Here is a 144179-nt window from a genome sequence, read left to right on the forward strand (position 1 = left end):
TATATACTGTGTGTGTGTATGTATATATATATATATATATATATATATATATATATATATATATATATATATATATATATATATACATTTGTATAATAATAATAATAATAATTTAACCTATTTTGTACATTTATGTATCAAAATGTAACAAAATTCCATCAAATTAAATATTTTTTAACAAATTTTAATTAATACAACGTTTTTTTTTAAAGATTAATAAATTCAGTTTGATTGCATTTTGTTATGAAATTGAAATGTGTAAAAAATAAAAACATATTTTTTTGAGTCTGCAGAAAAAAAGTGTCAAATGTGTGATGACATTTTGTTCAGAAATTCAGAACAAGAGCAATAAAGTCTATCTCAGAGATATACAGTAATTCTGTAAACTATAAGCTACAGTTGTGTTTCATTGAATTTAATTCCTATTAACAACATCAAACAAAATTCTTAAATATTTTTCAATGTTGCAATAACATGAACCTTGCAAACCTGTTCACCTTGACTCCTGTAAGCCAAACAGATTGTAACTGGGTATTTATTCATTTTTTTTTGCAGTTTCAAATATTTACCATGTGTGCCGTCTGAGGCAAAGACTGGATTAGGTTAGGAGTTCACAGTAATACCTTAGTAACACTGTCCAAGCTGTGAGATGTAAAGGGCAAGTAGTATTATCTCCCATTTTACTTGATATCCAGTATGCAATGCACATACTAATTTCATGATTCGTTTAATGTGCCTATTTGAGCCTTGTTAAGCATTAAACAGTCTAAACAGGTGCCTGATGTTTCCAAACTATGAAGTGGTGCCTACGCACTGTAGATGACTATAAAAGTAGACTCGTGGTCATGAAAAATGTGAATGTCCTCATAAAGAATGTAATTTAAATGAATCTGGTCACCCTGTGCTTGAGGACGGCCAGGCATTAGAAATATCCTTTTCACTGATTTAATAGAGCATTAATCTATGAACTTCGCTATTTACATTTATTATGATTTTGTGTTTTTCACATTACATTGTCAAAGTATATTTTTTTATATATAAAGTCAAATTTATGATATCATTATTATGTAATGTGAAATATGTCTTATTACAAATTACATATAATTTAAAATATTACACTTTACAGTAACATGAAAGTTTTGAGTATAAATGACACAAATTTAGGTGTTGTTTCTACTCAAAAACTTTAAATGGTAAATGGTCTGCACTTATATAGCACCTTTTTAACCTTAGTGGTATTCAAAGAGCTTTACACTGCGTCTCATTCACCCATTCACACACACAACGGCAGAGTTGCCATGCAAGCCGCTAGCCTGCCATTGGGAGCAACTTGGGGTTCATTGTCTTGCCCAAGAACACTTTGGCATGTGGAGTCATGTGGGCCGGGAATCAAACCTGCTTTTAGTGGCCAGCCCAATCTACCACCTGAGCCACAGCCGCCCCGCAATATAACAATATCAATTTAAGTAACGTGAACTAAATATTCATTTTATTGAGTAACAAAATTGCTACATAAAAACAATACATGTTAATTAGGCTATATGTGCTTTATAAATCTTAGTACAGTTAACTCAAAAATGAAAATATGTTGACTTAACATTAAAAAATATGTCAAACTAACATGATATGTGTTTTTGTGTCAAGTGAACATAACATTTTATGTTGTTTTTCTGACCATTTGTGTAGACTCTACACAAAAATGTTGTGTCATGGATGAATTGGGATTTACAGTGGTAAACTCTGATGCGGTTTACATGAAGTCATATATACCAGAATGTGAGACATATTTTGTCTGGTGAGTTTTATCTGCCAATGATTTTGAGAGCAATGAGACCATCCAAGCTAACAGTGTCCCACTTTATATCAACACCTCTCCAACAAGGCTATTTGAGAACAGCTTTCATTTTTTAATTTGTGTAGGTAGCAACTGTTCTTATCAAAACAAATACACAGCAACTAAAACTGTGGTCAAATGAACAAAAGCTTTAAATTGACCTACATTTGCAGTGTCCATCGATAAATTCATCATTCTCTTTTAGGGAAATGAAAGTGACAAAGTTCCAGGTATACTTTAAATCAAGAAATTACCATGTCCTACATTTGTGTAGTTTGTTTATCATGCAAAGAAAAAGTTACAACTGGCTCTCTGTTCAGCATTAAGTTAGTGATACTTGAATCCATTGAGTTCATGTAGTCAATGGTGGATTTCCAGTGACTTACATGTTGAACTGTAGCACCTTTATAGTGCTTGTATGATCTATATGTATCAACTGTTTAACATCAATTAAAAATTTGTTTTGGATTTCCATTTACTTTTCGTTAAACATTAAAATAATGTAAATGTAAATTGTATGTATCAAGATTGAGGTTTTCATAAAAAAAATAAAATACTGCTTGAAAAAAAGAAATGGCCTCCTTTCATTGAAAGGGTAATATTGCCTCCCACTGGTGTACTGAAGGTAGTAAAAAATATAACAGCTTCTGTCCTTTTTTATGATCACATATAAAGACAAACATGTTATTTTGTGATGCAACCAACAGGCATATTACTTAAATAGATCCTCAAATGTGTTATGTAAAAAAGTATAATAAAGATGAGTTGAAAATATCATGAAAATTTAAAATTTACAAAGCATGAAATCTAGGATTCTATTAACACAGTATTTCAAAAGAACATGTTAAACTGGTCAATATATTAATGTGATCCCATGAAAGAAAAATGAATACTGATCTTCTAGTTACTAAATATTGAACATGTTAAAACTTCTTTTCCCCCAGACATGATTCCTTTTCATTTTTTCCTTCTGTTTCATGTATTGTGATCGTAAATTAGCAGGCAAACAGAGCATCTGGAATCTTTTTTTTTTTTTTTTTTTTTTTTTACATTTGGCCACTTAAACAATCACAAGTAGATGGGGTTGCAGTGTATTTATTTTAAGTGTTTTAATTTGGCAAAACAACAACATGAACAAAGTAAACAGGTAAATTTCAGCATATTTATATTTCCCAAAATATATATACTACTGGTCAAAATTTTTGAAACACAAATTGATTATATATTTTTTTTCTCACTTTTAGATGTTTAGATATGGAATAACATAAAATGGAACTATGGGAATTATGTTGTGACTAAACAATCCAAAATAAATCAAAACTGTGTTATATTTTAGCATCTTCAAAGTAGTCACCCTTTGCCTAGAATTTGCAGAAATGTACTCTTGACATTTTCTCAAACATATTCTTGAGTTATCACCCTCAAGGTTGAAGGCTGCTTTTATTTATTACTTGGTCCATGTCATCAATTTGAAAAACTTTTTATTTTTTATTTTTAAATAATAATATTTAGTTTTATAATGAAATAAATTAATATGGTGGCACAATTATATTTTTGCTTACTAAACTAATTTCAAACATTTAAGCATACAACTTCAGATCAAAAGATTTTTAAGATCATGAGAAACATTTCAGTCAAGTGTTTCAAAACTTTTGACCGGTAGTGTATATATGAACCTGGTAGATTCTCTTCATGGTGCTCAGCTGAACAGATTGATCAAAATCCTTCCAGTGGTCCCAAAGTCATTTATCTGATGTGTCATTTACAAGTCCAATGGGGTAGTCTCACTTCATAGTCTGCAAAGCAGCACAATTCTGACCTATTAAAACAAGTTTCCAAAAATGTAACTTGAGGGGTGGGGGTTACCCAATAATCAAAACAAGCAAGCACAAATTACATGACACAGTATATGTGCTTTCAAAACCCACTATATGTGAAATTAAACAGCATTTATTTCACTACTGATATGACTGGAGTAGTCCTCTCATGCGAGCATACATCATTTTCAACATATTTCTCAAAAATGTTATTCATGTCTTTAAGTGTAAACCTTTTTTAATACAATATTCAGAGTCACTGCATTTATATAGGCTGGCTATTGTAACAAGATCCATATCCATGCTTATTAAAAGGTATTAGTGTATGGAAAAGCAGAGTCCGCACTGATTTGTGGAAGATTAACAGGATGATGGAAACTGATAATGAAACAAAAAAACTAAACTGACAAGTAAATCCTGTCTGATCATAAGACAGAAAACAAAGACTTGTTTTCAATGTATGAGTATGAAGTAACTCACATGTCATACAGTTTGAGACTGGGATTACAAATATTTAATTGGTGGATAATTCTTTACCAGCTAGACTAGTCAAACCCAACAGGTAAGTACTCTTTATGATAAAGAGGTACCTCAGCCCGTATTTTAATTTACTGTAACTTAAAGATTTATTAAATAGGAGTTAACAGGACACAAACCACTCTACACTTTGTCTGTGGGATCAAAAATACTTCATGATTAATAAACAGGATTAATTTATACTACTTTGCTCACCTACATGTATAATTTTTCATTTTGGACCAACGTAGGTAACCGTTTTCCCAGTCTTTTTCAGTGTTTCCAGAAGTACGTCGGTGTCTTTGTCTGACTCAATGAAGACCTTCTTGTTGGGGAGATCAATGTCAAATTTGACATCTGTTGAGGGACAAATTGTAAAGAAACACAGGTTAAAGGGATAGTTCACCCAAAAAATGCAATTCTGTCATAATTTAACTCACCCTCATGACTTTCTTTGTTCTGCAGAACACAAAGATTTTTAGAAGAATATCTCAGCTCTGTAGTTCCCTACAATGCGAGTAAATGGTGACCAAAACTTTGAAGCTTCAAAAAGCACATAAAGGCAGCATAAACGTAATCAATAAAACTCCTAGTAACATTCTTAACTGTTTTTTTTTTTTTTTTTTTTTGCAGATTCACATTCTTCGTGCATATTGTCACCTACTGGTTGGAGCTGTTAAAAGGTGGAGATGTATTTAAAAAAAAAAAAGGACTTAAATATTGATTTTGGCTTTCTGGCCACCATACACTTGCATTGTAGGGAATTACAGAGGTGAGCTATTCTTCTAAAAATCTTAATTTGTGTACTGCAGAAGACAGAATGTCAAACACATCTGAGGGTGTGTAAATTATGAGATAAGTTTCATTTTGGGAGAACTGTCCCTTTAAATCTGAACAGACGTCCTTCTCTTAGAACGTATGTACAAATGTACATCTAAAATGTTTTTGGCGTTGTTATTAAATTAAAGAGTTGAACTTAAAAAAAAGAATACATTTATGTCGTCTGAAAGGTTTAACATACAAAAGGTAAGTTCAAACGTCTTGCAGGGGCGAACTGTTTGAAAATCCAAACTTTTGAAAAACCTACCCAGTTTATTAAGAACTCGAGTGACTGCACCAGAACATCCTTCACATGTCATATCAACAAAAAACTCGTGAGTCTGTCAAGAAAAATAAAACATCTCTGATTCAATTTCAAGACATCATACAAGCTAGCTGCAAAGCTAAGCAACCGAATAATTACAGTCCTACATAAAACGTAACAAAAACTGGGCAGAAATATGGCAGTCAAAAATCTTTGAGTGTTCAATTTCATGATTAAATATGAAATTACCGTCATGATCGGTCAGATAGTCTCTGCAATAGCAATTCTTCAGACTCGCTTTTGATGAGAAGAAGCTGCACTCCTACAGTCAGATGACACGCTGTCACCAGTTAAGGGCTCATTACTAAATTACCAACATTTCCTGACACAGAGTTCAATGTAATCAAGTTAAAAGTTCATAAAAGCTGTATTTATAACAAAATATTGAGTATATTCCATGCTATTTGTCATTTCGGGTGTATTATGTCACGTGTCAATAGGCTACTACTCGAGAAATTCACTATCGTTACAACCTCACATTACTCTTTTTCATGATCCCTTCTAATGGCTTAGACGCCTTTGATTCGTTTATTTGAGGCTCTCCGTCCGCGTTTAAGAAATGAGATATAATTAGACATTATAATTTGTGTGGAACTTTGAAGGGTTACATCACTATAAAATCGCTCTGGCAACAGGTAGGGGGTCACAGAAAAGGGTGTGGACAGAATTTACAAGTAAAAAGCCTTGGTTTTTGAAAAAGAACCACTACAGAAACATGAGTTAGGTCTTTTATTTTTTGCTGTAGTGAAATCAGCTGACCTACACGGTGTTCGTGGTCACGTGACAGCAAGCAGGAGGACACAAGAAAGCGATTAACACACAGGATGATTGTAGTTTGAGGTCTGAGGAGGACTGTCGGGTTACCAGCTATATTTCGTGCTGTCACAGCATGTCCGTTTGCGATATGGACTTTATGAGGTTTATATAGCTGGTGTTTGCATTTCAGGGGCTGTTGTTGTGCTATCGGTGAGTCCAACAGTCAATTATGGATCACTGTTGTACATTGGCTTCTTAACGGGTACAGGATCTCACAGAAGGAAGTGTATAAAAATTGTGACATACTTAAAAGCATATTGTCTTGATCTATCCAAAGCAGAGAGGAAATACACTTTAAGATTTAGGTGCTAAGATTGAAAGCTTTTAATGTATAATACAGTCTGTATGGGAGTTCTGTACTACATTTACCTTGGTGATCTTACAATTATTTAGAACTTTCATTGAGCTTTGCATGTTAATGCCAATGACAGCTCAGAAATCCTGAACTGGTCAAGTTGTTGCAAATAAAGACATTCAGTAGGTGCTTTAGAGATACCATATATGATTCTAAATGCATTAGAGTGCAAATGTATTGAGGTTTTACTGGTTGTATTGTTCTATAGATCTACACATAATGGCTGTAGGTTATTCTCTCTTTTTTTAAATGTATAATTGTTGTTTATCATGCCATATTTTAGGTCTAAAACCTGTCTATTAAATGTATACAGACTCAAGAACAAATGAAGTGCATGCTCATGCCAGGCATTTGTTTCTTTTTTGCCTTTTGTATTTTTAGGTCCATTGATCTGTTATTATATTGATCTGACTTTTACATACAAAGACATTTGGGAATCAATTGTATATTTGGTCAAGGCAAATCAGTCGCCACTCCAAAGTCAAACATTGATTTGAGGTGTGACTGCATGGAATAGAGTTGCATCCTGCAGTATCATATCACAGCATTGTTGTTCATGCTCACAAAACTGTTGAATAAAAAAAAAAGCCATAATTGTTTTAACTTCAAGCTCTTTAAATGTATCAACAATTGTGAGATGCTGCAGCTACATTATTATGCATAATCTCAGCTAAGTCTATTTGCTGATGTTTAAACAAGGTCTGATACATCTTGTTTGGAATCACTTGTGACAGAAACGACTGGTTTATTATACACTCTTCAATATAAATGCCCTGCATGCATAATAATACAAATGACTGCTGTCAATGATGCACTAGTTCATTTGAGTTTTTTTTCACTGCTGAATTAAAGTGTCAGATATAACTAATGTTGATTGCATAGTCTCATGTCACCTTAACATTTGGCATGGGCTAATAACTCTTAATTTGTCTGTGATCACAGTGCCTGCAGCATCACCATAAGCTTTTGATCAGGGAAGCTTTTGATCAGTGAAACTATCAGTGGCAAATTACACCCCACCAAAGCAGCCATGAGCTCTGATATCAACTATCAGGATGGTAAACCAATTTCCTTTGCATTATGGGGAAAAAAATACAATTGTGACTCCTTTTTTTATTGGTTAAGCTTAAAATATTTTATAATAAATATATATACTGTGTGTGTGTGTGTGTGTGTGTGTGTGTGTGTGTGTGTGTGTGTGTGTGTGTGTGTGTGTGTGTGTGTGTGTGAATATTTAAAATATAATTTATAATTATGAAAATAAATTAAGGTGTTAATAATAAAACAAAAGTTAAGAAGATTTAGCACTTAGTATTGTAAAGTGTTTGTAATTTGTATGTCTCTAAGCAAGTATAAGTAAAACAAATGTCAATGTTTGAGACTGTGTTCGTGCTGTATTTGTGTGTTGGTCACAGGCCCAAAGTTTTCTAGAAGAGATGAGAGTCCTGCTGAGGATGAGCCTAACCATTCACCTAGTTCCCCACGGCAGACCGAATATGAGCGAATTGGAGGAAGAACAGGATCCTCGTAAGTGCTGTATCTCAATTGGTGGGTTGCAACACAAAAATGTGTCACAGGTCTGAGTCGCAGACAGCAGGAAACAAACATACTAAATACAGCTTAAAAAACAAAATGTGTCATGTAATCGTGCATATTTAGGTTCCCAAAATAAATTGGCTTTTATTTTCTTTTTACTTTTCCCAATCAAACTGGTATTTTGGCTCAAATTCATCTGTCACTTTGGAAAATCTAGCTTGAAAACCTACTTGTCACCATGGAAAGATAGTGTGGCATACCCTCATCCTCAATAACCATAAAAAACACACTACATTAAATATTATTCTTTTACAGTAAGTACAACAATGTTTGTGTTTTGCATAGTGTAATGTAATGTAATAATATGAATGTCAGTATTTAATTTTATGGACATTTTTGATTTCTTTTGAACAATAAAGAGTTTTGATACTGTTTTGGGTCAGTACTCGATGACCTGTTTGAAATCTGGGTCAAGAAGCGCTGCTTTAAATGATCTATTAAGACAATTATGTTAATGAACATCTGTGGTTTTGTGGTAAAGAATATATTGTGTGTTAATATACATTTTTGCTTCGACAGTTTTTTTCAGACCTTAATTCATTTACTGAAAGGAAATATTGGTACTGGACTGCTCGGCTTGCCTCTTGCTGTCAGGAATGCAGGACTACTGGTAGGACATGTTTATGTTATGGTTTATTTAGTTTAATTGTATATGGAGATAAATGGCCATGATGATGACTGTTACTCTTGTTTTATTTTTGAATGTCTTGTGTTCTTGTTGCCTTTCATAAGAACAAAACTTTAAATTCAAAATTTGTAAAGTTGCACAAAGGCATATATTTGTCATTGCATTATTGTGGCAGTTTTTGGTATGCTCTTGTCTGTACTTGATCTACTCATTTTCGCTTCTCTCATGTTTCTCATAAGAGTTGTGATATTTAAGAACTCCTCAGATCTACCACACCTTGTGTGTTTTTTAAAGACACAAAAAAATGCTTACAGCCAGTGTCAGATATTAACTTTCCATAAAGTGTCAATAATTACCACCTGGGTTTGATTTTCACTGGCATTTTTTCACAACTGTGAGAATTATTTTTCATAAACTGTATCAATCATTTAATAAAATACTTATTCATCAATTTCAATTTAACTTAAGTTCTCAATCTAGATAGTTAGATTGACAATAAATTACCCATAAAATGAAATAAACATCAAATCATATTTTATGTGATCATATGTTTAACAACTACAGTATATCAGAAGTTATCAATAAAAAAAAATCATTGCAGGGGCATATTTTGCCCCCAAATTTTACATTTAGTAGCATTTATTTTTTTTACTTTGTGGCATTTTTGCCCAGAGCCCTTCTTAATGTTTTACCCTGCGTGCAGCTACTGTAAACTGTTAGAGAACCGCTTGAGTCTTCAAAGGTTGTGATTCCTTTCTCTTCCGCTACACCATTAAGCTGTGCTTGTGTCATGGCACTGCTAAGTCCAAAGAGGATGCTTACAGAAGCGGGGATACAATCTTGTATAATCAGGACAAAAACACACTGGCTAAGGAAATTAAAGTGGCTAAAAGATGCTATTCTGAGAAGCTGAAAAACAAGTTTTCAGCTAATGACACCGTATCAGTGTGGATGCATGAAAGACATTGCTAACTTCAAGTCACCATCCCCCAACACTGTAGGGAACCAACATCGTGCTGACAACTTAAATGTGTTTTACTGTAGATTTTAAAAGCCCAGTCTCCACACCCGCTCTAACCTTCACTTCACACAAACACCAACACCTCCTGCAACCACCCTCCTCTGCCCCCAAGTTCACAGCATCAAAATGAGTTTGTTATGAGATGTTATAAACGGCTCTGTTCACTTACACTAATGTCAGTAGATGCGTAATTGCTATTAAATGGAGTTTTTCTCTTTTCAAGTGACTGTAATATCGTTCATCTTGATTCTGATTCACAGTCGGCACAGTTTTTAATCAAATTACAGTGTAATTTAACCATTTCTTTTACAAAAATATAATACTTGAAAAAAAAAACATAAATATGCATTGCAATGTCACTCTTCATACCAGCCCACATTAAAATATTATCCATTCTTTATGAGAATATTTAGCCAAAAACATCTCTGTTAAGTGCGTAACCTCGGTTCCCTGAGAAGAAGGGATGGGACGCATATGGGAGTGCCTTCATACACGGCCTATTAACGGAACAGCAGTGTTCATGGCAGTCTGCCATTTCAAGTCAATGAGGAGTTCTGCAGAGCTTGTCAGTAACTAAGGGGGGTGGAGTTTGTGAAGGGTCAATTTGACAAGTGTTTCCAACTGATGAAAGATCCCACAGGCTTGTGGACGCATCCCATGAAGCAGTGGTTCTCAAAGTGTGGAGGGGGACCCCACTTTTTGCGATCAGATTATGGGGTGGAGGGGTGCGAAACATTTATTGTTTCAAAGGGGGCATGACCAAAAACCTTTTAGAACTATACTGTCCTGAAGGATGCCCTGCTGGTATATTTGATCTGAACATTGCCAGTTGTACAGTATAGGTATGTTTTTTTCCAGTTTTTGGGTTAATTGTGCCACATCATCAGCCACTTCCATTGATAGGATGCGTCCCTTTGTGCTCAACTGCATATAAACTACACCAAGGACTTTACAAAACTTAATTCTGTATTATTCAAATGGCACTTTGAGTATCGGAGAAGTTGTATTTGGCCAAGGGCCTTCATGAGTGGTGATATTGGTAATAGAGTGATAGTGGTGATAGATGTGTGGATTGCTAGCTGGGCTAGTAACACAACATATTGGGTTCAAATTTGCTTAGAGCTTTTTGAGCCATGAACTGATGAGTTGTCCCCCTCATGTCTGGTTACTAGTGTGTCTTTTTGAATGGCACTTTACGTTTGTCAATTCTAGGTGGAATTCATGTTTTGTAAGATGCTTTAATCGAGTAAGTAGCGATTCAAAAATGTTTAATGAATGTTTTAATGCTCTCTGTCTCTACCTATTGTGCAGGTGGGGCCTTTAAGTCTTCTGGCCATGGGTATTGTGGCTGTACACTGTATGAACATCCTTGTGAAATGTGCACATCATCTAAGTGCAAAGTAAGAATTAACTGCTTTAATCTTTATATGAGACTGCAAAAACGTATTTTTCTATGCTGACGTTAGGAATATCCAGCTTTATTATTTTGGATAACGGTTTATTCCCAGAGTCTATAGTGTATGGATCTTTTACAAACATAGTTTTTAATCAGAGCATCTCAGTTGCTTCATTTAATCAGTCCTATGCACAGATATGACAGTGAATGCACATGAATTCCAATAATGTTTGATCGCTTTGGTCGACATTAAATTAATTTTGTTGTCATTTACCCTTTCCTTCTTGAAACGCAAAATAGCTGTTAGGCCAGATGTTCACACAGCTAATTTCCATACAAAGAATGTGTATGGTGATTTACTGTGGATGGTTGAAGTCAATAGTTTACATACACTTCATATAAAGAAACTATAGATTTGGCATCTACTTTGTGCATGACATGAGTAATTTTTCCAACAATTGTTTACAGACAGATTGTTTCACTTTTAATGAACTATATTACAATTCCAGTTGGTCAGAAGTTTACATACACTAACTTAACTGTGCCTTTAACCTGTTGACACGCACCCCTTTTTGAGCACAAACCATGAAAATGACATACCTGAACTTAAATGGTTGTATTTACTGGACCCTTTGGAGTATGAACACAGTTTACGTTTACATTTATGCATTTGGCAGATGCTTTTATCCAAAGCGACTTACAGTTGTAAAAAGTGCACTTATTACAGGGATAATCCCCCTGAACCAACCTGGAGTTAAGTGCCTTGCTCAAGGACACAATGGTGGTGGCTGTGGGGATCGAACCAACGACCTTCTGATTAACAGTTGTGTGCATTAGCCCACTACGCCACCACCACTCCCACACAGTGTTTCAGAATTATATATATATAAGTTAGCTGAAGTTTTTTGGAAATATTTTGTGAGGTTTTTATAATCTAAAAAAATAATAATAAAAGTACCAAGACAACCCAGAAATACAATGTTATCAAAGCCATAAGTATAAAGAAGTTATGTTACAAATTTGAAGATGATCTAACAAAAAATGAGGTTCCTCCCAGCTTTTTTTCTCTGAAAAATAGCTGGGCAGTGTACAGAGTAAAATTAAGGCTCCGCCTTTCAAGACGACACAAAATCGGACTGCACTGCTTGCCTATTATGAATAAAACTACACCCGTTTTTAAAAACAGACTTTGGAGACAGGCTCATTTTGTTTATGAGACCGTAATATTTAAGATCATATACAGTATACCTACAAATTTAAATCGTGTTTGTGTTAAATAAATAAAAAAAGTACCTTCAAATAGGTTGTGCCAGGTTTGTCTTCATTGATACCATTGGTTCTCACGTGTTTTGTGACCATTTGCAACCGGGCAAGCTTGAAAATACAACCACAAATGAGATTTTGGAGACACTGCAGAGGGGAAGATGAACAACTAAATGTTTTATTTTAAGATTAGCTGGCTGACTGTTCTGGAACCATGTTATTTCTTCGAGAAACTAGTAAATAACCAAATTAAATGAATTTAGTTGTGTGTCTACATGCACCTAACTATTAAATCACACACATTTCCATATAAGAGAAACTTTCTTAACTTCTGAATTGGATCTTTTCTGTCTCTAGGTTGGGCAAGCCTTTTCTATCCTATGGTGATGCAGTGGAGTATGGAATGGAGAATGTACAGTGTCTAAGTAGACACTCTTTGTGGGGAAGGTAACCAAACTGACAATGTTTTATTGCTTGCAGGGCATTTTCTAAATTCAGCAGTCAATATTATAATATGTATTTGGAAATATTGAATCTGGTTTTGATTCATGATTTGGTTTTCAGGCGTGTGGTGAATCTGTTCCTCAATATAACTCAGCTGGGGTTCTGCTGTGTGTACTTTGTGTTTCTCAGTGACAATGTCAAACAGGTGAGAGACTTTTAAATACAATGTTCAGCCTGAAGAGTTCATACATCAGGAGATGCATTAAGGTTTTTGGCCAGATAAAAAAATCTCTATGTGGAAACACATGGTAATATTCCCTGTTAAACATACTGTAGTGCGATGAAGAATAATGACTTTTTCTCACCACAAGAGAGCAGTATTGCCTTTCAGAATACATGGTTTCAGGTTTAGATTTGTAGGTTGCGATCATGAATTTATGAATTCTTCCAATACTGTCTGCTGAATTGTTGAAGAATCAGCATTATCTCAATAATACTGTCTTTCCATTCACACATTGCAGGTTGTTGAGACCGCCAATGGTACGAGCGTGAACTGTCAGAACAACGAGACAGCCGTGATTGTTCCCAGCTATGACTCTCGCCTTTATATGCTATTCTTCCTGCCTTTTGTCATCTTGTTGGTGTTTATCCGCAACCTCAAGTACTTAGCTCCTCTGTCCTTTATAGCAAACGTGTCCATGTCTGTCAGCCTGGTCCTCATATACTACTATTGTTTGACGGTAAGAGAGCATTGACATATTAAACACACAACACAATCTTAGACACACACAGTATGTCAAATGTGCTTCTTTGAGTAATATACCATATACACTTTAGCCTATTTAACCTAATTGTAGTACAACATCCTGAGTACATCATATTGTCATTCAGTGGCCCTAAAATGTATACAGATGCTTAAACCACACTCAAAAATTTATAAATGTTGTTGCATTAAATAATAACATAAAATCAAGGGGCATTTACTTTAAAGAGCAAAAGTACAAACACACTTCAAGCAAAACATTTCACAAATCAAAAAAAAGATTTTCTGATACAAATACTAAAATATAATATAAAAAAAAAAAAAGAAGAAAAAAGTAAAAGAGGTAAAAAAAAAAAAAGTATTGAAACAGTTTCTAGCTGTCTAACTTAGTTAATTAATCATTCTCATCCATGTTCAAAAAACCAATCCTCTGGACACACCCTGCTCCTTGGCCTCCTGATTGAGTCGCAGATGTTATGGATGAAGTGTTAAGTGTAAATGACAGGTTTCAGGGCTTCTGTTTTTAACAGCCTATTTCTTATTGAACAGCTTTAAATGCTTTAAATCAGACTCTCTGCCTGTAATCAGCAGGCAACTGCAGTGAGAAATGGGCAAGTGGGTAACGCAATTGTTCAGTGAGGGAAGGAAATTCGTCATGGTGGAACGGCAAGAGAAAGCTGGCTACAGATTGCAGATTGGTTTGTTGTTCAGACAAACTGTTTTCTTTTTTTCAAGGGTTTCAATAGTGTTTACATAGCTGCTTAAATAACATTCGTCTCAATGCCTCTCAAACCAGAGTACTCACAACAAATGGGTGTTTCTTCATCAGTGGGCACTTTTGGCACTGTGGACTTATTAAACTTATTTAATTATCGTTTATTTAATTTAACAACTAACAATGTCCAAGTGTGGATATGCATGCATCACAGGAGAATTCTGTCATTTTTGTTTGTTCCACCCACCTACTAACCAATGCCATTTACACCACATCTCATATCACCATTTATTTTAAGATGGAAATTACATTTTAATATTTTTTGGGGGAAAAAAATATCAGACTCATTTGTCTCACCAAGGCTAATGTTATAACTATATTGTATTCTAAATGCAAACAATTTAGTAATAATGTAACATATTTGTATAATTACTGCTTGATTGGAAATGACGCACAAAATAAACTGTTCGGTTTTCATGTGAAATTTACCTTAATTTTTCTATATTTTCACAACACATCACATGTCTCGTATGTCATCTCAAGTATGCTCTTCCCTGACTCTGTTGTCTCCTTAGTAAACAAGTACACTAGCTTTGAAGTATACTTGTTGATCACAGTGGAAATTATGCCATAACAGAGGGACAGTTATAATAACAATGAATATGATAAAAATGAATATATTTTTTTTTACACAAAAATGTCGGCCATTTTTGGAACACTCCCGGGAGACTATTTCCAGTCATGCTAGTGCAGCTCCTTTCTACTTGAATGGGGAAAGAACAAAATCTGAAAAACAGTTGGTCAGTATTATGATCATGAACACATTTTAAATCAGCAGTAAAATCTGACAACAATGGTATCATAAATTGCATTTATTAACCTCAGATTACGTTGAAAATTGCAATTTAACCGGTTTGTTTAGCTAATGTGCATGTGCATTCTTGAGTTGATTGACAGGTGATATCTGTATCTAAAGGTGCTCTTTAACCTGTAAGTTTGGACTTCCTATCAACTGACTGCTGGCTTGAGCTCCTTGGCTGGGTGTTCCAGTTTCTCCCATTCATTTTAATAGAAGTGGCCCATCTCTCATAAATAGTCTCTTGGTCAACATTTTTAAATGTATATTGTATTTTTTAAATTTGTAGAAGCATTTTAAAATAAGTAAAAAAAAAAAAAAAATGAATCTAATGATTTTAAATGATTAAAATCTGTTAGCCTCAGAAAGTGCCCTTATTTGAAGAAACACCCACATGTAGACAGACTGCCGTGGCAGCTATACATTGAAGACATTTATCAAATGGTTTTTTTGTCCAAGGTTTATAATGTTGATGACATTTGCCTGAAATTTTGTTTTCAAAATTTGTGTTTACTTAAAATATGTCCTGATTGTTTATTGATTTGAACTTTGTTTATTCATTCACATCAGTGTCACAGACTGTTAGACATTTCATCCTGTCATGTTTTGCATTTTCAGAATATCCCATACCCCATTGACCTTCCATTGGCGGGACGAGGAGTTGACTATCCTCTATTCTTTGGAACAGCAATATTTGCCTTTGAGGGAATTGGAGTTGTACGTTTTTCTTTTACTTGACAATATTTTTGTAGACACCATAGAAATGTTATTTACATTATGAAAAGTTCAATTCTACTATAGGTGTCTGACTCTCTTTTTCATTTACAGGTATTGCCACTTGAGAATAAGATGCAGAATCCCAGAAAGTTCCCCATGGTTCTGTGTCTGGGCATGGGTATCGTCACCACCCTCTACATCTCTTTGGGCACCATTGGCTATATTGGCTTTGGAGAGAATATCCGGGGCAGCATAACTTTAAATTTACCTTTGTGTTGGTAAGTATCTGTAATGTTCTCCAACAGAATTAAAAGGATATTCCATCTTTAATCCAGTTTGCATGTACAGAAATGCACTCACAATGGAAGTTTATCATTGGCAGTGTTTATAATATGGTTTTGCTTCAGGACCCAGATCCTATTTTGGATGTCAAGTGGTGGCCCAAGAAAGAACTAAAATATTGTATTGCCCCATAGACTTTGATTATAAGTGCATAGCTATCAACACATTTTTGGTACAAAATTAATATTTGGGTGGAATCTTAATTCTTAGACTTACAGATTTCACATTTCTTAGTTTTTCTTCTGTGAAACAGCAAAGGAGAAATTTAGTAGAATGTCCAAGTTGCCCTCTTCTTTACAATGAAAGTCGATGGAAGCCAGGTGCTTTTAAGCTAAAAACAAAAAGCACCATATAAGCACTATACCAGTCGTGCACTATATTCCAAGTGTTCTGAAGCTATATGACAGCTTTGTGCAAGGAACAGACCGAAATTCAAAATGTCATTCACTGAATATCTCTTTTGAGAGCAATATGACATTTCACTTTTATTGTATGGAAAAGACCATAAGAGCAGTTTAGGCATTCTTCTATGAATATCTCCTTTGTGTTCCACAGAAGAAGAAAAAATTCATACAGGTTCCATAAGGGTGAGTAAATTATTTATTTTAGGTAAACTATCCCTTTAAGATCTGATGTAACAAAACAACACAAAGTATTAAAATACTTGCAAACAAGTTTTTGCACAATGCTGATTTTCTTTGTCATACTTTTAAACATGTTTTTTTTATTTGTTTACCTAAATTAATTGTGCAGCACCCAAACAATTAAAAAAATCAAGCCAACTATTTAAATAATTAATGGATTATCATAGATTTTCCCTGCACGACATTTCTGATTCAGTATGACATAGAGACAGATTATTTTGTTTTAAAATCTTGTAGTGTGTTTTTTTTTTTTTTTTTTTTTGCCATAAATTTGGATTTTGTGAAAATAGGCCTTTAAAGCTGCTGTGTCAAAAGGTGTTCTTGGGCTGGGAAGCTAGGGAAAGGGTGTTTTCAGGCATTTTGAGGCTTGTTAATGGTGAATTAAGATGACGCATTTTTAACAAAGTCACTGGGCACAAGTGAACAAAAAAAAGCTGACCGGCAAACTCCTTAGTAACTGGGCACATGAGTCTGTCAGCAGGGCGATATCTATAGGGAATGGTGATGTCAAAGGAGATGGTGTGGGTTTCATGCAAATTGCAGAAGCAGTTGAAGAGGAGTTAGTCTTCTGTCCACTTGTTGCTATTTGTAACAGTGCAGTGATTGATGTCCCTTGCACTAAGAGCATATTCATGTTTATTGAAGATATCAGTGATACTTGATATTTTTCATCTCTCTCCATTAGACTGCTGATATTTTTCTTTTAACAACAATTAAAGGCTATAAGACAAGCTAATGCTTTCTGTGATAACAGATGTGATTTGACATCTATGGCTGCTGAAATCAGAAATGCACACATTCATCACAAAAGAACAATGATGTAATGGGTATTTGATGCTAACATGTCCATTGACTTTATTTTTGTCAGCATCAATATTTTAGGTACAAATTTGGAAAAATTAAGGGAAAGTTTTTTTTAAAGTGCAAAAAATCCATATAGTTTCTCAAGTAATGCGAGTCATCATATCAGTATGCATAATACTTTAAGTATCGAATACTTAGCAATATGCTGTTAAAATATTTTGAGGTGGTATATATGATCACAGTGCAGGACATTTCAACTTCCCTAAAGAATTTCATGCCAACTAACTGTACACATCTTAAAATTTCACCTCTGTCTCTTCTGTAGGTTATATCAGATCGTGAAGCTGCTTTACTCTTTTGGAATCTACATCACATATGCTCTACAGTTCTATGTGTCAGCAGAAATTCTCATCCCGCCAGCAGTGGCGCGGTGCAATCCCAGGTGGGCGTTGGTGGTGGACATCAGCATCCGCGTGGCTCTCGTAGGCCTCACATGTGAGTCGTACTGTGTCAGATCACCTTTAAATGTACCACACCAGAGTACAAAATGTACTTTTACAGGAAGAGGCATACATTTGAAATACCTTGGATTTGATTTTCAGGGGCTTTTTTAACTTAATGAGTCACAATTTTTTTCTAACCATATCTAAAATATACAGCCATGGCCAAAAGTATTGGCAGTGACATAAATTTTGTGTTTTTGCAAATTTTTCTGCTTCTGTTCACATTGTTTCTAGATTATTGTGCAGAGTGATCATATGTATGGAGTGGTGGTGGTGTAGTGGGCTAAAGCACTAAACTGTTACACAGAAAGTTGTCGGTTCGGTCCCCACTGCCACAACCATTGTGTCCTTGAGCAAGGCAATTAACTCCAGGTTGCTCTGGGGGGATTGTCCCTGTAACAAGGGCTCTGAAGTCACTTTGGATAAAAGCATCTGCCAAATGCTTAAATGTAAATGATCAGATGCATTTTAAATAATTGCAAAAATCTTAATTGGCCAAAAAAAACTTTATCACAAAATCTATCCTAAATTTCAATTTTTTTTGGTCATGGCACAAAATGACCAGCATCATTTCACTAATCATATCAGCAGCACCTGGGAAAGTGTGAATGAGTGCTAGTCAGGTGAAATCACTGTATCATTCTTATTGGATTATAAGAGCAGACAGATTGCTATAAAAGGAGGAAAGAAGTGCTTCCAATCATTGTGTTCTTGTTAGCATTGGTTACCTCTAAAGAAAGATGTGCAGCCATCATCGCTTTGCATCAAAATGGCCTCACATGCAAGGAAATTGCTGCAAAGAATATTGCACCTGAAAGAATAATTTACCGGATCATCAGAAATTGGAGAGAAGTTCAACTGCAGTGAAGAAGGCTTCAGGACATCCCAGAGTGTCCAGCAAGCACCCAGGACTGTCTCCTCCTGAGGAGTCAGCTATGGAATCGTGTCACCATCAGTGCAGAGCTTGCTGAATATTGGCAGCAGGTTAGTGTGAGTGCATCTGCATGCACAGTGAGGCGAAGACTTTTGGACAATGGCCTGGTGTCAAAAAGGGCAGCAAAGAGGCCACTTCTCTCCAAGAAAAACATCAAGGACAGACTGAAATTCTGCAGGAAGTACAAGGATTGGACAGAAGAAGACTGGTTCAAAGATATTTTCTCTGATGAAGCCCCCTTCCGACTGTTTGGGACATCTGGAAAATGGATAGTCCGGAGAAGAAAAGGTGAACGCTACCATGAGTCCTGTGTCATGCCAACAGTGAAGCATCCTGAGACCATCCATGTGTGGGGTTGCTTTTCATCCAAGGGAGTGGGCTCTCTCACAATTCTGCCCAAAAATACTGCCATGAATAAAGAATGGTATCAAAATGTCCTGCAAGAGCAACTTCTCCCAAAGATCCAGGAGCAATTTGGTGATGATCCGTGCATTTTCCAGCATGATGGAGCACCATGTCACAAGGCAAGAGTAATGATGAAGTGGCTCGGATATCATTACATTGAAATTTTGGATCCGTGGCCAGGCAACTCCACGGATCTTAATCCCATAGAGAACCTGTGGTCAATCCTCAAAAGGCGAGTGGATAAACAGAAGCCCACAAATTGTGATCAACTCCGAGCACTTCTAAGGCAAGAATGGATCACCATCAGTCAGGATTTGGCCCAGAAGCTGATATTCAGCATGCCAGAGTGAATTGCAGAGGTTATGAAGAACAAGGATCAACACTTTAAATATTGACTCTTTGCATATATTGGGCAGAATGTTTTTGCCAATAAAAGCCTTTAAAACTTATGAAACGCGTATAATTGTTTTCCAGTATACCATAGAAAACATGTGAAAAAATAATCTACAAATACTGAAGCAATAAACTTTGCAAAACACAATTTATGTCACTGCCGATACCTTTCAGCCAATACTCAAATCACCAACATAAAATCTCAACCAGAATAATTTATATTGAAACTTTTTTATTTATTTTTACCTCTAATAGCTTCGTAATTTAAGTCATTATAAGTGATTTCCACCATTTGACTAATTTCCACCTGAATGAATTAGACCGCCCCCATCCCCTAATACACAAGCCCTTTCTCTGATATCCTGCCCTCCAAAAACATGTCAGCAACCATGTAAAATTATTGATGTGATGATTGGTTAAGTTTCCTGACTCTTTGTTGCTGTCTACTTGGTTTTAGGGCTGTCATAGAGACAAGTGTATTATCTTAAGTCACCTATTTCTGTACAGTTTGTCAGGATATAGGGACATCTTATGTGTGGGATTCCTGGAACAAAAAGACATTGCTTACATCACCTTTAAATCAGCATTGATATTCTATGCAGTTATGTGTATAGCATTGCCTGTAATAGGAATTGAGATCAGAATATTAAAATAGATGGAATATTAATCAGATGCAAATCAAAATCATTTTTGTAACATTCAGTGGCATTTTTTTATCCAAGCTCTGGTTAATTCTGACCTTGAGCCACAACTATTTCCACACGCCAGCAGTCTTTCAGCAAAATTTATCAGCTATGAAGCAGTTCGTCATAAGGGGTGCGCTTGCGTCAAATGTTAGAAGCGTTTTCAATGGCTCATTTGCTTCGGTACGTGTTTGTGCGAGTTGGCAAAGTGTTTCCCTTTCACCATGGCTCAAGGTTGTGTTCTCTCACTTTGCAAAGCATTTTTCATTGTTAGATGAAGTCTGTTTTTATCTTTTGTCACCTTTTTTCGAAAATAAGCAGGACCTTGAGCAAAGATGTTTTACGCTCGTGATTCAGTGGGGTACTGAAATTCAATGTGCTCTGTGTTATGATTCAACAAGGTGTATGTGTCAGGTAGTGAAGTAATGGCAATCATGTGCCTCTTTTGCTGTATTTGGTGGTAATCCTGTTTGAGTCCTCTGAATGCAATATCTTTAATAGCATTGAATGAACGTCACATGCTCACTGACCTACCTCACTGATTTCTGCACAATGGCCACATCACAGGCATTTAGAGCCCTTGTATTTTTAGAAACTTCTGAGGCTTTTTTTTAGCAGTTTTATTGATTTCCCTTCAAACACAAGAGTGTTCATTCCTGTTTGACACGTGAGGTGTGATCTCACATGCTGTTCTGCTCTGATTGTGTTTTCTTCAGAAGGAGGCAGTATTAAACACTCATTCACCCTGAGCGGACACCCTGTTACCATGTTAACACACCTTCCACATCCAGGAGCAGCCTATTAATCTTAATATACTTTACGAAGTCTCCAGGGCCAATGGAGGATATAGCATACAGCCTACATACAATACAGTTTTCTCTGTTCAATTTTCCTTTAATATTTACAGTATATAAAAAGCAGCACTGTGTTTATATTCCACAAACATTCTGGTTAGTTCTTTGTTCTAAAACCCCTTAATCTATGTATTAAACTTCTGCAATTAATTCATCTTGAATGACTCCATTTAAAGGAATAGTTCACCCAGAAATGAAAATTCTCTCCTTCAGTCCATCCCAGATGTGTATGACTTTCTTTCTTCAGCAGAACACAAACAAACATTTTTAGAAGAATATTTCAGCTCTGTACAATGCAAGTGAATGTAGCTAGAACTTTGAATCTCCAAAAAGTGCATAAAGGCAACATAAAAGTAATCCATGAAACTCCAGTGGTTAAATTCATGTCTTCAGATGTGATATAATAGGTGTGGCTGAGAACAGAGACTATTTATGAAGATGGGCCACATCTATTAAAATGAATGGGAGAAATTGGAACGCCCAACCAATGAGTTCTAGAGCCCAACGGTCAACGGATGTATAAAGGATGTCCCGGCTTACAGGTAAAAGAGCCAATCACCTTTCAGGTACAGACATTGCCTGGCAATCAACTGGAGAACGTGCATGCACATTAGCTATACAAGCCGGGAAACTTTGGCTTTTTAACATTATATGAGGTGAAGAAGCACAATTTATGATACCATTGATTTTACTGCTGATTTGAAATATGTTGTTTAAACGTAAGCTTTGCCGTTTTTAAGATTTAGGTGTTCCCTCATTCAAGTAGATAGGAGCTGCACTGTCATGACTGGAAATAGCCTCCTGGCAGCATTCCAAAATGGCCGACAGTGGACTGTTGTTGAGCAACAGATCAATATTTAAGTCCTTTTTTTCCTATAAATCATCACTTTTACTTCCTTCTACATCTCCTATTTTTTTTTTTTTTTGGTGATTTGGATTTTTCATGCATATTGCCTCCTACTGGACGGGGCTGCTTAAAGTTGGAGATTTATAGTAAAAAAGGAATTACCCTCACCTTTCATATCACTTCTGAAAACATGGATTTAACCACTGGAGTCGTATGGATGACATTTATGCTGCCATTGTATGCATTTTGGAGCTTCAAAATTCTGGCCACCTAATGCTGCGCACCTAATGCTGCGATTGGGCAACCTGGTAAGTTGTAAATACAAATTAATCTTTAATATTTGTCCACTTCTTTACGATAGAAATGCTACAGTCACTGTAATTTCTTGAACAAGAACATGTGGACATCAAAACATGCAAACTCAGAGCGAGGGTTTACAGTTTAAGCGTCACGCGCGTAAATTTCGCTTCAAACTTTTGTTTTTTATGCGCGTCAATTTCGCTCTTGACGCGCGAATGGATTCAAAGTGGTCAAGCGTATAACTAGACGCGGTAGGCGCGAATTTGACGCGCTATTCGCGTCCGGTGTGAACACAGCATTACACTTGCATTGTATGGCCCTACAGAGCTGAGATATTTTTCAAAAATATTCATTTTTGATCAGCAGAGGAAATAATGTCTGGGATGGTATGAGGGTGAGTAAATGATTTGTAAAATATCATATCAAATATGTATTTCATCATCTATTCATTTATTATTATTTTAATAATAAAAAATAAAATGTAAACTTTTTATTTAAAATATTTTGTTAATATTACATTAATTTCATATTAAAATGTCATTTAAATTCCATTTATAATTTAAATATTTATTTGTATTAAATATTATTAATTATTAATACATTTTAATAAATATTTTTTTATTTTATATTTTTTATATTTTTTTTATATTTAATTTAAATATTAAATTAATATAGAGTTTTAAAATGTCACATTGACTAGGCATTCAAAGTGTAACTGATGATGTTGCCAACATAATATTTGCATACTGAATTGTGATAGATATTCCTTTTACTTACATCTATTTAAACATCTGTGGCAGCCATTACACAGCAGAGATGGTGCTGCAATAAGTTTTGATGAGTAATAGACTGATTTATTGGTTAAGCTGATAAATAAGAATATATGCCATTCAAATAAGTAGACCATAAAAATGACGATTTAAACAACTTAACGCTCAAATAATTCCTGAGTTCTAACAGAAGAATTAATGTAAGTACTTTTATAAAATTATAAGCTTCACATTTCTGCCTTTTTAAACCCTCCAAAAATTGGCCCCATTCATTTCCATTTTAAGTGCCTCACTGGAACCTTGATTTTTGCTTTTTTTAAAGAAAAGGAGGACGAGTCAAAATAGTTTTTTTGTGGTAACCAACATTATGCCACAAATGCTGTTGATTGAGCTTACTAGTGTTGAAACCAAAATATTCCTTTAACTCGCCCTTGTGTCAGTTCCAAAATCTACCAACGGCCTTTATTTATTTTCAAATTTTTTTTAGATAATAAAATATGAATTAGTTTTGTATGATGGTGGAATGGTGCCATGGGTAAAAAAAATACTTTGAGAATAAAGTCAAAATTACAATAATAAAGTCATAGCACTACGAGATTAAAGTCTGAATATTTCAAGAATAAAGTCAAAATTAGGAGAATAAAGTCATAGCTTTCACAATTCACATCACAATGACCAGAAACATTGTATGATTTAACCAAATCATCCACATCCATTTCTTGCATTGATGAAGCTGCTGGCTGTCATTGTGATAATGATGCATTGTCTTACAAATGACTTTTTTTTACATAAATGTTCATGCAAATGTATGTGTTATCACACCAATACTTCATAACACTGAACAAAGGTTTATCCAGGATTGGAGAAATCAATATCTGCCCTGTGTTTTTGTCTTTTTTGCCTTTTTTTTTTTTGGCTTGTGTAGACCTGTTTGCTTTGAACTGGTTTAAAGCAGAGACACTAAAGCAGTATTGCACAGGGCCGTTTCAGTGGTCGTGTTAATGGCTCTCATGCATGGAGAAAAAATTGTCAGCATTTAGGTGTTGGCATGGAATCGGATGTGAAGATCTGGGATTATATTTGGTTGTTAGTTAAAACAAGTTTGTTTGTATTTTGCAAACACTGCTTGATGATGTCACTGGCAACATGGGGCTGGCCCCGTGAGGAGCCATTAGTGTTTAAATCGCCTGGGGCATTGTACATTATAATATTTAAAAACAACTACAACAACATAATTTAGCTCTTGTAAATAGAAGTGAATAGAATTCACATGTGACACATTAGTCGTGATTTGAAATGTAGTGCATGTTGTTTATCTACTGTCCTTCATGTCTTTTCATACATGACCCAATATCAAGACGTGACGTTACACATTAAAAGTGTGAATGGCTTACTCTCTGACCTTGAGGTACATTGGTTCTATGTCATTCAGCAACAGTCAACACAACATCGCACTATTGTACTCCTCTCTAAAATGAAAAAAAAAAACATAATAATCAGAACTATACTTTGCTCTATACGTTTAATTAGAGAGCTAATAAATAAAAGGGACACATCCTATTCACAATGAGTCAAGATCCTCACATTTAGATGAAATGAACAGGACAAAAGAACTTCGTTATCATTTTTAGCACATAATTGAGAGAACATAAAACCCCAAAGCAAGCCGCCTTTAGAATGACACATTGCCTTGAAAATATATTTGTAGTTAGTGCAGTCTTTCTCTTCAATGCATTGCGTTGAAAACTAGTTATAAAGCAAGAAGTTTCAGGAAAAGGAGCTGTAAAATTCAACGGGACTCATTGTTTTAGGTGAAAATGATGTTAATCAAGACACTAAGTAAATAATGTACAGTCATACTGACAAGGTGATCAGGACCCCAATGCAAAGTGGAGGGAATTTGTTTTATTGCTGTACATTATCCAGCTTATTTCATTACCAAATAAGAAAATGAATGGACATGAAAGATTGGTTTTCAGTGGCACCAGTGAAATTTAGCGGTGAGTATACAGTACAAAATAAGTTGACCGTGTCGTGGAACCTTTGCCTCTAATGTAATGACTCACTCTCAAGTCTTGGGTTTTTATGCCATAAGATAAGACTTTATTAAAAACATAAAGCCAAGGTGGTCCATGGAGCATCTGAAATTACAGATCAGAATCATGCATTTTTATACAGTTTCTGCTCCCCTTAACACTTTGAGGGATGGCCTCTTCATCCAGTGAAATCTTCTAATGCCTCCCTAGTTTCATCTTTGCCGTCTCCCTTCCAGCTGGTCACCTTTGGCCCCAACTTGCTGTTTCATCTCAATTCTAGCACTTGATAGCGCACATATATCATTTGCCTGTTTTGGTAATCTTGGCATTATCTTCACCTGTCCTGCTCATTAAATTATCCTATCAATATCCACATGCCCACCTCCCTTTGGACCCTACAAAGTTTGATAGAAAGAAGCTGTAATTCTTTCCAGAGAAGCCAAGCTGCTACAGGTGGTGTTCCTTATCTAAAACTCCTTACTCATTCACTTGACACAGGCATCCTGTCTCTAAGGTCTCCTACATTCTGTATTATATCAATTCATTTTCCCTTGACCTTACAATGAGAGAGACCGCAAGCTAAGCTGTTTTCTGACTTTCAAAGTCAAAGTACTCTGATCTAAATCATAACATATTAAATTAATAAAGGAATGATTATATATGTAACATACTGAATAATATTGATAATGCAGCTTATCATAATACATTGATTGCACATTGTCATTTTTAGATCATTGCATATTGCATACATATTAATTCTATTATCAAAAACAGATTAACTGAACGCTTAAATAAAAATATTCCATTACCGCAGAATGCTGGGATTGACCAATCAGAAACAAGTATTCCATAGAGTCATGTAAGAAAAACAGAAAAGACCAAATTTCTTGGAAAATTATATTACTCATCATTTTGTTAAAGCCTTGAGTACATTTGTATTTTTTTATATATCAAATCTAACAAGCCAAAGGCAGAATAAAAACTAGCAGGGAAAGGGTTGATTTAGCAGATCAATTACAGGGTGTAAGGCCTGTGATTATGGGTCGTCAGCTTTCTGAATTTTAATCACATGGGATGTGAGTCTCTGAGGTGAAGATATATGCCATCAAACCACCTTCACAGTTCATCACGCTTTGTGCTGGGCAGTTACAAATGGGCATGTTCAGGAGAACCTCATCAAAGCTTGTGCCGACCGCAATCTGTTATCATTTCCTCAGAATACTTTGACAAAGTGCTAGATGCTCGACTAACCATTTAGTTGAGACGGTCTACAGCTACCAGACATTTTCAGCCATTCATCACGTCCTCCATTTGAATGTCACTGACTTCAGGTCAGGATTGTGGTACCAACAAATACATTTCTACTTAACGCGGCTAAGTACGCGGCCCTTCAAAACAGCTGTCAAAGCTCACTGTCGTTCTTTCTTCCTCAGTCTGGTTTATGTTTTCTTTTATTATGTAATTGATTTGACTTTCGGTGCCTTGTGCCAAAAATCAGCCTCATTTATTAGATTTAAAGTTTTTATTTACTTTAAGTTTTCACTCTTGACTTTTAGTTTAGTTTTCAGTGTTTCTAATTTCAGTTTAGTTTTAGATATAGGACCCAGTTTTTTATGTGTTTTGTCCCCTACATTAATACCTGCCCCATCACCCCAAATACAAAGTCTGTGACAGAGTAAAATCTGACTGCTCAAGACTTCACATGCATAACTCTGAACCCCCCAATTTTAGTACAAAACCAAAAATGTGGGCTATGTCCCCATCACTAGCAAGTAGGTGTGTCGTTAAGGCCACGCCTATACAATCTAGAGGGAATCCAGTAAAACGATGCAGAATCTTAAATTGAATGAGGCACACCCTTGCATCCCTATAGATTTGACTTTTTTTTTAATCCTAACCCATTCCTCATCCTCCAGGACTAAATTCAAGTCTCTCTCCCATAACCTTTTAAGAGATGTTAAAACCCCATCCCCTAGACTCTGAATTAGCCAGGAATAGTATGCTGAATCCTCGTGACACTTTCCAAAAGCAGCAAGCACCATCTCAAGAGTGTCTGCCGCTTTAGAGGGCTGTGCACTACACCCAAAGGTGGTACAAAGTAAATGGTGCAATTGTAAGTTCATGAAGAATTGAGATCTGGGAATCACAAAAAGGATCTCAACGCTCCATTATCATACAGGTCACCCATCGTAGCAACTCCTTTCTCAATCCATTTTGTCCAGCAGAAAGGGGACTTGTTAATGCACAATTTAGGGTTTAAACAAATACTTTCGGCAATGTTCAGGTAAATGTCCAAATTGAACACGCGGGAAACTTTTGTTCTCACTAAATGCATGTGCAAGATAACGGGATGTCTTTACTTCTCTGGGCAACTTGGTAGAAATATTTTGCAATGGCTAGATAGGGGCAAGGACCTCCTGTTCAATAAAGAGCGAAGGAGGAGCTCTCTCAGGTGGAAGTGATCAATGTGCCAAATGCCTGAAGAATAATGGAAAAACTAAATCTTGGGGAGACCTAATCCACTTTTGTCAATTGGTCTGTGTAACTTATTAAATTGCATCCGGGGACGTTTACTTTTCCAGATAAAGGATTTAGCTATACCATCAAATTGTTTACAATAATAGAGTTTAATTTAATAAGAGATACATTTAGTTTTTGCTTTAGTTTTCAAAAATGAATAAAACACTGTGTGAGACTAATTTAATTGATTTAGGCAGATTATCTTAAACTTGTTTCGATGACTCCTCAATACCCCAATATTTGTGCTTTTGCCAACTTTTGTCCTGCGTTGCATCTTTACTGAAAGTTTTTGGTCCAATGGGATGGACTTGGTTTAATAAAGCAAAGCACAGAATAATGCATAACGTTCCTCTTTCTGCTCAGCAGTTTGCTTCAATATTCACTGTGTAACATTAGCATCTTAAGTTCTATCTTAATTTTTTTTCATTCTGAAGTCAAAATCAAACACTGACGAGAGTCTGCATTGGCTTGTTGAGGAAAGAAAGGACATCATTAAGAGTGCCTTTTTGTCTTGGAGATGAAGAGAGACTAAGTGTCTGCAGCATATGACGTCTGATTCTTAGATCTCCAGAGAGTGGTTAAGAGTTTCAGAGTACAGAGAGAAAAGATCATTTTTTCACCTTATATGACCACAAGTGTATGCAGATTCAAAAGCCAGCAGTGGCTGAGCTGTGCTAATAGCGTGAATGTAAGCATGTGTCGCAGAGAAAACATGAACACAAGAGTTCGGCAAGGGGTTTCACCTCTAGCTGACAAATAGATGACATGGAATGATTTAGTAGAGCTACGTCTGCAAAAAGATGACATTACTTCAAATCAATGTGATCAGCTAGATCGAGTGTTTCACAGAGAGCATGGGAGCAACATGTCAACTTGTAAAATCACCAAAATAAAACATAATTGTTTATTATTATTTATTTATTCATTTTTTTTTTCTTTAGAAAACTCACTGCCATGATGCGATGGTGTTGCTGAGCCACTGCATGTTTTTAGGGCATTGCTAGGTGGTAGCTAGTGTATTCTGGGTGGTTACTAGGTGGTTCCTTTCTGGTCTTGTTTTTTTTTTTTTCAAGAATAAGGAATTTAGCAATTTTAGGGTCTATAAAGAATTCTAGCAGCTTGCTTTAAATTACAGATTGATTGTTAAATGGTTTAACTGGTATTTTTAAACGATATATACACTTCAGTGCAATCATGTTTGATACATAAAATATATCTGATAAAAAAAAAAAAAAATATATATATATATATATTATATTTTTTTTTTTTTCGAAAAAAAATAAACCCCCTAATAAACGAGATGCTTCATCTCAAGGGGTTAATCCTCGTAATAAAGATATGTTTATAAATAAATAAATAAACTTGTAATGCAGAAATTACATGCTGCAAATTTAACATAGAAAAAGTTACACAAATCACCTTTAAATTATACATTTTTATTTACCTCTCTGCTTGAATTTGTAGGAATTCGATTGGTCTCTCTTAAAATAAACAGTTCCATCCTAGTACAAATAGAAAGCTTTCATGTTCCGACTAGTCAAGCAGCTTAAACATTCTCCCTTAAATGGATATATAGACTGCAAAAGTTACTGCAATAGTCATCTCACAATATTGAACTGTTTCTTATTAATTCATAAGCTGTAATAACATAATTCACACAAAATATCCAGTTCAAAAGTTTACCACTTTGCCACTCAGAACATTTGAGGGAGTTCTGCTCATCTATCACTATTGGGAACTTTTAAACAGGAGAATTTGTGCAATTGTAGTTATTGAACAAAATATTTTTTATGATCGCTAATTAAAAATAAAATGCTACATAATGTAAACTTATAAAAAAAAAGGATCATGTACTGTAAATGTATGTGCACATCTGTATTTTATTAAGCACCCTTTCCATAGAAGGAACACATGGAAAGAAAATGTGAGAAACTGTTTTGTGATTACGCTGATTATTATTCAAAGATGTGACACTGAATGAACTTTCACATCAGTTTGTTGGTTAAAATGATAACCAACTCATTTGTCTAGCAAACGGTTCACAGAAACGTCTACCTCTCTCTCCTCACATGGCTTTTGTTGGAAGCGTGAGGCTGCCGATCAGATCATTTAGTCCAGAAACTAATGAGCGCTTCTCAACGTTTTTTGATGTTAGAGCTGTGTAGGGATCCTCCAGCCTGGTGTCATGAAATTTAAGTGAACATGACAACATTTTTGCAATTAAAAATGGATGTGCTGTATATATCACATTTGGCTGCAGGTTTCCAGTGAAATCTCCAGCTGGGGCACCAAAAGCAAGTAAAATTGTGTCTTATTCAGATGCAGTTTTAAGGTAAATTTTAGATAATTGTTTTTAAAACATACCTTCCTAACCTAAAACTGTTGCCTGAACCTAACCAATAGTGTTTAAAATATAAATGAGACATTTAAAAAGACATCCTTACCCTATCAATGCCTAAATCTAACCATTCGATTTTTTTAAACGCTGAAGCTAAATTAAAAAGCACATATTCTGAAGCAACCACCACATTACGTGCTGCTTCTATGACTGTGTAATCTCACATGTCAGCTTGAATTCATGGCTGGACTTGAACCACTGTCCACCAACTCTAAGTCCAATAATGTATATGTTTATATATGTAGGTGAGTCCGCAATAAAAGCATTCAAATGTCATAATCAGCCATTCAAGTCTTGATTTGAGTGAAAGTGATTTAAACACACAGTTGTTATAGAGCCTCTAGTGTTCATTTGTCCTGGAAACTGCAGGCAATTGTACCTGGAGACACGTATAACAAGTTTTGCAAAAAAAATTCTATAGTCATGTTTACACTATGAGACCAGGTTGTGATCCTCTAAACCGTAATTGGGGTGTCAGCCATGACCACAATGTTGTATCTCTCCAGGTGAATGAGCAAATATATCTCTGTATATCCCCACACTTCTCCATCACTCTGGCTGTATCAAGTACTTGGATAAACCCCAAAGACTTATAGGAAGTGCACTGCAGGAGATGGACAAATAAGCAGAATGCGCTGTTCATCTTGTCTCATCGCTGCTTAGAAGTCAATCCAGTTTAAAGCTTGCAGATTATGCAGAGGCCACGGCTATGATGTTTTCCGTTTTGAGTTTGTCAATGCCTCGACTAAAGAATACTTGATCCGACTGCTTCTAAAAAAAACATGGAGCAGTTAAATGGTTAAATGGAAATCAACTGCCTCAGCCACTTCATCTCTCTATCTCTCTGTTTGATTCCCATGTACTCTGGTTAAATAAAAGATAAGGCAGGGCATTCAAATGCATCTCATCTTCGACTTGTTTTGTAACTCTTCAGACATGTTTTGTAAGTCCTGTTCTCTAGTTTGTGATCAACTGTGTTGTTTTATGTTGTTACTATCGTTATGCGGGACCTGTTTTAGAATAACAAAACTTCAACTTCAAGTTTTTGCTTGAACGCCCCATCTTGTGAGCGGGGGCTGTGTGTTCAGTTGCTCTCATGCACTCTCGTGAACATGCACAGGAGAGAAATTTGGTGACTATTTTCACTAAATAATACATTCGATTTCAATTTGTTTCTCACCAAACCGTATCGTATGCCTTCAGAACAATGCATGAGTCGCATACAATAATTTATTTATAATTTATAATTTACTTCTGAATTATGCTTTGATGTCCTTTTTGAAGCTATAAGAGGTTGTCACCATAAGCTGCCATTGTATGACATCTCTGAGCTCCTCACTGAGCTTCCTTTGTGTTAAAGATACACTATGTAAGATTTTTTGTATTTTTTATGAACAATTTTATAAATTTTCAAGTACACAACAATCCTTCTTTCAAACCATGTATTTGCCATACCCCAATTCATTATGGTAAGCCTATAATAATTATTAATATTTTAGAGCTTTGAAATTTGGTGGGAAATTGCATACTTCCGTCAGTCATCCTTGCTTGTTTACTTCATATTCATAAATAAATAAATAAAAAAGGTCCAGCTATACAGCGTGTGTATATGTGCAGTGAAAGGTGTGGTGGTAGTTTGAAGCTGAAAGCTTGTTGCCACAACAAATGAGTGATATGGATCATTCGAAAAGACAAGCCTCTGGACAAACACCCATTTTAAAAATAAAGAAACCTCTATCCGAGAACAGTCTTTAAGCAAAAAGGGAAAGCGACAGAGCCCGTAATGATAAAACACGAAACAACATCGGCTTGGCTTTTTCAGAGGCGGTGACAACTCTGATATCTGAAAGGATTTAAAACCGACCCAGAGATGGCTTTTTCTTGCTCGACAGGTAAGATATTTTATTGGACTGATGGTTAGCCAGGTAGCTCTCTTAGCATGGTAGTTCATTAGATAGCATTAGCACTCTAATGGGGCTAATGCTATCTAATGTAATCCATCATTTTATTATGAATTTTTGGTACTGCAGTGCTTGATTTCATTTTCAAGGAAGGACAATGGAAAAAAATAAACTTTATGCTGGTAACAACACAATCTCTAAACCAGTTACTACCTTGGTCTATTTGCCTGCTAGCTAAGTTATAATAGTTTCCACCGTTTTACTTTTTCTGATATGACAAGCAATCGTTATTCTATTGTCATCGTTGCCTACGTTTTGGAACGTTATTTATTTTGAAACAATTGTTTTCAATGAGACAAAAAAAAACTGCGGAGAATAGGAGTTTACCTGCTAATAAGACATGTTTTTCAGATATCCATCTTTTTCTTCCTTTTTGTTATTTATTTTATTTTTTGAGGGGAGGAGGCGAGTTTTGTTGGTTTTTAGTGACATTCACTCTGATAAGATGATAATATGTAACCATTGTTGCACCAGTACACCTCAAACCATCAGATTCATCCACGCAGGAGAGCAGACAGACTGATGTAATTACCATAACAATGTTCCTCCACAAGTAACTTGCTTTAGCTCTATGCTTCAACTGATAGAGGGCCAAAAGTTACATAGTATAGCTTTAAGAAAAAGAAAATGGGGAATTGACTGAATTAGCATTTTTGGGTGATCTAGGTCTATTTAGGTCTATTTAGGCTCATTAGATTTTGGAACGGAGTTTCAAAAGATCACTGGGATCTAAAATCTTCACTCAGATGAGGTTTGTGATTGTCAAAATATGCTTTATGCAGATTGTTTCACGTTACATAAGATATAGGCCAACACCTGTAAAAATTGCTTTTATATTCCATTGTTAAAGTCGTGTTTTGAGAAGTCTCTTTGGGTGAAGATTTACACCACAAAGATTCTTTCTTTGAAAACAGTAAAGATATCCAAAGGCGAAACATACAGCTAATATTTGATGCTTAAAATCTCCAAGAAATGTAAGAGGTGGTGTTCTGCAGCAGCCAAATGTGCCAGTGCTGAAAAAGAAAAAATACAGAGACAAAAACTAAAAAGCATGGTTATGCAATGCTGAGAATCTATGACTGAAGACAAGACAATGCTCCTTTATTTTTCTGTCTGTCTCATAAAGTGTTTTTTGTTGTAAAACCACTGTTGTGATGTTGTCAGCTTCATTGCTGTGACATACTCCATAAAACCTAATAAACAACTCATTTCCTCATTCCAAAAATGAAGATATAGTTACTGTCCTCATTTGGAAAAAAATTAAATAAATGAAATCAATCTTGACAAAAATATCTAAGAAAAAATTAAACAATATAAAAACAAGCCTATGTTATATCCCATTGGTATGTTTACTTGCCTAAATGTCCCCAAAAATATAATAAAACCTGGAATCACTTACATTGTGGGGACCAGCCAAAGGTTCACTTGAGGAACCATCTTAATGAAAATGTGAAAATGCAGAAAGGTTTCTGGGAGGTTAAGGGAATAGAACGTTTCTGTAGCTCAGTATAAAAACAATAGAAGTCAAGGTAAAGTCCCGAGCATGATAGAAAACAAACGTGTGTGCATGTCTCCATGCATGAACATGCAAGCTTGTAATATCTGAAGCTATCATTCCCATCTGGTCTTTAACAGCCATTTGGTATGCCTGGGACAGGCATGCACAAGCAATGTTGGCTAAAATACGTACTTTGTGGTTACTTGGCTGTTATTTCAAGAAAGACACCATTTCCTGCTACTAACCAGAGATTAGAACACATCATGCATATGACAGCCGTAATTAGCTGAACAAAAGCATCCTGTAGGATACAATGGGGCTAAAGGCCTCTGGTGTTAAAGGCACATTTGAATTTATCTTCTCCCAATACTTAAAGGAATATAACAGGTTCATTACAAGTTAAGCTCAATTGACATAATTTATTGAATATTGTTTACCACAAAAAAAATTTTGATTTGCCCCTCCTTTTCTTTAAAAAAGCAAATCACTTAAAATGGAAGTCAAACCGTAAACATTAAAATTCTCACTGTTTCAAATGTATAGCCATGAGACAAAACAATATGCATGTTAACGTGATTTTAGTGTGGAAAAAAATTGCATACTAATCCTTTATGTCTAAATGAATAACCAATTTTACTTTGTTGCCATGATGATGAAATGTCAACAAATACTGAAACCCTAAAATTACTGTAAAATATTACGATTTGAAACAGCTGAAATAATACAAGAATTTTAACCAAAGAATTAATTAAAATGCTTTTATGAAATTATAAGTTTTGCATTTCTGCCTTTTAAACCCTCCAAAAATGTACCCCATTCACTTCCATTGTTAGTGCCTCACTGTAATCCAGTATTGTGCTTTTTTTTTTTTTTTTTAAAAGAAAAGGAGGGATGAGTGGAAGTACATTTTTGTGGTAATCAACATTATACTGTTGATAGAGCTTTGCTTGCATTGAACCAAGAATATTCCTTTTAAATAGCATTCAAAACTACCACAGGACTTTCCTAAACACCTGTCTATAAATTAGAAAAATGTCCTGATCCACAAGGTCATTGCGTACAATCTCTAAATCTTGATTTTAAGGTAATTTGATCTAATATTTGATCATTTTTAAAATGAGACATTATCAAATATATTTTGAGACAAAATACTTATTTGCCTTTTACAGTTTTGTTCAAGGTTATAATATAAAACATTTTCAATAACTGTCCAATAAGTGAAATGATAGTATTTGGTGTAAAAATCCCCCCTGTTGCACTTTTTAAAGGGTGCTAGTGCTAAACATATCTTTATGCGTTAGAGCCCACTGACTCTGTTAAGTGCCTGAGTTAGTGGGCATGAAGTTTTTGTATTTTCGTGCAAGTATGCGCTAATTAAAGGCGCAAGTGGGTTTGGAAATATTACATGTGCCACGAGCTAATGGGCAGGGTCAAGTTCAATTTAATTCTGAGGTTCTTCACCAGTTATTGCACATGCATCCAGTCTGCATCCTGTTATTTAGTCCATTACCTCAAGCACCAGCGATATAAACAAAGAGAGCAGATTTTTAAGATGTAGTGTAAATGAACTGTATGCAATGAATTAGAGGAATAGAAATATGGACACACTCTTTTTATATGCTTTGAAAATTTTGGATTTGGATGTACGCTCTGTTAAATTATATGGAATGTAAGTATTATTAATAATTTTCATCTATTAACACTATGGCTAGTATTAATAGTGATCTTATTGGCACGCAATTCACTACTACCGGATGATTTTGTACAATTAAATTAATTTATTGAAACATGAAAAAATATTTATATATACCAAAAATATTTCTAAATTCAAATTACACTTCAAACAAAATAAAAATATAATCAAAATAACAATGTTAAAAATAATATCATACCAAATCCAAACATTTTACCCTCTCCAACTTCATCCACTGGCTGCTTTTGCAGTGACTTCAACATCACACAGGTGGAAAAATACCAATACAAATTAGATCATACATAAAACTGTAAATATAAACATAATAATTGAAAAATAAACCATAACCTATAGATAGTTTAACACAATTCTCAAATTTTTGTTTCATAATACAAATCCAACTCTGATCGTCAGGGACATAATTTGATGTTCCATTATATTTGCAGAGAAAGCATGAACTTTATTTAAATTTTAGAACTGAATTTAGACTTGAAAACAGACATGCTTTTGAAACGTCTTAGCACAGACCTACTTCTCAGGAAAATAGCAAATTACGCATTGCAGTGCTCTTTATTAACATACAATACACCCACAGTTTGCACTCATACACCCACAGATAGCGCAAACACTCCCACACATGCCAGTGCACTAAGAATTATTGCTCTCACCAAAATTGGATAAGTCATAGTGTACGGCCTTTGCATGTTGCGCTGCACTTTGCGCACTCACTAAAATAGAGCCCAAGTTAGATGAATACATTTGTTTTGAAAATTTTCAAAATGGGGTCACATTGACTGATCCAATCACAATGGAGATTCGTTTGTTTATAGAATACTTGAGATAATTTGAAATTAACAGAAAATGGTGATTTTTGGTGAAAGTGATTATTTTGAATAAGCAGCTGCATTATCTTAATTTTATGACTCAAAATGCATCTTACTTTCTCAAAAATATTTGCATAAGTTGACAAACTGTGCCCTATAACTATTGCCGCGATATCTACACAATATAACTATATAAACACCCTGGGGGCCTTTTACTTTAATCAAAACAACCTTCTGTTGTTATTTATTTTCACACAAATTATGTTGCTCCATCAATATTAATACAAATACATTTATTTCTTGAATCTTGATAAACTTTGTGAGCAGAAAAAAAAAGCTAATTTTCCTTAAGGTGTCCTTTTAGCCCCTTTGTACCCTACTTGTAATGCTGTAAAAATCATACTACACTGGATGACAGCCTTTCAATGACCACTCAGTTATGACAAAGCAGTTCTTCAGAGTAAAAAGAAAAAACTGTCTTTGTTTCAACAAGTTTCCTAACACCATTTAAAAGCATTCAAATACAACTGGCAGTATGATTGGATTATGATTAATGATTTTTAACCAATCGTTTAATTCAGTAAGTGTCATAGTATTGTGTTTTTGATTTGATTTATTGAGGCGAGAAAGCTGTCTGTCTTAAATTTGTTATTGACTTTGCAAAGAATCATCTGTGTCTGGTTTATGTTTGAATGAACGTCAAAAAATACAAAAGGCCCCTCCTTTTACTTCCTTTTAAATGGGTCATTTAGGGATCAGAAAGGAATTGCCCTAAAGAAACGCCCTAGAAGCCTTTCACACTGAACACGTTTTTCATTCAGCTGCACTGTTTTTCCAATTTTTTTCTGTATAAACATGTGCTAGATGTCTAATGCTGGAACGTTGCAGATTACTTTTTAGATGAAAAATGTAAACATAACCATGTTCTGTTATATACCTTGCACAGCATCTAACTTTTTTGCCTAACAATGTGTTTGGTCTGAGTGGCCCATTAGGAATTAGCTTAGGAACTCTAGAAGGTTTATTGTGTAATTTTTTCTATGTTAAAATACTTTCTCATATCTCAGCTCAATATGTAGCTGTGGCTCATTAGTGTTATCGAAACATTGCTTTGTTTGTTTGAGCATTCTGACAAGTCCAACATAGTAATATCAGCTCAACCAATGATGTTAGTTTTGACCTTTGTTTGTCCAACCAAAGCAGAAAGAGGAGGGAGCTTTCTGGAAATCTGCTTTAAAACAGTCATTATTTTTGCATTTCCATTTGTTGATGCTAGTGATGCAGAAAAACACTCTCAACCTTTAATTCATCAATTTTAGCTCCGGCGATGAATGGAATTGTAAAATCTTTAATTCGTGTTTGGATGAACCTTACAAAAATACAAAAGGTCCCTAAATTGGCTTTCTTCCCATAAGGTACATTTATGGATCAGATTGGAATTTGCTCTGAAGAAAGGCCTTTGAAATTGTGTGTGTGAGACATTTAGAAACTAGAAATTCACACTCAAACTGTTTGTACTTTGTACAAAGGCTACATTCTCACAGTGGAGTACCTACTTGAAATTAACTGCACTGAAGAGTACATCAAAGCTTGGATGAGAGGAAAGCTTGTATTACTGAGTTTCCAATGGTGTGAGTGCATGCTTGTGCACTCTTAATGGAAAGTGGAATGGACAATGCGTGAGACCCATCTGGTCCTTGAAGTGCACTGCTTCCACTGACAGCATGCTTGACACATGAGCACCGAGACATTCAGACTGCATTGTACATCACTACTTTACATCTGGTGCTGCTGAAATTGACCTCCAGTAGCCTGGGGGAGGCTACAAACCTGTTTCTTTCTGTTCTGCAAAGGAAATGCTTGAACCATGTGGCTTCAAAGGTCTCTGAAAATGCCATCCATTAAAGAGTGAAGGTCTTTAAAACTACTTTTATGGCTCATGTGATTTCATGCTCATGGTTCTCATGATGATTTGACCTTTAATTGTTTTCAGAGACCTCCTTATCGTTCCTTATATTTGACCTTTTACTTTATACATGTATATTTAACTATTTCACCTCTGGTGATATTTCAGTCAGAACAAGGTGTAATATTTGTTTTTTAATTAAAGTAGGCAAAACTGGCATTTGTTGGCACGGTTTTTATTCTTTGTTGAGTCACCTTTCCGGCAATTCCAGCACTACGGACATGGTATTTGCAGTAAAAACGTAAAATTTAACATCACATGTCATTTCCCCATGACTAGTATATCAAATATTTCAATGAATATTCATAGACACTTGCAGATAGTGTCTAGACATCAAAAAATGTGAAGTCTAAAGTTTTTTTTTCACATTAGATCAGGAAATGAACTTGTGTTACAGACGTGACTAAAATGGACACGTCTGTAACACTGAACCACACACATTGTAAAAACTCTGTAAATTGAAATGCACAATCCAGAAATAATACCAGCTACATAATGTAGAAGGGTTGGCACTCCCAAAAACACATAGTAATGGTTAATAATTGTTGTTTTCACATAAATGAGGAAAACACGTCGTTACAGATGTGATATCTCTTTGTTATGGACGTGACCGTTGTGAGCACTTACTTGATGAGGGGAAAATCATCCAAAATGTTAAAACTTGTAGACTATGATCTCAGAGACATCTTTATGATATAACTATCAAGACTGAAGGATGGATTTAAATAAGATGGAAATCACAATATGGCCTTGCACAAATACTAAGTCATTAAAGGCTGCGTTTTTAAATTTGCGTTGACCGTTTCAGTCAGCACTTTGCAGTGAGTGGCATCCTGACAGGGGTAAGCAGAGTAGCAATTATATTTATCATGTTAGAGTTCAAATCGCAAAGTTTGTCAAAATGGTCCCTTCTTAAATGCTGGCTATAAATGCTATAGCTCGAAACAAGTCACAGATCAAAGCAGTAGTCAGTGAACTTTCAGAGTAATCATAGTAAAAGAGGATGTTTGTAATTCTCTTATTGACAAACATATGATTTGATATGAAGCATCCGCAACGGTCACGTCTGTAACAGGTCTCGTCCATAACACATTTTTATGAGTGTTTAAAGTATAGAAGGGAGACCATTTGTTCATCATAATTAACATCAGCATAAGTTAGCTTTGTACAGAAAGCATCAACTTATTTTAATTAATATATTTTAGTGATATAATCTTAACCTCAGAAATGTTACGGACGTGACAGCACTGAAACACACCAACATCATAAATGTGGCTCTTATAATGTACCAAAAAATGCACTGTGCTGATAAAGTGTACATATTTTTCAGATAATTCCTTGACTCTCTGGAAAGTGATTATTGTTAACATAAAGTGAAAATAAATAGTGTTTCAACCCCTCTTTTGCAATTATAAATTAAAACTGTTAGACAATTTTGTTTTAGAAATGGTGCACCCCTCATAAGAAGTGAATAAACAATGCCATTTCCTTAATAAACTTCCATTATAACAGTAATAATACTGTAAAATATATTTTTGAACAATTCCAAATGGGTTTTGTGCCTTTGCTTAACTTTATTTTTACATGGCATGGTTGACATTTTCTTGGGATTGCTCATTCACTTTCACTGCCTTTTTATCATGTTAGACAGTCACTTTTATGTTATCAAAAAAAGTAAATCTGTTAACTACATCGATGTTGTTTAAACATCTCATTATACATTATTTTATAGTATTTTGAATATGTAACCGAGATTGGATTGTGTGAGAGAGCTTAATCTACTTTACATTCTGAATGGAACAGCTTAATTGGCAGAGTAGGGTAAAACTACTAGATATCTACATTTTCTGAAGAAAAGAAATGTGTAAATGGTGCTTGCCCCTGCAAAACATATTAATGGAGTTTAATGTGTGGTTGCCATGACATCACTATGCGGTTGTTAAGGTGTACCCATGTCTTTGATATTCTGGCCCAAGATATGGCTCAGGTCTCTTCTTCAGTGTAAGTCTATTTGATTTTTTAAGCTATTTTAGTCCAACCAAGTCTGATGGCTTAGAAACGGAATAGCACACTTCTCCTCAATAGGCCTCACAATTTTAATTGTTCTTTTCTGTGGAACAAATGGTGCTGGAATAGTTACAGACCAAAGTTTAATACTTAGGCTTGGGGTTTGTTTGAATCCCTAACTGTAAGTTTGAGCAATAATAATAGTCATGTTTGCCTTGGCAAGCACCACCAATTAAATTTTTCAATCAAATGTCAGAGCTGTGGCCTAGTGGTTATTGTACATGTTCTGGCAATGTTCAGCAACGTTCAGACATTCTGTAGCTCAAGACTGGTTGCCTGGTCAGTACCTGGATGGGAGACCTCCAGGTGTAAACTAATGTTGCTGCTGCAAGAGGTATTAGGGAGGCCAGCAGGGGGTGCTCACCCTGTGGTCTGTATGGGTCCCAGTGCCCCAGTATAGTGACGTGGACACTATACTGTAAAAAGGCACAGTCCTTTGGATGAAATGTTGAACTGAGGTTCTGACTCTGGTCAATAAATAATTCCCCCCATTGGAAAGCACTGTAGGAAATTAGTAATTATTTTGACTGTATATCTACAACTGCCAGCATTCATCACCAATAATATTTAAGAATTGTATAATGGAATTACTTTAGGAATCTTGGCCACGTTCGACCACAATTTTATGAATGATAAATGACAAATGATCAGATTAGAAATCTGAATAAATATTCTCCACCATTAAATATGTAATGCAATAGGCTTGCTGTATCTGCTTACAATTTATATGTAAGGGATTTTTGAAAGAATTAAGAGAATATTGAAAGAATGAAGGTATAAGTCTAATCACTCTGCCACATTTAGTTGATATGACACATCTTTTAACTCTTTAGTGTAATACTATTCTCATGGCCAGTGAAAATATCACAAATATGTTGAAATATTGTTCGAGCACAGAGCGCAGATCTTATGACGAGATAATCAATTGACGAGATTATTTATCAAAATATACCATAGTCAAATCCTCTTTGAATACAAACAAGACTTTATTTCTAATCTACTACAACAAACTAACAAACACACACAGACAAACAGTTGGTGAGTGAGCTGTAACAGAAGATGAATGAAAAGGTCTGTAACAGAGACATTTTTTTACTTTATGTAGTCTATATACATGCCCGGAACCATTGATACTTCATTTAGTAATCCTTAATTTGCAATTGGGTTACCCAAAGTATTTAAATAAAATCCCAGTACTTTTTAGCAAAAGTCTGGAGGTGTACTCATGTTTCATTACGTTTCCTTGCATTGATTTGTTTCTATGGCTGGGTCAGTAGAAAAAGTTCTGACAGTTCCATTGATGTTTTGGACCTCTGTTAAGATCGTGGATGCCAGGTAGTTCGGTGCTGGAATGATCAGGAAGCTCTTTGAAGCGAGGCTTCCCGCAAGGGAGACTCATGACTCTCTGTCATGTGTGTGAGTAATAGCACAGATAAGAGAACTCTCTTTGGAACTTTACGTTCTGAGCTCTACATTGTGTGGAACCTGGCAGAGGGGTACATAATCGAAGCCAGACAAAAATGTGCTAGAGTCCAGAGGGAAGAGTGCAGGAGAGGGGAGAGAGGAAGAGCCAAGAGTCTTTAATTTATGATGTTGAGGAATTTCGGGGTATACTCTGTATAATTTATCTTACTCTTCTTCTCTTTCCGAGGTCCTCAGATCTTACAGCGTGCTGCAGTGTAACCGGTTTATTTGCAAAACTGAGCAATTTAAATATTACACAAAGAGAGAGAAACAAGTTGATTGGTTTCCTGATTACATGTCAAAGAACCAATCAGCTTAAATCATGGGAGCCGATTGTCTTATCATGTCACATGTAAGCAAGCTAATTTGCTAACTGATAACAAGTTCAAATAATCAGTTTGTGCCACATGGAGTTTCATGGTGTAACTTTGGTCGTTTAAGCAATTCATATAAACATGCACATTCCTAATTATAAGACGTCTTAGTCCAGCTTTTTAACATATACAGTGATGAGGATGCTGCATCTAGGCTTTGCAGTATATACCTGGTGTATTTTAGCTGTGAGTTGAAGGTTTAATTTGTGCTATTTGATTTAGTTCAACATAAAAACCACTTACTTAATAATGTGTAGGTCCCTCATTCCACCAAAACAGCTCTAGCCCATTGAGGCATGGACTGCACAAGATCTTTGAAGGTGTCCTGTTGTATCGGGCACCAAGACATTAGCTGCAGATCCTTTAAGTCCTGTAAGTTGTGAGGTGGGGCCTCCATGGATCTGACTTGTTGGCCCAGCACATCCCAAATGCTCAATCATTTGTATGGAATTTGTAGGCCAAGTCAACACTTTGAAATCTTTGTCATGTCCCTCAAACATTCTTGAACAATGTTTGCAGTGTAGCAGGGTGCATTATCCTGCTGAAAGAGTTCACTGCCAACAGTGGCCATATTGTTGCCATGAAGGGGTGTATGTTGTCTGCAACAATCTTTAGGTAGGTGGTATGTGTCAACGTAATACCCACATGAGTGCCAGGACCCAACGTTTCCCAGGAGAACATTGCCCAGAGCATCACACTGCCTCCACTGACATGCCTTCCTCCCATAGTGCATCCTGCTGCCATCTTTCGCTCCATGGTCCAGTTCTAACACTCACGTGCCCATTGTAGGTGCTTTCGGCAGTGGACAGGGGTCAGCAAGGGACTGATCTGCAGCTACGCAGTCCCATATGCAGCAAGCTGCGATGCACTCTGTGATCTGACACCTTTCTATCATGGCCAGCATTACGTTTTTCAGCAATTTGTGCTACAGTAGCTCTTCTGTGGGATCAGACCAGATGGGCTAGCCTTCACTCCCCATGTGCATCAATGAGCCTTGGGTGGCCATGACCCTGTCGCCGGTTCACCGGTTGTTCTTCCTTGGACTACTTTTTGTAGGTACTAACAACTGCATACCGGGAACACCCCACAAGACCTGCTGTTTTGGTGAAGCTCTGACCCAGTCATCTAGCCATCACAATTTGTTTGTCTTTTTCGTGTGGCTGTAGCGTCATAACTATTTGATTTATTTAAGACAGAATCTGACTCCATTGATAATTTAATCTGCCTCCAATTATATTAGACCTCGAATTTAGTTTGAGATTCCAATTATTATTGATCATCAGTTGACATCTTCTGTAGATTTGGATACTTAATTAGTTACTAGATAGTTATTTCTATACTTCTATATTGCACTCATTCATTTGGATTCCTGTTAGTATTGTCTATGCACCGGCCGGGTGGTACGTGGTCATTCCACAAACTAATCAGTTTTGGATCGTTATTCAGAGGTAATTGACTATATTATTCAGACAAGTTGCTCCCTGCATACTTTTATCTGAATAATAGCTTTGTTTAGTCTCCCTAGATCTGCATACACTTAAAATAACACTACTCAACCAGAGTAGTGACTTATACTATCTGGATATGCCGACCAATGCTACTGTATCCAGATAGTACTTTGAATTAGTCTCCATAGTTTCGTATGAACTTTTGGCCGGAATAATGTTAATGGTAATCAGAGGTGATAATTACCATTATTTAGGCGAGTCGACCAACATTTTGTTGTTCTAAATAATTATTATATTTAGTTCCTACAGTCTAGGTACACTTTGTTAATACCAAATAGTTGGCCAGAAAACTAAGGTCTCAGAAGGCATGCCAGATGCTCTATAAACGCTGAGGCGTTAGTTTGTGCTAACACCAATCTCAGATTTGTGTCAACAAGGATTTAACATAATCTACTAAAGGCAAGAATTACAGATTGAGTCAGAATAGAATCAAGTTTAACAATGTATTAGTCAGGTAAATATGTATCAAGCCAATAACATAATTGATCAATTCAGAAATTATCAATACAAAATATCTAATGCTCATAGATGAATCTTTTGAGTAACAGATGCATACCTGAATTCATCAAAGTACGTAGTTTAAGCACCAAAGGGAAACCGAAAATACAGAAAATTCCAATTAACAATATGCTAAATTTCATGAAATACCCATACCACAACCAAATGGAATGACAATAAGAATTTGGGGATGAATAGGTTTGGAAGTCCTGAGGTCGCACCATATCTGCACAATGGAGGTAGGCACGCCCCCAGAAATGGTCAGAATTACTCTAAATTCTCAAAACTATGTTATCGTGTAATTTACAGTTAAGGTAATGAGACCTTTGTACCAGTCACACTGAGACCTTTTCAATGATATGAAACATGATTAGCCAGACATATAATTAGACCTTTGTTACCTACAAGATTAATTTGTGTTTTAAAGTTATTTTGAGCTGAGAGGGACCGGAGAGGGGGAGTAGGAGTGAGAACAGATGTAGAAAGACAACAATGAGGCAATTCTTTCACATTTGGGTGGGAGATGGTATCTTTGCGAGAGTTTCTATGCTGATTTTCTCAGATATCATACATTTGCTCTTTGCCTCCCTGGGGAGTTTTTTCTTTGAATGTAAACACCTTGGCACACCGCTTTACAAAGTGCTGGGTAGTGCTGTAATGCCCATATGCCTGCTGTGTTTATGCCTGCGAAATGTGTCCCAGAGATCCCTCTAGATTGGTAATTAAGAGGCTGAGGACATGTAACATCTATATTGCATTGAATACATTTGCTTTGAGACTGCTTTTAGCACATTCTAGCATTCAACTGGAGTTGAATTCCTGCAAAAAGCCAAGGATTTCTTAATGTTACCCCAAAACTTAATTTTTTCCATACATATTTTGCAGAATTTACAGACCCATTATATTACCTACTCTAAATGTGGTAATCGCTATGAATGATACATTTGAATTAGAAAACATTTAATTTATAATGTAGTTTTGCTTATTAATTTATTGGTTATTGTTTTTTTACTATTGCTGATATTTAAACACAACCATAACCCTCAGGCCATGTCCACACTTATACGTCTTCATTTAAAAACACGTTGCATTTGCTGCATTTATGTATTACATTCACACTGGAACAGCGTTTTCCACCACGGAAAATGTAACATTTCAAAAGCACTTTCCATTATCGCATACTTTTGAAACCCACAAAATATCCTTTGAAGTAACTTGAAGTATCTTGAAAATGTTGTGGTATATGATGACGATTGATATTTTATACCACAGTATTTTTCAAAGTGCTATGGTATTACCATCTGATACCATGGTACGGATCAAGAACAAGAGTGGGACCAGTGCTCTAGGGCTTCGAACTACCAGGGGCATCCAAAGCCTCAGGACTGCCAAAGGAATCTGAACACCAGGGCCCTTGGCTAATATAGTGTAAGTTGACCACTACAACCCCGGACACCTGGCAAAGTACAGTGTGAGCTCATCACTAGGGACTAAAGACCTTTGGCTAATACATCGCAAGCTGACCACTTGAGTCCCCAGGTCTTTTGATGACAGAACAAGCTGATTGCTAGGGCCTGTGATGAAACACCATAAGGTGATCATTTGGTGCATTTAGAATAGCTAGGAAAGATCAAAATGTAGCAAGAGGGAGATTCCAACTTCCTAGCCATCTAATATTCTCATTTTCCATCAACATACAATAAAGTATACACATATAAACATACATAAAGATAAAATAAATAATATACAGTACATTTCCATGTCATTAAATGTATTCATAACAGTTGAAGAAATACAATATATAAATGGCGTTAATACATATCTTACAAAATCCCATACACATTCAACATACATAATCTCAAAATACTATTTAAGAAATGGTCTAATATTAAAATCTTCATTCAAACCCCTAGGACTCAATGTATTGAGTGTGTAAATCCAATACAATTCTCCTGTGCTCCAGTTGTGCTCCAGGGTTAATATTGATTAATGTTGGTAGGCGTGGGTGAGATGACCAAAATCTTATATCACAATATGAATAATTGTATATCACGATAACAATATATCTCACGATATACATTATCATAACAAAATGGGATCATATATTAAATAAATATATTGACATTTTGTAATTTAATATATTTTATTAATCAAATTAGTGAATTACATACTTTATAAATGAAAGCTTCTTTCTCTTATATACTGTACATTTTATCTTCATGTGGAACTTGACAAACATAAAGTAAAATAATAATAATAATAATAATTTTGTTTTAAATCAACCATACCATAATGCTAAATTTCACATTATGCCACATTTCAGTCTGATGTTGTTGAATATTTGTATTATTATTATTATCTTAATAAACTCGACATCTTTTCAAAGCAATGCTACAAGGAAATAATACGTAAGTTAAAAAAAATGTGCAACGAAAATAAACACTTAATGTTTTAAGTCATCTCTGTAGAGATTATTTGAATATCTGGTATAACATGGACGGTTTGCTGGTCATCGGAGTCCCGCTCTTCTTCTGAGGAAAATGTTAACTCTTCCTTACTATCCAGGAGATTCCTCGCCTGTGTGTCGTTACAAACGCACAGAAAAATGAATGAATTGTGTTTAAATCAAACCTCACTGTCGGGGGCGTTCACCATTTGCATTGATCGCCTCAGCACATTAGCATATGAATGGCACGCTCTGCTGGTGGGTGTGATCACATTAGCTATAATTAGATGAACCGGTTAAAAATGCACATCGCTTTGTTTCATACAGATTACATTGCAGGAGAATATTTGTTTTAAATTTGAATTATTTTATTTAAAAGTAGACATTTTAAGCTTTCTTTAGACATATGTTTTATGTTTGTGTGATAAGTATTCGCAGAGTTTCAGAAATATGCTCGCTTATCTGTACGCCCCAAAATGACAAAGTATTTTAAGTTGTTTCGGCTGTAATGACGAAAATATCCAGCAGGACGCGCCAGCGCTGACCCCAGAGGGTTAAGTCAAGTCAAGTCAATTTTATTTGTATAGCACCTTTCACAACACACATAGTTTCAACGCAGCTTTAAAGAAGATCAGACATCAGTAGAAGATAAAACTGTCTATAAGGTCGATGAGTCATCATTGTGTAATTAGATAAAATACGATTGTGAATCGAGGTTAAAAATAAGTAATTAAATAATAATTGTATTTATAACCCCAGTGAGCAAGCCGAAGGCGACTGTGGCAAGGAACTGAAATGGAATTCAAATTCAAATGGGTCACCTAAGTTTTGTGATGTTTGAACCGGATTGAGTAGCGTGACTGATACCGTGTTGCACTGTCCTGTCCCTGGAGAACAAACAGACTGTTTGATTTGTGCGCCCTTGCATGCTCTAGTGCTAGCGTGCACAACAATCACATGAAGCACAGCTGCTCATGTCAGAAGCCTATAAAGTATGAGGGATGAATGCCATTAAATTTACTTCGGTGGCCTGAATTTTTGCTTGGGCAGCTGCCAAAAAATTGTCAGTGCCTGAAAAAACTCTGTCCATGTTTCTTCAATTGTCTTTTTCAAATCTCACGTGAAGCCGCTCCGACTTCCTTTTATTTCTCCAGTAGAATGTGCACAGTGAATAGAATAAGTTTGAAACATCTTGCCACATGATGCAGATTTTGCTTAACCGTGATAGAGACAACTATTGTCAAATTGTCAAATTTCTACCGGTTTATCGGGGTATATCGCCCACACCTAAGTGTTGGCAATAGCTTTTATATCTTCTGTTGGTCGACACCTTGTTCTCTTGACACTTCTCGTGTTCCTCTACAGGTCAAAGGTTGGGCTTCTCTGATACCCTTCAATACATAAATCAATTTACCTTATAGTGCTTTTGTTAAACTTGCCGTGTGTGCAAATCCAAGATGGAGAAATGTGCTGACTCCAGTCTTTGTGCAGGTGCCGTGAAAAGGTTAGCAGAGGTGAGTTGTTAAATGGATGAGAGAAACTTGGTCCGACCTGTGAACGTTCTTTATTTCCAATTAATGATAGGGAGGGATGGACTTGTCTGAACAAATATCGTCATTCTCTGCACTGGTTTCATTGGATTTCATAGTGCAGCAAAGGATCTAGTGCCAGTGGCACAGCACTGGGGATGTGGCCTGCAAAGTTTGACAGGCTGAGTACATGGAACCCAGATTGTAGTCGTCACTGACACAATGCTGGCCTTGATCTTTGAAATTTGGAAAAGGACATGGTACTATAATACTATAAAGGAATGTGAGGATGTGGCAGTAGAGCTCCAGCCGTTGTCTAACACTGTGAATCCAAGGTGTTTTTGTTAGTACACCTAATTCAGGTCATGGAGCCACTATTGAGCTGACATTAAGGAGACACTGTAGTCCACTACAAAATGTGTAGTGTTGGGGGTACTCCAGGACCAGGATTTGGGCACATTGCTGTAGAGGATTTCAAACCTACTTGGGTAATGAATGCATTGTCTTCATAATAATAATTCAGATTGGTATAACATTATTCTTCAATAATATCTAATTTCACTGCAGTTTCTTGTCCTCTATCGTCATGTTTTGTAGTTTTATCGTATTGGTTTGCATGTGAACGCACTCACGGTCGGGTACAAATGAGTCCTGGTCTGTGGACACAAACAATTTTGTTTGAGCTTAGTGGTTCCATCAATTGATCCAGTGCATGTCCTTAATGTGAAGTTACTTTGTGATACCTTTTAAACCCTTGTTTTGCTCTCAGTCCCCAAGGGGAATCTGTCACCTGTGCCTTCTTTGTAATCTCCTTGGTGTGTGCAGCTCAAATCTTCAAAGTGACCTACATCTCGGCCCCTTTAGACTATTTGTCTTCTTTGGGCTTAAAATTTGGCCACCAGACCTCTCAAAACAACATTACAAAGCAGAATATTCCATTCACCCCCAAGGTCTCCGAGAGCATGGGGCGATTCTCTGGCGACAGATTACGGTTCAAAGAGTCTTATGTGTGAAATAAGAAATAAATGAAGAGCCGACAAGTCTTTCACAGCCCCTACAAAGCAGTAAGTGACAGGAAGTGAGTGTGTGCATGGATGGATGTGTGTGTTCATGTGTGACGGACAGGAATTTGCAATGTGAGCTTTTGATGATTTAAAAGCTCCAGTGTGTTCCTGTCATGCACATTGTGGAAAAACAGAAGAAAATTTGGTAGGGAGCGACAGACATCAGAGGCGACTTGTTTGGTGGAGAACAGTGCCTTTCCTTGCCCACTTCAATCCCCTTAGCAACAGATCAAGATTACCCATTCTCAAAGCCCTGCGCGGCATGGCCACTGTCCTTTCCCCAACATGAAACATAGTCATCAGCATTAAGGTTGTCTCTGTTTCTGGCTTTTTGCCATCTGCCTACTACTTTTTTTAACCTTTATATCTCTGCTTTTAAACTTCGTGGTTAAAAGTGATGTACTTTTGCTGTTTTCTCCTCAGGTGCTCTCGCCGTATTGATTCCAGAGCTGGACCTTGTGATATCTCTGGTGGGTTCAGTGAGCAGCAGTGCTCTCGCCCTCATCATCCCACCCCTGCTTCATATTATGACCTTCCATAATGAAGACTTGAAGGTTTGGGTGAAGGTCAAGGATATTGCCATCAGTCTCATTGGCTTGGTGGGCTTTGTGGCGGGCACCTACATTTCCATCCAGGAGATTCTCACTCGCAGCAGTGCCAGACACAACACTACACACCTTCATTTACTGTAAATGTTGACAGAGTGACAGATTAAATATAGAGTGTATAGACTCACTGAATCATTTACTCACTGCATGGTCCTTTGATTTCTGCTGAATTCCACTTGAGATTTATTTTAAGGAGCATTCTTAGATTCTCATGGATTGTAATATTATTTTGTCTTTGACATTTTTCAGTTTCTCAACTTTTTTGTTTAGTTTTTAAGTGTAAAAAAAGCAGCTCATTTATACACAAACCTTTGGATCAAACATGGCCTTTTAACTAAATGTTACGATTAATGTAAATGGAACGATCTCAATTGTCTTAATTTCTTGTTTACATGGTCTCAATATCATGAATGTGTTCTCACCGGGCACGTGTTTGTTTACACTTTTTTTTGGATTTACCAGTTTGGCAAAGAAGTTCTATTTACTCATTCGAATTGTTTACTCAAGTTTATAAGAAAAAGAATGGACATAGACAGTATTTTTGCTTGTTATTGTTTTTTAGTTTTCTTAAGGCTTGTTTCCAAGGCTTTACTGTTTTACTGTTTGTCTGTGTGCTACGAACAAGTCTAGGGTAGCTCACCCTAGACTTGTTTTTAGATGAAGCAGAAAATTGGAACATAATACCCTCAAGATGTGCCATTATTATCAGAATCATTAAATCAAGAGCGGTCCAAAATGAATATACCAATGGTCCTGAAATAGGGTAATCTAAACACATTTTCTTCTTATTACACCATTTTCTGTTTTACTTCTGTTTATTCATTGACACATTTAAACTAAAGTATATCAATATTTTAATTATGTAATTTCTTATAACACATTAGACTTATCTTAGTTTAATATGGATTTTACGGAAGCTCAAAGAGGCCTTGCGTTATTATTATTTTTCTGTCTCGTTTTCTCGTGATCTCGACATAACAAAAGTTGTTTTCTCGTGATCATAACTTAATTTTCTCGTGATCTCGGCATAACAAAACGTTGTTTTCAATAAGTCTATCTGGAGGCAACAGCTAAACGCACTGTTGCATAACGGATGACCGAATACGTCATTACTTTGATAAAGGACACACTCAAGCTGAAATAGCAGTATGTCTCTCAGTCATTGACAACATCCAGATTAGTGTCAGACAACTTAGAAGAAGACTACCACGTCTACAACTTTGTCGTAGACAATACAGTGACCCTGAACGTTTGGTCAATTTCATTGCCATCTAACTTGAGGGACCGGGACGTCTGCATGACTGCGGTCAAGCCAGCCGCGATTTAGATCCGAGTGCGCGCATATTGCAGTAATGATGGTACTTTGCGGAAAGCACAGAAAGACTTTCTTCTTGACTCCTGTTGAGTGCGGAAGAAAGCGAGTCTTACTATATTGATAAAAAGAGTTTATTAAGTGTTTGTGACGTGCTGCCTGGTGTTTATTAATATGTTTGATTTAGCCTATGTGAAAGGTGACTGGTTTAGAAGACTCTTGGATAGGGCAGGTGAATATTTTATAACCGAAGTGTAATGAATTAACATAACTTTACATTTACATATTACATATAATACATTTTACTTTTCTGCCAAGGATCTCCAATTGTCCTTCATACCTTGTAATAAACTTTGAATTGTAAGTCATGTAGGTCAATTAAAACTGTATTGTTTTTTGAGAAAATTAAAGGCAAAAACAACTTTTTATTATGTCATGATCACGAGAAAACAACCTTTGTTATGTCGAGATCACGAGAAAACGAGACAGAAAAATAATAACGCAAGGCCTCTTTGAGCTTCCGTACAATTGTGCTGTACTGTATATAAAGTCATTGTCACCTCTAGTTTGAAAGTTCACTCCAGATGTCATGAAGTTTGGCACATGAAACACATTCATTTTAGGCAAATCAACAGGAGGTTACCAACGTTAAAAAAGTTTATATATATATATATATATATATATATATATATATATAGAGGCAACTCAATGCTGGTACTGTTGTTAAACACTTTACTTGAGGTACTTTTTTTTCTTCATTTATTTGCTTTGCAAATTTGCTGTATATATTGATGGCTGTGCCACATTTGTAGATTGGAGATAATTTTTTTTATTATTTTTTAATCATTTACTGTATCAACTTGGAATATAACTTAACTACAGTTGTTGAAATTGCAGTGTTAGGCTATGGATTTCGTCTTTGTAGTTTCATGGATTTTGGCCTTATTGTACATACTGCACATTGTAAGTCTTTTGTCCATGCTCAACCTGTCCTAAATGAAACTTTTCCTCCATTTTTGATGTTGTACACAATAAAGAGGATATTTCAGGGTTGGATCCATCTAGGAAGATGAAAAAAATGTCTCATAATTGTAATGTACTTATTGTAGTACTGGTGCTTTGTTTGCTGAATGTCAACAATGAAAACCAGTTTACTTTTCCATATTGTGTCTTTCCTGTAAAGCAGACTGCACACCCTAAGAGTTGTTTGTGCTTTTTGGAAGTTCCTGAGATTGCCTTAATGTTTGTAAGAGTACTGCCACTGAGTCCCAGTTCTTCAGGTTGTTTATCCTTGGTTTTTACTCACTACATATAAGAAGTAGAGCAAAACACATGCAATAGGAAAAATACATTTTAGACTCCCAAACATTTCTTTTGCAAATAGAAAAGATTAGAATAGAAGAACAGGGTGCTCTGCAAGAGATGACAGAGCCCCCCATTGAACATTGGGTCAGTCTGAGATAACATGAAGATACAGAAGCAATTGAGACAACCGAAATAGATAGAAGAACTGTGGCAAATTCTCCAAGAAGCTTGGAACATCATATCTGTCAACAACCAAGAAAAACTCTGTCCAGGTGAACCTAGGAAATATTGATTTAGATTTTGTATGTTTACTGGACTTTGTATGATGTTAATTGATCAATAAAAACTATTTATGACATTATTTTTGAAGACATCCTCACTAGGCAACATTTTTCCCAAGTGCCAAAAACTTTTGCACAGTATTGTGTGTGTGTATGTATATATACAGTGGGTACGGAAAGTATTCAGACCCTCTTAAATTTTTCACTCTTTGTTATATTGCAGCCATTTGCTAAAATCATTTAAGTTCATTTTTTTTCCTCATTATTGTACACACAGCACCCCATATTGACAGAAAAACACAGAATTGTTGACATTTTTGCACATTTATTAAAAAAGAAAAACTGAAATATCACATGGTCCTAAGTATTCAGACCCTTTGTTCAGTATTTAGTAGAAGCACCCTTTTGATCTAATACAGCCATGAGTCTTTTTAGGAAAGATGCAACAAGTTTTTCACATCTGGATTTGGGTATCCTCTGCCATTCCTCGTTGCAGATCCTCTCCAGTTCTGTCAGGTTGGATGGTAAACGTTGATGGACAGCCATTTTCAGGTTTCTCCAGAGATGCTCAATTTGGTTTAAGTCAGGGCTCTGGCTGGGCCATTCAAGAACAGTCACAGAGTTGTTGTGAAGCCACTCCTTCGTTATTTTAGCGGTGTGCTTAGGGTCACTGTCTTGTTGGAAGGTGAACCTTCGGCCCAGTCTGAGGTCCAGAGCACTCTGGAGAAGGTTTTCGTCCAGGATATCCCTGTACTTGGCCGCATTCATCTTTCCCTCGATTGCATCCAGTCGTCCTGTCCCTGAAGCTGAAAAACACCCCCACAGCATGATGCTGCCACCACCATGCTTCACTGTTGAGACTGTATTGGACAGGTGATGAGCAGTGCCTGGTTTTCTCCACACATACCGCTTAGAATTAAGGCCAAAAAGTTCTATCTTGGTCTCAACAGACCAGAGAATCTTATTTATCACCAACTTGGAGTCCTTCAGGTGTTTTTTAGCAAACTCCATGCAGGCTTTCATGTGTCTTGCACTGAGGAGAGGCTTCCGTCGGGCCAGTCTGCCATAAAGCCCCGACTGGTGGATGGCTGCAGTGATGGTTGACTTACTACAACTTTCTCCCATCTCCCGACTGCATCTCTGGAGCTCAGCCACAGTGATCTTTGGGTTCTTCTTTACCTCTCTCACCAAGGCTCTTCTCCCCCGATAGCTCAGTTTGGCCGGACGGCCAGCTCTTGGAAGGGTTCTGGTCGTCCCAAACGTCTTCCATTTAAGGATTATGGAGCCCACTGTGCTCTTATGAACCTTAAGGGCAGCAGAAATGTTTTTGTAACCTTGGCCAGATCTGTGCCTTGCCACAATTCTGTCTCTGAGCTCTTCAGGCAGTTCCTTTGACCTCATGATTCTCATTTGCTCTGACATGCACTGTGAGCTGTAAGGTCTTATAGAGACAGGTGTGTGGCTTTCCTAATCAAGTCCAATCAGTATAATCAAACACAGCTGGACTCAATTGAAGGTGTAGAACCATCTCAAGGATGATCAGAAGAAATGGACAGCACCTGAGTTAAATATATGAGTGTCACAGCAAAGGGTCGGAATACTTAGGACCATGTGATATTTCAGTTTTTCTTTTTTAATAAATGTGCAAAAATGTCAACAATTCTGTGTTTTTCTGTCAATATGGGGTGCTGTGTGTACAATAATGAGGAAAAAAAATGAACTTAAATGATTTTAGCAAATGGCTGCAATATAACGAAGAGTGAAAAATGTAAGGGGTATGAATACTTTCCGTACCCTCTGTATATATACGTTTGGAATAATGTACAGGTTTTGATCTTATGGAAAGAAATTGGTATTCACCAAATTGGCATTCGACTGATCACAAAGTATAGTCAGGATATTAATAACATGAAAAATTACTATTACAATTTGAAAACGATGTACGGTTGCAGTCATCTGCTTTGAAATGAGTAAAAATAAATAAAATTCAAGGTATAACATCAATATAATGTGTTGCAATGCTTTCAATATAGCCCAGAGTGAATATAATTTACAAATCCCGTTTTTGTTAGCAGTTTCCATACTGTCCTAACTTCCTTGAAATTGGGGTTGTAAAAAGAATATTATCGCAAAGTCATTCTTAGTACTGTGACTTGGGAAAGTGTCATAGTAAGGACAATACAAATATTAAAGACTTAAAAATAGACTTAATTTTCTTTAATAAAAATGTCTTCATAAATTAAAAGGCAAAATTGAATATTAGCTACTTATGTTGTAGGGTGACATATGACCCAAAGATTACTTGACAGCTTTGAGAGTTGAGAGATTATTATTAGTATTATCTTGAAAATTATGAGATTCAGCCACCGACCAGTTTATACCAGCAATAACTGATCTTCTGCATCAGAGAAGAGATAACACTTACTGACAGTCATTTTTAGCAGAAAATCTTCAACAGTGTTATTCTTTTGCTGTGTTTTAGGCTTACGGTGAGCCTCAGCATCTGTGCGGTATATTCTTATTTTGCTCTCAAACCCTAAGGCATAAATCTACCATCTACAAGCTATTTGTCCTCGCTGACTCACAAAGCTCCCTGTTAGAGGTCTACTTTTTTCTGCTAAACCGGCTCTGGATGCATAATGATGACAGCATCACATCATCAAGAAAACTGCCCCAAGCAAGTGTTGGTTTCTTAGAATTGTGTTGACTGGTAAGCATTTATTGTTGTTGTTTTTTAAACATATGAGGTGCTGAAAACAACATGGGTCTTGTTGAGCATGTCATTCTGGTGTTCATCTTTGAAAACAACCACACATCATACATTTTTTATACTTACAATTAAAACCACTTCTTCAGTGGAGTGAATATTTCACACATTTCTTTCCATGTTGCACAGTTAAAAGTTAAGCGCAGTGATAACATTTTAGTATGAATTTAAATATTTCTAAAACATGTTACTGAGAATGAACATAATACTCAATTTCCCAGTGCAGTCATAGGAATATTGACATATAAAAATAAGATTGTTTAATAAATATTTGATAATTTGAGAACATGTGAAGAGTGGAGACTTGAAATAACAGCAATACACTTCTTGATTCCCAACTACTTTTACACACAAAAACACACAAAGAATTGTATGATGCATGTAAGCAGAGCTTTCCATTGTAGCACACTAACAATATACAGGAACATTGCAACATTCATGTTGATCAATCAAGTGGGCTGATAAACTGATTTAACTCTCATACAATCCATAGAAAGTATGTTGTGGCCAGAAGACAGGTTTTGACGTGAATTTAATTTTCATCAGTCTTAAAAAATATTTAGTGTAACTGTTTTTTCTCAAAATAATTTAGACAAAATCATTTTTTTTTTAAAGAATTGAGGTAATACACTAAATGCATTTCTTCAACAAAATAAGATGAAACATCTTTATAAATCTCAATATATTCTCAATAATATATTATTATATACAACAGTTAGTTCCGGTCCTCAAATCTGATTGGACGAGAGACGTTCCATGAGCACTGATGGTCTGACAGGATCAGCACTCGGAGGCTTCACTGTGTGTGTATCACTCCACTTGTGTTCGTGCCATCCTTAACTAAGGTGTAAGAGCAGTATTTATCTGTTAGGAGTTAGTCTTTATTTTTGAAATTACATATGTTAGCCAACAGGTGGTGGCAAAGGATAATTTTTGTGTGTAATATGAGCCAGTTGGTGACATAAAGTGAATCGTTAGTCATTGTTTACATAGAACAGCGCTCCATGATCGCTTGTATTACCATTACATTACTTAAGCTAGGACATTGTTTTAAACGGCTTTAAATTAACAATTTCAGGATTAAGGCTCATTGCAGCTGAGAGACACAACGGACTGTTTGATTACAGAACTCCAGGTGCTTACCGAGTTTCTTTCTCTCTCTCTCTCTCTCTCTCTCTCTCTCTCTCTCTCTCTCTCTCTCTCTCTAACACACACACCCATCAACCTTGTTTATCCAATAACTTGTTAGAAACAGCACAAGCTGTGATACTATTTCTGAAGTGAACTTTTTGAATTACTAACAGAGGTTTGGACACATCATTTGTTTTGAACCAGCAAAGGCAGATTCTGATCCATAGCATAATAAAGTAGTTCCCTGCACAAATGCGTTTTTATGACCTTACTTATGAGCTCGTTATAGATTAAATGAGATTAAATATCCTCTCAAGTGTCTCTTAAGGACAGATTTGATATGCTCCTTTAAGAATGTTTACTGTAAAATATTCAATAATTGTTTTGAAAAACCTTTTCTTTAATAAAATATTTCACAAGTGAATGAAAATGACATTATTTTTAGTAATTTCAGCACAAAATCAAGCACATTTTAAAGGCATGTTTCAGGTTCAATAAATGTTAGGCTAAATTGACAGTATTTGTGGCATAGTATTGTTTACATAAAAATTCATTTTGAGTTGTCCCTCCTTTTCTTAAAAAAACAAATTGAGGGTACAGTGAGGTACTTACAATGAAAGTGAAGAGGGCCAATCTGTCAATGTTAAAATACAAGTTTCAAAAGTATAGCCAAAAGACAAAAACGATATTAATGTTAACATGAATTTAGTGTGGTTTACTTACCTTTTCTCATTAAAGTTACATCCACTGATCTATATATAGATCAGTGGTTACATCCCATTTTATAACTCGGTTGCTAAGACAACGTAACGTCGGTGACAAATAACTATAAGTTTATCCACCTAGAACAGTAGTCAGCTGCAAAAATGGCGATTTAAATAGCTTTGCATCTCAAATACACAAGTTTTAACAGAATTAAAGGGGTAGTCCACCAAAAATGTTTAATTATCTTATCATTTTCTCACCCGCATTCCATCCCAGATGTGTATGACTTTCTTGTCCAGAACGCAAAGATTTTTAGAAGAATACTGTAGGTCCTTACAATGCAAGTGAAGGGTGACCAGAACTTTGAAGCTCCAAAAATCACATAAAAGCCACATAAAAGAAATCCATAAGACTCCACTGGTTAAATCCATATCTTCAGAAGCTATATTATATATGTGGGTGAGAAACAGATCAATATTTAAGTAATTGTTTACTCTCTTTCCATTTTAAACTTTTACTTTTATCACTTTCACATTCTTTTACATTTTAAAGTGAGAGTGGATAGGACTTAAAAATATATCTGTTTCTCAACACCACCTATCATCTGAACACATGGATTTAACCACTGGAGTCTTATTGATTACTTTTATGCTGCATTTCTGGAATTTTTGGAGGTTCAAAGGTCTTCACTTGCATTGTAAGGGCCAACAGAGCAGAGATATAGTGCAGAAGAAATAAAGACATACACATCTGGGATGGCATGAGGGTGAAGAAATTATGCAAATGTTCATTTTGGGTGAACTATCCCTTTTAATGTGAGTGCTTTTATAAATAATAAGTTTCACATTTCTGCCTTTAAATCCTCCAAAAATAGGACCCATTCAATTCCATCATAAGTGCCTTACAATATCCTCAACTTTTGTGTTTTTTAAAGAAAAGGAAGGAAGAGTTTAAATACATTATTGATAATCAACATTATGCCACAAATGCTATATCGATTGAGCTTAACTTGTATTGAACCTGGGATATTTCATTTAGTTATTTAAATAGTAATTTACATTTCAAATGGTCTTCATAAGGAGGCTTGCTTTGATTTGGATACTTGTACATAGCTTGTACAAAATCTTTTTAATGTGTAAACTATATTGTAAATAAAGACCTTAGATTCATTTATCATTCTGTTATTTTAAGCACATATATTTATTCAAAATATGTACATATTTGGTATGACAAATTTCAATAATTAAAAAATAAAATTATGACAATATATGCACCAATACTCCCCAATGTAAGTGTGACTCTTTAATAGCTTTTGTACCTTAGGAAAGACTCAGTGCTTGTCTCCTAGGGAAAATTCTCAACATTGAAGCTGGAAAATTGCCAGTACAATCCTTTTATACTCTTTTCGAAAGTTATGGTTTAGCACTCCATATATAACTCCATTTAGGCAGCTGTTGAAGTATGCCATGAAGTAACTGGCTGTGAAGAGCCACTCTGGTATGGCTTGGCCCAGTCTAGGGTGGATTGCCACCGACAAGCCAATTAAGTTTAGAGGAGCCCAGCAGACAGCAAACAACACAAACACCACAAACATGGTAAGAAAGTTCCAAAAGTCATGAGGCTTGATCTTGGGCCGACTGTCAGGCTTGACCCGTCTGCGGACCTGTATGACAAGGATCCATATGCGCAGGTAGCAGTATGAGACGATACAGATGGGCAGAATGAAGTGTACCACCACCACTGTGATGGTGTAGAGTGAGCTTACCGATTGGGCGAATGTGCATGAATAGACCCGTGGGTCATACTGCAAAGACTCCACAAACCAATTTGGGATGATGGCCAGGATAGTCAGCGCCCAGACCAGTATGACGTAGCATACTGTATTCTTGTTGGAAAAGAGCTTAACATACTTAAGGCTGTGGCAGATGTAACAGTAGCGATTGATGGCGATACCTGTGATGTTGAAAATAGAGCCAATAACGCTGAGCCCCATTAGGAAACCACTGATTTGGCAGTGAATGTCACCAGCAATCCAGCGGTCATGGAAGATGGCAGTTAACACTAGTGGATAAGGGTAGATGGCTACTACCAGATCTGCTATTGCCAAACTCACCACAAAAGCATTACCTATAAGGAGAAGGGGAAAAAATAAACACTGTTAATAGAAATTTAATGTGTAGTTAGGATAGGATACTAATTGAGTTTACAGTTTGCTAGAAACATCACAAATAATGCCAAAAACAGTATGTTTTATAAGTACTCACATTTAGATGTGAATGCTTTGCCAACACATTGAAAGTGCACACCCCCATTGTACATGCTTAAAGATCCTATGAAATTGCTTGACGACTGCAGTTTTATTTCTTGTGTTGACATATTTCAGGACATTTGAGTGGGACTTTTCAACACACTTCCTTTTTTTGATAACCAAAACGCTACTGATTTGCTACATTCCAATCGGTTACTGGTGGTACAATGCAATCTCATTAAAGTTGTATGAGATGTGGAAATCGTGCGACATTTAGACCAACAAATCACATACGCTTCCATCATCTCATTAATGTAAAAAGCCCTGTTTTTTACCACGTAAGAAAGAGAAACATCTGGGTTGCGAACACGTGTTCGTGAGATTTCTCCTAATTTTAATCATTAACACAAACCCCATACCTAAACCAAACCATAAAGTTGAGCCCCTTACCATGGATTTAACTGTAAAATACATTTTGTTTACCACAGAAGAAAGGAAATATGAGGGTTTATAATGAGACAATTGCATTGTCATAAATTTGTGTTCGGTTGAATTGGGAGGAGTGACATTCTCATTCTAAAGAGTATTTAAAATCTATAAAGATGACGAGTCATCATAATTTTCATCATAAAGTACATTTCAGCAGATTTGATGTGTATATAAGCTAAAAGTGAATTGTGTCAACCTTTAGGAGTATACTAAACACGACTGGACCTGAAGTCAAGATTAGAATTTTGATTTCATTAAGTCTTTAACATGTGTTCTTGTGTTCCTGTAGTGGTAACAAAACCTTCTCAAGCAGGAGATGTCTGTGCCATTAAACTGCATGTATTATTATTCAGGAAGCTATCTATAAACAGGTTGAGTTTAACTAACTTTGCAAGGTTCTCCTCAAAATGTTGCTCCACCATGGCAGTGGTTGATCTGAAAGAGAAAACCTGTTGTATAAGAAGATTGTTATGCCAATGCTCATTGGGGGTCATGTGGGTTGAGGTCACAAATATAATTGTCCACTTTGGTCCTTTAAAATAGTAAAGGCGCTGAATGCAATACTTTTCTGAATAAAGGCTTTAAATGCGATAAAAACCCAAACATTTTTAAATTTTTGGTTTGAAAAGACACATGTTTTTCTTTTACGTTCACACAGTACAAGACGACCACTGTGTCTGTACAAAATTCAAATTAATTCAAAACAAAGAAATATTTTTAAAACTTTAAATTATTACCCAATATTATTTGCATTAAAAATATATGACACTAAAAGCTCAGTGGAAACCACAAGTCTGTATGGAAATTTGGTATATGTAAAACTACACGGTATGGATTAAAGTGCCTGTGTACCGCCACCATTATGTAGGAACAGTATGTGTGTTAGGAATTAAATTAAACTGTTCGCATGTCCACGTCATTATGTAAGGAATTTCCAACGGAATTAGTCGTGTTCGACAACCATTATAAGAAAGAAAAATTACAAATAATTAGATTATTTATCTAAATAGAATTCTCAATCATTAAAATCGTAGTACAACAGCTCACTGTATCCACTCACAACTTCTATTGTAAGGAATTAGCTTTAATAAGAGAATTAGGATTAATTAACTTATTGGAGTAATATTATTCTCATGCCTTATTTAAAATAAAATCACAAATATTTTAGATATGAGCTTTGATGCAAGATCTTATAAAATCAAGTGACGAGATTATTTATAAAAATATACCACAGTCAAATTAACTTTGAATACAAACAAGACTTGCTAATCTAAACATAAAAACGAATCTAATACATGCAAACATGAAACAGGTTGGTGAGTAAAGTGAACAGAGTGACTTGAATAGAAATTATCTATACAGAGAAAAGGAAGTTTATGGAGTCTGTAGACAATGCCTTGAGAAACACTGATACTTAGTTCTGTCTAACTCGATTTGGAATCGGGTACCTCAAATTATATTAAAAAGACCACCAGTTGATTTGATACCTGGGTTGGATGTGGTGTCTCTGGCTGGGGAGCTAACCAGTGCACACCTTGCTCAAAGCCATGGAAGGGAAAAAAGAAAGAAAAGGGGGGAAAAAGAAAGGGAAGAAAAAGAAAAAAAAAAGAAAAAGGGGGGTAAGAGGCCCAACCACCCATAACATTTGGCTATGTCAAATCACAAACAGACTAAGGGAGCTTGGTTTGGAGGTGCCTGTTATGGTGCCCCGGCGTACTTTTTAGAGGAAACCTCAATGGAGCCTAGAAGCTTAACTACGGGGGTTGGGTGTCGCTGGCGGCGGTGAGGGGGAATCGGATTATTGAATAGAGGAGAGGTGTCGGTGTCTGTGTGGGGAGGGGGGTGGAGTTGTCTGTGGGTTGTGCTCACTGGCAGTTGTGGATCAGCCCCCTGACCTAGAGTTTAGAGCAGGTACGGTGACATTATTGACTGACCTAAATGTATTGTTATTTTATTATTATAGATTGCTAGAGCTAATGCTCCTATTATTGTCATGAATTATCATTATAAATATTATCATTGATACTATCACCACTAATATTAATATATTGCTGTTGTTGTTGTGATTGTTGGGGTGATTAATACCCTCACTAAAACTATACTGATACTACCGGACTGCCCCTATCTATACTTGCGTCACAGAAAGGATCTCATGTGCCTACATACACCACTTTATCGATGACTGTGTTGGGCTGTTTTGTATTTCGTTGTTTTTGTTTTGTTTTTGTGCCTTTTCTCTCTTCTGTATTGTATATGTGTCTCACTACCTTGTATGTGTTACTCTTTTGTTAATTTGCAATAAAAAAAATTTTACATTTTTTTTTTAAAAAAGACCACCAGTATGTGTACTTGTGTGTCATTGTGTTTCCTTGAGTTGCTTGGTTCTTTTACTCTTTTTAGAAAGTTCTGGTTGTTCCTTCGATGCTTTGGACTTCTGTTTAGTGAGGTCTTCTGCACAGAAGACTCACGGCTCCCGTCACGTGAGTGGGTTGTAGCGCAGAGAAGAGCAGAATTTCCTGGACCTTAGCATTCGAGCCTTCTTGGACTAGATAGACTTGGAATTCATAGCTTCAGGTCTCTCTCTCTTGAGTGTAACTTAGAGAAGAAGGGGTGGGACCTCCCTTCCTTTTTCCTTAAACTGAGAGCTCCAAATAGGATGCCAGATTAAAAGTTATAATGGTTATTTAATTAACTTAGAGCATGGTGATGCTTGATTATCTTTTATTGTAGATGGTATAGTCAGGCTAAGCCTGGGATATTAAATTATCTTGTACGATTTGCCCAACATGCATAGAGTCAAAATTTCAGAAGGTCATACTGAGACTGCCCCATGTCACTGTCCTGTGGGTTGCAGTGACCTCTCTGACCAATGGCCCTTTTGTTTTAAATCATGCTGTTTTGCTGTTTAAGCAGAACGGTTAGTCTCCTTGACCAGCAATTTGGCACTCGTTAATTATCTCAATTCAACAACCTAAAAGGAGCTTCAGTCTCCCAAGAGGGGACTCCCCGAGGGGAATTATTGCTTTGTGTCCCCTTTGGAATGTTTGCTGCCTGGTGCACTTAACATTCTACTTTGTATGTTATATATAATTATCTTAGATAATGCCAAGTGAATTTTCTAAAAAGCTACTTCAGAAGCTTGACAGATAACCACATTCATTAAATTTCCTTACAATATATCACATTCGCTCTTTGTCTTAAGCCTGATATGCTGCAAATGGCTCCGTTAAAGTGTTCATATTCAAACACGTGACAAATTTTGCCAAATGGCGAATAGTTGGTCTGTACAACATTTCAATCATAAAATAGTATTGAAATATTGCATGCTTAGCATATATATAGCTATATAAGTATACTGACATCTTACATGACAATAACACGCTTAACCTGAATTTCTGACACTGATGTGTGCGTGCTGCGTGGCGCTGGAATAATCCAGGAGGTTCCTGCTCAACTCCTTAATCTTGAGTCCTGCCTTCATTGATTTGGTTGGCTATATCAAATGACATTGACAAGTGGAGTTAACTACTGTTCATGCAAAAAATGTACTTCTTTTTAACCATTATGTTATTCCTGCAACAACTTCATGACAATTAGACAGTGGTGCATAATGGACTGCATCAGAACAGCAACAAGGATATCAATTATTGGCGGGGACAATCTGGCCATATCTGATTATTGGAGGGGACTGATTATTGTGGTTACGGCCCTGGCTTTTACCATCTTTTATTGCCTTCTGTGGTGCCTTTGATATTAATAGCCATGTTATTTTTACAAGTGCAGATAATCATTCTCTACTTTTTGCATAAATGCCAGAGACAAAATACAATGCGTGCATGATAAGCCCAAAACAAATAAACGTGCTTGATTAGTCACAAACAACTCTCATGTGCTTTAAATATTAATACTGATTTATGTGTAGACAAATCCAGGGAGTTCAAAACAATGACCTATATGGTATAATAGGATTGTGTATTTTCTAAGCAATGACTTTGTACTTCATTCATATTTTCTCATATGTAGCTTATAAGAAGGTGCTCTATTACATTATCAAAATGGTACACATAATAACATCAAAAATGTGTTTTTCGCAAGATCATCTTTTAAAGCAAGGGTTTCTTGTGCCAAGTACATTGATTGGCTTATAAAGTCATGACAAAACAATTAAATCATGCCTGTGGAGCACTTTGAAGTCATGAGGCTTTTTTAATTTATCGCTTCTGTGATACTGTATCTCCAAGTGAGGATAGATTACTTTTACAATAAAATTCAGATTCACACTAATACAGTTGTTCTCTTTATCTTTTTAATATGACTGTTCCGAATTTCATTATGTATTCAAAAGCACTTTTTGACACTCTAGGTCACTGACGTGCACAGAAAGGGGGCAGCAGGCGTGCAAGATTCCACTCGCAAGTGATCCTCCCTATGCCATATACTCACACTGAACAGAAGAGCACAAGAATACTATGAAGAAAACATGGCATTACTGAATGTACACTTCACTAACAGTTTTATGGAAGGGCCCAAGAAAAGATTAATTTTCTCACTTTTATTTTAAACGAGCTTTCGAGTGGAAGAAGTGTCCTTCAAGGAAACAAAAAAATGCAGTTTTGAATTCGCCCCGGAACATTGAAGTGCCGTTACCTCAGATGAATAACAGGTTAGATAAAAAGTCCACTCAATGTATTGTGTTGTAAGCAGAGGTGGGTAGTAACGCATTACATTTACTCTGTTACATATACTTGAGTAACTTTTTGGGGGGAAATGTACTTTGAGTAGGTTTAAATGTAGGTACTTTTACTCTCACTCAAGTAAATTTCTAATGAATATTTTTGTACTTTTACTTCTTTACAATGTGTGGCGTTACTGTCATTACATTACTGGGTTTAATTTGAATTAATGTGTAATTAATTGAGAGATTATTGAATAGGACATTTATGAGAGCGGAAGTTCACAGCTGCACGTGATGAGACGCTCCCACTTGAGTGATGAAACTGTCACTCAAGTATTCAGTGCAGCAGCATCAAACTCTTCAAAGTGAAACACTTTCTTCAATCCACACAGTGAAAAAAAAAGAATAGTTTCATCATGCAATGCCTTCAATTACCACCAAGACAAACTGATATATAAAGATTAAAGTCACAGCTCCTACTTCAGGCAGCACGCTGAATTAAGTTTGGGCTCCAATTCTAACGCAGGCTTTTCTGTGTAATGAGATGGTCATTTTCAGGGCGATTCTGTAACTGGGCTCTTATTACATCAGTTTTTAAGTGTCTAGCAAAAAATTACAAATATTGATCTGTTTCTCACCCACACCTATCATATCACTTCTGAAGACATGGATTAAATGGATTACTTTTATACTGCCTTTATGTGCTTTTTGGAGCATCTAAATTTTGGCATACGGAGCTAAAATATTCTTTTAAAAATCTGAATTTGTGTTCTGCAGAAGAAAGGAAGTCCACATCTGGGATGGCATGAGGGAGAGTAAATGATGAGAGAATTTTCATTTTTGGGTAAACTATCTCTTTAAAGTGATAGCTCAGCCATAACTTAATATTCTGTCATCATTTCTCTACCCTTGTTGTTCCAAACCAGTGTGAGCGCTTTGCATTATGTGGAACACAAAATATGTTAGACAGAATATTACGGTCTGACAGTCTCTGTCACCATTCACTTTCAATATATATATATATAAACATTCACTGAAAGTAAATAGTGACTCAGGCAAACTAATATCTCCTTATTGTTTTGCATGGAAAGAAAGTCATATGGGTTTGGAACAACATGATGGTATATGATGACAGAATTTCCATTAATAATAATCATAATTCTGTAATACATGTTAAATGTGTATTATGTAATGGAATATAGGGGAGTAAACGTCTATTATGTCATTTGTGAAAGTAACGAGTTACTCACTACTTGAGAACTCTTTTAATTAGATACTTTCTTACGCAAGTAATTATTTATGTTAGTACTTTTACTTACAGTTTTTGGCTACGTGACCCACCTCTGGTTGTAAGTTCCTCAAAATTATAATACTCGATTGCTACCACATTTCCCACATCGCGTACCACTAGTGAAGACAGATTTATTAATTATAATGGGAGCGGTCATGCTTTCAGTGAGATAAATATTGACATAACTGAAGAAGCTGTCAATTTCAGCCAAAGTGAGTCTGGTTTTGTTGAAACTAATAAGCCATTAGACTAATCACTTTCAGAAAAATACCATTAGGCTACCACAGTACCGCAGCTCCCAATACACATACGCAGTCTGGGTAGGGCACCAACTCCACCGTCTGCCCTTACTCGCATGTTCTACATTATTCAAGGACCCTGTAGCATTCACAGAACACAGTCAATCCCCATCACGCTTGCACTTTCTCATCGCGCCTTCAGACCGTGCACCACGTTACCAGGGTAATGCCATGGTACTTAATGATTGATCATGTTCATATTTCATGATACTGTCATGGTACTCCAATGTACTTAAAAAAACAACAACATGGTTTTACTATGACACATGTCATAAACATGGGGTTACAGTGGCAAATTTAGGCATGGGCGATATGGGCAGTTGCCCCAGGCGAGGGGCGGCATGAGGCAGCAATAAAATATAAATATTATAAATAAATAAACATGTGTATTACCATGGTGCTTTTTGTGAGAAATATAACAGAATAGGCTATTATTTGTGATAAAGGAAAAATCGAAAAGATTATGTACATAATATACAGGAAAATGGTTAAATACTCAAAAAGCAAAGAAATTAGTTAAGTATTTATAATTACTACTCTTTAAAAAAATAAATAAAATCAGTGCCCTTTTTAATCCTTACACCCCTGTCCCTGCTAAGGTCTGTACACGTCACAGCTCCAGGTATTATCACAGATGCTCTGTAAATACAAATGTGCCTAAACTGACACTTTCGTCCACCTGTGTGACTGGAAGCAATAAATTGAATTCTGTGAATTACTGAATGCACGTCTCACATCCAATCGTGTTAATCCATCACGAGTCTGCTGTGTTTGTACGTGAGCTACACTGTGATAGCAAATGACTCTCACACTCAACTATAGCTGTAGTGCAGGAGGAGTACATGATAACACAAAATTTTTTACCCATTTAATTTACTGGTATTCTTTGGCCAGACTGCCTTATTCCTGGTTATTGCCTTCTTGTCAACTCAACCAATCAGCAATAAATCAACAGCAATATGGACTCAAAAAACATTTTATTTATTTTATGTCACTGCTGTGTTTGATGTGAGAAGTAGTATTGCTTTTGAAAGAAACTCAGTGAAATTTGTCTTGGAAACCTTTCGTTTTTCAGGTGATGTGAGTTTTTTAAGATGTTAAAATACTTTCTTTTATCCATGCTTAAAAGGCATAGTTCACCCAAAAGTGAAAATTCTGTCATCATTTTCTCACCCTCATTTTCTTGAAGTCCTGCATGACTCTCTTTCTTTCATAGAACACAAAAGAACATGTTAGGAAGAATGTTAGCCTCAGTCACCATTCACTTTCATTGTATGGAATCAAAGACGCAGAGACAGTGAATAGTGACTGAGGCTGTCATTCTGCCAAACATCTTATCCATGGAAAAAAGTTACATGACTTTGGAACAACATCAAAATGAGTAAGTGATGACAAAAATTTGGGGTGAACTGTCCTTTTAATATTCTAAGACAACTTTAAGTAAGTTATTCAAAAGTTAGCTTCCTATAGAGTGTAAACACTGTGGTTCAATGGAGCTGTCTAATGGTGTGAGTTTGGAAGGGATCTGTTTTGGCGACCAAATGCCGACATGGGGGTTGCATGTTGCAGTTCCGTTGGGGTCACTAGTAATGCCGGAATTACACAATTCACCTTTAAAGCAAAAAAATAAAATGGTGCTTCTGTGCACAACGGTGGAGTAATTAGGGGCTGATTTGCTTGATTCACTTTGGCTGATCAGCTATATAGATCCAATTATGTGGTAAAGTGTCGGCAGAGCAAGATGCACAACTCTTGTCAGTCTTGAATGTGTTACAAATTGGACAAATTATTTCAACTTACATGAGAAATCATTATTAAAGGAATAGTTCACCCAAAAATGACAATGCTGTCATAATTTTCATACTCTCAAATTCTAAACCCATCAGACTTTCTTCCATGGAACAAAAAAAAGGAAAAGTTAGACAGAATGAAAGCCTGAGTCTCCATTCCTTTCAATGTATATAAAGAAGAAATGCAATGAATGTGAATGGTGACTGACACTAACATTCTTTTGTGTTCTATGGAAGAAGCCAAATGTAATACAGGTTTGGAACAGCATGATGGTGAGTAAATATAATTGTTTACATTTTGGGGTAAACTGTTTTTATGCGAAATGTTTTTACACAGGTAGCATGGCACAATTAAAGGGTTAGTTCAACCAATAAAACTAAATTCTCTTCATTTAGGCTACTCACCCTCATGCCATCTAAGATGTGTATGACTTGCTTTCTTCTGCAGAACACAATGGAAGATTTTTAGAAGAATGCTCTGAAGGTCCATATAATGCAAGTGAATTACACTCAATAGCTCAATTACACTTATTACACTATCTAGCGCTCTGCACACACGTCAAACACTAGGAAGTGTAATCAAGCTTGAAATCATGGTCGTGCCTAGAGATTGCAATGGCAAGATGAATAGTGAATTTTTTTTTTACATTTTGGTCTGTTCTCACCCAAAACTGACTGGATCACTTCAGGAGACATTTATTAAAATATTGGAGTCGACTGGACTACTTTATTGTTAACTTTATCTGAATTTTGGAGCTTCAAATATCTGGCCACCATTCACTTGCATTGAAATGACCTGCAGAGTTGAAATATTATTCAAAAAATCTTTGTTTGATTTCTACAGGAAAAAGTCTGGGATGGCATGAGGGTGAGTAAATGATGAGAGAATTTTCATTTTTGGGTGAACTATCTCATTAATTCACAGAATGCCCAGCATTGTGCTGAGAGTTATGATAAGCGATTAAAGCTCACTGACTTTTTGCCACATGTATTTATATGCATTTTTACGTGGTAAAACAGCTGATGAATGTCTTTGAAGTGCTGAGTGATTTAATAAAGATTTGCAAGCACAACACTGTGCTGGAATTTTCTATATATTTTTTCTCCATTATATGGTAACAGTAAAAGTAGATTTTGACAAATTCCAGTTCACACTGCCTCAAAGTACCCATGTATATGACCCATGTCAGCTTCAATGTCTCAAAAATGAAGGTCAAGAATATCAGTACATTATTTTTCTGTAAATTAACTTGCTGGGTATTGATAAATATGATATTGATTGAATGTGTTGGAAATTGTACATTGGAAGTGGGACACAAATTGAACTTTAATTTTGCATCACTCAGACTGAAACTGCAGGACCTGCGGTGGAATAAATCATGACAATTAAAATAACTTTGATCCAGTTTCATTCTGTTGGATACTGAAAGACAGTAAGACTGCATTCTGTGTCCATGAGATAAGCCCATTGGCCGGTAGATGATTAAAATGTGCAACTCAAGCCCAAGACAATGTTAACATGGTTGCATAGAGGCATTCATACAGCATCCTTTGGTCTTTTAAAAATGACACCTTATTTGATCTTGTGGCAGCTGATGGGCTGGAAATTGTTTATGAGTCCATGACTGGATGAGGCTCAAATTTTAAATAATGAGATCTCATACATCAGAAGACATTGGAAATAAAATATACATATGGATATTCAATAATCGGCATGGTGGTATGAAGATGAAGACATTTACCTGCCTTCCTGAGTTTTTTGTTTCTGAAGACTGAAACAATGACCAACAGGTTGCCCAGTACGTCTACTATTATAGTAGTGATCAGGACGCTGGAGAGTATAGTGATCACCCAGGGAAAAGAGAGAAACTTGCTGTCCCAATTTCCGATAGAAATGTTCCGCAAAGGGGCGTCCGTTCCCTCCACCATCCTCAATTGATCATCATGAGACTGCGGTGAAGGGTACAGTCCTCCGTGCCACGGGTATCTTTCGAGCAGCTCGTACATTCAGACACCGAACAGCTGCCGCTTGAGTTCCACGTTGATGCGCGCCATAGACAGCACGCGACATTTAAATGTCGAATTATTTCACGAACGATACGGTATAAACAGAACGCCTATGTCTCGAAAAGACTGTTTAAAAGCTGACGTTTATTTATTTACTTTCTTTCTTTCTTTTACCTGACACGGCGTCTATAAAACGTAGCTTTGAAAAGTCAGCTGGACGTGGCGTAACGGTCAAAGTCGTCAGCCTTACGCATGTTTACATTTTGAAAAAAAGAGTGGGCCATTTACCATATTTTTGTTCGTTGAAAATTGTAAGAATATAGTCCAGTTCTGTCATAACGTGAACAGTTGTCCGCTCGTAGGTTTAAGTTGTAAATACATTAAAAACATTACTATTTCAAATGAAAATTTCGGCAATTCGAGCTCGGTTTCAATGATACAATCTATAGCGGCGCTTTGGTCAAGTCAAGAGGATGAGACGCATCTGTCAAGACGCCCATTCATAAATCTGATTCATCTGCACATAAAATACAGCAGTCTTGTTCATTCACAAAGCCGCCGGGAAATAAATAAAGGAAACTCAAAAACTTCAAAACTCCCTCATTATCATCGCCAAACGCCGGAACTGTCTCATTTATATCCGCATGGACTCTTGAATTGTTGCGTTTATGCGTTCGCGTGAATCTGGATACTGATGCTGAAAATGTGCGCGCGGATCATGTGGGGCACCTGATGACTCCAGCCTAGCACGTGCAGCTGAGAGCATGCTGTCATGTCCCAGTCAGCAGGTGTGCATTAGACTCGAGCATACAAAATCAGCTCTGCACAAGTGCACATACAAAAAAACAGTAGCTAACTGAAAACCCAGCAGGGTACATTACAATGTAATGCCAGAATGAAAATAGTAGCCTGTGCAACGTCAGTTGCATTGGGTTGCATGGTTGCATATTGAAAAATAAACAGTTTTTTTTTAATCAGTTTATGACGGAAAACCAGTGTCAAGGCATGAGCATGTGCGCTCAATGACAACTTACTGTACAACGATTTCATGTTGAAGAGACAATACCTTACTTTATCAGAAATATCAGAATTGCATAATTAACCACTTGTAGGAACTAAGTTGTTTATGTGCACATTACATTTTCATGATTAATGTCATGGACCCTTACATTTCTGATATGTTTTACTGCAACATGGGGTGCCATGTATTATTGACATATTTAACATCATCTATGATGTGCTAAATAGACAGATGTGTCATATCTGAGGGATAAGGGAAATTCCCTAGTGTACAGGGGTAGTGTTAACCCCGAAACAGCTGAAGGTCACTTTAATAGCCAGTTTTTCTTGTTTGCAGATGAATGCAAAACAACACACAGTGTGCAACAGCCCAAGTGTTTAACAATCCAGATGTGAGAGAAGACCCACAAGACTGTTTATCATGCTGCATGAGAGTATGGTAAATGGTCTGCACTTATATAGCACTTTTAACCTTAACAGTATTCAAAGCGCTTTACACTGTGACTCATATTATATTCACACACACATTCATGCAAGGTGCTAGCCTGCCATTGGGAGCAACTTGAGGTTCAGTGTCTTGCCCAAGGACTCAGCATGTGGAGTCATGTGGGCCGCGATTTGAACCACCAACCCTGCGATTAGTGACCGACCCGCTCTACCAACTGAGCCACAGCCACCCCTAGTGTCACATGGAGATTAAGAGTTGTCCACTTGTATCCCTTAAAATGATGGCTCTGCTCTCCCACTATGCTCAAGTGTGTGTTTGGGAAGTGGTGTTTTTCAAATGGAACTTGACTAACAGCAGAGTAATGCTCAGTGACTGTGCTGATTACAGACCTTTGGGTCACAGCAGAGTGCTCAGTAGGTTTGTGTGAGGTGACACAATTATGCTGATGAGTTTGCACTCTGGTGAGCTTTTGAAGTGAATCATATGAGATCTTTTGCTCAATTTTGCTATTTAATTTGAGAGAACAGTCAAAGAAGCAGCAGCATGGTCGGCAATACTCTTTTCACAGCATCTAACCTTGGATATTATTATTGCAGAATGATATCTTAAGCTCTGTTTAACAGTGTAACTAGTCAACTGTTAGTGCACACTATCCGTCAAAAGTTTGTACACACTTGACTGATTTTATGTTGCTTCTCATCCTAAAACATTTGGATGCATGTCTTAATTTTGTTTTTTTTAGATAAATATAAATTGTGCCTACATATACAATTCTTTGAAATAACTCAAAGGTATACTTCAAAAGTAAAATGTTTTATTACATTTTTATTTAATTTAATTATGATGGATTGCACATTGAAGAAAAGCAGCCAAGTACGCACTTTATTGAATTTATGTGTCTCATGATCCTAAACAAATTTTTATTCAAAAACTTATGATTAACTTCCTTTTATAGATAAATATAAATTGTGCCTACATATGAATTTCTTTGAATTAAAAACAAAGTTTAATTTAATTTAATTTAAAAGCAGCCAGCAAGTGGTCAGCATACATGGGAACTACTTCGTTCATGTAAAGCATCCCAGGTGGAAACCTCATGAAGCTGATTGGAAGAATGTCCTCGAGTTTGAAAACCTGTAATTTAGGCAAAGCGTGGCCTCTTTGATGATCATTTTGATTTGTTTGCCATTTTTGGTCACTACGTAATTCCTATACATTCATTTGTGTTTTTTCATCGTTTTGATGGCTATACTATTAATCTAAAATGTGGAAATAATAATAATAAAGATTTAGTAGGTGTCTTAAAATGTTTTTGACTGGTAGTGTAGGAGAGAGCTGAAGGCAAATGCCAAACAGTTACTTCCTATTTGTTATTTGTTATCATCCATGTGTCTTAAAATGTCTTGTTTATAAAATTTTGTGAGTTATGTTTTATTTGGTACTGTTATTAGTTTATATATTATCGAAAACAACCAAAGGACATCAGCTGTGAAATTCATTTGCTCGAAGACTTAACTTAATGTGACTGCTCCACTTTCACTCGTGCATAAACCTTGAGAAGTTGCTAAGTAACAGTAATTGTGGTAAAATCCCTGGCGAGCTGAATCAGTGCTCCCCTGTGTGTTGCCGGTCTTTGATTCATGACCGTGATTGTTTATGTTCTTCCATTATTTTAATACATTTTATTCTTTATTCAGCATGTGAAAGTGGATACACTTAAAAAAGCTCCCTCACTCATCTCTAAACTTCAGGATGGTACAGTAATTGAAAGCATTTTCAAAAAGCTCTGTTTTTGGTAGAGGAAAATGCTGTTCCAGTGTGGGTGAGAGGTGCAAATATATAGGGAAATCTATGCATTTTCATACTAAATATATTGCACATGCCCCACTAAAAATAGTGTAGGCCAGGATGATGCAAAACCAAGGCTATACCTTACATAATCCAAATAAAACAGAGGGTGCATTCTGTATAACAAACATAATTTTATTTCGATTAAGATATTTCATGGTATTTTCTACAGAGATGAGAAATGGCAGACAACACAAATTCTCTCACAGAGGAACTAATTTAAAACATGGGACTCATCCCACACTGAATTGACAAAATACACATTCGCGTCTGCAACTTACCATACAAACCAAACCAAACTACACAAACAACTGGCAGTTCGTAACAACAGAGAATGGTACAGAGGCCATGAACATCACAGTCTCTACAAATACTTGCAACAGCTGCCATTAATATACATAAACACTGAACTATGTCAATTTTGAAACACTACAGACTAAACACTACAATACAGTAGCAATCAATAAAGGAGGGGTGCAGTTTCATTGAGCACATGCAATATAATTTGATGACATGGTCAGTGCGCTGTCAGAAATTTTAAATGAATCAAATGTGCCAGCAGCATTCACATCAACTTTGCATTCAATAAGAAGTGCTGTAATGGAAATCCGTATTCATAACTTTTCAAATCAAAACAACAGAATATTGGACCTTAAAAACCACATCACATTTATGAATACATAGCAAAGACGGAATCTTTTTAGAATATAAAATTCAGATGTTGTGTTTAATATTCACACATATAAATTGCTTCTCTCTGTCCTAGTTTTCCTACTTTGGCAAATATTTTTTTATATTTCTCATGATTAGTAAGCATTGTGACAGTTTGTCAAGAAGCATAATTGAGCCATAAGAAGCTGCAAAGATATATCCCATGGCTTGAGTTTGATTGCCTTTGATCACTGAAAAGTTCTAACACTGCATAACGTCTGCAGCATTAGAAGCTAAAACCAGTGTAGAATTCACATTTTAAATTACTGCATTAGGCTACTGTAATTACTTCACCAAGTACTGCAATTTAGACACATCTCAACAGAAGAGTCAGAAAATAAATTCTCCAACAACCACTGATATCATTTCAAACACATAAATTTCACTCTAAACCGCTATTTTTGTTGTTGTGAAATGTGGTCTGGATTCCATGAACCCACCAAAAATGCACAAACCATATGGCATGTTTGAAAACTGTTCAAATTTCATGGCGCACTGGTTTCTGTGAGCACATATGGGGCTTGAAGAAAATATAATCAGCTGTCCCACAGCGTGCTTTTAATATGACAATGACATGCAACACTACAATCAGTCGTTTAACAAATATGCTGATAATATATATATATATATATATATATATATATATATATATATATATATATATATAATATATATATATTCTAAAAAGAACAGGATGGGGTCTGATTGAAGTGACAATACATACTGTAATACCAATTGAGGGTGCATAATCTCTAGACAATATCATTTATAACCATACTGTAGACGTTTTAGATCATGCAATAATTACAGAGGATGTGTTTAGGGCGAACCAGAAAAGCTTGATTTTAAACAAATATTTTATTTTAAGATGTTTTTTCCCTGAATATAACTATTAATACTGAAAGTCTCATTGCCTCTGTGGCTTTCGGCCATTGAGCTTCAAATACTATATGTACGACATGACATTCCCCTCTGTGACCCCACTCACACAAGACCTTTTAAGACATTCTGGCCACTTGATCCATTGGAGTCCTCAATCTGTTGCCTAGAACATCACCTCCTCACAGCTGCCATAGTCACTTTCCACCATATCTGAGCCAGCATAACTGCGAGATGTCCTTCTGGCAGATCCAGCTCGAATGGTTCCACTACTGTCTGCATAGGAAGGCTGGGCCACGCTCAAGCGCACACTGAGTCTCTTATAGCCACTGGAAACGTTGTCCAGGCTGTGAGTGTGCTTAGTAGGGTAGTAGCTTATGGCAGTGTACTCATTAGGGCACTGAGAGCTGGGCAGGGGCAGCCCATCCGGCCCCAGGAAGTCATCTAAGTTCTGGTTGCTGTAACAAGGGGGCAATGGAGCACGGCGATCGGCTCGCTCTAGGGGAAATGGGAAGCCTACAAAACGAGAGTTTCTGCGGGACTCGGTTGAAGCGTTTGAGTACGTGCTCTCCACAATGTCAAACTGTGGGAATTCTTGAACGGCTTGAACGGAAGGTCGACCGTAGTAGTCAGGATCAGCTGGATACACTGTAAATGAGAATTTAAAGGCATTAATGTATTGCTCTTATAGGTATACATTATAAGCAGTTTATTTAAAGGGATAGTTGACCCAAAACTAGAACTTGTCATAATTTACTAAACCTCATAATGTTCCAAACCTGTATGATTTTCTTTCTTCTGTGGAACACAAAAGATATAAGGAAAAATGTTAGCCTTTTTCACCATTGACGGTTTTTTTTTAACCAAAAAAGATGCAATGAATGTGAATGATGCCTAACATTTACTTTTGTGTTAATTGGAAGAAATAAGACCCATACAGCTTTAGAAGAACATGAGGGTTAGTAAATTATGTCGAAAGATTTATTTTTGGCGAACCGTCCCTTTAACCTTTTAATGTAAATACCCTTTCATATAAATATAAAAAACGTTCGTAAGTGATTTTTATTTGTCCCTTTAACCCTTATATATATATATATATATATATATATATATACACACACATACAGTATATACTCATCAAAAGTGTATAGGGTCATTAAAGGAATATTCCGGGTTCAATTCGAGCTAAGCTCAATAGTCAGCATTTGTGCCATAAAAATGCTTGCCTCAAATATTATTTTTGACTTGCCCTTCCTTTTATTTTTTTACAGTTACAGTGAGGCACTTACAATGGAAGTGAATGGAGCTAATCTGTAAAGGTTAAAATACTCACTGTTTGACTGTTAAAATACTCACAACATGATTATAGAGTGATAAAATCACTTACTAATCTTTTCTGTGCAAAGGTATACCCAATATTACAACTACGTTGCCATAACGATGTAATATTGACAAACCTTTAAATGACTGTAAATATGACGATTTAGACAAATTTACAGCTCAAATAATACACAAGTTTTAACAGATGAATCAATGTTAATGCTTTTATAAAATTATAAACTCATATTTCTGCCTTTCAACCCACTAAAAACTGGCCCCATTCATTTCCATTGTAAGTGACTCACTGTAACCCAGATTTTTGCATTTATTTTATTTCATGCTTCCTTTATTATGTAATTTTATTCTCAACTATTTAAGAAATGCTGGAGTGATTAAGATGTAAAATTGTCCTTGAGATTTAAGTATTTCACAATAACAAATGTGATGATTACAGATAAGCCATAGTTAAAAAAGAGGCAGAGCTGGAGAGATGCAGTAAATAGAAGATATAATTGAATATGACGCAAACATATTTTTCCATTGACCTGCACAAGCATACCCAGTGATTTGTCCTCCACCTGTCTCATCTTTTATAAATTCCAAATTAACTGAAGACCCTGTAGAAGCTAGGACAATAGCCTTACCTTCATAGTCATGCTCCCAGTTGTTTTTCATTACAGAATCGTTATCTGAGCTGGAAGATGGTGGTGGGGGTAGATTGGGGGCCACGCTGCAAATCACAGGACCTTGAGGCCTTTGCGATCGAGGCCCTACCTGTGGGGCTAGCTCCCGTTGCTCACGAGGCTTCAGTGAACGGAAGGGGCTGTGGTCCAGATCACTTCCTGATCCAATCATAAGTGTGCCGGTCTCCATTGGAGAGCTGATCTCGGTTTCTTTCATCACACTTTTGGGTAAAGTTGGAAAGTAACCATTGGAATCTTGTACACAGCCTGACTTGTGCTTCTTTTTTCTGACATAGTGTTTTCGGAAACACATAAAGGCCACAACCAGAAGGAAAAGCCCCAATATGCCTGCACAGATCTCAGCAATCTCCATGTAAGGAGGTGACGTGGTGCGCTCACAGTGGATTGAGTTCTCTGCCAATGAACAGGCAAAACCAGCGAGACATGGATTTGGAGTACATGCATCCATTTTACATCTGCAAAGACAATTGACAATGTAGGAGGCATGTGGGCCATACTGATCTAGATGTTCTGAAACTGAGTAATAGATAACAGAACTGAATTACCATTTATTGAAAATGTCTCACTAGACACTAGATTTTACATAATGTTTTTAGGGTAAAATTTATTTGAATGTATAAGGGAAGATGTACATCTTAGATCCTGTCACTTGTCAACAAGTTTATCTCTGTAATCACTTTTTTGCCTTCACTAGTTCATTGTAAATTGTTCTGCAGTGAGACAAATAAATTTTTGAAAGTACAAATAATCCATGTAATCTCAACTAGTATGAGGCCAAAGCTGCATGCATAATAATTATGCCATGAATAATTAGCAAAATGCTATAAAAAGTGATAGTTCACCCTAAAAATGAAAATTATTTAATCATTCACTCATGCTCATGTTAATCAAATCTCATAAGACTTTCTTTCTTCTGTGAAACAGCTGAATTTAGGCTGAATATTAGCATCAGACATTTGTTACTTACATTGCATCAAAACGTTCATGTTTTCCACAGGAGACAGTAAGTGATATGGTTTTGGAATAATGTGAGTAAATTATAAAAATTTGTAGGTGGACTATCCCTTTCAAATATGCCAGTATGCCCATATGTCATCCTGCATATCCTTTCTCGGTTTTCAATAATGAATATACATAACCCAATTTGGCTTAATAATTTGAAGCTTATGGAGATAGACACACAGAATGATATTTATTGATTGGAATTCTCACTCCATGACTAATTTGTGTAAGCTTTGGGGTTATATATGAATACGGTCCAATCAATAATGTATTGATTCGTTAACTCAAAGGCACTTGTAATTCAGCACACAGCCAGTTACAACTGAACGCAAAATGCACTTAAAGCATGTAAGCTTTGTGCACATGTGTTCATGAAAGAGATGAAAGGACTGAATACACAAACATTCATTCTCATTCAAATTATACTGATTCTTAATGTCTTCACCAAGGTTATGAGGAGGATACGTGTGTGTAATCACAAGAGCTCTTCTATGTGAGTCTCACCTGTTTCCAGCTATTTGATCAGAACAGTTGCAGATGTAACCTTGAGTGCTTGGCACACATAAGCCAAGGGAACAGGGCTGGGATGTGCAAGGATTGACAGTCAGAGAGTCCTTCTCACAGTGAGAGCCATAGAACAGCAATGGACAGCTACAGCGAAACTCTGGTTGAAAAACGTAAAATCATAAGTCTTATAGTTCTGCAATAGAAATGGTCAGGCTAGCAAAGATTTCTCGATAGGAACTTTTTGGGGCTGAGATCAAAGATGTATTGGGAAGTGTTTTGGATGGAGATACTGTTGAGATTATTATCTCCCTGGCTTTATTTCCATATCTGTGTAGTGCTGCCAAGTTTTCATGCATATACTCCATTGACATATTGCTATTTTTCTGTTGTATCTTTCTGACACCATCTCTCAATTTGTTCTCTCTTAAATTGTTAAGGGACTTTTTTAATGCACTAAAATTAGTTCCCGTCTTTAAACTTTTATGACATGCAACAAGATTTTAATGCATGAAATAAATTGGGGTGAATTCACTAAACAGTGCCACAAGTTTACCATGCAGAATTTAATCTTGAAAGCCTGCATTTTTGCATTCATCTGTGCTGTTCAATTGTTTTCCAATGTAAACATGTGCAAGACGGATGTCTATGTCTGTTACCCCACATCTTGCTTTTTTCAGCATCTCCTGCAGGTGTGACATGCTTTTCAGACACCATGTTATTCACTAAGCATCCGCATTCCAACTTGACCAGGCACTGTATATGCACCAGACATATTCATATAATTCAATCTGTTTGTGTTGATTTTCTAGTAATCATGGCAGCAGTAATTCATCAAATGATAACATTATGGAGAAGAGCATTATAACTGGGCATATGCACACTTTCTGCATTTTAAAGAGCCAATTCAAGTGCCTGGACTGCAATGGTGGAGTGATACTCTGCAGTCCCAGTAAGGTTGGTTATGACAGATTGTGGTATTCTGCTGCATACTCCTTAATCTAGCACTCATAACCAGCCTGCACAATGGGGAACTGCGGTATATAATTCCCTTTGTGAATTGTTGCTAAAACAATGCAGTTAGCACATGTAAATAAACAATGCTATCAGTAGGCAGTGGAACAAGTCATTTTAAGTAAATTCCCTCTTAAAAGTAACATTTAATTCCGACCTTCACTGGAGTCTTCAACACAAGTGCCTCCATTCTCACAAGGATTACTGGCACAGATCATTACATCAGAGCAGCACTGGTAGATTCCAAAGTGTCTGCCACTCTGTGGACCAGTTCCTGGCACCCCCTCCTCTCTTCTCATTGCCTCTCCATTGAACTCTAAGCTCTCCAAACATCCTGTGAAGCCCAATCGCTGTGGATCTGTGCTTGGATTAGAGCTGGCCAGCACTAGGGCCCCACCAGATTGTGTCAGTTTGCAAGGCTGTGGCAGAATGATGGAGTTGGTGTGGCTGGCATCTATGGTTAGTCTCAGGGTTGTGCCATTGACCTCCAGAGAGACATGGTGCCATCGGCCATCAGCAACTGGGTGGTTGGCCACATGCAGGCTTGTAGGGTACATGTTTCCACATCTATATCTGAACCACAGCTCCTTGTCCACCAACTGGATAAACAAACACAAATACATTTGGCAACACTTTCAGTTGCAGTCTTGAATGACATCTTGAAATTGTGCTAATTTGGCTCTTTTTATTCAAATGTGCACTCAGTAATTTTTTGGTTGCACTTTACTTAACAGTACTACTTTCTTCTAGTATCTACTTTCAGTATATTACAGTGTACTTACCCAAGAAAATATTGTGTAAGATTAGGTAACTACATGTACTTAATGTAGGTTAAGGTTAGGGTTAGGTTTAGGGTTAATTATTGTAGTTGTTGTAATTATATAGTACATAAATGTGGAACAGTACTGTAAAATAAAGTGCTACCAATTTATTTCTCAATAAAAAAGTTTTATTCCTAAAGGAATGATTTGGAATCTTGAAACTTGCATAAAATCATGACCACTCACATGAGATGAAGACGCATGTCATATCAGTAACTTTATAAAGGCTGTTTTATTCTACATGGAGAGAGTCCACATATGGGGGTCATGCTTAACATGGTTAGGATCACATGACCAGCCGAAAGATTACTTGCTTAATCTCAGTAACTGCCCTGTTATTGTATAATGTTCACTCATGGATTAAATGTATCATGGCTGGCAGTGAATAGTGAATTTCTACAATCGAATCAGTAACTGAAAACAGTGGGAAGTGTGTGCTCTCCTCGCTTGCTCTGTGGGAATTAAGAAGTTCTTTGAGCACCGAAGGTAGTTGTGAAAGACAGAGCTTGAGGGAGAACGCAGAGTTTGCTCTCTTTAAACCTCACCAACAACTTCGTGAGGCAGAGGCGCACTCCACTCCGGAGCATTAGGATGCACACTGACATTATGCCTCCTCAGCGTTTCACCGACAAATAATGGCTCACATATTCATGTATTAGTTTCCTGTTCGGTGCATTAAAAAGACTTTGCTTGTGTGTACATCAAATTTGAAAGTATTACACTGATGCTAAGAGTATGCATTATTAAGCATCATCTCCTTTACACCAGCCTCTTAATTGCTGCGGCAGAATCTTCAGAGGGTTTTGCGATGTGAGAGACGAGTACAGAGCCTTTTGCTCTGATCTGATACAAGACAGCCCATGGGATTTGCTCATTTGCTTTCATTGGATGGGGCTGCTGTTTGATTTTGCTGCTCTGGGGTAAGCTGAGTGTGCAGTGCTGGTGGTGGAGATTCTGAGATGAGCGCAAAAAGGAAGAACAGCTTTTCCCAGGAGAAGCTCATTGGTGGTTAATGTTCGATCTGAGATTTGGTTCTTTGAGGGCAATGCTGAGTTGGACAGGTATGAAGGCTGTTTATCCTCCAGAGTCCACATCAAAAAAGCATATAGCACATGACCTTTGTTTGCTTGTAAATGGGCTACAAAACAGCAGCTATATAAACATTTGTCATTGAGCAAACAAATTAAAGTTTATCATTTATCATTAGGGAAACAGAACTGACATTGTATGTCTTTAAAGAAGCAAACCCTCATGAGCTTCCTTCTGTCCTATCTCCTGTCTACATAGGCAGCTACCTAGGCACCATTGAGACCGAAGGCGTTCTTGCTTAAAAATAATTAAAATAGACAGCGCTACGAATGAAACAGAACGCATGTGTCTCGAGACGCATTTTTAAAAGTTGAACGGATGAGTCAAATAGATTTTTGTGATAATCAACATTATGCCACAAATGCTGTCGATTGAGCTTAACTTGTATTTAAACTGGAACATTCCTATAAATTCTGTTTAGAAAGTATAGACAGACACAAAGAGAAAAAAAACAGACAGAGACAGCACACTTCAAACTTTCAGGAAATAAATGGACCTGATGCAAATTAAGTTAGAAGAAAAACATAATTATTGCAATCAATGCCATCAATGCTCCATGCTCTGACTTCTCAATGCATTAAAGGGTATCAGTTTCACCGTATCTATCATGCCACAGATCTTGTTTCTCTTAACAATGTTAGATTGCAACTGTCAGTATGCATAAATGCTACAGCTGCTTAACTGACAAGTCACCTATTTTTCTCTTTCTCTTGTCAAATAGGCTCAGTTTCCATTTTAAAGAAATTACTTAAAAGGTAAGAAAACAGATAAAAGTATTCATTTATGACTAAGTTAATTAAAGTTTTGCATGTTCCCAAAGTATGAGCTGTCTTTCCTCTCCAATTAAAATATTAATGAGACTTCAGTCAATAGGAATTTGCTAAGATGCACCAGAATGATAAATCTCTAGAGAAGCACATACATAAACTGTGTTATGTACTGTATCTCTATGCACTGGATATTTCTTGAATGGCCATGTTTAACAATTCCTTTTAACCCTATGGGGTCTGAGGGTGTTTTGAGCCCTTGAGAAGTTTTGACATGCCTTGACATTTGTGCTTTTTTCAGTTGCTTAAAAACACATTAATGGCTAAAGTCTGATAACACTGTACTCAACACAAACTGAGCTAAAATAATATGTGAGCAACATGTGTGTACATGTTTGTATTTTTGAGAAGATAACGTTTATGCATGGTTTTTGAAAAAACTAAATTTTTAAGTAATTGAAATAAAGCCATATAACACATACTAAACATTTGTCCACAAGACTTTTGAAAACTGGATCTTGTAGCCTAGAGTTTTTGCTACAAATGGTCTGCACTTATATAGCGCCTTTTTAAGCCTTAACGGTATTCAAAGTGCTTTACACTGAGATTCATTCACCCATTCACACACACATTCATACACCAATGGCAGCAGAGCTGCTATGTAAGGTGCCATTGGAAGCAACTTGGGGTTCAGTGTCTTGCCCAAGAACACTTCGGCATGTGGAATCGTGTGGGCCGGGATTCGAACAACCAACCCTGCAATTAGTGGCCGACCCGCTCTACCAACTGAGCCACAGCCGCCACAAATTACTATAAAAAATTATGTGAAAACCATTCTGATCACTCATTCACACAAAACAATATAGTAATTTAAATTTGTAAGACACTTGGGCCTGTCAATGAGGAATGTGAGGAGACTTAATGATCAAAATCAAGTTTTATTTTAAAAGAAGTAATCTGACTATACATTTTCTTTACATTAAGACTTAACTTAATTTTAGACCTACACTACCGTTTAAAAAAAAAAGTCTCTTCTGCTCACCAAGACTACATTTATTTGATCCAAAATACAGTAAAAACTGTTTTCTAATTGAATATATTGTAAAATGCAAATTGTGATCAAAGCTGCATTTTCAGCATCATTACTGCAGTCTTCAGTGTCAAATGATCCTTCAGATATCATTATAATATGCTGATTTTCTAATATGGGCATATTTAATGTGCATTTTACTAATTTAACCTGAACACATATTTGCAAGTACAAGCTTTGTTGATGATAATGAGGCAGCATAAACACTAGTTAAAATATTATCTAAACATTCATATTATTTTTATATCATATTACATATCATATTTATATCATACAGCATACAATTGAAATGCCTGCTTTAGTCGAAACAGCATTTAAATGTAACTAAAACTTGCTTATTAGGACATATTTCAAATTTCAATAATCTGAATCCTGGCTGGGAATCTGGAAACAGTCCCACTAGTAAAATATGTACATGTTTATATAAACTAGCATGTCAACTAATGAAAACTAAATCCATCGGCAGCGGTAGTGTTGGAGCATACTTGGTTGGTAATGCAAAACCCACACATAGTTGGTCAACCAACACTGTTCTTGCTTGGAGTCCTTCTTGTTTGTCTTAACTCTGCTGTTTACCCTGTCCAGTCTTGTGTTTTGTTGCAGGATGAACCAGTGGATTTATCCGGAGTACCATTGACATACCATGACTTGAGGGCTGGTTCGCACTGTGACCCTTCCTCCTCATTGTCCATACGACTGTACGATTGAACTGTTTCCCGGCACTTCGCCATCTCGGGGATTGCTGTATTTGCTCTCAGCTCCATGAACAGTTATATCAATGAATATCTGGCAGGTCTGTACTGTAGTGGACGGTTCTTGAAGGCAGCTAATTATACTCCTCTCCCTAAATTACCTCCCAGTCGATGTGGTTTCTGACAGAGGTCCCCGATTTGGGTCACATTTTTGGGCAGAATTCTGTCGACAGCTGGGGGCTATGGTGAATCTGTCCTCTGGGTTTCATCCCCAGACAAGTGGGTGAATCAGGAGCTGGAAAAGGCCCTGCACTGTGTGGCCTCCTGTAATTCGTCTTCTTGGAGTGGTCATTTAGTCTGGATCGAGTATGCCCAAAACTCCTTGAAATTGTCATCTACGGGGTTATCACCCTTCCAGTGCAGCCTGTTCCCCACACAAGAAACCAACGTACAAGTTCCATCTTTATGCAGAGGTGGGGACGCACCTGCAAAGCTGACCAGACAACCCTTGTATGGACTGTCACTCACGTTAAGAGGTCGGCGGACCGGCACCGGGCTAAGGCCCCAGCTTACGTGTGCGTAACAGAAGGTTTGGCTCTCCTCTAAGGACATCTCGCTCCGACTTCCCTTACGTAAGCTGTGTCCCAAGTTTATTGGGCCATTTCCAATCACCAAGGTCATTAGTCCTCCTTACCTTAAGCGTATTCACCCCATTTTCCACGTCACCAAAATCAAACCTGTTTTAAGTTCTGAATTACACCCCACCACAACCGTACCACCTCTTCCGCATTTTGTTGATGACTCTCCGGCATACACGGTCAGGAGACTGATCAACGTCAGGCTTAGGGGCAGAGGGTTCCGATACCTGGTTGACTGGGAGGGTTATGGATCTGAGGAGAAATGTTGGGTACCTACTCAGGACTTCCTGGACTGCGCCAGATCGCTTCCAGCTGCTGCAGCCGGTGTCAGGATTTTCAACATTCCTCAACCCAGTGACTGCTCATTAGTACTGTTAAAAAATCTTTTGATCTGTTCCTCTGCTCTTGGGTCTGTTTGTCTCACTATCGTTCATTACAAGCCCCTCTTCGATAATGATATGGACCAGCTTGCAAAGTTTCAAAACCCAGAGGTTCTGTAAAGCTTTGAAAAAAAAGGACACTGCACTTTTGATGTTGCAAGCAACTTAAAATTGAATATTCTATTATGATGTATATATGAGGCATCTTTGGGAGAGATGTCATGGAATTTTGAAGTAGAGTTTGCAGTTTTAATTGGTGCTTGGCACATTCCTTATACAGTATGACTCACAATACATAGAATCTAGCCATTTTTAGATTAGGTGTTGTAACTAAAGCATCAAAGCTGCATTAGACCAGTTTAATAAACAAATACTCAAAAAGAATCTTCACTGGGCTTTGAGTTAATGGAGGAAAAGCACACAGCCATGAATTTGTCATAACACTCATTTCATAAAAACAGGCTATTTCATCACTGTTGTGCTCAAAGGTTGGTTTGAAAACCACTTCAAGAGTTCTTTTCATTGCTTTCTGGAACGTGTGCTCTTAAATTTTAACAGGTCTAATTCACATTTAATCATTCATGAGAAATAAAACATGTTTCTAAAGCAAACTTCTGGGAAAAAAATAAAATGCTTAATGAACCTCCAATTTGTCACAGGGTTGAATAAAGTTTGCAGTGATCAGTTCATTGTTATCAGGTTTGCAAACATATTTGCCTTTGTATTTAACTTGCTTAAACATACATCAATGCACATCCTAAGTAAGTTAGAGCTTGTGTGCTTAAATGTCACAGACATAATATTAATTTATTTATTATTTTGTTAATTGGAAACTGCTGTACCTTTAATATTCCCCAGTCAGAGGCATTGGTGGTCATTACTGTGCCTTCAGTATCTGATGTCTTAAGTCGAAGAGACAGATGGAAGTTCTGATTGTCCTCTTCCATTTGATAGAGGTATTTCAGATAACCCTTGCCATCGAATCTCACAGCAGATTCTGCAATGTAGCAAGCATAAATTGTAAATACATTTGGTAAAATGTGAATCCATTGGCTTATTGTTAAATGATTAATGGCATTAGGTTAAGTACACAGTATTACAGTCATAAATTAATGTAAATCATATTTTTTTTCTCACTCCTTAAAAGGAGTATTCAAGTTAAGCTCAATTGACAGCTTTTAAAGAAAAAAGGGACTTTCTAAATGATTTATTTGATGATTAATGAAGTCTAAATGATTTATTGTGGTAATCAACATTATGCCACACATACTATCGACTGACTTTAGCTTTTATTTAACCCAGTATATTCGATTTGGTGATTCAATTAATAGTTCACCTAAAAATGAAAAGTCATTATCACTTACCCTCATTGTTCCAAATCTGTGTTTTGTGGAACACAAAAGAATATTTATCAAAATATCCATGCTGCTCTTGTCCATAAAATAAAAGAAGCCAGTGGCCAAATCTCAATCATCCTTTTGTGTATTCAAACTGGTTAATGAAACACACGAGAACTGGCATTTAGCAACACAGACATGTTTTAAAGTGCCAATTTTAAATTTGTATTAGCGAAAATTAGATATGAAATTTCCTCTATAAGATGGATGGGAAAATATCAGTGACTGTTGATTTTATTTTGATAAAAAGTAATGTATGCATTTGGTTTCAGAATACTTGAAATATAGTGAAATATAATTTTTAGTGCTTTTTTGTCCTTTTTGGAGCTTGACAGCCCCAACCTCCATTATATTGGAAATTGGACAGCTTGGACATTTTTTAAAACTTCTACTTTTGTGTTCCATGGAAGGAAGAAAAATGTGCAGGTTTGGAACAACCTGGGGTAAGTGAAGAATTTTCACTTTGGAATGAACTACTCCTATTTATAAGGAACAGTCAAAAGAAAAATAATATTCAAAGGCCTCTGTGTTAGTGTATTTCTCAGTGGAATTCATAATAAGATGGTGATCTAGTGGCCTACCATTGCAGGAACAAACACTCTCCCAGCTGTGCTGTGGTGTGATGAAGTTAGCTCGTGCTGTGGCATAGTTACTCATTCTCCCCTCTCTCATCACTACTGAGTTTCTGCAACCCAGTGGTGGACACCCAACACCCACACAACCATCATGCTTCAGTCTCAGAACATTCAAACCTAGTGAATCTTCCACGGCTGAGAGGACCCCAGTCAGACGGTGAGCAGGCACGGGCTGAACCGAGCCATCCTGAGCTCTGCGGACCAACAGTACCTCCATGTTGACAGAGTTTGGCTTTTGTTGCAAGCTGGCTATGTGTAGCTCTTGTCTGGGTATGTTGAGCTCCAAGCCCAGGTTGCGTTGCAGGCTTCTCCAGTGATCAGCTACAAACTCCTCGGCCGAAAGACCAGCTAACTGCAATGTGAATCCTTGATCCAGAGCATGCTGTGAAGCAGCCCAAACGTGAACCTTCACCCCAGCCCAGACACTAAACTTCCCATCCGAAACACTCACATTTAGGTGATACAGGCCAGGATCCAGGTCCTTCTCTACTATAATCTTTCCATCCACTGTGTCTACAGAGAACAGGCCTCTTTCCAGGGTATCAAAGACGAGTTTGTAAGAAAGGATGTCATGTGGATCTTGATCGGTGGCGTGTAGCTTGCCGATCACCCGTTTCGAGAACATACCCCCAGCAGTGGTGATGAACACCTCTAGTGGAGTCACAGTGGGTGGATATCTACTCTGCTCTGTGATGTTGATCTTCACCACACATATAGAGGAGAGCGGAGGGTGCCCGCTGTCAGTGACCTGTGGAGATTATATTTATGTGAAGTTTGTACAACACAATGACCTTTAAAAAGTCACTTTAAATAATTTAAGATGTTATTTAAGATCACTGTGTTTTGGGCAGATTGTGAGAACTGTACCATATATCATATTCCATTTAAAGGAATACTTCAGAATATATCATTTACTCAACCTCATGTCGCTTATACCTGTATGACTGTCATCCACAAAACAACAGGAGATGCCCTTTTCCATAAAATGCAAGTGAATAAGGACTGGGGTTGGTGAGTTTCAAAATAACAAGCACCATTAAAGTATAATAAAATAATTCCATCCAAATTGTGCAATATATTCCAAGTCTTCAGAAGCCACATACTAAAATAAAATGCAATACAAACAATACAGCTTGACAAACCTTCCAGATCTAATGGTGTATTGCACATATCACTGACATCTTGACGCATCATATTTAAATGGATACGCACACAAATGTGATTTGAGAGCCTGCGATGGAGGGCAAGATTTTCTGTAATTTTAACATGAATTTTAGTTTGGTCTTCAGAAGACTTGGAATATAGTGTATGGTATGAACTACTATTATTATGCTTTTTAGTCATTTTTGGAGTTCAACTTTACTATTTTGAGCCCATTACCTTCCACCTAACTTTTCCTTTTGTGTATCATGGAAGAAAGAAAGTCATACAGGCTTATAATAATATGAAGGTGAGTAAAATCTTACAGAACTCCAAATGAGCATTTCATATGTTGCTTGTAATTGCAGTTTGTATGAAATGTTTCACCTGGATTTTTAGCAGATGTTGAGGCTTGCCTGTCTTCCTCAGTGGGGAGGTTATGGACAGCAGTCCTCCTTGGTCAATGTGAAAGCTCTTATCCTCATTTCCTGAGACAATGTGGAAGGAGAAGGGAGGGCCGTTCTGAGGTGTATCTCTGTCAGTAACCAGCAGCTGCAAAATTCCACTGCCCACAGCCTCTCCTTCCTGTCAGACATAAAAACATAATTCAACCCACAAATGCACAGAAAATAAAGTATGATGTAAAACAAAGCTGTAGCTGTCCTTACTTGAGAGAAGACAAACAAATAACATAGGTCTGTTGTTTATTTTGATCAAGACGAACAGTACATGCTCGCTGGTTACATGGAGTTCATTCCAAGATATTACTGTATTTTATCACTGTAGCAACAGTAGTTTGTGTCATGGCAGACAGTGGTAAATAATACAAATTGTTGGAAGTGAATAACCATGATCAATAAGCCCTGATGTATGCCTGTTTCTAGCCATTTCTGGCTCTGTCAAATCAATAGCGTATTTCTGTAACAGCACCAGCATTTCATTTCCAGATTTTTTGCAAACAAAATATCAAAGCTTAAACACTACAGTCCAATTCTACTGAAATGAAAAAACAGTAAGAACAGATGGAGATTTTGATCACTCTGTCTGCATTTTTTAACAAAGCGCTACCATTTGTAAAGCATGTACTAATGTAATAATGTGATATTTTATCACATTAAAATCATGTTAACATGCATATTGTTTAAGTCTTGTTGCTATACTTTTCAAACTTAAAACTTAACGTTTACGGATTGGTACAACTGAACACACTTGAGACACACTTGGGATCAGATCGTCCAACATTGATGGAAAATACAAACAGGTGTTGGATTATACATGCAGAAGAATTGAAACAACATGATTTGAATCTAGGATTTACCCAATCTTAATCCTGGAATTCCACAATGTCATAAATGAAAAACTTCAGGTGCCAGTAAGTCTCACATCTGGCCAATAAAACTAACAAAGAGACTTGTCTTGATCCCATACAATTTGAAAACTTCTCTGCAAAGAGGCCCTAAGTTCAAAGGTCAAAGCAATAAAAGACAGAACCCAAGACCCTCGGGAATCTCTCCTGCGATATAAACCAGTTTTTTACACTTAGGCTCATCAGATCGCGTGACATCGTGATCATGAGTTACTTTCATACAAAAACACTGTTTGTAAAGTTGTGGACTGACTAAAGGCAGCGAGGCAGAAAGGCAGCTGCCTTACGATTTCAGACACAGCCTAAACTGTGCCAAATCAAGCATCTTTACCTGAAGAATGAGGTTGTGATTGATCTGTGAGAACATCGGTGGGTTGTCGTTGACATCAGATACAGTCACTGTCACCTGTACAGCAGAGGATAACGGGGCAACACCCTCATCGGCTGCTTGCACAGTTAATGAGTAGTGTGTTATCTGAAATGGAAGAGACCTTGTCAGTGGGATTATGAAGATATGTACATCCTGACATGAATACACAATACCAGCAGTCAAATATACACAGTAGTGATTAAAATGCTCTGCCCTGATCAGTGGTTTCATCACAGACACAACTGAATCCCTGATAAAACAAGTTGGTACGTGTTATGGCTGGTGATTTAGGAAAGTCATCTAGACTTGCTCTTGTACTTCTCGAAACTGAATACAGAACATGCTCACCTCTTCCCGGTCCAGCATGGAGCGCACTGTTATGTGACCCGTGCGAGGGTCGATGTTAAACTGCTGCTTGGGATTACCGCTCACGATGGAGTAGACGATTAAGTTGTTTGGGGGCCCATCGAAGTCAACGGCTGTTACCTGAGATTGATGCACAATGAACAACAGACAGTGGTATTAAAGACCAGAGTTGGGTGTAATCTTATTACAATTTAATTAGTTACTGTGAGCTCATTACCTTTTTAGCCAAAAGTAGTGTAATGCATTACTATTTAAATTTGTGAAATTTTACTGACTTTCAATCAAGTTATTTGCTTTTAAGTGCATTATTTATTGGGTTACACACATTTCTAAAATAATATTATTTATGTAGAATGCATTTAAAACATGAATTACTTTCATAATATGTCTGTCTGTTTGTGTTCCTGTGGCAGCTGAAAAGGCAGGGATGAAATTATTTACAGAAAAGCAGAATTTTTTAAAGTGAACATTGTTTTAGAAAGTAACTTAAAAGTAAAGCAATTTGTAATGTGATTGCCTTTACATTAAGTAATTAGTAAAATAATCTGATTACCATTTTAGATAATTAATTTGTAATTTGTAGCGGATTACTGTTTTTGAGCAACTACCATAACACCGTTAAATAAACATTTATGTTTTGTAGCTGTTATCTACAGCTGTTATGTCTGTTATCTTTAAAGGCATCTATATGTTAGCATACCCCTACAAAACTAAATGATTATACTGAATGCATTTTTAAAAGATATGTGCATTTAAAATTAAAAAAATTTCTCTTCTGGGAAAATGGACAAAAAATGTTGATTGACTGCACAGATTTTTGTCCAATCAAAATGCTAGAATATCTCGATCGACTACCAAGTAGCAAATCATGGTTCATTACTGTGATGTTAGCTAAAACCAATTGGCTATTTTACAAAAACGTGCACTCGTCAAGCGATTTCAAGGAGTCCATAAGCATAGCTTTTAGGCCCAGAATTAATGCAAATTCTAACCCAGTGGTCTGCATCAGACACAACTAAGAACTGAGCAGACTTTGAGTACTAATATGCAATCACCATTAGCTGACAGATTTATTCAAAATGTTTTTCTGATCACTTATCTGACAGATGCAGTAAATAATTTACTCGGCACCTGCCACAATAGTTTGTCGGAATCCAGTCACTAGATTGAGAACAGTTGTCTTTACTTTGTTTAATTTTCCATAGAAATTATTGTGGAGAACATCTGAGACAAATTACATATGAAGTGAGGAAATTTGCCATGAAGTAATCAGACCTATGCCAAGGGTTGTGTAAGAACTGAGCTAGATTGGACCTATTTTTTAAAAGCTGTTATTGTCAGAGTTGCAGTGACAGTTAAGGGGAACAGTTTGTGATACCTGCAGAACCATGTCCCCAGGTGATATATCCTCTGCAATCACTGTACTGTAGCTACTGTGGTTAAAGACAGGTGGGTTGTCGTTGACATCCGTGATATTGATGAGAACTGTGGCGATGTCACTGAGCAATGGTTTGCCCCTCGTCCCCTCCACTGACAGGTAATACTCACGGCTCTGTTCAAAGTCCAACGTGGCATTCACAGACAGCATACCTGTAGTACAGAGCAAAAAAATCACATCCAATCATAGTCGGGCATGCAGTGTTCTTTTCAAAATGGCATGGAGAGAGCTGAGCTTTGCTTGAATATTAGAGCTTTTGAGTTAAATTTATTTTTTAAGATATACTTTCTTGGATATACAGTGGGCCCAAAAAGTATTCTGACACTTAAACCACGCTTAAAAATATATGAATGAATGAAACATAAAATATAAAAACACCTGTGCTTCCTTATTTAAAAATAACAAATAGATTGAAGAGAAGATAGAAAAGGGAAAGTTTGTTGGGTTTTAAATGATGAAACAATTGCTGTACTGTTCTGGGCTGTACTCCTGTTTACATTGATGGCAATCTGTATGAATTTAAGGGAACGGACTTCATGCATCCACTAAAACGACCTTGGGACCAGTAAAAAGTAATTGCAAAAATGGTAAAGTGAAGTTAGTCATGAAAAAAGATTTTGCATCTTTTGCTGCAGATGCCACTTAGCATATTTTGTTATGTAATGCAATAAATTCATAAATTACTAAGTGTTCCCAGTGCACTCAGTGATTTTTTTTCTCCATTAAAAAATGTTAATCCAAAAGAAATTAAATGCAATTTTAAAACATATGTATATTAATGATGACATGAGATGAAGTGACACCAGTCATGTCAGTAACCTTAAAAAAGCTGTTTTATTCTAAAAACAGCTGGTGGGTGCCACAGAACAACAAACATGCCACATTGCCATGCCACAGACCAAACGGCAGCATTCCTGCTTTGCACAAGAATCCAGTTTCCAACAAGTGCAAAACTGCACTCTGTAATGTTTCTTTTAATTGATTTTAAAGATCAAGGCCCATGTTGTGTCACTTAATGGCTCTCTTAGAGACCCAACACTGTATTAATAACAGGCCTGTGTTTGTCTTTGGTGCATGGTCTGTCAATAAAGGTGTGTGTGTGCTTCTGTTTGAACATAAAGACCTTGTGATCCATGCAAGAATGGATGTCAATAGTAAGTAAGCCTGGTCTAAAAAAATGAACCCTTGTCATTGTCAAGTGTGTTGAAGATGCATTAGTGCTCGCTTTCAAAACACATTGCATTTCACCATGACATGGTTCACAAATGTTTATTGGTAGATCATTGTTTTAAGATGGAGAGTGATGCAGGCTGGTATGGATCAAATGGCTCATCGTTCATAACAAAACAAGTCCACATGGACTGCAAACACCATCAATGTCAGACAACAGCATTAGGTTTTTATCCAGTCCTATTTCTAGCTTTCAATTGCTAGGAATGACAGAAATAACTTCATCAGTGCAGTGATCACAACCCACTGATCTTGTCATGAGATATACACTGAACTGTGGATAATACTATGTAAAACTGTGACCTCTACTGGAAGATGCAAAAACTGGAAATTTAAAAAACAATTAAAAACATTTTAAGCAATGTGAAGGGTTTACATGATTCAGGTGTTTCTTGAATTGTCACAGTAGTTGTCTAGTAGTCTTATACTCTAAAGCTGATGTCAAATATGTCAGTGTTTTACTGACAAAAAAATGTGCACAGCTGCTCAAGAAAATTCACAAGAAAATCTATAATTTTCCGAAGCATTTTTTCTCTTTTTCATCTAAATTTTCATGAAAAGTACGTCTAAACTCAAATTGCTCCATCTATTTTCAAAATTTGTGCCCAAATAAAATAAATAAATAATTTGAATGCATTTAAAGGAATAGTTCACTCAAAAATGTTAATTATTTTATGATTTACTCACCCACATGCCATCCCAGATGTGTTTCTTTCTTTCTTCTGCAGAACACAAATTAAGATTTTTAGAAGACTATTTTAGCTCTGTAGGTTCCAGGGGTGTGTCCAGGAACATTGTTATGCACAATGCACGACATGGATGGGTAAAGCCCTGGGTGGGTGGCAGAGCTAATTTTTAGTGCCCTGCCCCTGGTAGTTCCATACAATGCAAGTGAATGGGTGCCAAAATTTCACATAAACTCCAAAAATCACTGTAACAGGTAAAGGTGGGCAAGGAGGAGGTGGGAACTGCCTGAACAGTCAACATAATCTTTAATTAAATAAAGCTCCCCTTTATCTCGCTCTCCCGCTGATTCAGTGCCATCTGTGCACCACCGTGGCCAGACCACGCCCTCCTCATCGTCACACTCCTCCCCCGCCCGATTCAGGCCGGGATGCCACCGGACTGACTTACGCTGCCCTTCCAGCCGGTGGTCCATCCTGCCTCCTGTGAACCTGGGGAAGAGATGAGGGGAGGCGTGGGGAGAGGGAAATGGCGAGCGGAGAGACAGACAGAGAGAGAGAGGGGAGAGAAAAAAGAATTGCTCGCCGGCATCCGGATGCACTTTGCCCGGTGCACCATCACGGCCCTGCTACGCCCTCCTCCTCGTCACAATCACATAATTCATCATAAAAGTAATCCATACAACTTCAGTGGTTAAATGCATATCTTCTGAAGTGAAATGATTGGTGTAGGTGAGAAACAGATCAATATTTAAGTAAGTGTTTGCTAGATATTCTTCACCCTGCCCAGTAGGGGGCATGTGCATGAAGAATGTGAATCACCAAAAACACAAGAAGAAGAATATGAACGTTAAAGTGGAGACTGACTGAACAGAGAGGAGAATTTATAGTAAAAATTGACATACATATTGATCTGTTTCTCACCCACACCTGTCAAATCGCTTCTGGAGACATTGATTTAACCACTGGAGTCAAATGAATACCCTTTACGATGTGTGATTTTTGGAGTTTCAATATTTTGGCACCCATTCACTTTTTTTTGTATGGACCAAAAGAGCTAAGAAATTCTTCTAAAAATCTTCATTTGTTTTCAGCTGAAGAAAGAAAGTCATACACATCTAGGATGACATGAGAGTAATTAATTGATGAGAGAATTTTTGGATGAACTTTTCCTTTAATTAGCTTACAGTTTACTACATACCGAGTCACTTGCCATCACAAAAAAAAACTCTTGGTTTTGGTTGGCACCTCACAATTTTAATGATACATACATGCAGGCCCATCAATCAAGGTAATAAAAATAATTGTGTTTATTTATTAGATATTCCTATTTAAAAAGGGTCACTTGTGGTATAGTTGCAACAACAAATGCAAAAAGTGTTTTGGAAAACACTTAGGAAACTTTACCTGAGGCCAATGATTATGCTTATCGAGGCATAGTGAGCTATAAACACAAAGTGACTGTCCACAGGCTTATATTATTGTGAAATGCCATTAAAAACCTCCTGTGATTTAAAGGTTCTTTTTAAATGTCAGTGGTGTTACATATTTAATCAAATTATGATGAGCTTTTTTATGGTAGTTATCTGATACGAAGATGAATGTAAATATTTTTGTACATAAAAGAAACACATTTTAGATGTGTGCACCACAATTACATTTCTTTTTAATCACATCACTTCAAATATTTGCATACGCAGTTAGCATTTGGTTAATATAGTTGTAAAATGTGTTTATGCCTCTAGCTATTACATTGTTAGGTAAAGGGGATGTGTGCTTTTGATAAATTTAAAGATAAGAAGTTTTTGAAGTTTCACTTCACTACTTTAACTACAGTTCTGAGGCTACAGGTCACATTCCTTCTGAAATAACCTAAAATAATAAGGTCAAATCAAGCAAAGTTCACCAAAAGAGCTCAATGTACCTGGAAGGAAATCCCTCTGAACACAATAAATAACTGCAATGTATCACCTGTATTCTTAGCATTCATTAACCGCATCAAATACTGTTTATAATGCACTATAAAATAAATCATCACACCAGACGAAAAGTGAAAAATCAAGTACTGTTGCAAAATGCATACCCAGCAGAACTGAGCTTGACTTTTATCTGCTGTAAGAGCAGAAGCAGCTATACATTGGGCTTATAGGTTTTAGAATGAAATTACCTCTAAATAGCCAGTTGATTTCTGCAGAATGCCTGCTATCAGGCAGAACTCACAATTGTGTGTTTTTTGACAACTAATAAAGAGATTGGCTGAATCCCTCATGAAAGTCTCGCAGGATGAAGGTTCTGAGGATTTGTGATAGGAGAACAGACAGCGAGAGAGAGAAGGGAGACTAAGCGCAATGAATGGATGGGAATAAACAAGCTGACAAATGCCTGTGTGTGGATTCAAAACATGTCGGCACAGGTTCCTCAGTTTAACATTTACTCATGTCAAAGAAGACTCCTGCCTCACGCTATAGGAATGAGCTTTGGTGGAGAGGATCAATGGACATCATGCTTATGCTGTCAGTCTAACATATCACATCTATAATACATGTTGAGTAATACATGCACATGGATCAAAAACCTAATAGACGCCATTATATTGTGGAGTGACACTGATACAAAGTTAAATATACAAATAAGTCTGTTTTCCTTATGATTAGTATTTATACTTCAATAAAAGGCAGAAATGTGTGATGTTTTTGGACACTTAACATATTTAAAATATATATAATGTTTGCATTAAGTAACAAAATAACAAGCATTTATTTCAAAAATTTCACAAGCTCTAAATTCCAGCAAAGCATTTCGTAAAAAGAATTTAGTGAACTTTTAAGTGATAAAAGTTAATAGTTAATGTGATGAACTGTGAGAGTTTTTGGGGAACTGATTCAAACATCCACTAAAATCACCTTGACGACAGTTGGTTAAAAAACATTTGTAAAAAAAAAATTAAAAAGTGAAGGTATTTCTAAGAAAAGGTCTAGCATCATTTGTTTGCAGATGCTGCAGATTATATTTTATCTATTTTAAGTGGGGGAAACAGATTATTCCATCATTTAGAACTACAAAACATATCAAACAACTACCAAACAATCATAACAGGGAAACATAAATCAAAAGCCCTTACCTGTCATGGGGTTTAACTGGAATCTGCCAGCCTCATTGCCAGAGATGATAGTATATCGCACAGGCTCGTTTTCAGTGCCATCCTTGGCAAGTGCCGACACACTTATCACCTCCGACCCTATTTTAGATGATTCTGGGATCTGTACAGAGTACTCTGGACTAAGGAACAATGATTGGTAATCACTCAGCATGACCACATGTACAGTAATTGTGGCAATGGAGAATAGGTGGCGAGGGAGGCCTCGGTCTGTGGCTTTCACTTTCATCACATAGGGTGACTTGGTCTCATCCGCAAGAGATCTCTCCAGTCTCAGAATGCCCGAGATCTCATCTAGAGAGAAGAAACCACTGTCGGCTCCTTGAAGAGAGTACCTAATCTCTGAGTTTATACCTGGAAGAGTTATGTAACAAAAAAATGGCTCAGTATTTTACAGTCAGAACAGAATAGCACAGCAACAGATGGCTAAAAACCAGGAGTTTGTGCCTTGTTTGCAAAAGCATCATTAAAGCAATACAAATATAAGTTTAATAGTGCTGACTAATAATTTGATAATTTAATGTTTAAATAATATTAACCTTGTGAGATAAAAGCAAACATACACTGTGTTCTTTGATTTTATGCATTTGTGTATACTTGCGCTTAAATCAATTATTCATAGAATTATTTAGATGTAATAAAGTCTGTTGAAAAGAAAACTTTGAAATTAAATTGCTATCCTGGTTTGGTGTGGATCTAGCTGTTATGTATCAGTATAATCATGCTTTTCACAAGGAAAATGTAGTTGGTGAAGCTGGACAAGCAGCATGGATGGTTATAAACGTTAATGGTTTAAGAGAAAAAAGTTACGAATTTTTCTAAGAAGTCTATTCAGGAATTCAAAATTCTTAACTTTAGAAAGACTAAAAAATAAGAAGAAAATGGTAAAGAAGACCTTTAATTTTAAGAATGTTTCATGAATCCGGCCCCAGCATCCAAAACACAACATATGCAGGAGATCAGCTATGCTGGTCTTTTAAACAGTGAAATCCCTTGTTACAGCCATATTTCAGTTTGAAAAAGCGGTTCAAATTCACATGATTCTCCATGATGGGAGGCAGTGTGTATACTCTGCATGTTCACACACATCTCCAGGTGTGGTCTATCCCTCCCAAATCATGTTTCTCTGTCACAGCTCTCAATCCCACATCAAACACTGCATACCTTTAGTTTTTCACCTTTATGTGCTGGGTCAAAGCAAAAAGAGCTGGGGGAATTTTAATGCTTTCTGACTGTATGAGCAGAAATTTGTGAATGTGTTTTGCTTCAAAGCAGTCATTTGAGACATTGTAATGTGTGCACGAAAATAGTGCCATACCCATACCTGTGTCTGGATCTTTGGCAAAGATGACAGCAATAGGTGTTCTAATTGTAGTGTTGTCAAAAACAGTGATCTCATAATGGCTTGTGGAGAATTGTGGCGGATTGTCATTCATGTCCTGCACCATGAGCGTGATGTCAGCCTGACAAGAGCGTCCACCACCATCAGTCGCTTTGACAACAACATCATACTCTGATTCCTGCTCTCTGTCCAAGACAGCAAGAGTGGATAGCTGTCCTGTTCCAAAAAATTTTAGCAAATGCTATAAATATGCACTCAGCTTAAATTTCTGTTCATTGCTTTTCAAAAATACTATTCTACTAGTATTATTTATTTCTGTGTAAAAGTTAGCAATTCGCAAAATATTACTGAGTTCAAAGTTACAAAGTTTTTGGCAGGGGAGGGTTACACACTGTGTTTTAACAAGTATGGTATCTGAGACAAGCCAAGACTAGTTATTTGTTTAATACATGTGACACATATGATTATTTACTTGGAGTTAGTGGTTTCAGACCATTTAATTCATGTGGCTGTAAAAACACAGGCATTTACGAGTTGCTGTTGCTGAAACTTAGCGATACAGAGCTTTTCAATTAGACTCAATCCTTTCTTTCTAAAATTGACCCAAAAAATTGTATTCATACATCAAGGTAACACAAAATAACTGTCTTTGTGAGATGTTTCTAGATAGGATGCCCTGGTATAGAGTACGTCAAATAAATTGTATCATAAATCACTCATTGTTAAAAAGAAATTAGAAAAATTTCAAGCTGCCTGAGAGACCTGTGTCTTGTCTTTACTGATTTTATTTCCTGAAATCAAGCATAAACAATCTCAAACAGTGCATGCCACTAGAAACCTGACAAACATTCTAGAGATCAGAATTACCAGTTCTGGAGTCAAGATGGAACTTGTTTGCATTAGGGCCATGAAGAGTGAATGAAACTTGTCCATTTGTTCCCATATCGGGATCAGAAGCAGCTATCTTTAGGATGAAAAAGCCTGATGGGGTATTTTCCATTACTGCTTCAGTATAAAGCAACTGAAAAAAATGGGAAATATATTTTCCAATAAAATATGTTGCCATCTTTGTGAAACAACACCAAATTCATCTTGTTTTGCTATTCGTGAGTAATACATGAAAAAATATATATATTACTATATACGTAGTAGAATTGTTTTCTGGAGAATGTACGACTTACTTGCTCACACAAAGGACTGTTGTCGTTTATGTCAAGAACATGGACTTCCACATTGGTAGAGGTTTGAAACATTCCATCTGTGGCCATTATCATAAGGTTGTATTTGTCTTTGTCTTCTCTGTCTAGTGGACTTTTGGAAATCACTGTCCACTCCTCCCCTGCTTCTGTGACTGAGAACTGTCCCAATGGATCTCCATCTTCAGAAAAAAAGGTAACACTTAACAATAAGGTTCCATTAGTTAACAACATTAGTTAACATGAACTGACAATAAACAATACTATTACAGCATTAATTAATCTCAGATAATGTTAATTTTAACATGTACTAATACATTTTTAAATCAAAAGTTGAATTTGTTAACATTAGTTAATGCACTATGAACATGAACTAACAATGAACAATTGTATTTTTATTAACTAACAATAATGAAGATGAAACCTTATTGTAAAGTGTTACCAAAAAAACAACACCATGAGTATTTAAGACCAAAATAAAACTATTTTTACAAAGGGCTAAAGAAAAATGTCAAAGCTGAACTTTTAAGTCAGAAAAGTAATTGCAAAACTATTAGAAATACATTCCAGGAATAGTTTTTAAAGGTAAAAAGTGTACAGTTTCTGCATCACTAGAATCATCAAACAGAATAAAAAATAAATTACAAAAATTATTGGTCAGCCAACTAACCCCACCCCAAACTCCCATCATTTGTTGAGCCAATGTTGTTATTTTGGGCTGGTTGGAATGCTCAAACAAAAACCAATGTGTTCAACAGACCCACTGTGTTTGTACTTTTGGGGGCAATCATCCTATGAATGGTTTACTAACTGCAGTCTAGTCTCAGTACATAAACTGGGGTATGAGAAAGCATTTTAACAGAAACCATTATATACTTTACATTTAAGCATTGTATTAATAGTGAAGTGTAATCTCTGCAGGTTATAAAAGAGCTTCATCAATTACTGATCTTACCTGTTATGTAACATACAATCTGCCTATTATCTGCAGATACATCCATATCAGTGGTTGTCAGAGTAACTATGGGTTCTCCAGGCCTGCTGTTCTCCAGGATGGACCCTTGGTAGAGCTCCTCTGTAAACTGAGGTGGGTTATCATTTTCATCTGTGATGATCACCTCAACTAGAACTGAAGAAGACAGCTTGACAGAGTCACCATGATCAGTGGCCACCACATAGAATCTATGAAGCTGTTTGGTCTCAGAGTCAGCCTCTTTTGAGGTAGTGATCCAGCCAGTCTGTGAATCAATGGTAAACATGTTACCAACATCATCTGACTCCAGTTCAAGTGTATATGAGACTTCTCCGTTGATGTTTGTGTCTGCATCATTAGCCGTCACTTGAATAACTGTAGTGCCGGGAGGCATATTTTCTGCTAGAAAAGCCTTATAGGGGTCAGCCTCGAACATCGGCTGATTGTCATTAACATCTTGAACTTCTATGTGAACGGACACAAGAGATACGACATCGGTGCCGTTGTGATTCCCTTGAGCGATAACGTCAATCTTATATATCTTGGTTTTTTCATGATCAATGTTCTTCTGCACCACAACTGTACCGCTATCTTTGTCAACAATAAAGACATCATCTTTGTTGCTGTCCACAGTGTTACCATTCACCAAACTGTATATCAGAGGCATGTCAGCATCAGCCTTGATGGTGCCAATCTCATATCCGATAGGGAGGTCCTCGGATGCTGAGAATGAGTACAGCGGCTCGGTAAACCTGGGCAGAGTCACTTCGGGTGGGACCACCTTGACCTGTACTGGCACAGATGAGTTGTAAAAAGGATTGCCTCCATCCCGAGCCTTAACTTTGAAGTTGAAAATCTTATTTTCTAACCCAGCCAGACTCTCTTTAACGCTGACCACTCCGGTAAAAGGGTTGACCTCAATTATGTCTTCTGTAACTTCCTCCGCCTCTTCTACAGTGTAAGTGACATCAGCATTTCTTCCTTCATCTGCATCATAAGCCATTATTTGAATCACTGGCGAGCCTTTGTTCACCGTTGACTGAATTGAAACCTGATATTCGGAGGCTTTAAACTGAGGGGCGTTATCATTCTCGTCTGTTAGAATAATCTTTACAGTGCAAAAGCCCACTCTTCCTCCACCGTCCTTAGCCATGACCTTAATTGCAATCACTCTTTGTGAAGGATTTTCTCTGTCCAAAGACTGAGAAGTCATGATTTGTCCATCTTCGTTGATGGAGAACTTTTCATTGGCCAGCTTGTTAATTATAGTGTAGTCGACACTGCCATAAGGCCCGTCGTCCGGATCAATAGCAGCGAGTCGGATAACACGGGTTCCCACTTCTGCGTTCTCTGGTAGATCAGCCTCATAAATGTTCTGGTTAAAATAGGGGCTGTGTTTGTTGCCCTTTGTCATGTCAATGTTAACAGGGGCAGTCTTTTGGAACACGCTGTCCGAAACAGCAACGGTGAGGTTGTAAAATGGATCCAGATTTCTCTTGCACACATTAGAGAACGAGATAAGTCCAGATGATTCATTAATAGAAAAATATCTACCTTCATTTCCCGATAGTATCTTATATTGAAGGTCATCCTTACTATCAGGGTCTGAAGCCTGAACTTTGATAACTATGTGGCCACAGGTGGCCATTTCATCAAGGGTGGCTCGATAAGATGGTTCACTAAAATTTGGGGGGTTGTCATTGACATCGATGACATTCACAATGACGTGGGCCACACTGCTTAGTGGGGGTGTACCTTTATCTGTGGCTTTAACTTTCAGAGTGAACTGCTGTGTGGTTTCATAGTCTAAAACTTGCAATGTCACCAAAATCCCACTCAGTGGATCGATTTCAAAAAAATCGGTTTCTTTGTCAATTAATTTGTAAGTTAAATCTGAATTCCTACCAGAATCTCTGTCAACGGCTGAGACCTGTGTAACATATGTGTCTATTGGAAGGCCCTCAGACACATCTGTCACATAAGTTAGCCTCTGGAAGACTGGGGCATTGTCATTTATATCTTCCACATCAATCTCTACTTTGACTTCCGTAAAAGTACCAGTCACTGAATCTGTTGCACGAACAGTCAAAATATGCTTTGTCTGAGTCTCGAAGTCTAGGAAATCAGTGACACTTAAGACTCCTGTTTTGAAATCGATGTGAAAAAATCTGGAGGCGTTTTCTTCCTCAAGATTGTAGATAAGGCGGTATCCCTCTGGGTTTCTTGCTTGTAGATGCAGGATCTTTGTAAAAGGAGTAATATTCTCAGGTAATTTCAACAGGTAGAACGGGCTTTGAAATATTGGGTGAGAACGATTTTGCAATTGGATGTAGAGTGTTCCAGCGGCTGATAGACTGGGCTCACCCTCGTCTGATACCAGTACAGTGAGAGCATATTTATTCAAAGACTCAAAGTCTAAAGGTCTTTGTAGGGACACATCACCAAGATAAGGGTCAATTCTGAAAAAACTGAAATCATCCTCCAATAAATATATTATAGATCCATTTTCGCCAAAGTCATTATCAGTTGCCAACACTTGGAAGAGAACATCTCCTGGCTCGCTCTCTTCAGATATCATCAAAGAATGAGGCAAATTTGATATCTTGGGTGCATTGTCATTGATATCATCTATATAGACCTTAACATGAGTGACATCTACACGTGGCGGATGTCTCGTGTCTCTGACCTCCACTGCTACATCATACTCATCCTGTTCTTCACGGTCAAAAGGATCTCCAGTGGTCTGCAGAACTCCAGATGACGCAAGCATAGCAAATTTCCCCTGTGGGTTTAGTACAGTGTACTGCAAGGGCTCATTTAGAAAGCTACCTTTTGCTCTTAAGACGGTTAAAATTGTTACAGATGTAGTGTTCTCCAGTACTGTGGCTACATGCATCTTCTCTTCAAATTTCAGACTAGTCTTTGCTGCATCAGTGATATTGATTTTCACAATAGCAGTGTCTATGTATAGCCCATCGGAGGCAGTAACCTTTAACTCATTATAGGGCTGTAGCTCAGACAAGTCATTTAATGAGATGATTCCAATCGATTGGTGTATTTTAAATGCATTTTTATGATTACCCTCTGAAATTGTGTAAGTGATTGCTGTATCTGCATCGTGAGCCATCACTTGGATTACTTTCATGTCTTCAAAAACAGGTAAGGTTAGGGAAGTTTCATATACAGGTAAAACAAATTTTGGAGGACAATCATTAAAGTCCAGGACATGAATATTTACTCTGCATGGCTTGGAACCACTTAGCGGGGGCTCACCAGAATCCCAGACCTGAACACTGAAGATATATTCAGGTGTTGACTCAAAGTCAACTGTTGAATTTAAAGAGATAGTTCCCATGCTTGGATCTATTTTAAACACCTTCTGAGCTGCAGGCTCAAGGATCTGGAAGACCAAAAGAGCATTTGTGTCTTTGTCTGCATCGGATGCCTTAATCACTAATGGTGTGTTGTTCTCCCCAGTCACCATGCTGTTCACAGGTGCAGACTCGCTGATCTGGCCATAGTAGGTGTCCTGATAGAAAACAGGGGCATTGTCATTTTCATCTATCAAATATACATTTACCACAGCATCAGACAAGACTCCTGCTGTATTTGTAGCTCTAATTTGCAGACGATAAGAAGGATGTGTCTCAAAATCAAGTGCTTTTTGAATGGACAGCAGTCCAGAATTCTCATTGATGAAGAATGTCCTATTGGGGTCACCATCATTGATTCTATACAGCACTGAGGACGGGCAGCTGGCAGACACAGATAGCAGAGGGTAGCCGGGAGGTTTGGCCTCACTTATCTCAGTGAAGTATTCATCGGAGGAGAACCTGGGTGCTGTGAATTCAGAAAGCTTTACATTGATGGTAACAGGGCAAAGACCAGTTCGCTGGGGAAAGCCCTGATCTGTGGCTTTAACAGTGAGGTGATACTGCTCCTGAGGAAATATGTCTAATGCATCAGCCACACGGATGCTTCCTGTCACCTGGTCGATATCAAAGGCACCGTCCACATTCCCACCTGAAGAAAAAAGGAGATAATTTACTATAAGAGCATTTAGTTTTAAATGTCAGAAATAGATTAAATGTAATTATAATTTCTTAATTGCTACCAAACTATAAATAAAGTAGAATTTAAAAAATGCCACATTAAAATAAAATATTAAGGCAAAACTTTTCATTTATATCTGTGCTTTGCCGTGAATGCTAATTGTTTGTTTTATAATAGCGCAAAAAAGGTCACATATTGCTGCAGGCAAATGTCTTACCAGAGTGAAAGGAATAAACAATTTCCGCATTGCTCCCTGTATCTTTATCCAGGGCTTTGACTCTCAACACTTCTGTGCCAGTGGGTGCCAAATTACTTATGGTGCCTTCATAATGAGTATTCATAAAGGTGGGGATGTGGTCATTACAGTCCTCTACATAAACAACAACCTTTGCAAAGTTCTTTTTTATTGGGATCTTCTCATCTCGGACCTGCAAAGATAAAGTGCTTGAGTGATTGAGTGTTTGAGTCCTGCTCACATTAAATACTATCCAACAATTGGTAAATCAAATGTTAAAGGGATAGTTCACCCAAAAAGAAAGATTCAACCCATTCACTTTCTATGTAATGGAAATATAAGAAAGTAAATTCTTGCAAGTTAGAAATGACATGAAGGTGTGTACAACTGTAAATTATGACAGTTTAAATTTTTGGGTGGACTTTCTCTTTATAGAGTCTATTCAGTCTTTTAACAACTGATATTTTTCCCTTTAGTAAGGCACTGTAGTAAAGGTCAGGGATGTCAAAGGATTGTGGATTTATGGCCTTCCCTTTGCTCTGACTCCTCTATCTCATTGTGTGAGTCATGTTAATTAAAAGCATTCCAATATGCTTTGATTCTTAACTGAAAGAGTAACAAAACATATATCATATGACATTTAATGTGATTAATGAAAGTATAATTTTTTCCTGGCTTTTCGGTAATAGTAACAGAATCCAGTGGCAATAGGCATATTATTATCATTTACATACGACCCTGAGACAAGAGTCTAGTTTAGTCAAGCATCACTTTACCATCACAATCAGAGTATGAGTGGAGATAGTCTCGTAGTCTAGCTCCTCTTTTAACACAAGCACTCCACTCCTTTGTTCCATGTGAAAATACTTAAGGCTGTCAGGGTGAAGGCTGCTTTGAATGGTGTAAAACAGCCCAATGTTGGCGTCTGCATCCTGGGCACTAATGTGAAGGATCTCCTTCCATGGTGCTGTGTCCTCTGGCACTCTCACCTCATAGAGGCTTTTCAAGAACATGGGCCGATGCTCATTTATATCCACTACTTGAATGTAGGCCTAACAGACAAACCAAAACATTGGTCAATTAGCTTGCAGTGAGAGAAGTTAAATGGTTGCCTTGATGACAATGGTAAATGTTCCATTTGACGTTCTATTTGCAATGGTGAGCACTAATACTAGTGTATTAGTGCTCAATCTCTGATGCATTCTGAATTTATGCCCATACCTGTGTGGTTATGGCCTGAAATCCATCTGTGACTCTGACTGTTAAGTTGTAATGAGATTTTCTGCCTGCATCCAGACGTCTGGCTTTCACAATACTCCCTGTGTTCTTCTCAATGTAGAAGTCCTGCTCCTGATCACCACCTAAGATATGACACCAGATACTGGTTAGAATAACATGCCTCAAACACCTCAAAGTTTATCATTGACACCTCTTAGCGAAACTTTTTGGGTGAACCTGTATGCATTACTTTAGGGCTGAGTAAGTACTATGTTGGGATAGTAAGAATTAGGTGAACTATAATCCATGTACGACCCTCTAAAACTTGTGTGAGCCATTACTCAAAACAAATTGATAAAAAGCATCAGCATAGATTTTATACACATTTTCAATTATGGCAACCAATCATGCAACTTCTCTATAAATCCGCATGATTCTTTGTTGTTATGCCCAACTTTGTATATTAATGACATAAAACAATGACACATCAGGAGGGCAATACTGAGTGATGGTGTACATGAGATCAGCACTATTGTTTAAGGGAAAACATTTGGCACATGCATAAAAAGACCAGACGTCTTACTCAGTAGGGGTTAATTCATGCTTGCTTTAACAGATGGTCTTTATTCAGAAATCCACCTATTGAAGGTTTTCTAGTTTTGTTTTAAATCGTGCAGGTAGCGCGGCTTCACTTTCTGTTAATCGCACGAGTAAACGTGCCCTCTTTGCTTCGGTCAGACTGCGCGGATGACAGCCTACATTCCGTGTTTCGTTTGTTTATTTTTGGTTTCAGAGCAACACGTGATGTAATAAGGATAACACCACTATTATTCCTTGAGATTTCCAACCCAGCATACAGGTACACCCCCCTTAAACCATGGACCTTTCAAATAACATTAAACGATTAAAAGTGAAAACAAGGATACCTGTCAACATTTGGGTGCCAAAATCCAGGAGAACTTTGAGCACAGTGTGTGTGTGTGTGGGGGGGCAGGGGCCAGGGATGGGCAATCCGATACTAAGTACTTTAAGGCCAGAATCGTAGATATCAATAACAATACTGATACCTCTAATGAATTACATTTGTACAAATTCTTTGGATAAAATTATTAACTTAAATTATTACTTACATTTTTTACATATTTATAGGTCTAAGCAGAAAATGCTTAGGCTGCTTTGTTTACCTTTTAAAAATGTGTAAGTATAAGCAACATATAAATCCACAAAATTAACCATAAATATTATCATATGGTTACTATTACTAAAACCATGTCACCATATGGATACTACAGAAGTGCTGTATTAAAGCCATGGTTAATTGTATCAAAACCTTGGTTAAAAAAAACATGTTTACTACTGTCTTGGTTACTAGTTATGGCTAATACAACATTACTACATTAAATCCATGGGTTGTTTTCATGAGGGTATCATTTAATAACGAGGATTAAAGATCATTGCCAATATTTTAAAACCTGAATTTAAATAAACCTGTATAAATGGTCACACAAGCCCATTATAACTTCTAATACATGTCATATCTAGGTTTGTCATTACTTGGTGAAAATAACTCCAGATGTTTTTTTTATTCTGTCATTACCTCACGAAAACACTGCTCCCTCTTTTATTTGAACAAGCGCTATGAATGAAAGGGCGAGAGCTGTCTGTGACTGATAGTGTATATTAGCATTTCTGGGCGTTACGATGAGCGGAAGAAGAAATAGTTCTGGTGCCATTCAACAATTCGCTCATTTAATTGTTATTTTCCACTACGAAACTTATGAGATGCATTAATATTCATGTTATCGATATTCTTGTTACCACGTCAGTATCGATACTTTAGTATCGATCCGCTCATCCCTAGCAGAGGCAGGCTAAATACATACACGTTGTGACTTAATGTGTTGAGTAACGTCATTTTTTCCACCGTGTCCGACATTAAAATCAGTGCGATACACTTTGCAAAAGGCGTGGACATTGTCGATATGGCTTCGAGATGTTACATTCAATTCTTCCGTCCAGCTGTTGTTAAATTTACATTATATTTTGTGTTTTTTCGCCGGAGCGTCACCTGAATCTTCTCCTCCCATCTACCAGTGAAGCTTGATTCAACTTCCCGCGTGCGTCTACTACCTGCGCAGATATCAACAGCGCACTGGGTTGTAGGTTGCCAGGTTGAGGTCACAAATGGGTTGAAATGTGTATGATGTGTCGATTGTGTGAGTATGATGCTTTTTATACAAGATCTGGCAACTGGACAAACTTGGAATCATATAATGATGTGATTATTCATATAGCGAGGTTTGGGCCATACAAATTACGGGAGTTTACTGGTAGAAATAACACAATGGGAGGGTGGCGGGTGATCGGTGTGAAATACAGGAGACTCCCGGGAAAAACGGGAGTGTTGACAGGTATGGGTAGAGTTCAAAAATCTGAGTCTATTCAAAATATTAATTAAACCTGGAAATAAAGTTTCCAGGGGGGTTCGTCCCAGCCATTGACCAGGAAAATAAAAAATGGCACTCCATTTCAAAAAGGTTGCAATTAACATTAAACAAGAATAATACGTGCTGATCCTTAACTAATTTAGTTAGCTTATGGTAGAAAATGCAATCTTATTATAAAGTGTTACAACATAATTTATATTCTAACAAACACTACACTAGAATTATTTTTTTTACCTTGATATTACTCTGATTATTTTCCCTTTTTTGGCTGGCTGTTCCCTGGTTGGCTGTTTTTATAAAGTATTGCTTGTGTTCAAATATAGTTTTATCCTAGTAAAAAACCATAACAGAATATTATGCATACCTTTTTTTTATGAAAAAATCAACTATTCATAATACTTTTAATTCAGGATTGCATAATAATACTCAACTTTTATTATTATTATTATTATTATTATTATTATTATTATTATTGCTATGTCTCCTAATTAAAAAGGCTTTAGGGTTAACTTAATAGTTTGTCATTACTAATATATTTATTTAATCACAAAACTTCTAACTTCTTCTGGTTAGAAATCACCAGGCTGGTAACCTTCAGAGTGAAGGTCGGGCTCAGCCCTTCACCTGAGGCGAATATGCACTGCGCAGGCTGTAAGAGACTGATGGCAGAGTGGTAAGAATGGGAGCTTCTATGGTGTTCTGGCTTGTCATCTGAGAAAATGTTTCTCCCCTAAGGTCTGCCTCCTGGCACAGAACTTATCACATGGGAGGAAAGCTATTGTATCACAGTGACACCAGAACCCCTCTACGCTGTACTGTGTCATGTGCCCAAGATAACCAACATTACACTATTATTCAGTGTCTTTAACCTTTGGCTCTAGTAAAATAATTTGTTTTTCATTCATTTTCTTTCTTTATATTTCATTCTTTATCTCTTTAATTAAAACATAATTTATACTCTATTACAAAACCATTATTAAAGGTCAAGTGTGTGATAAAAAAATTATCAAACACTTCTTCTGTCACCCTGCCTATCATTGTTGGAATCATTGGTTGAGCCAGAAGACAAGTCAGAAAAAAATAGACCAATGAGAGATAATGCTATTCAAGGAGCTATTAACTCAGACATGCCTTATCCACAACTTCAACTATCTGTGTTTTTTCATTGCTTTAGCTCCATATTTTATGTGCCAGATCCAGACATCTTGTTTATGCTTATTCCAAGTAGCAGCATTGGAATGGTAAATGATAGAGACTGTCTTACCAATTATGTCAAACATGAGCAGATTCTTGGTAATCTCTGTTCGGATGATTCCCACCATGTCGGTGACGGGATCTGTCTCCATGACCACGTAGTTGAAGGGGGGCTCATCAAAAGCCAGCAATTCAGAGCTGGGTTCAGGTTGGGGCAGCCATTCGACATGCAAACGGGCCTTAGATATTCTTTGAGGGTTGCCTTGGTCTGTTGCTTTTGTCTATGTATATTGTATTAGGAAATAGAGCAATAAGTCAGAACCTTTCTGTCAACTCTCAAAATACATCCTATTGCATCTTTTTATCCTCCTCAGTCCCAAACAATAAAATAAACTATGTTCATTGCTGCATATTTCATGACAAAAATTTTATAATTCTGTTTTTATGTGAAAATAAAATATTCAGTGGCCAGTATGCCTGGCATTTGAAATGAGGAGGATAGCTACTGTAATTTATAAGTAGATGTACTGGAATATACAGTATTAGTCAAATATTTAATTTTCAAAGTTTTTATTTTTTAATAACTTAAATCAAACTGAATGATTGTAACCCATACCGTCAGAATACTGTAGTTGCCTCGAACAAACTCTCCTCTAGCTGTCACTACCCCAGTCTCTGGATGAATATTAAAACGATCCTCAATGGTGTCTTCAAGGCTGTATGTGATCATGCCATTGGGCCCAACATCATCATCGCGGGCCACCATCCTGTATATGTCCTGGGGCTTGGTCGAGCTTTGGCGTTCAGGCAGTTTTACCTGGAAAAGCTTATGACTGAACTGAGGGCTGTTATCATTCTCATCTAGGACTTCAATGACTACTGTGGCTGAGGAGCTTAATGGAGGAGACCCTTCATCTGATACCATCACCTAAACAAAACAGTATGAGAGCACAAGAGCCATGAACATCATGTGCACAAACTATTTTACAAAAAAGAAAGAAAACCTGCATATTAAACTAGGATGGGGAAAGTATCATCAAGAAAATTAAATGCACCACCTTCATAAAACCAAATCCAAAACAACTACAGCTGAAATCCATGGACACATTTTTTATGTAAAATCAGAACTATTCAATGGGCTTATAAGATTACATTTTATTACAGTAAAACATTGTCTTTTTAGTAAACAAGTGCTCCACAAAGCATTTAAGATTGTGATACACAATGACACACTGTAAATAAAAACAGTAATATGTTCTCAGCAATCAGCCAGAGAAAGGCTCTGGCCTGCAGTTGATGACTTAAAAAAACAGAACGAAGCCAATGAACCAACCTCAATGATATGCTCAGCTTTTTGTTCCCGATCCAAAGCAGCAAGGGTACTGATCACACCTAAACAAACACACAGAGGAAGAACAGACAGGCTGATCAATGACAGTGCCCTCAGATGGCCGGCACACCTGTTTATTCACTGCAAGGCTGTCGATTTTACTTTCTCTTCCCACAGGTTTGTTTTTCAAGTTTTATTTGTTTTGCTCGACCGTTTATACTTGGTTCAACTGTATGCCATAGGAACAGCAGTTATTATTTACGTCTGTGTCAATAAGGATTTAGCCGCTGTTGATGCATTCTAAACAACCAGACTTCCCAGATGCCAAGGAGAAACTGGCACTGCATTCTCAGTGCATTTGGTATGTGCAAAAAATACAGTTTTGCGAATTAGCTTGAAGAAAGGTTTGAAGAAACCTTTTCACAACCGAGTATTAGGGTTTTGATTAGTGTGCGCCATGGCTCTACAGAAGATTTCAAGCTAAGAGCGGACAAAATGCACGAGAGACAGCAGATTACCACCACTGCAATAAACACCCGAGAGTGTAATTTCAGTGGAAGATGATTGGCAGGGAGGCAGGCTTCTTTCAACCTGCGCAGCACTCAAAACAAACCATGCTGGCCTGTTATGATGGCTTGTATTTAGGTAGGTGATCCTGTAAGAGCAATTCCAGAAAGTGTGGTTTTGACATTAATGCCAACCAGTGGAAGTACTTCCCTATCGTGCATGGTACAATGGGAAAACTCAGCAAGATGCATAGATTTTGAAAATATCTTTAAAACTTCTGAAACATTGGTTCTTAAACTGTGGTCTGTGAAGAATTCAAAGTGGTCTGTGAGCTGACTGGCTGATTAAAAAAACATTCCTAAAATAAATTAATTAACCAATTAATCAGCTCATAACAATGAATTAAAAGACTGTGTTAAAGGATCACTCAGCAATTGTTTTCCTCTTTTAAAAAGTTTTGCCTCAAAATAAATATATAGTAATTTTGTCATATGGTCATCATAGTCATAAGAAACGTTATCAAAGCTATTTTATTTTTACATGGGACAGGGGCACCTCATGGGGGCAGCCATATTAGCATTACATGGCCAGCTGAACACTACTCTCTTAATCTCAGTAACTGCCATGTTATTGGACACTTTCATTTATTGATTAAATTAATCCTGGTTGTACATAGTGAATTTCTACAATGGCATTGGTAACTGAAAATGAATGTGTTTGAATGATGCAGCATCCAGGCAACTAGGTATCAACATAAGCCAATGTAAGCCACTCTGACATACTTAAAAAAAAATTACTGCGTGCACCTTTAAAGGAATAGTTCACCAAAACATTTACATTCTGTAATCATTTACTGACCCTCATTCTGTTCCAAACATGTATTACTTATGTAGAACACAAAATAATATTTAATAAATGTACCATTTGACTTTTCAATACAAGGGAAGGTTAATTTACTTAACCTCATGTAATTCCAAATCCGAATAAATTTATTTTGCATTCTTTAATTTTAGTAATTTTTCAGTGTGCAAATCGTGACAACAGTTGAATAAGAGAAGCTCATTTAAGGCGACACACATAAAATACATTTTTTTTACTAAACACAATGCGAGTTCTGGCAAAACAAATTTATTTGGATTTGGAATTACATGAGGTCAAGTAAATTATGACAGTATTTTCATTTTTCCTTTAACATTAACTTAATGATAAAGTGTTTCTGTTGTCTCACTTCAATAACGTAAGGTTGTGTCAGTGTGCATAAGGATTATTTAGGTTCATTAGCAATCTAACAAAACAGCAGTCTAGAAAATTATGGATCGATGGCTCAAGACAGGATCTTTTAAAAAAAAAAAAACGTTGAATGAGACAGTTGAATTAGTTTTGGGGTTTTAGATCGTCAGCAATTTTTGTTTTACTCTTAAGGTGGTCTACCATGTAAAAAAATTACAAATTTTAAGAATCACTGCTCTAAAGACATAAAAATGTTACCAAAATGTTTTTTGTTTTTTTGTCTCTATTCCTATTGTAACAGACACCCAGACTTGTAGATATCGTAGAACCCAGAGGTGGTGTTTATTGGCAACAAAACAAAGGCAGAGATCAACTTAGGGAATCATCAAAGGAGCGATGGAACAGGAACCAGGATGAGAGAGCAAGGTAGTGTCTTTAGGTAGTAATCAGCAGTAGCAGCAGGTAAGTTAGTCTGTATTCTTAGTCAAGACCAGACAAAGAGTGAAAGGGGAGGATCGGGCTTTTATGTCGTGGAGCTGATTGATGCAGTGACAAGGGACAGGTGCAGATGATCAGTACTCAAGGGAGAGGGATGGTAGAGTATTAGTGCTCTCTATTAGAGCCTCTCACTCTCTTTAAACCAATGGTCGATAGAGAGGAGGTTGGTAGCGGAGTAAGGGTAGGCTGTGTGCCACACCAGTCTCACAATGGTGTGGCAGGAGTATTTAAGGAGAGGATACAGCAGCAGACAAGAGGGAGAGACACACAAAGCTGATTGTGTGCGCAATGTTGAGCTTAAAGACCAACAGAGTTTGTGTAGTGAAGCTGAAAAGTATAACGTAGTGTGAAGCAGTGTGTTATAGTGAGCGACTGAAAAGTGCATCAATAAATGTCTACATGTTTTGGCAAGTCAGCCCAAGCTTCCTCCTTTCCTTAATTGTCACACTTACCTACTTGCCCATTCAGAAAATTTTTCATTTCTGATTAATCAAAGGGTACATTTGGGTACAAGTTTTGTGGTGCAAAGCCATTAAGGTGGTTTAGTCACCGTGTTCTTTCTAGTAATGAGTCATCTATGCTTGTCTTGTTCAGTCCCTTTAGCCTTGGGGAAGAGAGCTAAACAGTACTGAAGTGTGATTTGTTGCTGTCTTTGCTGCTGATATGGCTCTTGAGATGTAGCACTGATTTTATCACTCTTTTATATTAATTTAGCATTCTCCTAGTTCCTCCTACACTATACAGCCATACAATATTCATAGAGAGCTCTATCTCTTTTAAGATTAATTTGTTAGCATCATAATATTTTTCACTACTCTCAAACACCAACACATTTCTAGAGATTCTAGTCTAAAATATATCCTTTATATAATGCACCCCAACCCCCTCTGCCTTCTTTGTAATTCTTGTACATTAGTTCAGGGTGGGGCAGATGCAATAACAAAGAGACAAGATTAGTAAGGAAAAGTGCAAGCTTGCAACGCTGGTTAATGCAGTTCTAATTTGACTAGCTACTGTTCAAAGGCCAGGTTAAGCTACAAAAAGGGTCAGAGGTGTTGTGTATTGTGACTCTGCACATCTCTGGGCCTGCTAAACAACTATCCGCACACTTGCCCCATAATTACACACACTGACTACAGTATTCACAGACTCTACTTGTTGTGACCTTCACATGGCATACTGCTGTTGAACAAAACTTGTGCACAGACATGTTAAATCAATAGCATTTTTTGCAGCATTTCAAATAAAAACTTTCAAATGAGAACTTTCTAAAGGACCACTTGAAGAATAGTTTACCTGTTTTAGGGTCAATGGTGAAATATATACGCTGAGAATCAAGGATCTGGAAAGTTAGTTTCCCTTGAGAGGACTTGTCCAAATCTGTGGCAGATACTTTGAGCACAGATTTGTCCTTTGGCAGATTCTCTTGCACTGAGGCAAAGTAGACAGGTTGGGAAAGCTCAGGGGGATTGTCATTAATATCCCAAACTTCTATATAGACCTCAGTCCAGGACACCAGTGGTACAATGCCCAGATCTTTCGCATAAACTGTCAGCCAATAGTGTAGCACAGCCTCACGATCCAGAGGGACTGCAGTCCGGATTACACCTGCAAAATAGAATAATTAAAACGACAATAGGCAAGCGACAACAATATGGCATGCCACACTGAAAAATGTCACAATCATACATGTTTGTCTTTATAAAGTAACCACAAGCAGTTGTGTTAAATGTTCATGTGACAAGGAGGAGGGCATGGAGGGTGAGCCTGCACGGCCAGCGCTGAATCAGCTGATCAGTGAGATAAAGGGGAGCCGTAGAAGCCAGTTCGAGAGAGAGAGAGAGACGCACATGACTGCGCTGCATGTGTGTTCGGCGCATGTTTTATGTTCTATGTTGTTTTAAGTTTATTTATACCATTAAACTTTACATTGACTATTCAGCCTCCTTCTTGCCCATCTTTATATTGATACACTGGTGCCGAAGTCCAGGAGGGAGGAGGGATGCACTAGAGCGGAGTCCTCGATGATGCCATCCGCCAGGGGAGCAGCCGCGGCCATCTGCCTGGGGACGGAGTGGTCGCTGCCAGCCGCCGAGTGCCGGAGGAACTGCTGCCATCTGTCAAAGAAGGGGAGGAGCTGTTCCATCCACCAGGGGCCCGTGGACTCCCGTCGTCCTCTGGGGGAGGAGCGCGCTGTCATCCACCAAAGGGCGGAGGAGGGATTATGGTCCAGGCGATACCACGTCCGGGAGCCGGCAAGCAAAGTACTCTCTCTTAGAGTTGGGGTACTCAAGTTCATACTCCATGTCACGAGTCCAATTTTAATGGGCTTGTCACGGGCTCGGATTCATTTTTACTCTGACTCGACTCGGATTCAAGCATTTGGGACTCTGGATTTTTTCAGAGTCCATGGTATTTGAAATTTGTGATGCAATGAGCAACATTAAGAAATAAAAATAGCAGAACAGAAATAAATGGACACTGTCTGCAAGCAGTTGTAGCACCCCCTGATGTCCTAGACGTAGACAAAGTTTGTTTCACCGCGTTGAGCAAACACACCTGCAGAGTGGCACACTCAGTCAGCCAATACGCTTGAATGTTACTACGAAGACTGCTGTATAACATCGATTACCAAGGTGGCTGGCATGACGAACACATAAAGACAAGTATGTAGCCAATGTACTAGAAACTACAAGGGAGTTTTGCACAGCACGGGACCAGCATTTGTGCAGCCAAGACGGTGCTCGCATTGTGGTTTCGCCATGATTTAGAACTTCATTATTTGAAGTCACCTACATCATGTCTCTCACAGCTTACATATAAAAAATGTCATTCAGAAAATATTATTAATATTGTATCCACACATTTAGGCATCTGTAGTCTCTTGTGGTCCACGAAGTGTTGTCAGCTTGAGTGGTCCTTGTTGAATGAACTGTAAACTTTTAATAGTCTGGGGAAAATTGTTATTGCTAAAGCAGACTGCAACTCTAAAAAACAGATAAACAGCACCTATTTATTGTTTTTCTATTTTAAAAGCATTGGTGAGCTGCTTAAAATATCTTCTTTTACAGTGTGTTCCACAATAAAATGCACAATGAAATATGAAGTTATTTTGGGAAGCGAAATGTTTTGATTATAATTTAATTATAGATTGGGTGACCAGAAATCTCGGTTTATTACACAGGACAGTCCCAGTTTTTGATAGGGTCACAGATTTTTTTCTTCTTAAATTAAATCTCCTTATTGTCCTTCACACTATTATCTCTGGTATCATTTGCAGAGAAGACAATCAATTTTGATTTGACGATACATTCATTCTAGTCTTCAGCAAATTAGCTGAAATGTATCTGGTTACCATCGCAATGATGTCATGCACTCAGCACTGGCACTCTATTTCGTCCTGTCAGTCATGTAACTTCTCAACGAGTGCTAATTATTATTGTGTTGACTCATTATTTTCCAAAACCAGTCGGCTGATACAGACAAAAAAGAAATCTCTGGATATATTATTTCTTTAGATAGGGCTCATTTTAGATCAAACTAAGCTAAATTGAAATGACAAATTGAAAATGAAGTAGAAATACAAAACAAGAATAAAATTAGAAACAAAAATAACTCTGGTTTTAATGACTAACACAGCTTTCACTTTCTGTAGTCTATGTTTGAGTGGAGAGGAAAAATCAACAAATAACTGAAATGTCAACAGAATGCAATAAGAAGTGTGTTGAAGGACAGTTTTGTCTTCATACACCTAAAGCTTATGCTTTCATTCCGAAACCACTTTGAAATTTGTTCAGCAGGAAACTAAACATAAAATATATAGGTGTTTTTGTTACATTTATATTGACAATTGTGTTTTCTTAGTTGTGAAAGTTAAAATAAGCTTAAAATATTGATGTTGAGGTTACGGTTACAATTTGAATTCAGATTCATGAAAAGATTCATTTGGACTCTGCCTGTTATGGATTCGGTCTTGAGTCCAACTCAGCCTCTTTTGGACTCGACTCGGATTTGATTGTTTAAAGACTCTGACTTGACACAGACTCGACTAAGGTGGACTCAAACCCAACGTAGTCTCTCTCCTCTATCTCTCTCTCTCTCATTCTGTCTCTCTCTTTCTCTCTCTGTGTTTGTGTCTCCACTCGCCTTTTCCCTCTCCGTACGCCTTCCCTCATCTCTCCCTTAGGGTCACAGTAGGCAGTGAGGACCACTGGCTGACAGAACGGGGGGACGGGAGTTAGTCAGACTGGTGATGTCCCTGCCTGAATCAGGCGGGGGAAGAGTGTGACGAGGAGGAGGACGTGGCAGGGCCGTGAGTCTGCCTGTCGGCAGTGAATCAGCTGATCAGCGGGAGAGCGCGATAAAGGGGAGTCGGTTAGAGAGAGAGAGACGCACACAGCAGTGCATGTGTGTTCGTTTTATGTTCTATGTTGTTTTAAGTTCATTTATACTATTAAAATTTACGTTGACTGTTCAGCTGGTTCTCTTGTCCTCCTTGCTCATCCTTATATTGTTACTGTTCACCATCCATGTGACTGGATTCCTTGATTGATCCAAACATCATTTAAATTAGTTTTCTGTCCTTAAATTCTGAAATGAGGTACCCACAAGTTTATTTTTAGCATCACTCCAGCACTTCATAACCTAAAGTGTGCGAGTACTGCAGCACTCAACCCAATATTTATGTAGTTGAAGAAGAATGTTATGTTATCTGCATGAAGTGTAACAGATGTTGTGGCAATTGGATTTAGAAATACCTAAAATCTTGATCTGTAAGATATGAGACAGTACGTAATGCGTAAATGGTATGTAAAATGATTGATCTGTACATGTTTGAACATGACATGTTGACCCAACATGTGTCAGACTAAAAGAGGTGAAAGAGAAGGTCAGTAATGTCCACAAAGTAATTCCTCTGCCTGAGTGAAGCATTCTCTAAAAATTGTAAGCAGAAACATACCTGTTTCTTCATCAATTGTGAAGATGCCAAGCCCAGTGCCATCATGCATGTAGTATCTGACTACACCATCTCGACCTAGGTCATTATCTACAGCAGTCAGTGTCAAGACTGAGGTTCCTATTTTAGCATCCTCCATAACTGCTGCAGTATGTACAAACAGCGGAAAGATAGGCGGATTCAGATTTTCATTGACATCAAGCACTTCGACCTCAATGAAGCATGAAGACGATAAAGATCGGGGCTCTCCGTGATCTACAGCTCGAACAGTTAGGTTATAAAACTGCTGTCTTTCAAAGTCCAGTTCACGCTCTAGAGTCAGGCAGCCAGTGGACGTATCCAGAAAAAACGTTCCAGCTTCACTGTTCTTCAGGTTGTAGCTTATGAGACCTCCACTTTCAAGATCCAAGTCAAAGCTTTCCACCCATAACAGCAGTGTGCCAGCAGGAACATCCTCAGGAACTTTAATCCTGTAGACTCTGGGTACAAACTTAGGAGGATTGTCATTGATATCATCCAGTACAACCACTAGATCTGCAAATGAGAAAAGCTGAGAGTCCTGTTTTGCTTGATCTCTGGCCTCAATTTTTAGGTCATATCTAATAAAGGTCTCTCTGTCTAAATGGCCAGTTACCTTCACCACCCCTGTGACTTTGTCAATCTTGAACAAATCAGTAAAGGTTAACAGGGAATATGTAAACACTCCATTGTCCTCAAGGTCAAAGTCCAATGCATTGACTTTTAAGATGCTCTTGTCAGTCTCTATGTTTTCAGGGACTCTTACAATATATCTTGGCTGTGAAAATAATGGTGGATTATCATTTGCATCCAAAATACTAACAGCAAAATATTTCCATGTTGAGGTTTGTGGAGATCCCAGGTCGTACACTGTTATGTTCAAAATGTAAAATTCCTTTTGCTCTCGATCCAATGCACAAATTACCATCAGGTCCCCTGTGTTCATGTCAATACTAAAACATCCATCCTCATTTCCACTGGAAATTGCATAGACAAGCTTTCCATTAAACCCAGAATCATTATCAGTGGCATTAAACTGTACAAAAGATTTATTGAGAGCAAAGTCTTCCCTGATGTCAATCGAGCTTGGTGTGCCCATAACAAACTTTGGAGAGTTGTGGTTAATAATGTGAACATCCGAGACAGACTCTTCCTCTTTGACAATGAGAGAAGGCTTAAATGATTCAATAAGCTTTTCTGTCAACTGCCTAGTAATTCCGGTTTCCTCACAATATGTGGTGGCACCTTGTCCCTTGCCTGTGATATGCACAGTTACGGTGTTGGGATCAGCAATATATTTGCCATCTGTTGCTGTTATTTTAAGTGAATAGACAGAGTTTTCAATGTTTCCATAATTTGAGGGGATGGCCTTGGCAAGTTTAATGATGCCAGAAATGGGGTCAATGGCAAACAATCCATCATTATTCCCAGACTCTATCCTGTATATGATCTGCTGTAGCTCATCCAGATCGAGTGCTGACATCTCTGCAATACTTTCCCCCACAACAAAGTCTCGGGGTATGGAGGCATTGCATGCCACCCGCTCAAACACTGGAATGTTGTCGTTGATGTTGGTTATGGTGATGGTTACAGAGCATTCGCTCACTCTGCTAAAAGGGCTGCCGCTATCAGAGGCCCATATCCTCAGGTGATACCATCTCTTCATAAGTTCATAATCAAATTCCTCAGAGTTAGAAATCACACCTGTCAGTGGCTCTATACTGAAAGGCATGGGACCTGTGTTTGCTATTGCGTAGGTCACAAATCCGTTGTTGTCTTTGTCCACATCAATGGCAGAGACAGACAAAATGCTTGTTTCGATTGGAACATTTTCAGGCAGAGAAGCCTGGTATGATGGCAATGTGAACCTAGGAGCATTATCATTTTCATCAATTATATCCACAATGACACGGGTAACTGCTTCTCCATCATTTACAGTAACATCAAACTCATAATGAGATTGCTTTTCAAAGTCAAGAGACTGCGTCATCACAATTACACCAGTTTTAGCACTAATTTTGAATTTATGGCTGTCTGAGTTTTCTTTGATGCTGAAGGTGATGTTTCTGAAACTCAAACCTACAGATACTCTAACTACATGGCAATTTGTTGGAGCAAATTCACTAAGTGTAACATGGTAGGGGTTTTGATCAAACATTAATGGTTTAATTTCAGGAGGAGGGATGTGCACATGTTTTACTGGTGTTAGCAAAGGAGGGTTACTTTTGTCTTTGGCTTGAAGGGAAATGTTTAATCCAAATGGGTTTTGTGACCAGTCGATCCATTTTTTTGAGACCAGTTGAAATCCACCATCCTGCTGCAAAGCAGATGGAATAATCTCAAAGCAATTCAGTTGATCCCCTTCAACTATACTTATAGACTCCACTTTCTCCTTGGGTTCTATCTTGATGTTCACACTTATTTTGTCACCATCCATTATAGGAATCGATGCACTGATAAGGGTAAAGTTTTCCATAACCTTTTGTACAGATACAACAACCGTTGCGACATTTCCAAACTTCTGCACACCAGAGATTTTCTTTGTCCTGTCCTCTGCCAGAACAGTTAGGTCATACCTGTTTCTCTGACTGGCGTCAAGTCTCTTGACAAGCGTAACAGTCCCATTGAAAGGATCAACAGCAAATGGGTGTGATCTAGTCGTGAACGAGTAATAAAAGTCTGCATTGCTGCCAATATCAGCATCGGTTGCGCTCACTCTCAACAGGGTTGATTTGATTGGTGTGTCTTCTTTGATTAGCACATGATAAGAGGCAGGGTAGAAGAGCGGTTTCAGATCATTTGTGTCAAGCACCTGGATCAATATCTTTGTTCTCGCCTGGTTGTCATATGTGCTTTCTGTAGCCTCAATGGTAAGAGTGTAGATGTCTCGTACCTCTCTGTTGAGCACCGCTGAGTTACTGCTTCGGGTTTTGATCCTCAGAAAACAGAAATCTCCTACAGCTACCTCCTCGGCTTTGAAAAGGCCATCGTCATCACCAGCGACAATCTTGTACTTGATGTCCCAGAAGGGATCAGATAGTATAATGCCCATTCGAAACGTGCTGTCCACGTAGGTCCTGGGGGCAGAATTCTCATAAATGCTGGCATTATACAAATGATGGGTGAACCTCAGCAGAGAGTTGTCTTTAACCAGGCTCCCATTACATCTGGTTATGGTTCCTAGGACTGCTGTGACGGTGAGAATTATGGCTGTGGCTGTGAAGGCCATTCTCACTGACTCAACATGGACACACAGTCCTGAAGAGAGGGGAAAAAAGAATGTATTTGAATGTGCTCCATTATTTTTCTGACAGGTGGACTATGTATCCACCTGTATCATGACATGGTCTTGAAGCTGTTCTGATATATTAAAGTAAAATTGTAAAGACCACTGGATAACCACAGACTAAAACCTGAAAGTTTAATACACACTCAGACAATCACTCAACTCATTGTCTGTTTCACCCAGTAAAAGGTCACAGTCAGGTATTTTGTCTCTGTTTTGACATGCCACAACAAGCTGCATTATAACGTTTAACCATGTGAAAAAGCTCTACATCTGTTTGAAACAGGTGATACATTTTCATATCTTTCAGTCAGTGGTTTTAATCTACATGTAAATTACAGTTAGCATATTCAACTGCAGTTACATTAGTTTGTGGCACTATTGCATTCTATAGTGAGAGAGAAAATAAAAAGCCAAATAATTTATTTATGCAGAATTGTTGTATTATTCTCAGGCTGCCATCCATATGATTATCAACTTGTATTATAACAATTACAAAAGCCATAAAAACTATCTGTCTTTATCTTTCTTTCTGTTGGTGGGGGCATAACCGGGAGACATATTCCCTCCTAAGTATTGTTTTATGAAGGCACTAACTGGGAATTCATCTATGAGAGAGATGCCCAAAGTTGGCCCATGATGAGATTTGATTTGGGGGTGAGTCTATTAGTAGTAGGATGTGCTGCTGTCCTCCAGCCTACACTCTTTACAACTACCTGCCACCACACACTCAGCCTTCAGCAGAGACTCTCAGATAATATTTCACAATCAGATCTCACTTTGCCACTTCCCCCCTCCCCCAATATAGTTTTAAAAATGACATACATTAATATGAAAGGGGGTAACATTCACATCCACACCTTAAGTGCCAATGGGAAACAATTATCTTAATTACTAGAAGGGCTCCAGAGAATGGAGAGTTTAGACAAATAGCTTAGTCCCAGTTTAGGTGGTCCTGGACAGTTCAGGTGTCCACTTTCTTGTTATCATTAAATTGTTGATGAACCTATATGTTGGGTTCACTAAATGTTCAATACGTAATTGGCCCACACTTTAATAGGTAAACAACACTTTAATGACTGCTCCAGATGAAATGGCCTTCATGGATGAGATGCAAAATTACTATGTCTATTTAGGTAGAAATAATGTTTCAAACTGAGCAAGATTATCTTAGGTCCCAGCCATAATGTGCGGAGTAAAACAGGTTTGCTTCCTGTTAAAAATGGCAGTTGAAAAACATACAATTAAGCCTCTGAATAAGAGAATATGTATATTGAAATAATCTACTATTTAATTTTTAAGAACAAACAAATAGCCTACCTGTGATTCAAATTTACAGTTTGCGCATTTGTCATTAATAACACCCACTAGTTTGGCACCAGGAATGTTTTGATAATTAATAAAAAAAGAATTTAAAAAAAGATTGTAATAATTGAAAAACAAAACAAACAAAAACATTTTAGCTATATTAAAACATGGGCTTAAGGGAAAATTACATTTGTGTCACTGTTATACTTTTTGTAACAGCTTGACCGTAGCCATCATAAATGTTTCACATAACTAAAAAATTATAAAATGTATAACATTACACACACACAAAAGATCATTAGCAGAACAGCATTATGATGTTTGGAAATTCAACCATCCAAGGCAACACTCAACAAATAAGGCAAAAAAGTTTAGCAAACTGACACCACATGTCTGACATCTCAGAATCTTACCTGAGGTCCTTCAATGCAGCTATGCATAAAACTTTTTCCAAAGTCCTCACACCTCTGGTATGACAGTATTCCAACGTGGCAACAAAATTAAGCACTTTTCATCCATAATGAACAATAAAAAAAAGCTAGTGTTGACAGTTCCAGATAATTTGCCATGCTCATGACTGTTGAAAGTTGCAAGGCTGTTGAGACACCTTATTCACAAGAAATCAGGTTCATCATCTCCTCCCAAATCTTGAAGAAATTGTCCCTCCCTCTGAAACCCTCCCCCTCAACTCAGCCCAACACCCATCAGCCACCAGCAACAAAAGCAGATTGGAGGCATTTTTTATACTTTCACTCCCTCCCTCACTCTGTCTTACTTTCTGTCTGTTTTGGGCTTTGGGCAATGTAGAGCTCTAATGCTAAGTTATATTAAATATAAATATAAACAAACACACACATTTATATATATATATATATATATATATATATATATATATATATATATATATATATATATATATTAATATGTTGAAAGCTTGTTACTTTTGAAACTTGTGGACAAAATATTTAAATAGATTTAAGAACATGAGTGTCCGATTAACTAAACACAACACTGCTCCAACAAATACCAGAAGGCAATTGCCTATTATGAGTTCTTGTGCTACTGCTAACAGCCTGAAGCACATGGTCTTTGTCTGACTGTTATGTAAACAGACCTCACTGTTTACATTCAGAATATCTGTAGTGTCATGTTGAGGCACAAGGAGATGGAGACAGTGGAGTTTTCAAATACATCTTATGATCATTCCCATGACTTTTATTGGTCGGGCAAGCAGATAGTCCTGCCAAAAACGTACGCCACTTGGTGAGCTTGTCAGGCTAGTCAAGATGCGTACTTATAGTTGTCACTGCATATTAAAATGGGATATGAGAAAGAACTAGAACATTTTTAAAAAATCACTCACTCCAGCTTTAAGATGAAGATCCAAAATGGATTCGGAATTGTACAATGGTGTACAACAGCACTTTTTAATCCAGCTACCCACCAGATATGATGTAAACAGAACCCACACATGGTGCCAAGACCTGCCATGGAGTGAGAGAGGATGAGCACATGGGCCTAGCCAGCAAGGGAGCATGCATGGCCAACAAATAAGACTCAGCAGATGGTGGGCACAGGGCCACTGGCAGAAGGTGGACTTTGCCGAAGTGCACTTTGAAGATGAAGTGAAAAATGTGCAACCCTAAGGGTACAAGTGGAAAATTTTAAGAGAAAGCCACCTGCATCTCAATGTCACAATGCTACTAATTTTTCACAAGTGGATTATAATTTTTTGTCATATTAGTATTTGCATTCAATGATAATCACATGCTGATATTTTCCGCTGATAGGACTTGATTCCATATCATAGTTTGTTAATAGATTAGTCACCACTTGCAAAAATGCATTGCAGAAAAGCCAATTATATAATTTTGCAAAAAATATTTTCTTCATAATATCACCCTTACGGCCCTGCGATGGACTGGCGACCTGTCCAGGGTGTCCCCCGCCTTTCGCCCAATGTTAGCTGGGATAGGCTCCAGCCCCCCGCGACCCTGTACACAGGATAAGCGGTTGATGATGGATGGATGGATGGATATCACCCTTACTATTTTTCTCACACAGTATATATGGATATTTCTTCATGAAAATACATAGCTGCTTACAAAACATGGGGGCTTACAAAACAAAAATATATGTGAATATATTTGAAAATATAATGTAATATATTAGATAATACATTTTCATATGAATGCAAATTTGCATTCATGGTTTATTTTTAAATAGTTTTTAATCCAGTTTGAAAGAATCTGAAAGTTTACAAATTGGAGAACTGTTTGAATTTGACTGCATCTTATTGTCAAATAATTTGACAAAAAGGCTGCCGTTGCATCATTCATATGCTATGTAAAGTGCTTTGAGTGCCTAGAAAAGCGCTATATAAATGTAAGGAATTATTGTTGACTAAACGTCAACTACTGACTACTGCCCCCCTCTATTTGTTTTATGAGCTGCCACCCATCAACTCAACCCAAAGTCCATTGAGAAAGAAATGCAAACACACTTGGCATACTATTAAAGAAAGGTTATGCATAGTATATGCATATTGACACATAAAACATATAGACATTAGCTTACAATTTTCAGTGTGATGGTTGAGCCTGTTACTGAGAGCACTACCTAACACAAATAGTTATCAGTCATCCATTCTCAGTAAATGTGAGCTGTAACCTACTTTGTTTTGTGATGTATGTGAAACATGGCATGGTTCTATTGTTTGATTGGTAATTATTTTCAAAACTGACTTCTAAACTCTTCTCTGTGCAAGTCAGCCGGTTTATCTTTGAACATCAGGTGTTTGGTTTGCTTAATTAGTTTCACAGGTTTTAATCTGTAATTCGCAAGCACCTCAGAACATATACTGTGGACGTTGTTGGTTATTTAATTTCTGTCATTTTGTCCAGTCTGTTTCACTTCACTGGAGTGTATATGTCATGTGTTTCCACCTAATGGCCTAATATGTAATCTGCAGAAATGGTGACTGAACAAATCCTTAAATGAATGGGTTCAAAAGACTTGACTTACTGTGATGAATTAAAATCCACAATACTATAAAACACTGTTCTCATGCCTCCCACATGTTTAAAACCTATTCTTTAGAACACACAAACATTGCTGTATTATGAATGTATATTTACCTACGATCTAATGAAACATAACCAAAAGTTCTTCATTATGTTAAATACCTGTGTGTGCAGTTTGTGAACGTCTGCTTCTGCAGGTAAAGACATTTTCCAACAAAGAGTTTCAAAAGTAATACACATGTGGGTGAGAAACAGATCAATATTTAAAGGGATAGTTCACCCAAAAATCTAAATTCTCGTGCCAAATTGCACATAAGCACAGCATAAAAGTAATCCATAAAACTCAGTGGATCACTTTTAATTTAACTTTTTTGATTTTGATGCCAACACTCAGCATCTGCGTATAGTCGAACGTGAGCCTGTTAAAGTATAGGCTACTCCATTTGACGGTGCTCACATACACAGGTAGTTGGCGCATGCATGCTACAACTGTCGTAAGACACCAAACTATATCTCTTCAGGAGATTAGACCATACAAATTTCTTTATATTCATTCAGACTCGAGGTTGCAGTGGTGCCTTGACCCGGATGGGATTGAAGGTTAGGGGGGTGAGTGTGACAGTAGCCAGCTGGGAGGTAGCTGTGCAGTATGTATACCTCACTCAAGAGTCACACTAGCAACTGATTCTAGGGGCTGTATCCTTTAGCCTCCTTTTTATTGGGCCCACCTCCCATGCTGGAGATGCCGGTTTGAATCCCGCTCAGAGTGGGTCGAACAAGACTGATTACATATGCGCTCTTGATGTCCAAATCCACACCTGTTATTTACTGGCTATTACATCTTCTAGCATTTGTTCATGACAGCAATGGCTCACATGTGATTATTGCCACCTTCTGGACCCAGTAATAAAATGATGATAGAATTTTAAATCTCCACCTTTGTGTTGCCTTTTACCAGCTCCAACCAGTAGATGCCAATATGCAGGAAGAATGCGAATCACCAAAAAACAAAAGAAGAAGAATGCGGACGTGAAAGTGGGATTTATTTTTAAAAAAAGGACTTCAATATTTATCTGTTTCTTAGGCGTCACTAAGGCAAAACAGGTCTAGCCTCAAATGTTTTCTGTTCGGAACTCACGCAAAAATCAGGATTCAGCCACGCAGATGCATCTATCAACTGCCCAGTTATTGTTGTGTGGATTAAATTATATTAATCTCACATTCGGCACGTAATATATGTGCTAAATATGCTTCTCATCTGAAAGGCCCATTTGTGCTACTTGATGCGTGTGCCATCACAGCACCACTGGCATATGTGAAATATTCTGCTCTGCTCTGTTCTACTGTATTCATGGAGCATGTACGCGTCAATCTGGGATAAAAGACCACACGAGCGCCAATGATATGATCTCTTCCGACTGAAAAATTACAGAATGTTTGTATGATGTTCGATTAAAAAAAATAAAGATTTGGAAACAAAAATGTTTACTAGCACAGTCAAAACTCAGTTAAGTGGTCTGCTCATGGGTACAGTCAGACTATTAAAACTAGTCCAATAATAAATAACTACTAATAATAAATCAAAATATGGTTACTACCTGTAGATCAAATAAGGTGTTGATTAAAGTTAAATTCAAAATTGCCAGATGATTAGACTATACAAAATTCACTCAGATTACAGAGATACTTCAGATCATGTAAATACTATGGTAGATATCAAAATACCATAATATAACCATCACTTCACCATGGTACTGTTACAGCTGGCTACTGATTTGAAGGTTACTATGAGAAACTTTGACCACGTCATGTGAATCCTTTAAGTCTAGAGATGCTTTGAAAATGAAAAAATGCTGCTTCAAAAGTCACCAGAATCATATTGGGAAATAATAATAATCTCAAGGGGGAGCATGCCACCAAAAACCTCGACATACGTAATAAGGAAGCACTATGTAACTTGATTTACATTTTGATTATTGTTTTAATTCATTTTGAGCACCTTTGTACATGTTTTGGTTTCCATGCATGTTTATTTTCTATAAATGTTTTGGCTTATAGTTTTAAAGTGTGGATACCCTTAGCCCCTATTATTTTGGTCTCTGTGCCTGATATTTTGAAATCCTAGAGATGCCTCTCTTCTCACTTGGTGTGTAAAAAAACTAAACGTACCGTACGGTTCGCCACCCACGGTTCGGAAAGCATTGGCACCGCAGTCGGTTCACTTCACATTTAATGACGCATCTGGAGCACAAGTTTTGGTCAAGAAAACAAAGAGTCAAACTGACAGGCACAGTTACAACCTCAGTTAATGCACCTGAATGGATCTGTAAATTGATAAGCTCCAATCGTGTCTCAAGTAGGTCAACTTGATGACATCACTGTATTGCAAGTGTTGTGTATAGTTGAAAATGGCAAGTGGAGAAAGCAAAACCCTGATAGAGAAGCCCACAGCATTTCTCCTTTCTGGGAACCTTTTCTTTTTGCTGTCAATTACAACAGTGATAGTCAAAATATATTTACAAAACAGGCACTGTTTGCAGACATCACATGACACGAGTACTGTATTGTGGCGGAGGGCAGTCATGGTTCTACACACCCGGCCCCTTATCGGGCTAATCAAGCCTCCGAGAGGGATAAGGCTGACTGTGGACAATGGTGCGAGAGAGAGAGAGAGAGAGCGTTTTCGGTGTGTGTGTGTGTCTTTTGGTTAAGTTCTACATTAAACTATTATTTATATTGTCAAGCCGGTTCTCGCCTCCTCCTTTCCCTAAATACATCTACATGTATACTGGTAATATACGTCAATAATGGGCATAAGGTTTTATTTAAAATGCGCACGCAAGTTTCCTTGCACGGCTGTAATATATCATGAGTGTCAATAATACGCTTTGATTAATGGCATTAAGATGACGTTATAGTAATACATTGATACGTGATTAGTCATTGATGCTGACATCACTCAGAGAAAGAGGCGCAGGTGAGCTAAAACTGCACACACTCCCTTCCATTTTTAAGCAGGCACTCAGTGCTAATTCAGACAGACATGAAACAATATCTAAAGTGCTTAGGGTGTTCATGTGGGATTTTCATGTATGATTAAAATACTCAAGCAGCATTATCACAACATCCCTTCCTGTATGCATTCTAATAGCAAGGCTATTACTTTTGTGATGTGCAGTGGTTAGCACTGTCGCCTCACAGTAAGAAGGTCCGGGGTTCGAGTCCCAGCTTAACTAGGGACTTTCTATGTATAGTTTGCATGTTCTCCCTGTGTTTGCATGGGTTTCCTCCGGGTGCTTCGGTTTCCCCCACAAGTCCAAAAAACATGCAGGTTAAGTGAATTGGGGACTCTAAATTGCCCCGGATTTGTGTGAGTGAGAGTCCCCCAGCCACTGGTGGTTGCATCAGGAAGGGCATCTGGCGTAAAACTTGTGCCAAATCAAATATATATGCGGACTATCATGAAGTGGACCCTGCACCTACGCGTGAGAAATGCTAATAAAGAGACAGAGTATTAGTACAGGTATTAAGTAAAAATGTTTTTTTTTTTTTTTTTTTTAAAAGACCCTGACAAAAAGGAGCCATGGTTTTACTATAGTAATATTGTAGTAACCATGACTGCAGTCACCATGATTTTCTGAACAGAAATCATGGTATTGATACAATTAACCATGGCTTTATAACAGTAATACTGTTGTTTCTATATAGTAAACATTATTTTACTATATATTGTTACCATGACAGTAATCATGGTTCCCTATCGAGAGGTCTCTCCTATTGCGTAAGTAGCTTACGCTATGGGAAAACTCCGTTTCTCGAGAAATATTGAAGTCTTTATGTAAAACGCATTGCAGCTGCACAGCAGACAGCAATGGGCGAGGCAGCTCGGTCATTGGCTGTGCTGCAGCAACTTGCTCGAACCAATGACGGGGCGACTCTGAACGCGCGACCAATGGGCGCGCGCTTCGCGCTCGCGCGCTCAGAGCCCGCCAAGATGGGCGTGGCTTAGGGCTATATATTAGGCGCCCCGTCATGAGAGTTCTTTAGATTTAATCTCCTTCAGCAAAGACCTGTTCTTCGCTGGATCCTCCGGATTGGTGGAGTCTTTCGCCCGCCGTCGAAAAGCCTAAAGCAGGACCGCTAAAGAGGACGCCGGCGCCTTCAGCCGCCTTCGAAGCCTTCTGCTACGCCATCCGGTGCGCAACGCTATATCCTTTTACTGCAAGCGCTTGCCTCTGCGACGCTTTTTTAGTAAAAGAGTAATTTTCCAAGGCGTTGTTGCAAATGCCTTCAGTCTGCGCCTCGTGCAGAGGCCCTCTTCCTGATGGGGATCGTCACATCATTTGCACTTGCTGCCTGGGAACGGACCACGCAGAAGCTGCTCTCATTCAGGGCGGATGCCCCGAATGTGACTCCCTGGGCCTCGCCGAGCTGCACGCTCGCTTTGCCGCTTTCGCCGCAAACGAGCCTGCTTCCACCGTGCTGCCGCCCCCTCCGTTCGAGCCGCGCAAGAAAAAGCGCCGCTCACAGAGGCTGCCAGAGCATGTAGACTATGGTGACGTCACGCCGGCCCAGTCCCCGCGTGCTTCACCGCTACCTGAGATCTCCCCGCCGCCAGTCCATTTTATGAAGGCGGACCAGCACCCCTCCAGCAGAGCGGTGGGTCTCGTCTCGTTCGGCACGTCAGGGGATGACGATGAAAAGGATGACAGCCTCTCTATTGACGCCGCATCCGACGACTGGCCGGGCTCGAGTTTCAACCCCGCGCCATCGACATCAGCGGACACGAGCACGGGCACCAGCATGGACTCTGAGATCGTCCGCATCCTGTCCAAAGCCGTGGAAGACCTCGGGCTCGACTGGTCTTCTCCGGAAGAACCCGCCCGCAGCCGGCTGGACGAGTGGTTCCTGCAGGGGCGCCGGCAGGCCCCTCGATAGAGACCCTCTCCTTTCTTCCCCGAAGTGCACGACGAACTCACGAAGTCGTGGAAAGCCCCGCACTCTGCTCGCCTGAAGCCTTCTTTTTCTTCCTCGCTCTCCTCAGTGGACGGCGCAAGAGAAAGAGGCTACAAGGGAACTCCGCCCCTCGAGGAGGCTGTGGCCAACCATCTGTGCCCACCCTCCACCGCCGGATGGAAAGCCAAAGCTTCTCATCCCTCGAAGCCCTGCAGATCCACCTCAGCTCTCGCCGGTCGTGCATACGCCGCTGCCGGCCAAGCTGCGTCAGCGCTTCATTCAATGGCGGTTTTACAAGTTTACCAGGCCAAACTTCTCTGCACCATGGACGAGTCTGGACCTGAACCTGAGGCTTTCAAGGATCTGCGCAGCGCCACTGACGTAGCCCTGCGAGCCACGAAGGCCACCGCCCAATCCATCGGCCGGGCCATGGCTAACTTGACTGTCCTTGAGCGCCATCTGTGGCTGACGCTAACGGAGATGAAGGACGCGGATTCCTTGACGCGCCTATCGCTCCAAGCGGCCTGTTCGGATCAGCGGTAAAAGAATTCGCTGAACGCTTCACTGAGGCCCGGAAGGATTCGCAAGCTATGCGTCACTTCCTGCCCAAGCGCTCCAGCTCGTCTCACCAGAGACCGCCTCAGCAGCAGCAGCAAGCCAGGGCGGCCCCTCCCGTCTCCCAAAAGCCAAAGAGCAGACCTGAAACGGACGCTCGACGCCGCTCGCGTTCCGCTGGCCGAAGAAAGCCGCCTGAGCAACGAGGTCCTCGGCCCAAGATCGTGCTGAACCCGGAGCCTCGTAAGTCTTCCTAGCAATAGGAAGAAAAGAGAGAGTACGTGTCTCGCAAAGGCGGACCACTCTCTCTAAAACATGTAAAACATTACCCAGTCCCCTTACAGGCGGTTGGAAATGTCTGTACAGCAGTCAATGGGCCAGTCACAGAACTCGCTCACCTGCAATCAAACGCCGTTTTAACGGCGACACACAGAAATCACGAAAAGAGTCATTTTCTGCCTGTGTCACTAAGGGTTCACATGTCCACACTAAAGTGCGCATTCCCACATACCAATACTGTCCAAACAGTGCCAAATACTTCCCCAGCTCAGGCTGGACGTCCAATAAATGTAGATCGTGTGCCTATTGTCATGTATGCACCACTACACACAAGCACTGTTCCCACAGTTATAAACACTTCCCCAGTAAAAGCGGGAAATACTATAAATGAAGCGCTATAAATGAAATGAATACTATAAATGAAGCCTGCTGTCCTGCATGCACCCCTACACACAAACACTGTATGCATAGCCAAAAAACCCCCGCCGCGAGCGGAAGACTTTATGAAAGTGGTGCGCGTGCCTACTACAGTATATGCACCCCCACCCATAAGTGCTGCCCATACAGTTTCAAACAGTTCTCTGTCTCATGCCGCAAACATCACAGATGCGATGCGCGAGCCAAGAGACTCCCCGCTAAAAGCGGGAAGCTTCATGAATGTGGCGCGCGTGCCTATTACGATGTATGCACCCCCACCCGAAAACTCTGTCCATACAGTTTCAAGCATTTCTCCGACTCATGCTGCAAGCATTTCGGAGATAGCGCGCGTGCCTGTACTCGGCACTCAACACGGCTGCTCAGCGCGCACCTGACGCTCTGAGAGCTGTAAACTCAGTGTTAGCACAAGGCAGTTTGCCGGTGGGGCCCATACGTCACTGCGACATGCCCCCAGCCAGCATTCAGCCCATATCTGTGTGAGCAAAAGCCTGGGAAAAAATCCCTGACATGCCGAAATGGGTTTTGAACATAATAAAACACGGTTACTCACTTCAACTCGCTCGCAGACCACCCCGCTTTTCAGCGGTGGTCGAGATGAAAGTGAGGAAAGATGTGTCACATGTTCTACGCACCGAGGTGCTCAAACTGATAGAGAAGGGTGCTATAGAAACTGTTCCTCCCTCATTAGCGAGTTGGGTTTTTACAGCCGCTATTTTCTTGTCCCGAAAAAGGACGGTGGCCTCCGCCCCATCCTAGATCTCAGACATCTGAACAAAGCTTTAATGATTCGCTCGTTCAGAATGTTAACAACCAAACATATCCTCGCGCAAGTTCGCCCCGGGGATTGGTTTCTATCAGTGGATTTGAAAGACGCTTACTTTCACATTCCGATAGCGCCTCATCACAGGCCTTTTCTGAGATTCGCTTTCGAGGGACAGTCATACCATTACACAGTACTACCATTCGGCCTATCGTTGGCCCCCGTACATTCACGAAATGTATGGACGCGGCACTTTCCCCCCTGAGACAGCGGGGAGTGCGAATACTGAATTATCTCGACGATTGGCTAATCATAGCACAATCAGAGGGTCAGTTAACGACGCACAGATCTTGGATTATCAGCCATCTAGAATGCCTGGGTCTGAGAATCAATTTTGCAAAGGGCGTGCTATCCCCCAGCCAGAATATCTCTTTTCTGGGAATAGTGCTAAACTCTCTATTCGACGCCTTGCAACATCATTCAGAACGGGTGCACACGCCCCGTCAAACGATTTCAAAGAATGCTCGGTCTCATGGCCTCGGCATCGGCGGTACTCCAGCTACGATTGTTGCACATGTGTCCTCTCCAGCGCTGGCTCAAGAGCCGTGTCCCCACTCACGCGTGGCGCTCGGGCCACTTTTTGATCAGAGCGAATCACGGCTGTATAAAAGCCCTGACGCCCTGGAAAGCCGTCAACTGGTATCAAACCGGCATGAGTCTGGGCGTAAATACGCGGAGAAAAATGATTACGACAGATGCCTCCAAAATAGGATGGGGGGCCCTTTACGAGGGCAGGCCTGTCTCCGGCTTTTGGTCAAACCCGGAAAAGCACCTACATATAAACTGTCTGGAAATGAAAAACCTGCTTCCGTACCTGAAAAACGAACACGTCCTGGTCCGAACGGACAACATGACGGTAGTTTCGTATATAAATCGCCAGGGTGGACTCAGGTCGAGCTCCCTGCACTCTATGGCCAGGGAGCTCATCTTATGGTCACAACACCACCTGCGCTCGCTGAGAGCAGCGCATGTGCCAGGCGCCCTGAACCAGGGAGCGGACATGCTGTCCAGAGACAAGGTTCTCCCAGGAGAATGGTCTCTCCACCCCTGACGGTTCAGTGGTTATGGCAAACCTTTGGCGAGGCAGAGGTCGACCTCTTAGCCTCCAGAGAAAACGCAGCACTGTCCCCTTTTCTTCTCAAAGAGCACGGACGCTTCGCCCAAGTCTGGCCGAGCCGCCCCTTGTATGCTTTTCCCCGATCGCGATGCTACCTCAGGTCATCAGTCGGATCAGGGAAGTGAAATGTGCAGTGCTCCTGGTAGCCCCACTCTGGAACAACCAGACGTGGTTTCCAGAACTGATGCAGATGATGCAATCTGCCCCATGGCCGATTCCGTTGAGGCTAGACCTCCTCAGGCAGGCCAACGGGATGATTCTTCATCCCGCCCGATCTGTGGGCCCTCCATGCATGGCCCCTCAACGGGTTCCCGAGAACCTCCCCAGTGGAGTTTTGAGAACCATCACTGAGGCGCGGCGCCTCTACGAGCGCTTATATGCCCAAAAGTGGAAAGTGTTCAGTGACTGGTGTGATACCAAGAGCTTGAACCCCAAATCGTGCGAGATACCAAGTGTACTCGCCTTTTGCAAGAGCTGCTGGAGGCGGGCCGCACACCCTCCATGCTCAAAGTCTATGTGGCTGCCATAGCGGCGTCACACAATCCTGATAAAGGACGTTCATTAGGGAAAAACGACCTAATCATTCGTTTCCTAAGAGGCTAGGAGGATGAACCCTCCTCGCCCCTCTCGGTGCCGATCTGGGACCTGGCCACGGTCCTGGACGCACTCAAGAGTGCCCGTTCGAACCTCTCCGAACCGTGCACCTTAAACAGCTCTCGCTCAAACTGCGCTCTTGCTGGCGCTCGCCTCAGTCAAGAGAGTGGGCGATCTGCACGCGCTGTCATCAAGCGCTGCTTGCCTGGAATTTGGACCTAACGACTGCAGAGTTGTCCTTAGGCCAAAGCTAGGGTATATTCCTAAAGTGCTGTCCACACCCTTCAGAGTACAGGTGATATCTCTGGCAGCGCTATCGTCCCCAGCAGATGAAAGCGACGCTAATTTACTCTGCCCGGTCAGGGCGCTCAGAGTATATTTGGAACGTTCTGCCCTGTTCAGACAGACGGAACAATTATTTGTATGCTTTGGCGGCCGCACTAAAGGTCTCGCAGTCTCAAAGCAAAGAATATCGCGCTGGATAGTGGATGCTATAGCGCTAGCTTATGAAGCCAAGGGCCTTCAATGCCCCTTAGGCGTCAGAGCTCACTCCACGAGGAGCATGGCCTCCTCGTGGGCGTGGTCGAGTGGGATACCCATTGAAGATATTTGTGCGGCGGCGGGCTGGGCCTCACCTTCGACATTTATCAGGTTTTATAACCTACAGGTCCCCTCATTGCATTCCAACATTCTATCAGCCTGACTGTAGAATGGACTGGAGAATGTATATGCTGAGCATTATCTCCTCCCTTATAAGGTCCGTCTCTGACCGACTTAGAGGATTTTTTATGCATATCAGTACATAGAAAAAATGCATTCCAACATTCTATCAGCCTGACTGTAGAATGGACTGGAGTATGTATATGCTTAGCATTATCTCCTCCCTTATAAGGTCCGTCTCTGACTGATTTTTTATGCATATCAGTACATAGAAAACTCAGTACATAAGATATGTGCATTGTGTTTGTACTATGAGCGCCCCACCATGGACCACCTTGGAAGGGCACTCTATACTATCCCATTATGTAGCTCGCCGTTGGCCGGCTCGTGGAATAATCACTTTGCTTTAAGGCTCAGGCATCTGCCTCTGGCTTTATAGAGCGAAGTCAGCACGCACGGCGTTTTACATGGTGTTCCCATAGCGTAAGCTACTTACGCAATAGGAGAGACCTCTCGATAGGGAACGACTCAGTTACTAACGTAACCTCGGTTCCCTGAGGAGGGAACGAGTATTGCGTAAGCTGCCGTGCTAGTGCTTGGTCAGTTTCGCTTCAGTCGATTGAACCTAAAGAACTCTCATGACGGGGCGCCTAATATATAGCCCTAAGCCACGCCCATCTTGGCGGGCTCTGAGCGCGCGTGCGCGAAGCGCGCGCCCACTGGTCGCGCGTTCAGAGTCGCCCCGTCATTGGTTCGAGCAAGTTGCTGCAGCACAGCCAATGACCGAGCTGCCTCGCTCATTGCTGTCTGCTGTGCAGCTGCAATGCGTTTTACATAAAGACTTCAATATTTCTCGAGAAACGGAGTTTTCCCATAGCGTAAGCTACTTACGCAATACTCGTTCCCTCCTCTCAGGGAACCGAGGTTACGTTAGTAACCGAGTCGTTATATTGTGGTTACTATGATTTTACTACAAATGCCATGGTTAAACTATGGGTACTGTTGTAAAACAATGATTGTTTTTTAGAGGCATACCTGTTGAAGTGTTTAACAAATAGATTATTCTTTGGATTTGGCAGTAATATATACATTTTAACAAAGCAAATACTGAACGAACCGAAACTGTGACCCTTAAACCGTGACGCAAACTGAACAATGAGAAATTCGAACCCTTACACCCCTAGTTCTCACCCACACCTGTTATATTGCTGAAGATATGGATTTAAGTACTGGAGTCCTGTGGGTTTCTTTTATGGTGCCTTTATGTGCTTTATGGAGCTTCAAAGTTCTGACCACCATTCACTCACCATTCACATTCCATTCGCATTCTTTGGACCTACAGAGCTGAGATATCCTTCTAAAAATCTTAATTTGTTTTCAGCAGAAGTAAAAATAAATTGTACACATCTGGGATGGCATGAGTGTGAGTAAACGATGAGAGACTTAAAATGTTTTGGTGAACTACACACACATTTATAAAACAGATTTTGAGTATGTTTGCACTGTTACCTGATTTGCATATAAGGGCAAGGGTACCGTTTTTATGACTGTACAAGTATCCTATTAATCTCCAGGGGCTATAGTAATTATATTCCCGTAGTCAATTCAATAATGTAATTTTTAAGACTTTGGTTTTTATTTATAGTAAATAGAGACTGATCAAAGCTTGTCATCAGCAATTATTAAGCATCTCATCTGTAAATTAATTTAAAAACAGACATATTATGTTGATAAAAGTTGTTATGAATACCTGCAGACTTTTCTCAGGGTGAGTGTTTTTCATTCACATGGTTTTGGAAATTGTGTGACAATACTGATTATAATGAGTTGCAATATTTTGCCATCAGAGGAATCATGGTGTGGTTTCAAACACAATAACTGGAATGAATGAAACAGATTAAAGGTGTGCTAAAATATGGTCCACCATTTATTTGTTACTTGAAAAACCTGATGAAAGCTGCCATAAAACAAACATAACTACCACAATGATACTAAGAAACGCAAGGGTAAGACTTTACAACAAGGTTCTACAGTGTACATTGATATTATTTAATGTATTAGGTATCTTGAAATTACAATGAACAATAATTGGTACGGCATTTATTAATTTTGGTTAATGTAAATTCATAAATAGACAATTGATCATTGTTAGTTCATGTTAGTTCATAATTCAGGGGATGGTGCATCGGAAGGACGGAGGGGAAAAACACAAGGGTTTCCAATAGTGAAGCTGTGAAATAGAGAAGAAGAAAAAACATGGCGGACAAGCTCAAACTTGTGGTTTATTCATTCCCTGTCCTCTATTATCTATTATATAGGAGAGAGAGTCTCTTTCATGAGAGATTGGGTCTTCCGTGCACAGCAGTTTTTTTTTATGATGATGCTCGAGTGTTTCTCCAGCTCACTCGTGTTGGGGTTAAGGCCCAGGTATACTTCGTTTTTGCAGTTCCAATGATAAATTGAGTCTGCCCGGTAAATCGAGTACTCATGGGGGTAACCGTTTGTAATGCCTGAGCAAAAACCTATCATGTTATTGTGATAGCATGTCATTGAAGTCTAGGCTAACTGAAAAACACAAACAACGACACATCTTTAATTTCACAATCTATAACTTCAGTTATATACTATTATGTGTAACTTATGGTATAAAAGTCATTAATTGTTTTATTTACAAAGTTATATCGATATACATCATAAAACATTTTTAAAGGCTTTCACAGGCAGTGAATATAGTACCCATTAATAGGACCCTCAACCAATGGAATTGCTGTGACTTCAAACGGAGACCCTGCCTGTGTAAAAATCCAACAAAATCTTTTTTAAATGAATGTCAATATAACTTTGTAAATATGACATTTAATAACTTCTAAATAATTTGCTACACATAATATAGTACATTACCACAGCTATAGATCGTGAAATTAAACATTTCTCGTTCTGTGTGTTTTCCAGTTCAGTATCTGCTACATTATTACTGAACCATAATATTACAAAATATTTAACATATATACACACACCTTACAATCTTATATGACCACCAGCAATTATGTTGGAAAAAACATTGTGCCCTGAAAGGTTACACCCCTGGGGACACCATTTCACGGGCGGACACAATTTATCATGACACCTGTTCGGCTCGTGCCCGGCAGACTGTGTTGCCTTTGAGTATACTTTTCTGACCGTGAACTCTACAACTGCTTTGTGGCACTCTTTTAGTTCTGTCAATGGCCAGTGGACCACTTAGACCCTCAAGACTGTATGCGGCCCATTCCAGAATTGCGGATACATTTCAAGTATCGAAAGAAAACAAAAAAATAGGAATAATTTTTTCCATTAAACTTTTTTATTCTCATAGAACACACTTTAAAATTTTCAGTATTTGCTTATCTTAAACCAGTAAGATTTGAAATATTTATTCTGAGAATCAATGTACTAACAGAAAAACTGTTCAACTCAAGAGAACTTTTGTCTCTACATACATTAATTCAACTTTAAGTCTAATAAGAAAAAAAGAGAAATTTTGTTTGAGTAAAAATATAAACACATTTAATGATGGTGTGCAATTACTTTAAAAATGAATGAAATGGTTTAAAATTGTATCTAGTAAGAATGTTAGTTATGTTCTAAACAATTTGTTAACAATACAATTTATCTAATGTTCATTTTAAAAGCAAGACGTTAAACAGTTGACATTGAGTGGTGGTGTAATGGTTTTAAGCACATAACTGGTAATCTGGTAATCAGAAGGTCGCTGGTTCGATCCCCACAGCCACCACCATTGTGTCCTTGAGCAAGGCACTTAACTCCAGGTTGCTCCAGGGGGATTGTCCCTGTAATAAGGGGACTGCCAAATGCATAAATGTAAATGTAAATGTAAATGATAGTAACAGAGTTGATACGAATAAGAGTTGACCACCTGTAATTAAAATACCAAATCCTTTTTAAAAAAAACTATTCTTTAATCCCAACAAATACATCTGAAAATGGCTTTCAAATGTTTTTTTCTAATGGGCATAATATTGTAGCAAATTTAGGGGCAGCCAGGAATTGAATCCAGCTTGCCTAGACCATAGGCTAGCACACTATTCAAGGGCTAGAGAGCCTACACATCCATGGTCATTATGTTGCCCCTTCAGGAAGCGTGGCCCCCATGCTACACCATAACTGCTCTCTCACACCCTGCATGCGAATCGGTCATTGGCGATTTCTGCCCATATTTCTTTGTTTATTTCTACATGACGTCCCATTACTGGTGTTAGTTGTGGGACGATTCTGAGGACATCATCAAAGAGATACCACAAAGTATCCTCACGGTTTGTCCAGAAGCAATTTCTCCCCACTTTATGCATGCATGTGACATTTGCATGTGTCTCATTGACCTCAACAATGGACCCTGGATCAATTTAATCATCATATTTGATGACACACCACTGTCCAATGATATCTATGCTTTCCCAATTGATTTCATCTGTTGTCTGCACTCGTTGTTCTTCGGTGGTGTCTTAAAGTATGGGCTGAACATAAAATTCAAACTTTTTTGTGTTGTGACATACCCACTCAAGAATCTGCTTAGTTGAGCTGAGACAGCTGACATCTCTGCAGATGACTTTTCCTGGTGTAAGAATGATCATCTGATGGAGGCGGATAGTCGAAGGAACCACCGGAAGTCATTTTGGCATCTTCTGTACAGCTTTATCCACTGCTTCCTCGTCAATGTAGAACAGCTGTATAGAAGTTTGTGCATTCAGTAGACAGTCATACAATTACTTGGCATTTGAATGTCTTTTCCTTCACTAACCAATCTGTCTACTTTTCTTTTTAAAACCCCACCCACTCCATCTGGAGCACCTATTCCATGGCTTGCTTCAAATAAGCTCCATGTGCCTTTCTTGAAGCCCTTCTTGAATAACTCTGTACTATACACATATAAGTTGCCCTTCTGGAGGTATTGGGTACATAGTTCATCACTAAAAAATTTACCAAAGTTACTGATGGATGGTGGGTTTTCACATGATCTAGCACTGGGGTCCATATTGTAGGTGGACTTTTCTCTTTTGATGCTGAGATGGTTGTGAAGCACAAATGTTAGTATACTCCACCCACATGAAGGATTCCCATATGCAGAGTCGCATGCTGCTGAGAGGATGTGAAGTGAACTGCCTGAATATCTGTTGAAAAATTACATGCATAATTTTCGGAAAAATCTATGTGAATTAAACTCATGAAATGTCATGCTTTTCTTGAGCTCACTGTAGTGGATGTATTGTGTTTTAATGTTGAATTGGTGCCTTGTGAAAACTCTCAGCTGGTTCTTGAACATATCAGTCATATCTCCTAGAGCTCACTCCATCTCCTTTTTCACAGTCATTGAGACTGGTTGTGATTTTTTTCTCACTTTCTTTGTTTTTCTTCCTCCTTTCTCCAAGTTCAGTTGGCCAATGAACAAATCTCACTGGAGCCTCAGCGTCATAGTCACGGTTGAGCTGATAGATCTTGCGTCTGCATTTGGCACATTCTTCATACATGCATTCTTTGCTTGCAGGGTCACAACATATTGAGTTTACGATGATTTTCAAGTCAGTTGTCTCAAGAAGCTGGAGTGTATGAAGCTTCTGCACAAGGAAGGATAACTTGGTCATGATGTCTTTACAAAGACAAGGTTCTCTATCAGATATGGATGGGTGGACAACCCAGAAAGGACACATACAACAGAAAAGTGCATATGACAGCTGACTTGGATTCTCAAGAAGAAATTTGCAATGAAGATTTTTTTTACAGTATCATTTAGAAAAATGTTCTGCATTTTTGCTTTTCCCCTTGTGATGTTTGTTTTTTTTTCCTGCAGTCGAGCAGCTGACATCATCTCTCAAAAATAATTCCTGTACCTTCTTTTAGAGCTTGCTTTGTGTTGATCTATATTTTCTTTGAAAACTTTGGTTCCTCTTGCCAAATCGCTTTCTTGAAAAACCAAGTGACGTCTGCGTTGTTTTCTGTAGTTTGCAAAAAAAAATTATGATCTATCCTGACACAATTCGTGATATCATCTGATGCACTCTCTCTTCTTCAGTGTCTTGGTACTTTTGTCTGATATTATTAATTAGTGCATTATGAAAAAAGAGAGTTCTTTGAACCTCTGCAGGGACTTTGTCTTCCTATCGGTTTCCACGTTTTTGATCGAGGGGATTAAGACACACGTGTCAGTCTCTGGAGGCATAAATTATGGAATATACCTTTAAGACACAACCCCTTGGAAGAAACAGTTAAGTTACATACTATCATGTTGACAATCCTAACAAAGAACTATACTTTTCTCAATCTACCTATGCCTCACTGTACATGTAAAATAACTGTAGGCTCATGGACCTATGCACTCATCTAACCATGCACCAATGTAACCTGGATGTCTGTGGTTCAGGACTTTGTGGTGTGTCATCTCTAAAAGTCTCTGCCTTCTTGCTCCGCTGCACCACTCTCCAATACCTGCGCTTGTACCTTTGCTCCCTTTCAGCCAGATTGGCCACTCTGCTTGTCTGCATTGCATTTCTCATTTTGTTCCATCTATTTCTGTATTTTTGCTAATTTTCTGCCTACCTTAAAGGGTCGGCATCTCTCCATGCCCGGTGTTGGAATTACCTTTCTGCTGCTGGCAGCTTCATACCTATTAAATATCCTCAACCTGGAATGGTATACAACAAATGTACCATTTACAGTATAATGACCCAGAATCCATAATAAATGTAAAATAATGCAAAATACTTACATGTGATTGGGAACATTTGATTCTGTTACTCATTGTCAACTCTGTTATTGTTAAACTGTTAACAAGAGTTGATGTTTTCTAGCATTGTGTGCCTTAACTCAATGTGCTAACCTCAAACCAGATACCACATGGCATGTTTAAAAACAGAATTTTATGGATTTTCATCATATTTTTTTATTATCATTATTTAAAGAGATTCACTGCAGTGTCACAATAATATATTTGACAAATAAATCAATCTACTATTTTGTACAAAATGAGAAGCATGACATACCTCACTGCCTTCCAGATTTGCCTGACAGAGGAAGTGACATCACTGAGTGCAGGTCACATGCTTTTTATATGAATGCTTGGGGATTTCTATGTGGTTTTATAATAGAAGTAGCATAGTTGACCAGAACATAAGGACAGACACAAAATATATATTTTGTATTACTAAAATTACATATAATACAATATATAGATGATACAGTAGATATTCCGTACCATTGGTTTTATAACTGTTAGAGTAACCACAAAAATGTAGACTACGGTAAATGTTTTCATGTTAATTCAAGCTGAATGAATCAAGAGTCAAAGTACTACTACAACAAATTGTAAGGAAGTACCCAATGCAGATTGGCAAGTTTAAGGGCATTCATTGAAAACAAACAAAATACAATTTTAATTAATCAGAACAAAGATCAACAAAATACAAGCAAGGACAGGACCAACCAGGTGGAGAACAGCTTTGGCAAGTCTCACAAACATCACAAAACAATCTAGCAGAAACATGAAGAAAGAGGGCACAATATATGAAAGGAACACACATGAGAAACAGGTGAAACTAATTAACATAACAAGGACTAAGCAAGGGAGATTGATGAAGGAAAGAGGACGTGGAGTCGGGAGCTTAGTATTTGTTTGCCATGTGCCCATATATAACAAAAACTCACACAGACAAACAACCAACAAAGCTAGAAGGGCAGACAGAGAAGGATCATGACAGACAGTGTGTTTTAAATGTGCAATATGTAAAAAATGTTCTGTAATATTCGCCTTTTTTGTCAATGTGTGAATGGTTTGTAACGCAACTTAAAAAATGAGCCCTTCTCGGTTGCCTATTAAAGCCTGTAGACTGATTTTCATGCGAAGAGAGCGGGTCGCTTTTGCCGGAAAAATCCAAAGGATGTGACATTTATGCGTGCTCCTGAGAGCCTTGCCTCAGACAGTAGCTTCTCTTCTGCTCTTCAACCGCATAAACAGACAGTCTGCAACACTAGGTAACGTTATCTTAGTGATGCAATACAGCAAACGTCCGGCTCCCAGCACAAACTCAGAGTAAGCCAAAAAAAAATTATTATCTACTGAATCCCGTCTGGCTAAGCGGGAACGTGATCGCGTGGTCGAGCGAAAACTAGAGTGAACATCGGCAGGGCATTTGATTCCTGGAGGGAACTTCGTTCGGTTTTAGGGATCAAGCCGATCCTGAATTGGCATTCTTCTTATAGGACAGGTCAGCTTGCATAACTGTAAACTTGTTAAATATAGTGCCATAAGGATTGATCTGAGTAATTTCAGCTAACTTGACCTTGCCTGCTAACGCTGACGAATTGCAAGCTAACTGTAAAATAATTTCAACGATGTTCTCTTTGTACTAAAATTCTGGTTAATGTCAAAGTTAATCTGTATTTATTCAGCAAGGTAAATTACAATAACACATGAAATGAATGCTAGACAATGTTCAAGATAATGCAAAAAGCTCCATTCATTAGTGTAACGTAACTTGGTTATACAGAAAATGTAGACAATCTATTATTTTAAAACAAAAGCACATCGATATATCAAAATGACAGTTGTGATGGAATCACATCAATACTGAATTGTGTCAACATATTTATAATGTACAGTCTAATTTTTAAACAGCTACTGTCACCATCAACCAAAATTAAGCTAACAGCTATTGATAAAGCTGGCTAGCTAGCCATGCCAACATAGGCTATTGTATAAATGCAGTCAATGTATTATGCAAAGAAAAGTGATTACATCAAACTACAATCTTGCATATTCAGACTTATATCCACACTATGTTTTAGCCCTGTTCCAACACTGATATAAATATAACATACAATCTTAAAGTTCGTAGTAAAACAATCATAACTGTGTAATTTTAATTATGCTACCTCATCTGTCAGCATGATGTTGGTGAATCACGTTCAGTCTCTTTTTACGTTACGTCATTGTTTTGGTTAATGCTCGCGTCCCTATGGAGTGTGTGCACGAGCACGAGCAACAGGTAGATGGCTGCAGTTCACTTAATGGCCACAGGTGTTATTGAACATTTACAACTTGTAATGTTAAAACTGTATTGGTATTGCTAGAA

At 37.8% G+C, this 144179-nt stretch overlaps 4 protein-coding genes across 4 annotated transcripts; 1 reads left to right on the forward strand and 3 right to left on the reverse strand.

Annotated features, from left to right (window-relative positions):
• Positions 1–2913: 2913 nt before the first annotated feature.
• On the reverse strand, positions 2914–5598 carry atox1 (antioxidant 1 copper chaperone). Its single transcript, XM_052089045.1, has 4 exons — positions 5501–5598; positions 5255–5327; positions 4384–4524; positions 2914–3653 (listed from the first exon to the last, which is right to left on the reverse strand). The coding sequence occupies exons 1-3, from the start codon at positions 5504–5506 to the stop codon at positions 4400–4402; spliced, it is 204 nt and encodes a 67-aa protein (XP_051945005.1). The 5' UTR covers positions 5507–5598; the 3' UTR covers positions 2914–3653; positions 4384–4399.
• Positions 5599–5930: 332 nt separating this feature from the next.
• On the forward strand, positions 5931–52772 carry LOC127662995 (proton-coupled amino acid transporter 1-like). Its single transcript, XM_052154366.1, has 12 exons — positions 5931–6277; positions 7425–7540; positions 7898–8009; positions 8598–8688; positions 11039–11127; positions 12744–12833; positions 12951–13035; positions 13352–13570; positions 15783–15881; positions 15993–16159; positions 17997–18166; positions 49630–52772. The coding sequence occupies exons 2-12, from the start codon at positions 7513–7515 to the stop codon at positions 49896–49898; spliced, it is 1419 nt and encodes a 472-aa protein (XP_052010326.1). The 5' UTR covers positions 5931–6277; positions 7425–7512; the 3' UTR covers positions 49899–52772.
• A 5900-nt stretch (positions 52773–58672) lies between these two features.
• On the reverse strand, positions 58673–70051 carry LOC127617115 (melatonin receptor type 1A-like). The gene is made up of 2 exons (XM_052089011.1): positions 69850–70051; positions 58673–59442 (listed from the first exon to the last, which is right to left on the reverse strand). Exons 1-2 carry the CDS (start codon positions 70034–70036, stop codon positions 58673–58675), a joined length of 957 nt encoding a protein of 318 aa, XP_051944971.1. The 5' UTR covers positions 70037–70051.
• Positions 70052–74814: 4763 nt separating this feature from the next.
• Positions 74815–121250, reverse strand: fat2 (FAT atypical cadherin 2). The gene is made up of 23 exons (XM_052089135.1): positions 118007–121250; positions 114343–114654; positions 110815–110873; positions 110098–110409; positions 109552–109762; positions 105844–105983; positions 105399–105674; positions 104605–104815; positions 100317–104357; positions 99347–99543; positions 99033–99186; positions 98148–98381; positions 96788–97177; positions 91694–91905; positions 90298–90435; positions 89911–90054; positions 88601–88798; positions 87020–87821; positions 85884–86038; positions 79722–80163; positions 78551–78710; positions 76985–77499; positions 74815–75668 (listed from the first exon to the last, which is right to left on the reverse strand). The coding sequence occupies exons 1-23, from the start codon at positions 121248–121250 to the stop codon at positions 75187–75189; spliced, it is 13029 nt and encodes a 4342-aa protein (XP_051945095.1). The 3' UTR covers positions 74815–75186.
• Between the last annotated feature and the right edge of the window lie 22929 nt (positions 121251–144179).

Source organism: Xyrauchen texanus, chromosome 23 (assembly GCF_025860055.1).
Source record: "Xyrauchen texanus isolate HMW12.3.18 chromosome 23, RBS_HiC_50CHRs, whole genome shotgun sequence".
Taxonomy (NCBI): Eukaryota; Metazoa; Chordata; class Actinopteri; order Cypriniformes; family Catostomidae; genus Xyrauchen; species Xyrauchen texanus.

What these genes read in the sequence shown, in the direction of transcription:
- atox1 (XM_052089045.1), bottom strand. An exon ending in TCGAGTTCTTAATAAACTGG is followed by an intron (nt 4,525 to 5,254) that starts GTAGGTTTTTCA and finishes GTCCCTCAACAG; the next exon opens with ATGTCAAATTTGACATTGAT.
- LOC127662995 (XM_052154366.1), top strand. Translation starts at nt 7,513, where the DNA reads ATGAGCTCTGATATCAACTATCAGGATG. An exon ending in TATACTACTATTGTTTGACG is followed by an intron (nt 13,571 to 15,782) that starts GTAAGAGAGCAT and finishes TTGCATTTTCAG; the next exon opens with AATATCCCATACCCCATTGA. An exon ending in GGCTCTCGTAGGCCTCACAT is followed by an intron (nt 18,167 to 49,629) that starts GTGAGTCGTACT and finishes TTTTCTCCTCAG; the next exon opens with GTGCTCTCGCCGTATTGATT.
- LOC127617115 (XM_052089011.1), bottom strand. Translation starts at nt 70,036, where the DNA reads ATGGTGGAGGGAACGGACGCCCCTTTGCGGAACATTTCTATCGGAAAT. An exon ending in CAAAAAACTCAGGAAGGCAG is followed by an intron (nt 59,443 to 69,849) that starts GTAAATGTCTTC and finishes TTCTCCTTATAG; the next exon opens with GTAATGCTTTTGTGGTGAGT.
- fat2 (XM_052089135.1), bottom strand. Translation starts at nt 121,250, where the DNA reads ATGGCCTTCACAGCCACAGCCATAATTCTCACCGTCACAGCAGTCCTA. An exon ending in CACAATTGATGAAGAAACAG is followed by an intron (nt 114,655 to 118,006) that starts GTATGTTTCTGC and finishes TCTATTTTGCAG; the next exon opens with GTGTAATCCGGACTGCAGTC. An exon ending in CCAGTTAAACCCCATGACAG is followed by an intron (nt 91,906 to 96,787) that starts GTAAGGGCTTTT and finishes TCTGTACTACAG; the next exon opens with GTATGCTGTCTGTGAATGCC.